The sequence below is a fragment of the Haliaeetus leucocephalus genome, unplaced genomic scaffold (assembly GCF_000737465.1).
Source record: "Haliaeetus leucocephalus isolate CR32 unplaced genomic scaffold, Haliaeetus_leucocephalus-4.0 Scaffold273, whole genome shotgun sequence".
Taxonomy (NCBI): Eukaryota; Metazoa; Chordata; class Aves; order Accipitriformes; family Accipitridae; genus Haliaeetus; species Haliaeetus leucocephalus.
Genome location: NW_010972709.1, coordinates 5,909,878 through 6,054,056, shown reverse-complemented (window position 1 = coordinate 6,054,056; position 144,179 = coordinate 5,909,878). Strand labels below are relative to the sequence as shown.

The following is a 144,179-nucleotide window of genomic DNA, read 5'->3' as shown; positions in this document are numbered from 1 at the left end:
TCTCAAATATCACTATGACCCCCAATCTCCAAATTGGAAATTCTGAATCTCTACTGCTAAGCTAAAAGGCTGCAAGCCAGAGCTGCAGAAATACACCTATGTATGTAAAGGTTCAGGTAAATACCTAGCTACAGTGTCAAAAATACCTCTCTCTCTACCTAACTCATACTGACTTCAAAGTAAATTTCAAAAAAACAGCTAGTTTCTTTAAGCACCCAACTGTGACAGTAAAGCTCTGTGTAAAGAGGCCAGATGTCTCCTGTGATGATCAGGCATTGATGGGGTCATACACACCAAGTAGTGGTTTACTAATAATGCTGCAAACTGCACCACTGTATATAGTTCCCACCCTAGTTTCATTTAAACCTGTTTTCTTGAGTGTAGTGGAGAAAAGGTTTTTGCCCGTTCAATTTTTAGTGTTCTATTTCTTTTCAGTCCAAAACTATCCTCTGCTCCCACTGAACCTAATACAAAGAAACTTTGCAATCCTCGGGCAATTTTTGATAGCATAGCACCTGGCAGAGAGTAGGTAAGTGCAGCACATGTAACTTGCAAAGTCAATGTCCTAGTAGACTTTATAGATTTTACACATTTTGTAAATCATATCTTTTCAAGAATACCAACACTGTTATTTTGTAAGTAATGCATTAAGTAATATTTAGCTTTGCTTTATTAGTTTTTTCTCCCTTTGTATTACCTCCATGGTACTAGCCCTCCCACCACATACTCTGCGGCCCTGCAGTTCACTCAGGCTGTAACAATCTGTCTGCAATGCATTGGGGAAGAGAGAAAAGGGGGAAATGGGGAAAATGAAAGCAGCAACAAAGTCACATCACCTCCTGTGATTACAAGAGGCAGAAGATCAAATATGAACTTTAATAGTAGCAAACCCAGGACCAGACTTAATAGTTGCAAATTGTGCCAAGTGCTCAGTTCACCAACGTGCTGCAACACTCAGAAATTAATCTAAGCAAAAGCTGCTAAAGGTGGGGGGGAACCCACCAGAGTGATAATGTATCATGGAGAGCTGTCACAATAAATGAAAGTACTGGAGCAATTAGCAGACACAGTACTAAGCACTGTGCCACTTCCCCCATTTTAATTGTACTTCATCTTAGTCAGAAGCTAAACTCAAACTGAACTCTGTTGGATATGGCAGAATTGACTCATTTTGAAGAACACAATGGCCTAACAGTTAACTTCTACTTTTCTAACAAAATAAGGAGTAGGAGTTTGAGAAAAGAAACATGGGGAGGAAGAACTGGGAGTAGTGATGGCTCAGAATAATTTGCTCAGAACAGTGTTCATTTTCTAAAGGAAATCCCTATAAAATTCTACAAAATACCTCACATTGCTCTCTATTAAATGCCTTCTTTACATTTACCTCACCTAAGATACCGTTGAACACTCAGCTGTTATTATGGACCAGGTACAGGATCACCAGTACTTTTTATTGTTATCCTTGCCTTGTTGGCTGGGAAAACCTACATCCTCTTGTCCCTCCTGGAGAGTGAACTCTTTGGATAGTCAGGCATGGACCCCATGACAACACCACTGGGACCAGACGGGAGTCTTTGGGAGGTCCACGAGTTGACAAGGGTACCTTTTTGGTAGGAAGGAAGCAGCACAAATAAATCCATTGGAGCTCAATGGGCAAGCAACTGAAGGCACTAACATTGCATGATAGAAGGTGTGTGCCTAAGCCCTCCCCCATTTCTATCCTCATTGTACTTGGCTTGCTTTCTTGACTCACATGAGGGCTTTTTTGGTGGTGAAACACATACTCCTGTCTTCTCAGTCCATTTTTCTCATTAAAAGGAAGGGCCCAGGAGGGGACAGCAGACTCAAAACTTACTTCCCTCTCTTTATGCCAGGATAAACTGGACAATCTTAGTCTCTGTGTTTTAACATTAATCCGAAAACCAAGAGTTATTTCATACTTGCAGTATATCATGGCTAGTTACTAAAATGACCTGTGAACTGAGTGGCTACAGTCATTCATAAATCCTCTCTCTTCTCAGTGACACTTATCCCATAATCTGCAGTAAGAAATGAAAGGAGGCTGAGTTTCTGCATACCCTTTGCACTCTGCTGGGGAAACAAAAAAAAGGAACTGTAACCTATGAAAATAAAGGAATCAGCCTGCCATAGTAGCTCCTCAAAAGTGCAGCCACTGGACCTCAGCAGCCAGAAAAAGAGAGAAAAATGCATTGCAACAACTGGATGAAATGTTCTGTAATGAGATATCACATTGTTTTTGAAGTTGCAAATGTTGTAAGACAGAGCTGTTTACTTCATAGTACCTACCATTGGGTATCCTGGCATTTTGTTCTGCCTGTGGGTTTCTTTATATGAGTGGATATGATGTGAAAACTAAGCTGGATTGTGCTGAGGAAGAAGATTCTGTCCACATATTTAGAGGAGTTCCTCTGCAAAGTGTTCTTCCCAATAGGTATCCTTTTGATGAGGTGATAAGTTTTTCCTTTTGTCATGTGACACTGATTTGTTGCAATTTCTAATCGAAGATTAAAAATTCTTCTTCTTCTTGATACTACATTCTACTTTTTTTAGTTTTCAATGAGCTTTAATAACAGAGGAGCAAAGAGAAAAAAAAGAATTTTTTGGCACTCTGATTTCTCACACAAAACAGTAACTGTTTTGGCATCCAGAGATGTCAGCTCCATGCTCAAAGATAATTTCACTTACTTTTGCACAAAGTTGGCAGAATTACCATTAGCTCTAGCAAGTTTTAAAAAAAAGAGTACTAATATGACACCTCCCACTGAATAGCTATTAGGTATGTAGGTAATGTTAAATGTTTACATACACATCATCATGTTTGTTCAGGAATACATCAAATGAGAAACTGACCAAGAATGAAGAGCCAGAACCTGGCACGTCTGCTGTGAAGTCCAATCAGCTTGTATCTTCTGAATATTAAACCCTTCTTACTATCATTTTCTTCATATTTCTTTGCCATTAACAGAGCTTATTGTGGAACTAGCCCAATAATCTCATCACATTCTTTCAGCTGAGAAATCTAGGTTGAAATATCGTGGCTAACAGTGTACTATATATTCTATCCAGCTCAGTATGTAAAATATTCTGGTGTTATTCAGGATCAGAGGTAGCTTTCCTCCTATGAACATTGGAAACTAGTTTTAGAGGTGTTTTTTTCCATGACTCTGCATGCTTATACTATTGAATCTGGTATTTGTGCACCTAGACTAAGAGCAGACACCTTCTCCAGTCTTACAGTGAGAACTACTCAGCTCAGCAGAAATAACAGTGCAATGAACACAGGAGCGGGAAAGTTGGAAATGCATCTTGTGCAAAGTACACCTCTACAGATCGTCAATAAATAGGGACTATAACTACAGCATTCTGCCTTCATGTTATGAAAAGGCCATGGGAAACCACCACATCTACCATAGCACACAGCCAACACTTCATCCAAAGAGAACATCTCTACTTGAGAAGTTTCTGTCCACTGGAGACACATAACTGTGTGCCTATGCATTCTTAGTCATCCCCTGACACAAAAACCTCCTCATTTGGCTAGGTGGCACATTCCTGTCTAACAGCTGCATATCTGGTTATGAAGAGCAGCTGTGTTTCAGCTTTGCAAAGACTTTGCACTGCCTTAGTACTCTTGGGTGTGTGTGATACACTGTTAAAGGAGGCAGTGCTTCTGTTAATGCACATTGTCTTTTCAGAACAAAGCGGCTGCAACACTGACAAAGAAAGACCGAAGTCCTACAGAAAAGCAATGTGGCTAGAACTGTTGTCAACACAGTTGGATTCTAATCCTCTGCCTGCCATTGTTCCTCTGTATAATCTTTGGATCATCACTTCATCCTCATGTGCTACTTAGAATGCAAGTTCTTCAGGATGAACACGTGCTCCCATTTTACTTTTCACAATTCCTGGTGCCAGAGGCCACTTAGGGTCTCTGGATCTTCTATAACAGAAACAGTAGGAGTATATGGTTCCTGTACAAACCTTCAGAGCTATATATCAAAAGAACAGTAACAAGTGACTCATTTTACAGCTACATTTTGATCATACAATAAAGATTTCACTACTCATAGAAAGCTGTATTTCTTATTTTACTGTAACTCATAAGAAAATCTATTCACATATAATGCTCCTATATGTAATTTACAAATGCAGCATGTATCTTAAGTATGGTAGAATATTTAGAACCAAAATATTGTGTCTCGGCAGATTATTTCTCCTTGCTTCTCATGCAGCTTGAAGAACGCTCCTAATATGTGAGCTATGCTGGGACTCATAGCCACATGCTGTCTGCCTTCATTAATCATTATCGTCCTGCTGCTTCAGGCCTTGGGGAGCCTTGTGGATTTCATAAATAAATTACTTCATGGAATCATATCTCTTTAAAACAAACTCTAGCAAACATACCACAGAAATAATTAAAATGTATAAAACTTGCGTTATGCTAGAGGCCAGGTCACTAGAACTGCTGCATGTACTCAGTTCTCTCTGGTCAATAAAGGTAACCAAGAGCTGCAAGTGAACAAGCTCAAACTGATTTACTTCCGCCTACAGAACTCTTTCTTCTGTGTTGCATAGATCCATTAGACTTGATAAAATGGAATGTAACCTTTAAACAGTGGTTCTGAATGTGCTCATAGGGAGTATAGGAAGCAATGACATTACTTACACAAAAAAGTGTGGCAGCCTTCTTGTTTGTCTACTATGGCCTGCTGGTACTGATGGGCTAATTTTCTGCTGAAACAGGGAAGTAAGAAATGAGTGTGGTCATTTGGATATGCCTAGGATGGGAAGAATGAAATACAACTGTTGCATGCTAAAACGGAGTTATGTTGGAAATACTACAGAAAACCAATGTCCAGATATTAAAAACAACCAGCCACATGACAGAGAGAAAAAAGGAGTCATCAAACTTGAAACAAAAAATAAGGCTAGAATAGAGTCATAAGAAAGTCTTAAATCTTTTGAAGCAGTAAAAACAAAATCCATGATGGGTCTAAAAGAACAGAATGGGACGATTCGCTTTGCTTTTCATTCCACACTACAAATACTGAAACAGTACCTTCCATTGGCAAAGAAACATTGTCTGGCCAGGAAGAGACTAACCTGTGTCACAACGAACATTGGTAGGTTACATACTTCTCAAAGGCAAAAAGTGCCACATAATGTTTGAGCTCTTTAGGCTTTTTGAAGGAGAGGACTCTCTTAGAAAAGTGTGAGCACCTAAACCCCAGCCTTACAGGGGAAACCACCTTGGGGAGATTGTGATAAACTATGAGACAAACTATGAAGAGAGACTGCTAATCTTTATTTCTTATTTTACACATTTCAGGGATGAACTTTCTGTCCCTTAGAGAATAGCAGATAGTACAGAAGTAAGCATAAATAGATACTCTGAATGTACTCCTGTAAAGTGGAGGAACTGCTTCATATCTTGGAGTGTTTTGAGGCACCTGGCTTGATTGCAACAAACAGTCTTGCAATCATGAAGCTGAATTCATGAACCCTGAAAAGCTAATTGCAGGCCTACCTCTTTTCTTTCTCTGTTCACACAAACAAACTGTGGAAGAATTAAAGTCACCAGTGATCAATGGTGGACCAGAGACGATGACCTTTCCATAAGCTGCAGCAACTTCAAACTCTTGCCTAAAATCTGCAGCTGAGAGAAGATAAAGAAAACTGGAATATCCAGAGCAAAGAAAAATATTTTTATGCCAGATACATCCAGATGGACACAGGTGTCATGACAGCTCTTTTACTGAGGTGGACTATAAGGGATTTGAGAAATGGCCTATAATTTTAAAAAAAAAAAAAAAAAAAATCAAATTACATATCTTCATAATACAAGATCAGATCCTGGTGTCTTCAGGCAGTCTTCATTCACTGAATCCAATGTGAATGTGCCCAACAAAGCTGTATAACAATCTCACAGTTAGCTGTATAAGACTCTCACAGTTTAATTTTTACAGTTTACCTTCAATATTTAATTCACATCCCTTTCAATTTCAAAACCCAGCTGGTAGACGTGATCTACATTCCTTTGCCAAAACAAAGGCATTCTGCTGGATTGTGTTAGTCTGCGGTCTCCTTTCTTTCCGTGAATATGTTGTTTGCAGTAATGAACAGAACCCAGTTTCAAATGAAAATCTGAGTTTCAATATTGAAGTTGAAAATATTTTTAAATATAATAAATTTCCTTTTTTAAAGGATTGCAAGGTTGGTTTTGTTTTGGTTTTTTTTTCTGTAAGTCAAAAGCACTGAAGGGATGATCCTTGGAATCACACTAAATACATACTGTAACTTTAGAACGAGTACAGACACAAAAAACCCCTCCAGATTTCCCACAGAAAATAACTGCTGTCAATAAACTAGTTGAACTATACAGTTCTGCTCACCAGTCAAGCTTTCAGTACACACACTTGTTGTCAGAGACATAAGCATCTCAATTCTACATGTAATATCCATTCCACAGTGCAATTCACATAGGTAGGGATAGCCTACAGCTGGGTTTGTCCTGTATCCAGGTTTCTCCTGGACATTCTTTTCCCATGGAAATTGAAACTTTTGGAAATTTGTCTTAGATTTCTAAATGCTTGACTGTAGCAACATCAAAGCTGTAGCTCCAACCTTGTTGCCAGGCACCTGGAAATCTAGATGTGTAGACAACATGAGTTCATATCAATTCTACTGCACGTGCACAAGGGGTCCAAAAGCAATCAGGCTTCTCTCAGACAATTTGTACAGAGCATGAAGAGAAGGTCTGATTTTTTAGAAAGCACTGGACACACTGATCATACTGTACATTGTGAGTGCTGGTATTGTACACTTGGTAAGTGAAGACACATGCTTTAATTCATTATGACACTTACGTATGGCTTAATCTTTAAACCCATCCCTTTACATATTCATCCCTTTTCTAGTTTTTAATGAAACATGTTAAATTTCTTCTTGTCTTTTGAGAGATCTTGAACTAAATTTTCTGCCATGTTCCAACATTTTATCCCCACTTTTGCAGATATAACTGATTACCATGTTCAATTTGTCTTTTGCAAATACATGTTTTTTTCACTGATGCTGGCTGAGTATGCATACAAAATGAAAAGAACAAAATTGTAAGCCAGGTGGAGAAATGTGGCTATCAAGCATAAGAAATGGTCTCCACTTAATTTAGATTTGGAAATTAGGCTTGAGGCTGTAAATTCTGCTTCTTGCAAATACAAGTAATATTTCCAGAAAAACTCCACATGAGTTAGTCATCCAAAATTAATGCTGTACAAATGGGAGCCTCATAAAGCATAGCCTGCTATCCCTTTGAAGTCAGTCGGAAGGGAGGAAGCATCCTATGCAAACAGAACAGCATTCCAAAGATTGGGGGGGGGGGGGGGGGAGAACTAGGACTGAACAGACAGAACAGAATCTTAAACAAAAAACATGTTTAAGTACCATATAACAAGGAATATACAATATTAATAATTTTTTCTTGTCTTGTGCCTGCTCTGTGCAGTTTGGTGTACATTTACAAAACAATGAACAATAATGTGATTGTTATTCTGATTCTTTTTGCCTTAGTTGATATTGAATATCACCTGTAAGGATAGGAACTCCTTGTCTTGGATGGGATGAGGACAGCCACAAAATCAGAGAAACCCTGGACTAAAATAGCCCCTACCAACATAGTATGAAGTATGAGCCAGGAGGAGTGAAGGTTCAGCTTGCTCAGCAGAACCCAGAGAGAAAATGCAATTTATTTTAATAGGGCATCCTTCCTTATCCCAAGTATTACACAGTGGTTCACAGAGATACGGCATTTACATGACACTGGCAGAGAAGTGTTTCCTAGGGATTGTCAGGGACAGGAATAGGCAGAGTTTGAAAAGAGTAAAACAATAATAAGAGAAAGATCCTCCATGAAGCTAGTATGGACAGACTTCTACATGAAGGAGAGAAGTGAGGAAGCAAAGGAAAAAACTGAGGAATTCAGAGACCTGGAAAGGGGAGAGGGGTCACCTGTCAGAAGCTTTGAAAGCAAGGGACAGAATTCCAAGTTAAAGATATTTTAAGGTAGAGGATGATGGGTCCACTGTGACTGAGCTCTCTGAAGTGAGAAAGCATGCTACCAACAACATTTGGGGCAGATGATGCTAAGAATGTAGAAGCAACACTGCTGACTGAATTGCAGTATATTCAAATGAAGAGGCCAAACTGTATTTGTATCATCATGTGACAAAGACTGTAATAGACAAACATGTTCAGGTAGCAGCTCTGAGGAAAATAAATTTCTGCATCCAGGCTGTAATACACCTCCCCAAGAAGTTAACGTCTGATAAAAGGTCACAAGAAAGGATTATAGTCTAAATGACAAAATCGATATAGGAAAAGGAAATCCACTATCCACAGATCAGAAGCAATATCCTCTTTCAACTGGGAACTGTCTGGGCTTGATCTTGGCCTCATTTACATCCCCAGTAATTGCATGTGCAAGCATGGTTGTACAGATACATAAATAAGAGGAGAATATGACTTACTTCGATTACTTAAGGGCTGTGTTGATTTTTTTTTTTTTTTTAATTTTCCTGATCCAATAGATTGCATGAATGGCACATGAAATAAAGCCAGCTCAAATAGATCTTATAGATACACATAACTTTATGGATGCGAATAATCGCATTAAAGTCAATACAGTGTGTAAATTTAAGCATACGCTTTGCCAGGAGTAGAGTCTGGGTTGCAAGCAAAGAGAATTGATCAAAGCAATTAAAAAAAGTAAGTTTCTGTGTTTTATATAATGATGCACTTCCAGGATGTATCTACCTCATCAGTTTGATAAAATAGCAATCTTTATGTAAAGTCTAGTGTATTTTAAATCTAATACCTTGCCAGTCCTAAAATCACAATAGTGTCTCAGATAGTGAGTTCCTAAGTACAAATACTAGGCACACAAGCAACAGTATTCACTATTGATGTCAATGCCTATTTATTTAAAACAAGTTTTGAAAACTGAACAATTTTTTCCTTCCGATTTCTGTTGTCCAGAGAATGCAGGATAACACAATACAGATCAGCCATTCAAAGTCTATCATTCTCTCAGTATCTAATTGCCTAGGACATTCACAACAAAGAAGTACTAATTCTTTCTCCTAACCATTCAGAACCTAATTTGACTGACACAAAGTTCTACCCCTGAATCATATCATTTTTATCATCCTTATTTTCATACCAGCACAAAACATCACATATCAACAAAGAAGCAAAGAAGGAACGCTTCCAAGAAAAGAATAAAGAATGATTCAGAGTGGAGGGGGTTTTAGACTGGCCCTGTTCAGAGCCTTGTGAGCAATCATTTTATGTTAGTAAGATGAAAAACTGTTAAAGGTCAGATTGATCGTCAAATGTCAGTTATACTCATTCCGTCAGACCAGTTCCTGAGGTTCCTGACTCATTTTTTATTCTGGCAAAGCCAAAGTCCCATGGAAGAGGAAAAAACTGTGTTCGCAGCATAAATGTTGGACTGAGACTGAAGAACTGGTTTCAACTCACTCCTTCATGAACAGAATTCCCACCTTGTTTTGGGACAATCACTTCACTTCTTCCCTTGCCACTGATCTCCATCTACAGCCAGCAACAATAATATGTCTTCTCCTGTCTGAATTCCTGTTAGATACTTGTGCAGCTCAAGCACACTCATGCCTGTCAATATAAAGCAATATAGAAAATACTAATATCCATAGTGAAGTTATTCATACGGGAGGCATACCAACAAAGTACCACTGCCTTAGCATCTGCTACTGCCATTGGCAGAGAGCTGATACTGGGATTGAAGGGCATTTGAGCTGACACAGTACAGCTGTTTGTATGTTCTTGTGTTTCTACAAAGTGTCCTGGGTTCAGCTGGGATAGAGTTAATTTTTTTTACAGGAACCTGGGAGGTGGGGGGCATAGCCGGGGCAGCTGACCTGAACTGGCCAAGGAGCTATTCCATACCATGTGACATCATGCTCAGTATATAAATGGGGAGCGGGCCGGGGGGGGGGGGGGCTCTTCTTTTCGGTGGGGGAAGTGGCAGAGCATCGGGGCCCGGGGGGGGAGCAGTTGCACTGTGCATCACTCTTTTTGTATACTTTTTCATTAGTACCGTTGTTGTTGTTGCAATTTCTTTGTGTTGTTCCAGTAAACTGCCTTTATCTCAACCCTCGAGGTTCCAGTTTTGTTTTTTTTTCTCTCCTCCGTCTTCCCCCCATCCCACCGGAGGGGGGCGGGAGGAGTGAGCGAGCGGCCGCGTGGTCCTTTGTTACCGGCTGGGGTGAAACCACGACACAAGGTCTTAAAAACATATGTTTAATTTTTGGTTTTAAATTCTCATCTTTGACCTGACAATGCACTGAGCAACTCCTACAAACAGATGAGCTTACCTCCCAGTAGGTTCACCAAGACCTGAAGACTTCCATGTCTTCTGCAAGTCACTTCCAAATTAACCTCTTAACTAAAATCACACTGAGAAAATGGAAATGGACAAAAATTGAGCTCTGTAAGAGGTGCTGGTGACTTATGGGAAATACCACATCACACTTGCAATCAGGAAAACATATGAAAACACTGATTCTGATTTTCCGGACTTCCTTAAGGCCAGTGAAATTATATTTGGTTTAAATGAGACCAAAACTAGAATCAGGTCCTAATAATCTGTCGTGGTTTAATCCCAGCCAGCAACTAAGCACCACGCAGCTGCTCACTCACTCCCTGCCTCCCCCCGCCGCCAGTGGGATGGGGGAGAAAATCGGGAAAAGAAGTAAAACTTGTGGGTTGAGATAAGAACAATTTAATAGGACAGAAAAGAAGAAACTAATAATGATAATGATAACACTAATAAAATGACAACAGTAATAACAGAAGGATTGGAATGTACAAATGATGGACAGCGCAGTTGCTCACCACCTGCCGCCCGACACACAGTCAGTCCCCAAGCAGCGATCCCCCCACCCCCACTCCCCCCAGTTTATATACTAGATGTGACATCACATGGTATGGAATACCCTGTGGGCCACTTTGGGTCAGCTGCCCTGGCTGTGTCCCCTCCCAACTTCTTGTGCCCCTCCAGCTTTCTCGCTGGCTGGGCATGAGAAGCTGAAAAATCCTTGACTTTAGACTAAACATTACTTAGCAACAACTGAAAACATCAGTGTGTTATCAACGTTCTTCTTATACTGAACTCAAAACATAGCACTGTACCAGCTACTAGGAAGACAATTAACTCTATCCCAGCTGAAACCATCTAATGTGTACCTTTATTGCCCCTAACTGAGGTCCATGAGCGACCTGACTGAAGTTTAAAAAACCTACAGAATTTTAAGTTTCATGGTTGAACTCTTCATTCAAGTTCCTTCATACAGTGTGCCTGGACAGGACAAGAAATGTACGCCAAAATCTGAGACACCACTACCTGAAGAAGAAAAGCATCCACTCTACAGTTAAATAAATCCAAAACAGTCCCATCATCCCTAACTGGTAGATAGCCTTCTTCAGTGAAATTATTGGTATTGTGTTTCCCATGGAGAACTCAAAGTAAGAACCAGATGTCTCTTTTCTGTAAATTCAAACCTAACTGAAGTGACAGCTGAATAACAGTAAAGAAGTTATTCTGAGAACTCTCATGTACAATGTATGGAAACCACTTCCTTCTGTTTGCAGATGTTTGGATTGCTTTCTCACATGGACTATGACCAATAATTATGCCACTGTGGAAAAAAAGATGAACAAAAGCACACAACCCTCACCCACCCCAACGTACAATTTCAAAGCTAAGAAAAACTTTTATTACAGATGTCTCCAATAAAATCACTGGAATTTTGTCACCGTTACACCAATAAAGTCAGCACAGAACTACCACTAATCCCTGTGGAAGAGTAAATTTTTAGGAGGTGCCAACTGTAAGAAGATTAAATATGACCATTGTATGCTTCAATACCAAGTGTCCAAATTTCATTCAACGGTGCTTCATTTTTGCTTTTTTCTTGTACTTGAGCTATAACCATAAAGTGTAAACATTTTACATGGCAGTCAGCAGGGGCACTGATCATTGATGTCAGAGACAAGTTGCTAAGCCCAAAGCGAATTTGTCACCCAAGGAAAAGATGTGTGGGGTTGGCCACCTTGCTCAAACTTGTTAAGAAAATGTGCAACAGAAATAAGAATTGAGGAAGTAAAGAAATTAGATATCCTGTTATAACTGTCTGCCTCCTGAAAGAGTGGGCCCTTTGAAGAGAAAGAAATATGTAACCTGGGGAGCAAACACCATGGGGGTTTTTTCTGTTTTTGTAGCTATTCTAAGCGCATATGATTAAGAGTTTGTTGTCCCCAAAATCCTTGTTTATGTAGTAGATAAAAAGCATCCAGATGTCACCAAAAATATCTGCCCTGTTCCGTAGACTGTACTGCACGTCACTCTTTCATATGCTGCTGAGTTTGACATTGATTCAACAACCCAGCAACAGATGGTTGAGTTCTATGCTTCCAGTGTGCTAGCTGAATTCTTTTTTTAGGAGATATTGGGGCAATTCTTCTCTGCATTTTATTTAGGCCTGAAATTAAATTAATTCACTGCAGAAATATTTAAAATACAGAGGATGGAAGAGATTGCTTATGAGAATTATTATTTTTTTTTAATTCTCAGAATTTCTCATAGTTTTTCTTTTTTATTTACACCTAGCAGCCAAAATTCATTATGGCACTACCCTTCCAGGGACTAGAATTTATTTTTGGAGTATAAAACAACCTGCAAATTTATGGGTGCTATATAAATAAATAATCCAGTACTATTTTTGTAACTCCAAAGCATTTTGGCTTTTTCAAGTCCACATGATGAACCTGCAGTTGGGCCCAGGGTTTTTGGAACAACAACTTACATATTGTTGCACTTGCGCAAGATAATTTTATGGGTACAAAGACACTGAAAACTCAAAAAATCCTTGAGCACAGTGGTGGCTGAGGCATTTAGTATGTATGGAAATACCTCTTCCCTGAACAATGACTTCTGGGTTTTTGGTTTTAGGGGTTTTTTTTGTTTGGGGTTTGTTTTGATTTTTATTTCCTTGCAATTGCCAAAAGGTTTTAGGACATCACAAGAGGTCTCTGTTTAAGGCAAATCATCCCTTTCTGCAGAAGACTGGTATAGCTTAGATACTTAGATTTTATTTTTTGTTAGAGCTCTGTGAGGCAGCAGTCTGATGACTTTTGAAAGGACTTAACAAGTTCAGCATTAAGGTTCTTAACTGCAAATACTGCCAGAACTGTGATCTACCCGGCCCTTTTTGTTCCAATTTGAAGGAAGAGACAAATCTGTTGGGTTTTTTTTAACCAGATCTTCATCCCACAGAATCTTCTTCTTGCTGTTTGCCCAGTTTAGCCTGTAAACAACTTATTAATTAAGGTTTCTCCTGATGGAAGGCCAAATTTTCATCTAATCTTACTTCAACAGAGTTCAGTAGAGTTACTCCAGGCAACAGTTTAGCCCATGAACTTTTAATTAACCTCCTACCAAGAGCCCCCTTTCGCTATGCATATGTTTATCACTAAAGGAACCCAGTAAGGGATTACCTTAACATAATAAGTATTCTTCACTATGAAACACTCTTTGCAGTAGATTAACCACTGTTGGAAAAGAATTGAGGTAGAGAACGTAGTTCATTTACATCAGACGTGATTAGGAACCAAACGAAAGGCTTTCAGGACAAAATATATACAACTCAGCCAAAGCCAGGAAGAAATGCTACCATTGAAGAAAAGAGGATGAGCGCTAATGGAGGAGGAAAACAGGATTTCATTACAAGTTTGAATCTCTCCAGAACACCAGAACAGGTTATAAGAATTTAAAATAAGAAAGGATTAACAAAAGATTAGGATTTTGGAAGCCTTAGGCCTTGCAATGCCAGCTGTGACTTGTGCATCTGCATTAGTTACTTTTATTAACTGCATTGCACTGAAGCTATCACATCCTTGTTGTGTGACCTTAGGGATTTTCCTAAGAATCATTTAAGAACAATTTAATGATTTAAGAACAATTCTGCTGGAATGATCCATTTCAGCATGAATGGATTTATGCAGAGGTAAGAGTTTAGACTTCGCTCCTTCCTTAATTTCACCAACAAAATAGAAAACCTTACTTCATGGAGATATCAAGGGGCTAAATGAATTGACACTGATGCCAATTTTGCCTAGCAAATGCTGAGAATCTGATTTTTTCATCACTTACAACAGCATAAAGCTGAGATAAAGACAATAGTTTCAGCAATACGAAAGTCCTCTTGGTATTTTTACAAGAACTATTCCCGAAGCAATGATATGTGAAAAAGTAAATAAGAAATAATTACTAGCACTGTAAGAGACCTTCCGAGTCCCTTTCTTCTTCTTTAAAATACAAAATGCTCAGTTTATTTTATTTATTTGAATATTTCCCTTCCAGAGTACACAGCTGAAGGACCAAGAGTGCTTTCTGCTGAGCTATGAATTTCTTGCAAATTAATTTTCTCCTTAGCAATGTTCATTGACCATATTAGAAAACTTGCCAAGTTTTCTCTGGCAGGTAATGTTGTTAAGTACTGTCAGTCAGTATTTCTGTACAAGGTTACTACCATAACATGCTTTTCTAAAATGTTTGCCAGTGCTTTGCTACAACTCTGCCCAATTCTTTTAAGGAAAAAGATGTATCAACTTTTTTTTAACAGTAAGAATTCAGACTCAACAGAAATTCAGGACTTAATCCTACAAATTTTACTCACATTAACATTCTTATTGGCTTTAAAGAGAATGTTCATATAAACCCCAATGAGCTGAGAACTATGATGCTTTCCACTTTGTCAGTTTGTTTGGAAGACCTAGGGTTCAAATCCCAGTTTTTCCACAGACTTCCTCCATGGCTGAAATACATCTATTAGGGCCAGCTACACAAGGTACTATGGTATTTAAACAGGGAATAAGGGAGGGAAGTATTTCTCTTAACTAGTCCCTCCCATCTAAAAGTCAGTGCCCACTGTGCAGATTCCCTCTATAGTCAAAGAACAGAAACAAGAACATCTGGAGAAAGAGTAACCCAGATAAGGTGTCTCTGATAGTAATCCCAGGGATGCTTTAAAATATCACTGTTCCCAGCTCTCTGCCCTTGACCTCAAGAAACCCTTCTGAAAGTAAGGACATCAACTCATCCACCTCTGTTCATAGTCTGGTCTATCAGCTTAAAGTGTGGAGCAAGGTGGTTTTTCACTTCCAGTCCAATTTCAGCATGGTAGCTTTGGGCTACCAAACAGAAAGAGAGCTGGGAAGAGAATGTCTAAAACCACCCTAGTAAGAGTCACTAGAAAACTCAGAACTAAAATTAGAAAACTAGTTAGTATTCTTAAGTGTAGATGTTTCCGTACCTCATTTCTAGAACTGTAAGACAGAGGTGACAGGTCGTCTCTGTCTCACAGGGGTTGTATAAATATAAAACGCTGGAGGGCAAGGTGCTGCATAATATAGTAATGATAGCTCCAGGAAGATCACAGTCCTCAGTTTTAGAATCCTACTATTGGCAAAGAAAACAAAATATTTTTCTTTTTAAAAAGCTTTCTTAGAAGAAAATGCATGAAGTATTAAGATTTTTACCAAGTACTTATAACTGAAAAAGAAAGAATTCTAACTAACTGTAGTCAGCTGAGGGCTACCTTTGACATGGCTCTTCCGCTCATGTACTAGCACCAGCCAGTCTTTAAGTACAAACACAGTACCTCAAGCAAAGTTGACTGACTGCCTTCTAGAAAACATGCATGATCCTGAAAGGATCACAAATGTTTTAGCCCACTGAGAAATACCTTCTTCATGCTAACTTACACATTATCTGTGACCTATTTGAGGAAATGTTCCTCTTTCAACCCCATCAGGTTATCTACCTGGATCTGAAATCCCTTCTGTATTATAATTATTGCTTGAAGATTAACATACATAATATTTCAGGCTTAACAAAGGGCTTTGTTTCTGTCAAGATTTTCAAGCAGGTTGTACATACAGAGATGCAAGTACACACAATTTGCTTGCTTCTGTGTGTACTTTTGTCTCCAAGGTCAAGTTGCTCTTTTGTGACAAAAAAAACTTTCAAAAATCTGGACATTTTCATCACTGTTTCTCTGCCACCATTCTTTCAGGGGAATACCCAAAGCATAAAATCCATAAGCTACACAGAATTTGGGGGCTCCAGCAAGATAAAGGGCTTCTGCCTATGTATCCCATGCTTCTATAAAGAAAGCTTTTCACGAGCTTCAGTGTACCATGTTACTGGGAAACAAAAAGCAGAAAAGGATCCAACATTTCCTCAGGCCACAGCGTTCTGTTTTCCCCTGAGTACGGTGTTTATGTGCATGATAGCTGGGCTTCTACAGGAAGGAGGAAGATGAAAAGGAAGACTGATGATGCAGGTGTTGTCATAAGGTCATGTAAGAGGATATATTGTCTAATTCGGGGCATTACATTAGGAAGCAAAGTCAGAACTCCAGGTTTCCTAAATTGCTTTCTTGAAGTTCCACTTGTTAGATTAGAAACCTTAAAATATGAGTCTACTTTTCCCAACTGACTATACAGTAATCTGTGTTCTTCTCTTTCCATGTTAGATACCAGAAATTAGATTAATAGAGTGGCCCAACATCCTAATACCCCAAAAATCATCAAAGGTAACTCATTTAAATTCATTCTCTTTGCAAAAATAGCTTGTCAAAGTACTACATATTCCCTGGAACTCAGGCCAAAAATAGGACATCTCCAATACAGTTCAGCCTGTTTCTTTTCAAGGTTTAAAAAATAAATGTTGCTATTATCTTCTGGGTTATTGGGTATGTCAAGACATTATATGGCCCTTAAATCAGAGAATAATTCTCAATTTGTTGATATTACAAATAAAATCATTCTCTACCTCCTTATCACGTAAAATGGACCCAAAATATTTTAAGAAAGCAAACACAACATAACACATTGCCTGGAAACCTGCAGGTAAACCACCATTTCTAAATAATTTCACTTTCTAGAAAACACATTTTCAATATCTACAGTAACTTTCAGGTTGCATTCATCTGTGTCAGAAATTCTTGCACTCACTTTCAGTTTAAAGCTCAAACTCCCTGTTTTTTCTGTAGTCAGTGTTGCTTCTGGCTCCATGTCATGCTATCTTACTCGAAAGCAGAATCAGATGTGAAAAACAGCTCAGTAATTAACCAGCAATTTGTATAAGAGATAAAATATCTTCATAGTAGGGGTATAACGGAATCATTATTGAAAGCTGTCTAAAAGCACTAGATGAAAACAGAAAGATGTTTGACCTCAACTACACCAATTTCACAAATAAAGCCTTAATAATAGCTTGCAATCACACTTGGCTGGGCATTATTTCCCAGACACGCAAGGTCTGCATTACAGGGCCAGAAGCAGTGACTCACTCTGCCAGCTGCCGTGATGGCCTGGGGCAGCTTGTTATTCTGTCATAAGTTGTTTTGTGCATGTTGTAAAAGCTTCTATACATCTGATCCCTCAAGAAAACATTCACCGTGTATAAGCAAGAAGGTAGGGAGTTTTCCCCATTTCTGAAAATTCATTTAAAGTTAATTTTTTAAGGTAGAAGAGAGAAATCAAATTATCTTTTACTCAAAGAAAAAGAAGATTCAAAAGGTACTATTTTAAAGACATGACTAAAAAAAGAGGGTTGAATGTTTTCCACGCAAAGGCAACATAAACGCATGCATTCAATGTTATGTGTACATCTGCATTCATCAGCGCTGCAGGCTGTGTATCACTGTGCAGTTCTGAACTGTAAAACAAGCAGACAAAGCTAAAAGGCTGTGCATCTTTTCTATACCAGTCCTTGTCTAGATCCTCAGCTGTTCAAATTTTCACAAGCTGAAAGCAGAAACTGGAAAACTAGCCTACCAATTCTATGTTCAAAGACTGGTTAAGACAGCCTATTATTTGTGTCAGTAGAAGATTTAAAGTCAACATTACTGTTTAAAGCCCTTGATTAGTCCAACCATATGATCACTGCCATGTTTTAGAGACTGAATTTCTTGTGTTTATGCCTTTTTGCCCTCATGTAGTACCTGCTATTTCCTCTTGCCTAACAGGTATGACATTGGTCAGTTTTAGCAAAAGGCTCAGGTTTATTTGCAGTGATTCTCCAAAGGTTTGGAAATGAATAATCATAATTTAGCAATTGACTAAAACTTTATACAACTTGTCTGAACGTCTTCATTTTTGGTAGTTTATCTGAGTTTCTTATAGATTGGCTTACCTCATGAGATTTCTAGGATTCCTCATTTCTGAACTTCCTGGAGATAAGCCTGTCTTTTATAGCATGCTGACATTGCTGAGTCCGATCCTGGATAGTACCCAGACTTCTAGAGGTGCAGTCTATGTTGGACATATTTTGCAATAGCTTCTTAAACATTCAGAGGGAAATCAACAATATTTCATGTTGCAAAGTGATAGGATGAGGGTCTTGTTTTTTCTGACATGTATCATCCTGTTCTTCAGTCTGCTCCTTGCAAAAAGCAAGTAAGGCAGTAGTCAAACTCTTCAGAAACACACCTGTTTTCAGTAGTTTTTATGATTTCTGATTTCCCACTGACACTCTCTTCAGATCACATACGGTGTTCACACCTCTTCAATACCTTAGAAAAACTGAGTGAGATCTAGTAGAGTTCAAAAGCTCGTACTTTAATCTTTCTAAAGAGGGAAAATCACAGCTAAAAATTTCCTGCTTGAGGGTATAAGCTAGCCTCTACATGCCTGAGGTTAAAACAGATGGTCCCTTTTGAGCATGTAATTCCAGGATTGTCTGCTGTAGGGTTTCCTTGCAACTTTGTCATCTGGGACTGGCCACTGTCAGAGGTATGTATTGGACTAGATAGCCATAGCCATTGCAATATAATAGTACACTTCTAGTCTTAGCATTATAATTAATTTATTTGTGGTTTCATCTGGTATGCTGTCCCCTCACATTATAATAAACCTCAAAACTTTTAGCTGCCACACGAAAAGTAAGTTTGTTCTCTAGAGTTAGCAACAGTATTTGTACAGTAACTGAGGTTGGGGCATCATTTAACACCAGTTTCTTCACTGCCACAGAAAACAATACATGACGGGTGAGTCATATCTGGGTTTTGAAGCTTAAGTTTGTGCTTAAATTCTTCAGAACCAGGGAACTCGAAGCAATAGTTTTGCAGCTTTTGGCAAAAGTAGCATGAATGTTCCATCCTGAAATCTGTAGCTAAAGAAAGGAAACTTGCCTTACTTTTAGGGCATCTTCTATTTATAGTCTTCAGACTGAAAACGCAGAGGAAGCAAGTTGAGGAGGAATGGTTCTCATATAAAATGACTACTGTACCACTGCAAAATTGCATGTGACCCAATTCAGAGCACAAAGCATCAGGAAAGAGTAAAGACAGCTGAGATGGCAAATTCACAATCTGAACACTTCGGAGATTTTCCTGAAGGTAAAAGAAAGAATAAGACAGAATGAATGAGAGAAAAAGACAATGAATGAAATTACCCAAAATCATTTGATTGAATCCTAATAACGAAGCATTGAGGTACATCCAGTTAAACTAGGAATACATGTTGAAGAATCCCATCTTAGTTGTTCACAACAGCTGAATGCCTAAATCCGTAAGTACAACTAAGTTTATGTAATAACATTTATAACGCTTATTATTTAATCAACAGTCAAATATGATAGTCTTATTCTGGCATGATACAGAATAGTACAAATCACATTTCATTACAAACACTGCTAGAACATGGAAAGTTAGTAAGAATTATGCAAATATATATAAATACTGTGAATGGAACAATTAGAAGAGCTACATATCCCTAAGCTTCTCCACATCAAAAATATAGTAGACATCTGTTTGTATTTGAACACACACTGAAAACAGATCCTTAAAGATTCACAGATTTTGCAGATATATCCACTGAAGCTATCTAAACTTTCAGACTGTAATGTTTGTTGTGTGTTTAAACCTGATACAAATGCACCTAGAAACAATAATGAGACAAAACTGAGGCACATAATAACTGCTCACCTGCTTCTGACCTTAGTGGGAGCTTTGCTGGAGTAAAGGTGAGGCATTTCAAGGTATGAGCGAGTTTGTCTGAAGATGCCTTCATATCATGTATGCATGGCTTTCAGATAACAAGGTTCTCTCAAAGATCTTGCAGAATTTTAAAAGGCTTTAAAATGTTGGCCCATTGCATACTTGACAGATATGATAGATGATTGCATACCATCTTAGCATTTACTGTCTTTGAAGTGATCCGCAGAGCCTAAGATAATAAAGTGGGTGGCTTAAGAAGAAAGAATACTAAAAAAAGATTTAAAATGTTTTTGGGTGTCTCAAGAGTCCTTTAGCTATAATGCAACATACATATACTTCTCTAACTGTACCTAGTTTACACCTCCTTTTGTAGCATAATATTATTCTGCAATTTATCAAAGACATCAGAAAGGTTACACATGAAACAGAGTCATAAACACTCCCCCAAACACAAAACCATAAGGGATCTTATGGTATCAGAATTACAGTGTAGTGGGCAGTACTTTGTGGTCTCTGTGGTGTCTGCAAAGAAAACTACAAAACTTGTAACATTTGTAATCTCTCGTTCTGAACGGAGGTCAACTCCTTCATTCACAGGCTTGTTCATTCAGGTCTCCCTCATTCACAGGCTTGTTCATTCAGGTCTCCCTCACTCAGGCACCACTCTGACCAGTTGCTAAGCAGCTCTTGCCATCTGCTGAGGTAGGGCCTCATGGACTGGGCAGGTTCCCTTAAAACCATGGTGGGGAAATAGACTGTTCCCATTTGCACCTACACTGGCAAAAAGCACAGGTGCAGACGTATCAGGGATGTAGTCATTCACATAATTTACAAACATGAGGACAAACCTTTTGTTAAGCGTCATTCCAAATTCACCCTCTTACTTTTTTACCCTCTTATATTATTGTCTGCTACATCTCCTGCCGGGTTGACCCTATAAATGAGGTAAAATTTCCCTGCAATTTATTTAACCACACACAAACATGAAAGCAGAGGCCATCCACTTACACTTGGGTCTCATCCATGAGGTTGGCTCTAATGTCATGGTGTATTCACAAATTTTACAAAATGCTCGCAGTCAAAAATCTGTTTCTATCTCAAAGCTTTACTGAATCATCTGGATGTGGTAAAACATGCACTGCATGGCACAGTGCAAGTTGCAGACACATTCGAATACTTAGTTGCACCTACAGATCAAGACCCTCAAACCACCACATTAAGATTTCAGATAAAACAAGTTCTAAAGTATTCTGGATTTTTGTTCATTACCAGTGATACCTTCAATTTTGATGCTTAAGTTTTCATATCTTTACATTTCTAAATATTTTTCAGTTTGTTTATGGTGTCAACTTTGTTTCCTTTTACCTTTTTGTTGCACTTCCTTTAACGAAGTAAAAGACATTGACCGTGCCTAGGAAATCAGGATGGCAATCTACCTTTAGCTGTCAAAAGTGTCCTCAAATACAAACACACTCTGATCACTACTGGTTTGAGTCTATGCTTATATTTACTTGGAACATCTATCCTGAATTTAATCTTAATTATCAAAAAAGTTATACAAGGTTAGTTGTCATTTCTGTTAATATTACTAACATTACTCAGCTACTTATTCCTATTGTTTCCCTAGTCTCTTCCTGAGCATGAAGTATCACTGTTTGAAAAGAAGAGAGAAGATGAAGACTACAACTCTCCAGCTTTTAGCACACGTTGCAGTACCTTCTCGGGAGAAGACCTGTAGCTTCTGCACAATCTGTACAGAACAATCTCTAGCTCAGAGCTTTGCCCTGCTCCTCTGTTTCTTTCTTGCTGAGACTGAGGAGGGGCACCTGCTACATCTCTTTGCACAGAGCAAAGCACTTGTTCTCATGCATCCAGGAACAACCCTGGACAGTAAATAATGCTCCAAAATCAGGACACAAAACATTCTGTCATAAGCTCACTTGCCCTGCAACGCAGATAGACTTACAGTCTGAGCAAAATCAAACAGGAGAACAAGTAGGAAACTATTCCTTTCTCCCTTTCATGGTTTAGTAATAGCTGCATCAGCCTAAGCAGGAGTAAACAGCGTTTGCCTAAAAACATCACCCAAAGCACATCACAGTGTCTCCGCAATATCTGGAGCCAAAGAACAACTGGTAATATTTTACATTCTGGGAATCAAATACTTAGTGATAACTCTGACTACACTTTAAGGTAGTTGCTTTCAGCTCATAACTTCATACTTAATTCACATTAACACTTGTCTGAATTTCACATTAGTTACTAAAATACCAGTGCACAAAGTGGAAATAGGGACTAGTACCTGAACAGTGCAGACACATACATCTATGTAAAGATCAATACATAATGCCTTTCATGAGATAAGGAGTGCTTTATTCCTCAGACTTTGTGCCTCATTTCTAAGATTTATTGCTGCACAGATAAAGTTTAAGTTATTGGCTTTACTCTTTTCAAGGACTATGGAAAGAAGGGCAGTTATGAGTACCTATTAACTGTCCACTTCATTTGACTGTAAATCATGGTGAAAGACTTCAGTTTTATATATTTAAAAGTGGAAAATATATGACTGATCACAACTTTTTGTTAGAGTTGTGCTAATTCTTCAATGAATATATTAAAAGAATGATCATGATTTATTCTGCCTTTTAAAAGAAAAAGAACTTCAGCCAACCATTGCAGTTATATCTCTCTCATAGCTGGAAAAACACTGAAATGCAAAACATGTATTTATTAAGAAAATTTAGAAGAATTAACAGTTGTTTCAGCTTTAGAAGAAAGGCCTGTAGGCCACACTGAATCTAAAATATTCTAGTATACACGGACTAGCAATAGCAAAGACATACCACTTTTACCATGATCTGAATTTTTTCTTTTCATCCCTATGTCCTATTAATCTGCTTCCACGTTCTCTGTGGATATGTTGTTACTGTACATCACAAAGGACGATATACTTCCTCAAAAGGCTACAGGCCTCTTCAGTTTCTCCAAACTGTCCCATGAAAACATGAAGTATTCTTTAGAATTTTGTGTCCAGACTGTTGAGAGTTCTTGTTTCAGACAGAGGTAGTCTCTCACTGCTAAAATTCATTAGCCTGAACACTTGCAATTTAAGATAATTCTATCATGCCTTAGGCTTGTGGTGCAAGAAAATGCTAGTGAAAGCTCAATAGATACTCAAAATCATCTCACGGAAACTTTCTCTCCAATTCTTCAGAAATAATTATCTCAGTCTCCTATACAAATTTTTATTTCAAATATAAATTAAAGTTACTAATTCATACACCATGGTGTCTGCTCTGAGATCTTTAGGACAGAAACACAAGTAAGCTTTCAGTCAATTAAAAAACCCAAACGTACAGTAGTGCAAATGTTGAAATGTAAGGTATTCTGGTTCTCTCAGCTCTCCAGGTGACTCCCTGTCTTTCCACATTAGAACTAGGAAGTTCAGAATATCTGTAGGTGGCCTAAAAAACTCTTCAATACATCTTATAGGTTTAGAAGTATTTTCTTCCCTTTATTTTTATTTCAGAAAGTTGACAATGTTAGGCATTTTTTCTCATCCCATTACTCATGAAACACTTCTGTGGCTGCTTTGCTGCTTCCAGCACTGTTAGCTTTTTTCTTATTTTGTTTTGTCTCTCATATGTACTGTTCTTTACCACAGTTTATTGTTTCATAATTTTAAGATGAATTCATGGAACTGAAACCAAAGCAATTCATAAGATCTTCTCAAGGTCAAAGCTAAAAAGAACTATAAACTAAGAGTATGATACTTCAGGACCAACATGGTAGTAATGATGTCTCAATACCATCAGAAGCAGGGAGCAGTGCAAATTTTCATACTCCACAACAATACTGAAGGTTACTTCATAAGTTTCTAATTCAGATTTTCCAGCAAAAAGACTGCCAAACCTAAGAATAATATTTCTGTTCAGGACCAGTTTCTGGTGTGCTAACTCAACTTGAATGGTACATTATCCCTTGAGAAGTCCAGCAGAACATGGTGGAACAAATCATGAAGGCAGCACACAGCATGAATAATCATGTTAATCTGTGTAGCACAAGGAGTAGAGATGAAGAATAGGAAGTGTATTTCCCAAGCCCTGAAATTTCTCTGTATGAGAATTTTCTCAGGTAATTTTTTGCTGTTCTAGCAATAGGACTTCCTCAGTTTCCACTTTTGAAAAAATACAGTATTTATTATGCCAGTGACCTGACTGGATCTCTCACATCCCAGATAACCACATTAAATCAGTACAGGTTTTTACCGTGAGAAAAATATGCTCAAATTACCTTGTGCATGTTTATTACACAGAATAAAGCAGAAGGAAAATAAGTAGTTCAAATTAGGCAAAGATTATGGCGGACTGATTTTGTACATCACTTGTGTTCAAATAAATCTAGAATAAGTAGTAAAAATTGTTCTCAACTACTTTGAGGGGAATTGATGTTGGGGGCAGCAGTGGGGGTGGGTAGAGAAGAAGAGTTTAAAACTCAAAAATAAAAATAAATTCTAATCCAATACACACTAGAGCTAAATCTGATCAACTGGTGAGGACTTCATAACAGAGAAGCATCTTTATTCTGGAGATTATCCTCCTCTTCTTAGAGACAGTTCTCTTCCAAGCACTTTTTTTCCACACAAAAATGCCTTGTATTGATAATGAAATTCAGTGACAAACCTGTGGGTTCTCCGAAGACAGATTGCACCTTTTGGTGAATTATTGTGTCTCCTAAAATGTGAACACATACTTTTTTGCTCAACAATTCAAATAGATGTCAGGAACATGGTAGGTTTATGCATACTATTTCTTTTGCATAACACAGACTTCTGTAACATGCAGGAGTATATCTCTTTTTCAAATGGATTTTTTTATTAATTTTTCTACAATTCAACACCATAATTCAAGTAATATAAGAGACACAAAGCACTGAAATCCCACAAAGAACTCCAATAACATGCTATTATGCCTTGAAATTTATGAGATTGATATAAGACTCTTTGCATTATGGAAACAATTTTACCAAGATTGCGTACAAAGTTTGATGCTTAAGTATGACTGTGTTCTATTATTCTCTGTCGGAAAGTAATGTTTGGGTATTTTTCCTCAGCATTAAAATAAAATTGACAGAATTCAGTGATGCATAGAATCAAACAATCATCCTTTTACCTTCAAAGAATCTTCAATCTGACCCCTAAGTCTACGCTTCTGACAAGGAAAGTGAAATGGTAGAACATATCCTGGTGGTGACAATGAAAGGAAATTGATTGTTAATATGAAATAGGTCACCTTTATGACTACGTGTCAGCTGCAAGCGAGTGATAGATGCCTAGGAGAGATGTTTCACCCTACAGATGTATGAGTGATACATGAAAATTTTCAAGCAGAAGCTGCTTGCATAAAGGCCAAAGAACATAATGAAGAGGAAGTAGCATCTGACCTTTAGAGGGGAGAAAAATGGAGAGGGATTGTGTAGCTGACTGATACTTTTGTAAAAAGAAAAATTAAAAGTTCAAGCTGTACTATAGTCATATTAGGGCTTGTTCTTTTTCTTTTACAAGTTACTATTTTACCTGCGATGTCTGAGATAATATTAGTTGAAATAAGAGGTACGGAAAGAGTGGAAAGAGTTACGATATTACCCTAGGACTCTGCAAGTATAGACATTTCGTTATTCTTTCACGTTTTTTTAGTGAGTGGGTGCATCATACGCTGTCTGTATAAACAATAAACAAAGGTAATTCTAGTTCCTTCTTCTCACACATTGTTTATCTTACCTAATTACATCCTGTTCTTTTTATGATATGGATGTCTCCTACAGTCTGCATACAGTGCATACACAATAGTTTCCCCCCCACCACCCACAGGCTGTTGGAAGAGAGGTGCAGTGTGTCTCTGAAGCTGGGAGATGCTCAAGGAAGGAAAGGCAAGGAGCGTGGTGGAGCGAATTCCTACTTGACCAGGCTCTCTATTAGCCTCAAAAGTAAGGATGGCCCCTTCTTCCATGGGGCATTAATTTATACTATTTGTCAAGAAGAAAGGAATGTACAGATTAGTAGCTCAGTATTAATCAGCTGCAATCAGTCTCCTGTCATTCTACTCCCACAATATTGAAAGCCCTTTCAAAGAATCGGTGCCTTGGAGCTCTCGATAATCATCATTTAATATTTGAAACCACCATTCAGAAGGTACCTATCTGTCAACATGTCACTTTACATACTAATAAAACAATTCTTCTTCTATTGTACCTGAACTTAGGAATCTCAAGGTGTTTTGGAAAGAGTAAACCTTAACATTCTTATGGGATCCTTGTGATTTCCAGTGAAAAAGCTGATTTGAGGGCATCAGTGGTTGCCTGATTTCTGGAAAGAACTCAGTTCTGACCAGTAAAAATTAAATATCTTTTAAAAGTATGTTTAGTTTAATGCTTAACACTTGAAACACCAAAAGTGGTCATTCACCTTTAAATTTAAGCCATAGTCTGTCAGTAGTTACTAATGCTGTCTCTGCTGGATCACCTATTAGACACAGAGCCTTCAGAGAACACAAAATATATCACATACAAACAGAATTTGTAAAATGTTTTATGCTACTTGATCATAACCTCAAAAAAGTATTGATTAAATTTAAGATATAAAAAAAAATGCTAATGACAAATAGCAAGGCTGCTGAGACATCAACATTTAAAAGCACTTGCTGAGTGGAGTATTTCTTTTTATCTATCCAAAATGACTTTTGCACATTTTTATATTCTAAAAATACAGGATTAACTGCATCTGTTAGATCAATAGCATAAAGTAGCAATGCTGTCTTCCATAAACACCCAGTCATTTTTATGAACCAGATTATTAGTAGTTAAATATTTAAAGATGCTTGCCCTTTGGATCTCACTTTGATGCTTGCAGCCAGAAAATTCTATCTTCCAACACCACATCCAGGCTCCACAGTGTGGGAGGAAGATTTTGAACCAGTTCAAGAGCAAAATTAATTTTCCATCCTTCTAGACATAAAAAGAAAACCAAGAATGTATTCAAAAACAATACTGCACATTTTAGCTCATTAGAGATTGTCTTCAAGGAGTGATGCAGAATGAACCATATCAGAACAGGAACAACAAATTCAAGAGGGCAGAGAGTTAGGCATAAGGGTTTGGTTATTGCATATGAGAGTCCTAACATACACAAAATAATAGCACTGCAAAAGAGTGAATCAACCTTCCTTTCTTTGTGTCATTTTCTGTTTCATTACTTTCTCTTTCCTCTGCAGTGTTTGGCACCCTCAATCCTTCTCTGTGCTTTAAGTGTACCATATCTCAATCTTCCCCATGATTTGCTCCCCCTTCTCTGTTCAGTTTTGAAAGTTTAAAAATAAATGTGCACCAGGGACCATCTACTACAAGTAACTCCTTGAAACAATATTTCAACTAAATTAAAATGACTGGCTGTCCACGAACTAGGAGGACATAGGCAGCAGAACTAGAGCTGTTTATCAAGAGGATTCCAGGAGCTGATTCAAGAATCCCAGGTATGTCTATGGGAGAGAGACAGTGAGGGTTAGACAGGGTAATGGTAATGCTGTTACATGGGTTATCTGGTCCTTTCATTCAAAACAGGGTCAATGCAGCAGCGACAAAGGAACAACATATATAACCCGGAAACAGGATTGTCTCCCTGGATTTTTGCCCATTTCCCCAGGGTACTCGTCAGGCTGTGCACTGAAATGTAACAATTGGTTTCAAGCAAACTAACAGGTATACTACACTGAAATTTTAATAGACTGAAATCCTGTCTGATTTCCTTTCACAGTAACCAAGGAACAAACTTAAAGAGCTACAGAGTAAAAATCAAAGTAACCCAATAAAAAAATATACAATTTCACTAATTCTTGGTGTCCACTTGTATTGAGACTGATCCTTTTCTCTTCTGTCTTCTTCTGTTCCTTCAATTGCATACTCATCTTTGGGAGCCCACCAACATGCCTCCAAACCCTCTGTGGCAGATGGGACAAGACTCATATTCCCCAGACACAAACATCATTAGACTTTTTAAAAGAGCACTTCAGCATCCAAGGCAAGGGGAGCAGTCAGTGAGGTGCTGCAAATGTTGCTTATAGAAATACATTTATAGTGAAATAAGGGAAATCTAAGCTAGACAACATCTGTGTACAACAAAGAAGAAAGTGTAATGCGATTAGCCCAGATATGCTGAATTGTGTATTGATTCAGTAGGTGATGCTCAGCTAGTACTTGACAGCTGAGGAGGATAGGACTGATGGAATTCAGAGAGTGAGAAAGACTACAAATGTTAATTAGAACTGTACCAAGACTGTCTCCCAGAGAGTCACCAAGCATAGACCCCATTTCCAAAAATAAGGGATATATTTATCCAACATGTTGTCCCCATGATTGCTACTTAGCTGCGTCACACAGGAAGCAATCCAATCTGTTCATATGTTTGTACTAACAGTATTTGTAAATTAAATAATAAATGTGCACCCCAATAGACTCCCGTTGGTTTAAAAACACACTGCAATGTATTCTGAAGAAAAAAATTTGCATGCAAATAAGATGTTTATAGTGATGTGACAGGCAAAAAGGTAGTGTGACACACAACCATTTCACTGGCTAGTGGTAATAAGCTTTTCACCATAACAAATTAGCACATCTGTGTAAAAATGTACATGTATCTCCATACAGCCATCTGCACACATATTTCTGTTCCTGTTTTAAGAGTACTTCTTATAGTGTCATATCAAAACCAAAAAAGGTAGTCAGTACTAGTATTTACATGAAGTCAAAGTAAGTTAAGATGCCAAAATAGTGCTTTTGTTTCCCTGAGATTCCTCTATCAATTTATTTCAATTTAAATATAGCATATTAGTTTTCCCTGAAAAAGAAGAAGGAAAAAGAATTGATCTTTTTGTCACTTTGAATCACATTATCTCATAACTATAATTCACATAAAACAAATTAAGAGGCTGATCAAATGCTCTGTTAACATAATTCTTTAATAATAATATCACTTAGATCTTAAATGGCTTAATTAGATTTCAGTCATTGCAATCAACAGCCTCATTGAAAGTGTTCATTTATAATTTATACTCTTTGCATTTTACTGTTCATTTTTAAAAAAAGCATTAACAATAAGAGCCAACAGTAAGTAGAAAAAAACAATAGTAACAATTAAACCCAAAGTGATTTATAGAGATGTTGCACCCTTTAGGTTTTGGGATGAACTTATTTCATGGTTCACTAAACATCAATGAAAATATTTCAATTGGCTTGAATGGCTTCATGATTTCCCCTTAGGAAAAATATGTTTGGACTTTAAACACAAATCTAGATCCAGCCTTTTGCATTTGACCACAAATCTGGATTGAATAAAATAAAATAAGCTGTGCTTTCATTGAAAAACTGAAAAATGAAATAGATCTTTCAGACACACTTGAGGCCTAAACACATTCAATTAAACTTCCATTCATTAATTAGATTTTTCCAGATAATGAAGATGTAAAGAATAAACCTAGCCAATGCAACATTTGCTGTTGTGAAGTATACTGTTCTTTATTTTAAAGAACACGTTTGTTTAGAACATAGACGTGTTCTGTCAAGGCACCACTTGCACACTTATGCACGTTTCAACGCAACCATGTTCACAGATAACATTTTTTCTGACTGCAGATAGAAATAGGTCATTCAGGGTCAGATGACTTACTGTCTTGGGATAAATTGACAAGAAGCTCAATATGACCTGGCAATGTGCGCTTGCAGCCCAGAAAGCCAACTGTACGTTGGGCTGCATCAAAAGAAGCGTGACCAGCAGGTCGAGGGAGGTGATTCTCCCCCTCTACTCCGCTCTCATGAGACCCCAGCTGGAGTACTGCATTCAGCTCTGGGGCCCCCACCATAAGGAGGACATGGACCTGTTGGAGCAAGTCCAGAGAAGAGCCTCAAAGATGATCGGGGGCTGGAGCACCTCCCCTATGAAGACAGGCTAAGGGAGTTGAGGTTGTTTAGCCTGGAGAAGAAAAGGCTCTGGGGAGACCTTATGGCAGCCTGCCAGTACCTAAAGGGGGCCTACAAGAAAGCCAGAGCTACTTCTTACAAGGGCATGTAGTGATAGGACAAGGGGTAATGGCTTTAAACTGAAAGAGGGTAGATTTAGATTAGGTGTAAGGAAGAAGTCCTTCACTGTGAGGGTGGTGAGGCACTGGAACAGGTTGCCCAAAGAAGTTGTGGATGCCCCATCCTGGAAGTGTTCAAGGCCGGGTTGAATGGGGCTTTGAGCAACCTGGTCTAGTGGAAGGGGTCCCCGCCCACCGCAGGGGGGTTGGAACTAGATGATCTTTAAGGTCCCTTTCAACCCAAACCATTCTATGAAATTACAATTGTATCTACAATGGTAAAGTACAACCTTTGGGCCTGGCCTGCAGGAAACAGAACTCCATATCTGATACCATTCACCCCACAGAGCAAGTGAAATATTACAGCTCCAGGACTTTAGATAAGATTTATGAGGATTGTGGTTCCTCTTTGAACAGAGAATATCTTAATGTTAACAAGACAGGCTTTCTGCTTTTATTCCTATTAATAGGCAGATCTTTATCTTCCTGTTGTTATTGCAAGATTATGTATTTATATTTTTATATGTTTATAATTATGCTCCCTTTAAATAAGCAGTGATTGGTTAACACATAGGTGTTTCTTCAATAACTACTTTAGCTAGTTAAACTGAGTACATTTCACTAGCTTCTTCCTAGCAGTGCCCACAACAGACCTCAGCGGTATTTTAACACCCATCCCTCTAGAGCATTCTGCTGATATGCTCAAAATATATGTGTAAACTAGCAGGCATCTGCTAAGCTACTAGTGAAGTCTCCAGTAAGTAAATAAATGCATCTGGGTTGCAGCCACTGAGATTTATAGCACTTTTCCCTGATTTCCTTTTTCACACTACAGTAAATACAGTAATGGTGCTGCCTAATAAACAGCCATAAATCTGCCTTCCTGTTTTTATGATGTTTGCTGATTGAAAAGTAATGCTGTGAAACTAATGAAGTCAGTGACTATGAATGCAGGAAGGTTTTGTGCGCTTGTGGGGGGGTACATTTTTAGTATATTTGAAACGGTTTATTTTGCAGCACTTTTCCACTCCCACATCAATAAGTTGGGGTTTTCTCATAACCTTCACCCCCTCTATTTTCCACATGCTGTAAGCTAGATTTTTATTCCTAATATATTCAACAGATCCAGTGCAGATGTCGAATAGAAGAGGAGGTCTGGAGTTTTTTTGGACATGGCTTCTCACCAACAACTTAATTCAGTTCCCATGAAGTCGTTGGAAAAATTCCTGTAGACTTTCATGAGAGTTGAACTGGGCTTCTGTTGCTTCCTTCCTTCCACGCTATTTCTTTTATACCTCCTCTTCTATCCTTGAAGCAGCAGGACAGTTTGTGAGCAGTAGTATACAACACACATCTGTTCTTACGTTTCAGTTAACAGAGCAGTGCAGGAAACTTCTAAAAGTGCAGGAAACATTGCCTGCAGGATCTCTGCAGGCAAAGCATGGCAGAAGCATGCCAGAGATCACCCTTGTAAAAATATCCATTCTGTTTCTGTTAACATCTCAAATTTTGCTGAGCCTGATGGGACTGTCCATAAAAGTCAGACATTTCTTTTCAAGTGATGACACTTTTGAGAAAAGTGATTGCTTTTTTTCTCAGACATTTCTTGGTGATAGTATGAGAACTAAATCAAAAGCAAACAGAAAAGGTGACTTAATTAGATGATTTTATCCAGCAACTCTGGAAACAACTTATTTTATCAACTGAAGGCTTGCCACTTCTGTAAGTTGGAAGTGATATACATGTCAGAGGTAGTCCAAATATTAATTAAAGCAGTTTGCAGATGTCAAATCTCCAAGATGTCAAGTGACAGCTACAGGGAATTAGCTGTGTTTATATTTCAAAAGAACGGAAATATTTTTAATTCCTACCAATGAGAAGATAGACAGACTGTTGGCATCAGCCAACAGAAGTGAGTACTTAGCAGCTCATCTAGTCTTGCCTGTGTGCATCATTACCTCCTTCCCTCTTGCCAGATGCACTAATTTCAGGAAAGTTTAAAGTGAGCTTGTTCAAAGAAAACAGGTGAGACAGAACTAGCTATGCTGACCTGTAAAAGCTCTCCCAAGAGGAAGCTTAATTGCATTTTGACAACCTTTATCCCACCCAGCAGTTATGGCTACCAACTTCGCAGACTGATATAAAATCCCAGGGGCTAGAGGAACCTCAAAACAAAGGAAGACGTGAGACCTCATGACTGACTAAACAAGAAATTCCATTGTTTTCCTTCCACAAGAGCCCATCTACAGACTTGCTCATCCCCTCACAGTAGAACAGGTACTAATGGTAAAGGGGAAAGACCTCAAATCAAACACACAGCTATACAGTGAGAATGCCTGCAGGAATTGCAAAGGACTCTCCTTCCCAGCTATTATTACCTCCTCGGAACTGCACAAACCCAGCAACTGCTACACCCACAAGATGGGTGAATTGACATGAACTCATTAGAGTTCACAGAATGCAGGGAACATCCCTTTTTATTCCCTTTTTTGATACTTAAGTATAGGAAATGTGCAAAACAAGCAGTTGTAGAAATGATGCAGGTGGACAAAGCCTTCTTTTTTGAACGTGAGAATGTTTTACTTTCTGTAACCAAATTATTTTTTGCTCAATATTATTTGAAACAGGAATTAAACTGTACATCAGGACCACCATTGGTTTGATTCATATTTTGCAGGAGGAGAAACTAAAACTGTAAATTTCAAGTGCAAAGGAAAAAACATCACTGTGTAGCTCTGTAACACTGAAAGGTCATTGCTTGTCTTGCTTATCCTTGGCATTCCTAGTTTATAATTTCTCTGCCATACATGGATCTCAAGTCCCATTTTTATTAGTGCTAAAATAGACTGTTCTCCCACTGTCACACCATCTGTCTCTTTTCCTCCTGCCTGCCAGTATACAGAACATCTAGGAGTTGTTCTGAAAAGAGAAAGAAAGGAAAGAAAGAAAACTATTGTTTTGGTCACACACTCTGCTGGCGGCGGCCTGTTTCCAGCAGCGACTGCCTTCACAGAGGGACACATTCAGCCTTCGCCAGCCCATGACACACATTTAGTTAAAAAAAAAAAAAAACAAAACAAAACCCTCACTGGTTTGGAATGAGGAGAAATGTGATTTCCTTTCTGCTCTCCCACTGTGTGATTTCAGAGAAGGGCAACTCCTCCCAATATCAGTGCTGCCTTGTTGACATTTCAGGTTCCGTATCGGAAATTCCTCCTGACAAATTTCTGATTCAGCCTGAGCCTGAATCAGCAGCAACAAGACCTGTTCACAGCACACACCAAGAATGGGATTTTCAGAAAGTGACAGAAAACACAATATGGGCTGTTGGTGCCTTTGTAAAATTTACTTTGACTTTAAATCTACAAGTGCTTCTGGGGGGCTTTTTAATACAGGCATCAAATTCTTTTTTTCCCCCCATATAACAGCCCTCTGTATGAGTAGCAATCTAGGAGATTGCAAATTCCACTTATACTCAAGACAAGACAGAAATTAAAAGTAATGAGTGGCATAAGTGGGGCAACAGGCTTATTACAAGGAGTGTCCTCATGTATAATTTTATACCTGCCTAACACAAATACCAGCAGTCACAATCTCATGAAACGAGTTGGATCAGTCACTTTGCATTATGTGTTAGAAATAGCTGTAGACATTTTTAAGGGGAACAGACTGAATCAAAGATTGTCAGCAGGAAAATAAAAAGGTAGTAAGACTGCATCATTCAGAACAGATTATCAGGCTGACCATCACTTAAGTCATGTGAGGTAGTACTAGAAGAACAGAAAAGACTAAGCAGCACAAGACTTCTGAAACTGTCAGTATACAGGGTCTCTGTCTACTATATTTAATACATAAAAGTTGTATCTCAGGAGAACATTAACATTTGTTTAGTTCCTGGGTTGGTGAATGAACACTTACAATGCCTCCAGTAGCTCCACTGCTTTGACTATAGGATATTTCAAAAGCAATAGAAGTGTGACACATGACAAAGAAGGATGGATAAACTAGATCCAGAAACGTACAGACTTGGAAAGTTCTGGAAGCCATATTTTCCACTTGTTTGCATTTGTAAACCCTTAATAATAAAACTTAGTTTCACAGAAATAAATCCTATCACTCTTTGAATTTATTCTAGTCTGTGACAGCATCTCATAGCTCAGATTGAGAAGCTGATTGGGCAAAACTGAGAGGGACAGCTTTGAGGAGCTTCCATTTGATTTTCATTCACTTCCAGAGCAATATAGCTTCATATTCTGTTTAATAGTCCTTGCAATACCCTGGCTTTTTTCTTTGGGCTAAAAATGAATTTGCATTGAAGTAATTTGACTTTTCAAGCTTTTTAAGATTTTTCATGGGAAAATAGCACCATCTGTAGGAGAAAATGGACCAAATTTCATTAAAATGTGTTTCTATTTTCAAGCCGTTAAGCAAAAGTTCCTATTTTTTAAGAGAGTAAATGCATTAATTTTCGAAGTAGGGTCACGTTTTATGCACAGAGCAAGCCAAATGGACTTTTGCTGGTCTCAAGCAGGAAAGACAATGTCATTCCCATCCCAGGATAAGAGAGAAGGTGCTAAGACAAAAAGCTGGCTACTCTAATTGCCTCTAACACAGTTCAGAGACGCAGTAGTCTGTAGCCTACAAACCCTGTATTTTCCCTTGGCGGCAGCAACTGAGCCTTTACACACCTCAAAGTGGGTCCTCATCGGTTTTGTCCCAACAGCCATCCGCTAATGACAACTGCCTGCTATGTTTATGTCCACCGTCAGGCTTACAGACACTCTGGCCTCCATAAATTACAGTCTTAATTTTCCGAAGGACTTCATGTGATGTTATGTGACAGACACTACAGTGCCAGATGCTCTGCTGGGTAAAGTCTTATGCTCCTAAGGAGCTATATTGACTGGCACCAGCCAAGAGTCTGGCTTAATACTTATTTAAATAACATAGGTACTGGAAATATTCTATATTTAGTAGTGAAGCACTTTCATTTTCCTAGCCTTTTCAAAATGCCAGTATGTCCAATGTCCCAGTTTACCACAGATTTAGTTCTGTTTGCTGACATGCTTGGGGCCAGAAGATAAAAATACTTTTATTTATTCTTTCCATGATTAATATAAAACCATTATAGGAAATTAACAAAGTCATATCAAACATTTATTTCCTGAATGGAAGCTCACCTGTAACTACAAAAAGCTAGTGTTTGTAGCTGGTCCAGACCAATCAACACACTAAAGGATGGCCATGCTCACAGAACAACTAACAAACAAGTTATAATTCTGAAACAGTCCATGCAGATTCAACATTCATCTACAGCTGCAACTATAACCTAGCCTTTTTAAAGAAGGTGACAACATTACATACCTGACAGACTGGCACTACATCACATTTTTGGTACTTCCAACCTTCCCGTGCAATGCAAATAGCAGAGGTCAGAAAGCAACTGTTTGAAAAGAAGTTCCAGCAGTGAACTCTGAGCAGGGGCCCTTACAGACATAGACTTACAGAACAGCCCAAGTTGGAAGGGACCTCAAAAGATCATCTGGTCCAATCTTTCATGGGAAAGGGAACCTAGATGAGATTATCTAGCACCCTGTCCAACTGCATCTTGAATATCTCCTGTGATGGGGACTCTACCACATACCAGGGGAGGTTGTTCCAGATTGTACTCACTGTAACAATATTTCTTATATTAAGATGAAGCTTCTCCTGATGCAACTTATTCCTGTTGCCTCTTGTCTTCTCCGTGTGGCGCCTTGTGAATAATTTTGTTGAATTTGTTATTGGACTATACAAGAAACATGCCAGCAGTATCTGTGTAAAAGTGAACTCTCTGGCAGATGGCTGAAGCTTCATGACTAGTCCACATGGGACAGTCTTTCATCCTTGCTAAAAAAATAACATTCTAAAATAAGCACCAAACTTTCGTTTTTCAAATGTAAATAAATAAACAAATTAGCTGGTAAGATCACCACTACCCCAGTTGACACTTTACAGGCTATTCTGTTTATTAAACCACTTTCATAGGTTCACTAATAAAATTCTAAGCCTCTCTTCACAAATTATTAACAATTTTCATGCACGGATGATGATACTCAACTGCCACATTCAATAGATGTTTACTATTCCCATCCAACTACCACAAAAAGGTTAACTTTGCTGGAAAATACCACCTATGGTGGATAACAGCATTCCTAACTTAACTCTCAAGAGGTATTTTGTGCACTTAATGAGCATGCACATTCAATACAATTCTTACACCTCCCTCCCGACCCTCTCCTCCATACGCTTCCCTCTGTTCAGAAAAGCACAAAATTCATACATGCACTCAAAGAAAGGACAAGATACTGAACAGCTATTTAGCAGTGGTGCTAGAGAGTACTTTGCAAGGAGGTGCCAGCAAATTCCACACAGACTGTGAACTGACTAACGCTGTACAAACATGGCACTGAGCTTGAGCTAGTAAGCACTAGCGAGACACATGTCTATTACTTCACATGTGTTCATGCAGCTTCTGGCTCTGAAAGTAAAGCAAGCATCCACTGTAACATACAATGCAGATACACAAGTCTCTGAATGCATCCATACAGAATAGATGTAAAACTGAATCAACAAACTCAGCCTCACATTCCTATGTAAGTATGAGACACACAAAGGAAATATAAGGGAATATTTTTAATTACCAGCATGTCACACAGAGAGCAGTATATGAGCAGCAGCAATAATTTGTATAACAGTCTGAAATGTCCTGGGTTTGGCTTTTTTTTTTTTTTTTTTTGAAGTGTTACATAGGAGAAATAATGATTTGGGGATGGGAGGATAAGAACTGAAATGAAGTAATTTATAACTGTTGCAAAAGAGTTCTTGCATATCTGAAGGCAGTGGACAAAAAAGGGGGGTAAAAAGCACATAGAGACAAAGAAATCAATTCAAGCTTGATCCAGCATTCACTGAAACAGTGAGCTGAGCCTTTAAGATCCTGTACCACCATGAGGGAAAACTTAAATCAGGCTATTGTTAGAAATATTTTTTAGTTATTGCTAGGAAAAAAGAATCAGACCCTTCAGTAAAGTTCCCGACAGTTGGCCAAATTCTGTTCTAACATGCATCCATTGTCTTCCACTAAAGCATATATGTGCACTAGAGACTTTGGCTGCTTGGTATGAATGAGTAAAACATTCAACAAGAGAAGGAGCTGCATAAAAATTTGAAAGATTATTAGTTCCATGTTCTTATTCAATCAGAAAATGAAACATTATCTCAATTGACAGGAATACGCTAGCAGTGATAGTAACTATTCTGTGAGCCATTTGCTCTCTAAAGAGAAGAAAAGAATTCCATTTGCTAAAATACTCCCTAGAAAAAAAGTCACTACTCTAGAACTGAGTCCTACTTCTACCCTCATCTTGTTGGGCAACATTGTAAAATGATTAAAATACTCCATTTAAAATACAAGGAAAGTCTGTTGGCTTTGGCAACATTTATAGTTTATTTCATGCTGTTTGAAATATTTACATATACTGTACCTTATTTCCTAGCAAGAATGTCATGCAACAGTTTGAAAGGCTTTAAGGATGTATCATGGCATTTGTTGCTTTTAAATGTACAAGTAGCATTTCAATTAGCCTAATAATGGTTTCCTAGGAGAACTGAAGATTCACTTAGAAACACTGCACAGATCAGAAAAGCTAGTTTTCAAGCAAATGTGTGCATGTAGGCATGCTTCTGTCTTTCATCATCAGGTAGTCAGAAGTGTTGTTATTTGCCCATGGACTTTTCTGTTCTTAATTTAGCCTTCACATTTCACTCCAGTTTCTATACTAACCTTTATTTCTTAGTGGCAGTTGGACTACACCTGAAGGTAAAATTTAAGACCCATCCTTGTTCACAGTGCCTGCAAAAAATCCTTGGTTTTTTTTTCATAATAGCTGCAACACAGCTGCACAAACTGATAATTCAAGAGATATTCCACTTGGTGTTCAACTGTAATGTTGCATCAGACAACATTACTAATGCCATTTTATCTGTCCAGCCTTCAGGTGAGATGTGGAAGAGCATAGCTATTATCAAAACACCATCAGCTTATTCCAGTGGCACAGCTGTTACATATAACATAAAAAAATGAGCCAGCTGAACATGTTAGCCTGCCCCCCAGCTAAAGCAGTAGTCATATAGTAAAAGGGCTCATAGGAAAAATCATCTAACAAGCCAAAAAAAGCACAATTTGAAGCACATGCAATGTGTTTCCCTCCCTAGTCCTAGCTGCTACCTCAAGGAAAGATAATTCCTGTAGAATAAGCTAATCCTGTAATCCAAAGGTAACCACAATTCTTTTCAGAACTACACCAACTCCTCCCTGGGAAGTCAGAAGGGCATGTAAAATCATTCTCTCCCAAATGCTGGTTTTGAAGCTACAGAAGAAGATGTGAAGAGCCCAAGAGGAACTTCTAGGTTCTGCTCCTTCCAAGATCCCACTGACAGCTAGTCTCACATGAAATACCATTCTATTCCTTCTGGGAGCATTGCTTTCTGCAGTTCATAAGAAAAAGTTTATAGAATCAGTTTGCAGACAGAGAAACAGGGGTGGGGGTGGAGCAGGGGCAGGCACTTAAACCAGCAGCAGCTGCAAAATCAAGTCTTGAATGAACTGATGAAGAAAAGCTTCAAGATATCATCCATGCCAGGTGGCATTAGCTTTCAGTGAGATCTGGGCATGAAAGTAAGATACATGCTGTTCTCATCAATGAAGCACAGGGAGTTTGTAGTTAGTAAAAATCATAAAATAGTTTGAACAGCCCGGGAGATACTAATGAAAGACTGATTTGTAGCAATCTGCCATTCCCTCACCTGTCTTACATATCTGGCTTGGAAAACAGAGAGTGACTCTGAGTCTCTGAAGTTACTTTCCATTTTACGACTAACACCATCAGTTTTTACTACCTTCTGGGATAACACACAGACTAGGTAAAATTCACCCATGTGGAGACAGCTCACTAAATGGAGCCTCCACTCCATTTACATGCTCCTTGACTTATGCATACTGATACAGATATATTCTGCAGGATGTTTGCTCCAGGCTGAATTTCCTTCAACAAGCTCTTTCTGAATCTGAAGACTTTCTAACACAAAACAGGGAGATTTTCTTCAAGTCTTTCATGTATTCAGGAGTCATGATACTTAGGATGATCAGGTTCTATTAAAATACTTAAACAAAACAATGTTATGTTTATTTTACTCTGAATTTCCAGCTTCAATAGCCCTAAAGACTAGAAACTTCACTTAAAAGGTAAACTAAAACTACCACCACTTGAATTCAAGAGGTTAAGATTTGAGCAAAACCTCAAGTATACAAAAAATGCAATAATGACATCAACATAGTATGTTGATATCACCTTGATATTAAAGCAGAAAAAATATAGTTGAGACTTGTCCATACCACAACATCTAACCAAGTTTGAATCCAGAAATTGGCACAGTCAGTTTTCTATAACGTTACACTTAATGTGCTGAAATGGTTCCACAGAATATAGCCAACTATAACCAGTTGATTGTGCCTATGGCCAAAGTAAGTTAGAACAAGAGCTACTTGTGTTCACAAGGCATCTAGGATAATACAATCCTGATCCACTGCTAGGGGTTCCCAGACATTACTACAATGTAAGTAAAAGTTAGTTTTAAAATGCTTGTGAAAAGTCAAGAATGCAGACAATACACAATTTAATAGAAAAAGAGCTTACATTAATTCATGATGATTACATATATAGACCAGTTCAGTTTTAACAATGAAATAGAAAGCAGCACCAGCAAGGCCAGAGCAACACAGAAATAGTTGGAAAACTCAATATGGTTTTAGGATCTGATTTTAATTTGCATTAAGAACTTTCTGCTCCACTCCAGTACCACAAAGCAGATTTTATAAAAAGTGACAATTTTGTTCTTACTGTTTTCTCTCATATTCTTCTCATGCTCATCATTTGCAGCACCCTGAGATTTGAACAAATTGTGCTCGATCAGAAAATATCCAGTTTGCAGGGCAGCTTTTCCCCCCCTCAGTGAAAATTTATGAAAGTTGTGTTTTCTTCTAGCTTCTTCCTGTGCAGTCTGGTTAGATGTAAACCTAGCCTCCTCACCAAAACATGATGAGTAGGAATGGAATAAATGGGTCAGGTTTCAAGAGATGTCTAGCTTGGAGTGATATTTGAAGCTCAGGAATGTAAACTGGAATGCAAGCTGTCATGGGAGAAACACTGGAAGATATCTTAGCATATTAAGTAAAAGTCTTCTTACCACAACTCTTTCTGCCATCTTCCCTTGCCTCACCTGCAGCTAAAGAGACATGTTAAATTATAACAACCTCAGCAGTTTCATGAGGGTAATTAAACTTCCAAATTAGGTGACAAATTCAGAGTAAAAAGACCACTAAATTCTACAGAGCTTTGTGCAAGTATATGAGTTGGGCCTACTTAAGTGAATTTCAAGGCCTTACAGTTTTGTGCCGAGTCTGTAAAATTCATGTGTACACACGCCTTTCGTGCAGAATCAGGTGGAAACTTAACTTCTCCAGTTGCATTTTACTTTCAGCCTGGGTCCACCGGAAACTACAAATGACATTAAAATTTGGTGGAAAAGAAGTGATGGAAAAGGAATGAATTTACATAACACAGAAACCGAAGGCAACATTTGCACAAGCTCCTCTGAAGCCCAAATCCCAAGCGTCACAGAGCAACAGTCAGCATGTGCTGAGAAACACAAAATATTAATGACACTATGACAAAGCTTGTATATTTCATCTTAGGAATAGGACTCCTACTGTTTATATTTGATTTGTAAAAAGTAAGAGCACACATCACAGATGTTAGGATTTTGCTGCTCTGATTTGACTTGGAAAGGCACGATACAAACTGATAGATGAATACCCGGAGAGTGGTTGTCCCACAGAGACATTTTCATCTTTCAAGACCTTTCACACTTCATGGTATTGCATTCTGTAGCATAACAATGTGATGTGTCTGAATACCAAATCACTGGCTTCCTGCTGAACATATAAAGAAATAATAAACGTACTTTGCCTTCCTTTTCTTTGGTACATATTCTTCTGAGTGAAAATTATATGGCAGTGTCTGAAGTCAAAGGACTGACAAACAAGGCTTCTTTGCCAGCATCCAAATTACCAAGGATGCAAATGCTTCATTTGTCTCTCTGTTCAAACAAGGCGGGCTGTTTTTATTTTTTAATGCCAGCATAGACCTATTTCCCTGCAACTCTCTCACGTGGCTCATCAGATGCACACTCTACTTAGAAAACTGTCTTCTGATGTTTAATATTGATGTCTCTGCAGACCGCTTTCATTGCACCAATTAGAAAAGGAACAACAAAGCAACTCTCAAATTACAGTATAAGGAGTCTTAAAGTATATGTAAAGGTAGCCTTGTGAAATGAGCTAGTGTAAATGTAAAATGAGTCCTCAGAATACCAGAAAATAGCAGACCATAAGGAGAGTACAGTCACATATGTACCATAGAACTGGATACAAATTCAGAAATTACCAACACTGACCCATGTCAGTATGCCCAGGGAAGGCAGAGTTAGAAGGGTATACCAGCAGACAATGTAGTCTAAGCACTACGATCCCCAGTATTTCTAGTTGTGGAGATGCACAAAAACAAGCTCAACTAGCTCAGAAGACTAAATGTCACCTTGCCTTAGAAGTGTTACTCTTGAATATTTAACTTGTGATTTATCTATTACTCTTAGTTACCATTTTCTTAACAGTAGTGGACAATTTCCTGCTCTTCTGTAAAAAAACAGAACTGGAAAACAACCATGTTTCAGTTGAATAAACTTACTTTCAACTTTTATAGTTACAGAGGAGAGGGCAAAGGTCTTCATGTCCAGCTAATCTTCTAAAATAAAAATTAACATAATTTCAATATATCATATTCTTTCTTCAGTCCAGAATACCCTTGTAAGCAATCACTTACTCCCTATAGAATTACACTGAGCAATTCTACTTAGATGTTAAGCCAAATCTCTAAGCTCCATTCTCCTTCCAAGCCTGTCTTCAATAGGTCAGCTGCCTAAAATTTATATGTCTTCAGTCCAACCTCTTATGAAAGATTAATCTCTTAACTGAGCTACTTGCCTTTTTTCCCCCACAGATGTTTTTGTTTTAAATGGGGACCAGAGAATCACCCGATTTGTGCCCACAAAAAAAAAAAAATCAACCAGGAGGCTTCTTATTGTCACTAGAAGGGATAATTATTGTCATTATAGCAATAAGTAGCCTATGTGTAAGGTCTAGATGTAACTGGATTACAGTTCCTGACTACTTCACACATAAATCCAACAAAGTCACTACATTTTCAAAAAGCAGTGTACAGTCAAACTGACTCTATTTTCTCTGGCCCAGTTTCTAAAGGCCACAACCAGCCTTTAGAAGCACTAGTAATTACAGCAGTGATTTGTTTTATACAGTGGGAACAGGATCAAAGGCATTCAAACAAAATTATAAAAACAATCAACACAGAGAAAGTCTTTAAATTCTTGGTTTTTTACATCAACTACTGCTTTAAATAATCACCAGTCTTCACCATCTGACACCACACAGTACATTAGGATTCTGTTACTATTACTGTGCTAAAGTACTATCTTAGAACGAAAACGACACCAGTTGCAAAGAAAATTTTTGGAAAAGACCCTAATCAAGAGGAACATGTAAGAGTCAAGAATGTGCCACTTACACTATCATCTATGATATTTTTCCAGTCATATGACCTTCATTAAAAATTTTTCTACCCAGTCAAGTGATTAAAGTGATGAAAGGTCATTTAGCACTTTCTATTCCTTAAAGGCACTCAGTCACACTTTGTACTGCAAGGAGTATTTGTCTTCTCTCAGAGTGTTTAGCACTACAGAGATGGCAACCAGCATTGTCATGATGGAAGAGTTGTTCATTTCTCTTACATCAATTACGCTTTACTAAAAGCTTCTATTAGCTGACTCTCTTCCTTTGCTTGTTGATTACAGTGAAAGACAAATCTATTTCAAATTACTGATGAAAGACTTCTTCATAGACTGGGTCAGTCCAGCCCTTTTATATTCTTCCACTAGCATCCTATGTAAGCTGCCATAGGGAATTTCCAGTCATAGTGCCTGTGTTTTAATATACTTTTATAAATATTGATGCAAGCTAAGTTTATCTTGCATTGGTGTCAATTCTCAAAGCTATCACAAAAAACAGTTTTCAACTAACTACCACACTATTTAAAAGAAAACCTCATTTCCTATAACAGAAAAATATGCAACATTCTGAGGATTAGCAAGTGTTTTCCTGATTACCTGGTCCACTCTGCCAAATCAGACAACAAAAATCTTTGAACTGGGGTAAGCTGCTGTGGGTCACTAACCTGGCTGCTAGAATAATAAACTACAGACACTCCAGTTGTAGGGAGTGTGAGGATTGGGAAATTGTGTGCCTGGTTTATTTGTTATTGATTATCAGTACTATGCAGTAACACCTAGATGTCCCCTCTGAAACCAGATTTCTTGTGTCTTAGATTTTATAAAATACAGATTGAAATAGAGTTCCTGTCCTGAATACCTAAGAAGGTACCAGATAAACAACACAGAAGTAAGGAAGCATTGTTATACCCTCTCTCTATAAGAGAGAAACAAAACCTTAAATAATGTAACCAGACTAATACAGCAATTCGCTGTCTAAGCTCCAAAGTGATCTTAGGTTCCCTGAGCTAGACCCATGGAATCCAAATGTGAAGAGATGCAAAACAAAAGAAAACCTGGGGCAGGGGAAGACTTGTGCACTTTCTAAATTTCCACATTATAGTGGGGAATAGAGACAAATAGCAAAGAAACTTTTGGAAGTGCTTTTGTAACTTGTCTTTATATATTACTTCCCTAGTTTGCAAGCACTTCATTTTCAAAGTTAATTTCCTGTCTGTGCATGGAACAGATTTGCAACATCCACTGCAGCGGTTATTATTTGGTGAGCTTACCTTGCATATGGTTTTCTAATGATTTGCTTTAGGTCAGAAAATACAGCGTCATGCTTTGCTAGTGGCATCCATAACAGATTGGGACTGTAGGTGCTACAGGACCAAAGCAAGACTTACCAAGGATATTCACTGTGAACTGCTAAGAAACTCCCTTAAAGGCCAGTTTAGTAAGGCTGAAAAAAAGCAATGCAGGTGCCCGGTAGAGAAAGACAAAAGGTGGTTATGCAAGCAGAACCATCTGGAGGGAGGTGCACATAGAGGGATTGGTAAATAGGTATTCAGTTAACTCCAACACTATAGAATATGCTTAGCTGACAAAGGAGAAGTTTAGCAACAAGTCTAGATTTCTAGAAAGCAGTGTTCATTTGGCCTGTATGTGAAGGTCTGAATAATACTATCCAGTTATGTCACTCTTTTTGCAGTTTTCAAAGGATATGTCTGGTCACTGGAAATAAAAAGGACAAGGCTGAGAAGTTAAGGCCCTGTTCAGCATGATTTCCCTGCTTAGCATGCTCTAACTTCCCCCTGTAGACAACCACTTTGAACAGACCATAAAACCCTCAAAAGAATCTAGTCATTATTTCCAGATAAACTTAGATAGCAAATAAAGAACACTCTCTTCTCTCTAGATGTATTTTTTTCTTTCCAGATTACACAGAAGAATTGCTGGCTGAGAGACTAAATTAAGCCTAATTCTATCATAAATTTGAAACTGGGCATAGGAAGAAAATTCATCTAGAACTCTGGTTTTTTTCTGTTCTTTCCTGTTCTAAGAATTTTTATTACTTTTTATATTTTAATTCTTGAATCACAGATTACTTTAAAGCTGATGTAAACTATTTAAAAAAAAATCCTGTAAGTGTGGGCTATATATGAAGCATAATCTTACTTTAAACTTGGTTTTGCCAAGTCATCACTCTAATTGGTATGTTAAATAACTGGAGGTTTATAAGATTGTGGAAGCTGGTGGTTAGATTTGCACATTGACTAACCTTTTCTTTTGCTGCACAAATTGTTCTATCCCTTTGAAAAAAATAATAAACAAATTACTAAAAAAAAATCTAAATCCATGCTTGAGTACAAACAGTTTCTCAACAACAACCGCCACCAACATATGCACACATACACCACTACAGAATCATAATCTCTCAGAAGTTCCTTAAAACTGGCAGTGTAGCCTCTCCTTATACAGGACACAGGTAGAAGAAAAAACATGCAAAGAACTTCTGGTTGTCCGAGCTACCAATAATCATGATTACCAGTGTAAAAATATTCTCACTACTTTTTTTTAATGGTACATTCAATCTTAGCTTTCATTTATTTTCTAGGAATTAATGGCATTGAGCACAACAGCTTGCAGCCGTTCACACGTCATGCTTGTAAGTTCCAAAGACGACAATTTAGAGTTAGGAGGCAGCCACCTGTATTCTACACAGTTTTTAACTCCATCTTTCTTAGACTGGACGTTAAATGCATACATTCTATACTTTGCTTGCATGGTACAGTTAGTATTTTTAAATGAGAACATCCCTCGATAATGGAGAAATACTTTTCTCTGAAGGATGGAATTAATCTCCGTTACACAGTAAAAAGCTACAGTTGATCTACTATGTAAGATGCAGAAGATACTTATGGATTTGTCAATAGAAAGTCTCATTGACTTCCATGGATGATGGAATTAGCTAATACAAAAATTCCAAGTTCTGTAATGTTTTCATTCCATGGCATTTATTTGGAAGTTGTTCATCAAATGTTTCTCACATTTATGTCTGTTCTTTCATTCTGTCTTATAAATTCAGTGTTTCTGGTATACCTAGCCTTTCAAATCAAGTCTTGACAATAAGAAAAAAAAGACTGCTCAGCAAGTCAGTTATATATGCTTTTTAGTTCCTCAGTATAATGGAGACAATAGTAAAGTAGATCAAAATGCCTAGTGCCTATGATGATATAGACCTGTTCAGTAACCAGCACTGCAACTGTTACTGTAACCAGAGTTTGAGTGATTACAGCTAGCTTGGTAGGGAATGGACTTTGAGCGAGCATTACCTTTAAGGAGAAGGCACATTTTGACTCTTTCATTCTATTCTAATGAATAAAGTATGCTACCTATCATTGTCCAGAAAAAAATAATAGAAGGAGGAATTAAAAGCTAGTAAAAATTCCTGAACTTGCAACACACTTACAATTTGTTAGAGAGATAAAACATACATGTCACTCAAAAGATTCCTAAAACATTCACCCATGATTAATAGTGCTGTGGCAAGCACACAAAGAATACACAGTTAGCATGATATAAACCAAAAAGTACCATGTTCATTCATAATAGGGTTCAATGTGTTGAGGGAAGGTTTTGAGTTGAAATGGATGTCTTAGTGGATGTCTTCTCACGTGTGGTAAAGCATCTATAAGCGCTTTGGAATCATCCAGTTCATTAACTGGCTTCAATCCTAAAGAGCATATAATTTCCATTGCTGCATTTCAAGGCAATCAGCCTTAGCACAGTTTTTACCTTAGAGTGTTTTGTAACATGATCTTTTAAAAAACCCTAGAATTTTTGGAAAAAAATGCCTACCAGAAAACTTGAAAGGAAAACACAGAACAGAAGGAAAAAACTCATTTGGTTTAGGGTATTTTCATGGGTTTTCATTTCCATCCTTTTCTACTTGTTGGCTGACTTGAGCTGCAACATTAAAAACTTTGGCAGAAGAGAGCAGCACAAGAGAAATGTCACCTTTCTCATTATCACTAGTATCCTGTGGACCGCACCTCACAAGCAAGAAGAATCTCATTCAGATTAAGTACTACCACCATAGTAAATGACAAAAACGCCACATCACTCCTGCAAATTAAATTTGCTGGGATAGTAGCAAAGAAGAACAGAGCGCCAAGCATATTTTTGTTTTGTTAAATTAAAGGACGTTCTATCATTTCAGCTAGAACCCATATGTCACTCATACCAGGGGATATCAATAATACGTTTTCTTCTGAAGAAAGAACACAATGAAGCAATTAATCAAACCTTTAAACTGTGAAGAAAATTATTACAGACATTTGTTAAAATACAAAAGGGCATTAAGAAAACAAACAGTTCTAGTGATATTTGCTATGGTTAATGCAATGGTATTTTTCAGTGCCCTAGGTTTACAGAAAATTGGCACCTTCTTTCTGGGACTTAAGGGCTTCTGTAGAAAGAAGTTTCTTAGCGCTCTTTGATTCTCTAAAAATGAAGAGACTTACTCTGTTTCTATCTACATGAATCAGGATAAGACTAATGAAATAAGTGTGTGTGATTCTGCATGGGCTCAAGTCTTTTTTTATAACTGTGCAAAGGCATTTTTAAATCCTCCTATTTATGTACTTACTTTACATGATAGATAGCAAAAGTAGTGTTAAGCACACCTAACTTCAACCAGAAGCTATGAATTTATTTGAAGCTGGCTGCCTAAGCTGTCATCGTCAAATGAAACGGGTACCTCCAAAGGGTGGTGAATCCTGTGATGGTTGACAGCCTAGAGCAAGTGGAATGTACTGATAGTTCACAGTTCTACATATCTCATTTTTAGACACGTAAAATGATGCAATGTAAGCTATACAAAACACCAGGAAGTGGAGAAGCAGTCTCAATGAATAAGTTTACTTAAAAATATGTCTCAACAATTTAAGTCTCAAACAGGTCTGTGGCATCAAGACTGGAGTACTACAGAGAAGATGGAAGAAAGCAGTCAAGACAGCTGTAGAACCATATGGCTCCACATCCCTCATGTGATCAGAGTTCACATTTTACCAGGAAGTGCAGGTAAGGAATCTGCATCAACTTTGAATAGATTTTCTGAAGTGCAAACACATGTAACTGCACATTTGTGGTATTGTTCTTTTAGCCATAATCATCTAACAACATTGGCAAGGCAAAGTTCATAGACAGAGGTACTCTCTCCCATGAGACCAATTAGTAAATCCTATTGTGTTATCTGTGTATCTTTGATTCCATGCATAAGTGAAGCACATGACTATGCAGTCATTTCTGATGTACAGCTGTATGACTAGACCTTTTCCTCCAGGAAAAAAGCTCCAGAGCATTTGCAATAGTTTTGCTGCCCTTCTCATTGTTTTTGGTTTTTTTTTTTTCAGTTATGTCAGACAGAAAATCTGTGCTAATTTCATTAACAATGACAGTTGTTCCTCCTTACATCTTCTTTCTCAGCAGTAGTAAAGTAAAGCTGAAGTGAACCAAAAAGTATGGTGCTGTTAAAGCAAGTACTAGACAGTTCACAGCCCACTGCAGATTAATTTCATTTTATTACACCATTTTTGCTTAGAAACAGAATGAGGAGCCCTTCCATATCCTAGCAAGCACTTATCTGTAGTGTTAGTGCAACCAGCTGGATAGCTTACGTGAGCAAGTACTGATCTGACCCTTGGACAACACTTCCCTTAGAAGAGGGACATTCTTATAAAGATAAGAAGCAGATAGAAGCAGAAGTACAAAGAACCTGTGATTTAGTCCACTCCTATGCACTACTGTGGCATTTAACCAATAGTCTTCAGGATCTTTACACACATAGTCATATCATTGGTTTCAGTAGAAAGTCCAGGTGAGCGCTAAGGATTCCACTCTAAAGAAATTCAAATTAGGGCCCTCATTCCAAACAGTTGAAACAGTTAAGCATCTGCATACCTGCTTGAATGAACAATACAAGTGACTAAATGAGATTGCTAAATCTGAAGTTATACATAAGCAGAACCTTTGCAAGAACTAACAAAAAAGTAAAATTATCAAATTGGAAATGCAGCACTCAGTCATTTAAATTACTAAGGACAAAACACTAGAGGTTGTTATCTTTATTGAAATGGTGTTTATTTAGAGCAATTAATTAACAGAACCCTGAGATCACAGATAATGCTGCCTAGATAGAATTTCTGTTTCCACACCATACACACATGAAATTCAAAGTGAAAGGCATAAAAGCCTAATGCAGTGAAGACAGAAAATATTAAACTTTTCAAATCCTCATTTCTCTGGCCTTTTCCTCACCCCAGTCTCCTATCACTTTTTTTTCCTTAAAAGACATTATGTGTTAGGAGAGCAAAGCAGCCTGGGGAGGTGATATTTTACCATCGTCTGTGCCATTAATGCAGTTAAAAAATCCTCAGACTGGAAAAATCAGACAGATGCATCTTCCAGGTTCACATGTGCCAACTCCATCTGTTAAATCATTAAAACACAGGCTTGGCAGATTCTGGAGAAAAACACATTTGTTTTCACTATAAAGAGGAAAAGTAAACTTTCTTTCTGTTCTTGTAATTCCCCCCTCCCCTATAATTACTTTAATGTGAAAGCCTGCATGAGTGGGTACTATTTAGCATGCTACTGAAAGAGGTTTTCATTGAATTGGAGTATACGTGTTAAATTTTATGTCATAACCTGAGTTAGTCAAAGATCTGTTAAACCAAAGTTTATAGCTACATTAAGATGCTTCATCATTTGTCTTTTTACTGCATATATCTTGTTACAGCACCTAGCTAAACACTCATTTTCCTTACAGGAAAGAACAAGTTCAAGTTACGTTTAAAGGTGCAGTTTACATAAGGAACAGCAAATCTGATCAAAGCAAGCTGCCAAACCTTGAATAAAGTAATTGATAACAATAAGCCTTTTTCCAAATTTGTAAAAAAAATACTTTTTACTTTCATGATCAACAAAAGCAGCAAAATCCTAACCTAAATTCAACACCAACATCCTATATTTTCCCAGTATCAATACTAAATTGATTTATGCATTTTTTTCTACTACAGTCACTGTACAACCATTCTTCACTATGGCAACATTACCTATAGAGCATATGTCTAAATACTGAGCTTTTTGAATGCAACTAGGAATGTCTAAGTTCATCATATTTTGTAAGTATAACACTGTAAATACTTTAAATCCCATGACTTCTCACAGCTACTATTAAAAAAAAACAAAACAAAACCAAAAACAATCAACAGATTGCTGCTGAATGCATTTCTTTCTTTGTATTCTACAGAGGAAAAAAATTTTCATTCTCCAGGCAGAGGCTTATCCTAAGAGCCTTCCAGACATTAATATTGAGAATATTTCTTGAAAAGACAAGCATCTTTCACAGCACATCATTCCATAGACAATCACAGAGCAGTCTACAGTTTTTATCAGCAGTAAGATTGCTAAAGACACCTCCTACTTTGCACAATGCAGAAACACAACAGCATTTTGGGGGCTGTACATGGCCATTTCACATAGCTAGAAAGGGCCTTTTAATTTCCTTGAGTAATGATAAATAATATCATCATGCTTTTGGAGGAAACATCCTGCCACAAGACTAAACTTTTTCTGGACAGTAAGGCTTAAAAGTACATAGTGAAGAAGTTATAATAATTATTTCTGTGAGCATCTATCTCCTTAATATGAGTATCCATCCATATACTACAAGCAGCAGGAACCCTTCAAGCTTAGTAGTAGAGATTCAGACATAGTTGTAGTGACTAGAGCGGAAAACAGAAGATTTCAGGAAGCTGACCTTGCAGAGCTACTGAAGATGTGGCTAGCTGTGGGAAAATGACTTAGACTTTTTTTACCATGAGAAGGAAAACATTTTCCTTAGGCACAGAAGAAATCACCTTTTGGTGTCTGGGACCAAAACAGTGCAAAAAATTTACTGCCTTCTCAGCATAAGATACTAGTCTTCTCTCTGGAAAGACCTCACAGCACAGGGACAATTGACCCTTTTCCAAGGGAATTTAAACACAATTTTGCTTCCAATGCTTTCTTTTGGGAGTTTAAACTGAGTCTGCTGTACCTGATAGATAAATCAGTTGTAATATTATGGGGAAAAGCTATTTTCTTTTCCATCATTTAAGCTGCTCAAACTATGCCCTGCTCCCAGAGCAAAAGGAGAATTCAGTAGGTTTATTAGTGGATAGACAAAGAAACACTTTATTTCATAAGTGTATGTATTGTAAAATTTAACTTTATGTAATGTGATAAATATCCCATCAGCCCAACAGAAGTGGTTAAAATGCACTGAAACAAACCAGATACCAGCTTTACTTCTTGAAGCTACGCTGTGGGTCAGAATCTGACAAGGAAGCAGTAAAGACACACAGTGTAATAAAGCAAGGTACAGGCAATTCCTACTCCTGTATTAGACAATGGATTAGCAAATTTAGCCAATGGATTACAACATTTTAATTTTATAGGTTGAAACATGTCCTATCACAGGCAGTTCCACAGACAGCAATACATAGCATTACATTTTTTCTTAGGTCCTTAGTTTGCCATCTGAAAAGGTTAGCTCAAGGCCAAAAGGCTGCTTCGTCCTACATAAATCAAGCTGAACTCAGGCAGTATGGAGGTCTCATACAGGCACTCTACCCAGGATAAATATTCCCTCATTACGAGCTATACAGGTTTACATGCTGCAGGTGATTATATCTGAACTTTCTATATCAGACTGAAACTATATGAGGCTTTTTACATGTGTAAAGTAAAAACACAGCAGAACACTGGCTACCTAAATTCATATTGTTAAAACACTGAAAATGATGGTCACTTTAAATGAATGTTTTATAGATTTAGAGGCTAGAACAGAAGTGTTTTAATTTCATAAAATAGGCTCAATGATTCTTGGTAGAGAAATTACTCTCAATTAGTCTATCAAATCTATAGGATTTTTAGTTCCTGTGAGTTAAGTAGTGCAATTTTTTAAGGAAGATTTAGATTAAGTCAGCATATGGAACTACAACGTTCCCAAAAATTTAAACAGGATAGATTGAGAAGTGTTTGCCAAGTAGCAGATGATCATGCTTCAACATGTGAAATGGACCCAGTATGAGGCTACAGTCTAATACCATTACAATGCCAAAACTAGACCCTCCCTGTCTGGGGCCCACCCTTCAGCAGGGGAGCAATTCTATATCCTGCCCCAGAAATCAAGATGCCTCAGTGCAGTTCTGGACATACCAAAACCTCTGTCCTTCAGACAGCATTTCTAGCTGCTGCGAGCGCAAATAAATCTTGCAGACGTGAGGCAAATATAAAGGATATGAGAGCAGCAAAATATCTTTCAGAATCACTAGAATTCCAGGAAGCATGGGAGACATTAGAACTGTTCACTGATTAATGAAAGCCAGCAAGAAATAAGGGAGATGAGATACCCATATCATTTACTAAACATGATATTCCATTCTGATAGCATCAGTGATATTTGCAGACAACCATGCCATTGCTCTCCCACTACAGTCAAAAGCCAGAAAACCTACAGATTTATTTAAACCACACTGAGAACAACAGGCATGATCAGGAGGCCCCAAGAACTTGAACTCTTCTTGCAAGTCACACATTTTACATAAAATTATGATCTGCCTACAGAAACAAAGATATAAAGAAAATTTTGCATGTTAGAATTATTTCAATGCTTACTGATGTAATTTTATCACTTACAACACATTCAATAGTCTTAAAATCCTTCTGAATGCCAAGACATTATTTTAATACTTTTCTATTAGAAATGTTGAGTATACATCCAGTTGGTGCTTTACTTTTTCTGATTACAGTTTCCTAACTACTTATGGGTTTAATAATGTCAGTAATTATTTAAGCATGTTTTGTTGATAGTTTTAAAATTATTTACTGAGAGGTCGTTAAGAAAAAGAGAAGAACATTCCTATGTTTGTCATTTTCCACTTCTTATGACTTGTTTGTTCTGGTTTGTTGTTTGTTGGGGTTTTTGTTTGTTTTTTTTTTTAATAACTATCTCCTTGACTTAAAAGAAAGAATTTAAGTAATTCTGGGAATTTTTATAGATTTCACTGATACAAAAAAAAAAGATTTAAAGAGTAGAAATATCTTCATATTTGTTTAGAAATATTTACTATATATCCAGAAGTTCCAGGTACTTCATTCATTCCCATCTAAGATGTACAAATCTTTTCAACACCACAAAAATTCATGGAAACAAAAGATGAAGTAAGTGTTACCAATAGAGGCAAATCTATCAACCACTATAAAGTGAGCCCAAAGCAAGTGATATGTACCTTTACTGCCATTAATACACACTTAAACCAATCTGCTACAAGAGTAGGCAAATTATTATGTTCCTTGGTCTTTAAAAATGCAAAAGAATATAATTGTCTACCTAGAACAAGTTTCTATTAATATTTAAATACATGTCAAAATTTTACATTTACAAGTTCAAACAAAAAAATCCATTAGTAGTTTGAAAAATTTAGCGGTAGGATTATATAAAGGTAATTTATATTTGAATTGGATTCTGATTCATTTTTAACTTTAAATAACATATATTCTATTTAAACCCAGCAGTTTTGTTTGGAAACCTTATCTGACTTTTGTGTTTGCTTACATTTTTGCAGCTATTTTGTATAATCGTATTAAGTCATTTTCCCTTTAGCTTTCTTAATAACAGAGTGGAGAAATGAACAGCTATTTCACATCAAGATATCTGCTTTCACTAAATAAATATATCTTCATAAAGGATATTCCATCACACTATCCTGAAGTTTCAGCAAGTCATCATGCCCTGCCATTTAGTGCATCAAGGCTCATAAAATAGTCTTCAGCCTTGAAACCGAGATCTCACTTTACATGTTACATAACTGCAACCTTTATTACTGTCAATAGTCCCCACAAAATGGCTGTGTGAGCTGCAGTTCTTTCCCAAAAAGGGATTGAAACACTTCTTTGACTGGAACTGGTAATTCTCCTTCTGCTTCTTGTAAGGAATGAACTGCACTCCCACCTTTCATCCCCCTCCTCCAAAAGACTTCTGAAAAATCTCGTGGAATTTATTCTAACTAGCTATCTTTCCATAGAACTGATGATGCACTATGTACTCCACTATCAACAACTCTAAGTATTATTCTTGTATTTATGCAGTCCTAGAAGAGTTCTTGGAACCTGGGAAAACTGCAGAACTGTTGCTTTGAGTCATCCAACACTTTCCTAAATATGCTCTTTCACTTTACCTGTGCACCACTTACATATGGCTGGGGTCTATACAGGGCACTAGTTACACTTGTAGTTGATCTTCACTGAAGATCAACCTCGGTTAAGATTAAGTGGAATAGAAGGAGTTCCTCCAATATTGAGCAACATAATATTTACAATGTATTTACAACCTTACCACTTTCATAGCATCAGCATAACTTCCCTGTCAGAGCTGTACCCAGGTTAAGACTAAGCAAGCAGAGTACAACATGAGTGCACCAAACAGAAAAAACAAAACAGACATATCACAGAACACAAAGCAGAAAGAGTACTTTAAGTATTTTCCAACAAAAAACCTGTTATTGTAAGTATATACTTTCTCGCTAGCAAGTATTTTAATGCATGTGCTCAGAGAATGCACAGGGAAATGTGTCTGAAAGAGACAATAACTACATCACATTACAGCTGCAAATAGAGAAATCTGAACTAATAACAAATATTCTCTTAAACTGGAACACAGTTAGATGCTGATATCCATCATTGCCTACAATCACCCTCAAGGGAAGCAAAATTGCATGGGACTAACAAAATGTTCACTTGTTTTAAAATTTACAGGAGGCTCAAAAAAGTTTCAGATGCATTTTACCTCAGAAACAATGTGCTACTTATTCTTCCTAGCAATAATATTTTACATAGCATTCTGGGATCAAAACGTAATTTCAACAATAACATATTTTCTGACATTCTCCAAGGAAAAATTACTAGTTTCTTCCCTCTAAAAGGATTTAGATGGAATAACATCTGTGTTGAGATTATTGTGAATATGTTAAACTGACAGCAAGTCTCTAAGGGGCACTGCTCATTAATGTTCTGTGCATAAAATTAAAACTTGAAATATATTTTTCAATCCATTTTGAATCATTTAAGCAATTCTCATGCAAAGAAACTATTGTGCTGCAATAATATATTTGCAGAGTAGGATATGGAAGCTATTAAAATGTCCTAGACCCCCTGCCTTTCATGCAAAAGGAAAAAAGGCAACTCTTTCTGATTTGAAACATGCACTGTATTGAAACAAAAAATACTTTCAAAGACCCTGAAGAGTTTGATTTCAGTTTATATAGTGTAACAAAATTCAAAATTAGGTCCTTTGTCCTTCATCTTTAATTCATACTGTGCCTAGGTACTCCAGCATCTATCAGCAGGAGAATTCTGGTAAGTGTTGCACATTGGCAATTACAAGAATTTTTTACACTGAGCAGGCTAGAAGTGGTGGCCATGTTCCATGGTCTTTGAAATTGCAATAAGGCAGCATTCTGCAAGCTCTCCGCAACCAGAGCTGTGGAACAGTGCTCAGCAACAATGCCTATTAAGGCAAACATGTCCTCCAATTTGAAAGTGACAAAGCAGAAATAATTTTATTTGGAGGGCATGCATACTTATTCCACCAGGTACAATATAAGTGTATCCACCGGGTGTAATGTAAAGAAGTATCTCATGTAAATCCTTAGTTTGAAAAGCAATGTATCTGCTCAAAACCAAATAAAACTCCAGGAATTACTGAATGGTATCTAAATTCAATTAAGATTGTTCATATACTTCGAGCACAGAAATCTGAATAAAGCTGTAGCTGTAAGTGCCATTTAATGGAGAGAAATGAAAACATATTATTGTTGGGAAAACAGACATACCACTCACTGTTCAAAAGTCACTGTGTAATTACAGCCACAATAAGATGACAGTTCTAAATTTTGCTACAACACATAATGGTTCTAACCAGGCCATTGGGTTCCTTTTGTAAATGGAAATTCAGGAACTCCAATTAACATATTCTTGATGTGATAGACTTTAGCAGGTTTTTTTGGAATGAAGCCAGAGTCTATAGTGTCAATGGGACTTTGTTTACTTAAATCACAGTAATCATAACAAAGCAGTCTACCACTCAGGCTGCCTACATTTGAAATACTATTTAGAAACATTAGCAAAAGACACTGAAGTTATGTTTACAATCTCCTCTATTAGACTTCCACACCTAATATTGCAAACCATGGAGCAGCAAGCACAGAACTGCCAGTACTAATTCATATTTTTTTGGTAAACATTTTCAATGCAAAAGCCTAAGCATGGATACACAAATCGATACATAAACACCTCAAAGAGCATTATTTTCAGAGATTCTGACATTGCTGACATTGGAGGGGAAGAAGCAAGCTCAGTGTAGCTGAAAAAATAATGAAGCTGCTTTTCAAGTTTTTAGATGTGAAGATGGCAGTGCTTATAGTGTGAAGTACATGCCTTCAGAAACAAAACCAGAGAACATGGACTGGTATAAACCACTGGGTTTCCTTAGGGATATTAGCATTCTCCCATCCCTCGCTGCTATTGTCTCCCATCAGTGCAGAGCATTTGTTCTACTTTTCCAGCCATGAAACAGCCTAGTCAGAGCACTGACAGTTGCCTTTACAGAGCTGCCAGACATCCAGCAAAAGCTGTAGCACAGCAGGAATTTATGGGACTCATTGGTCACATACTAGTTGGCAAGACAGCTCTGGGACAATTTCCCAAATCACTAGTGTGTGCTGTTCACGGCACATGTATTACATTGCACTGTCTGAGCTGCTCAGATAGAAAACAGCATTTACAAACATCTACTCCAGCAGGACACAGTGCAATAGAAGTTGCACAGCCCCCTGTGCTATAGCTGTTCCTGTGAAGAATTACTGTCTATAAAGTCCATCTCTTCATAAGAAAATGTGTTACACCAGGCCTTTAGAGTTGCTAGTTTGTTTCAAAAGTGTTCAGAAAACAAGTACACAATTCAAAGCTTCATTTAGTGACAAAAGCTTCTCTACTTGGAAGCTTTTATATCACAAAGGTGAAAAATAGTCATACTTTTTCATTTGCATTGTTGCTTTCTCATTGACTATGGCAGTTACTACACTTTATGATAAAGTACACTGTTACAACATGGGATGAAGACAGAGTTGGATGAATTCTCCCAAAGCACCTTTATGCTGCTACACACCTGGGTCCACCAAAAGCTGAGACAGTCCTTACAAGGCTAAGACCTCCTCAAAGTCCAGCCAAGCAGATTAGTTTCTCAGGGACTGTCCTGCCCAACCACAGTATTATGTGCTCTAGTGCCCCAAGCCAGCTCTGCCTACACTTTCCTTGCATGTATGTTGGACACTAAAACAGCAATAGTTCTTTTACATCACCCCATAATTCTCAGAGAGGATTCCCATCTCTCTATTTTTTTTTTGGGGGGGGGGGGTAAATGTCCAAACTGAACAATGCAGAACTCTTCATAAGAGATCAAGGATTTAGATCTAATTGTAATTCTGTGATGACTAATACAAAATAACTTATGGCCTAAGAACTAGCAAATATAAAACCACTCAAAATACCCTTTACAACAAAAAATAAGCTTTTTCTTTAATTTCCCTACCCATTCTCTGATGAAAGGCAGAAGAGTCTAGTCTCTACTGGCAAGAACATTAAGTACAGTAAAACCTGTGTTAGTTGATAACAAAGCTGGAATTAGGGACACGATCTAGGTCTGGCCTTGTACCTGAAGCTGAAAATTACAGAATAGCTCATTTAGAGTACTGTAAAGCATATGGCATTTTATACCTACATCTTTAGCACTAGAGCACAAGTATCTAGAATCAAATCTCACCATATTCAGCAGGAGGGGACATGCTCATAAACAGCACTTACAAATACTTACATAAAGCCCAAAAGAGAACAGGTTTGTTCCTTTCAAGTAATTTCAAAGATTATCATTGAGAAAGCTATTGTGTGCCAATTTGGACACTCTTCTCCATAAACAAGCAATATAAAAAGCTTTAACATTTTCATATCAGGGTGGACACATGAGATTTCCAGGAATCAAAAATTAACTTAAATCTTGAAGACCGTGAATGACATTAACAAAGCCATAATTGCATTAGACAAAGTCTTTTGCAGCAGTAAAGGTTTAAGATATCCACCTACCCTGGGTTGTTCATTTCGGCTCACACATCACCTTTTCCTGTCTCCTTTCTGTCTGCTGCCTTGATTGCAGAAGCACAACTGCTTGCGGAGCTGTTCTGTGAAACAGATTAAAACAGTGATCTGACTTTTTATTTGTGCAGAGTCTATTTAAGTCAGTTTGGTTCCCTGACCTATTTCACAGAGCAGTACCACCTGTATTTGTGTCAACACAACATCCTAAGGCTGTAGCTTTGTAAAAAGTCGGACCTAGCATTATCATCCAGCACTGCCCTCCTCCAAACTCTCGTGCATTGCCCCATCATGCTGGTGGAAGCATTTGTACAGCTACACAGAAAACTGTATTTGGGTTAAAGCATCTTGTTTTCCACTTGGTTAGTTTTAATCCATATCAGTACCCCAGCCTGCATCAGAACATAGCACCAAAAGCACTTTTACTATCTGCTGGGAGAAGGGAGTACAGGGTCTGTAAAAAACACAAGACTGAAACTGCTTCCCCAGTGGTAGCATGATGCCTTATACAGGTGAAAGGATATCTGAAACTCAAGATACTAATCTGCAACTCTTGAGTTATATACAGGTTGTAAATTCTTGAAGAACAGTTGTGAGTTCTCGAAGAATGGCCACTTGATCAACAGCAGCACTACTGAGCACCTAAATAATTGGATAATTCCTAACCAGAAAAGGACAGGAAGCATTAGCATTAGGATTTCAGCATTTACGGCCATGTCCAGGTTAGAATTTACCCATCTTAGAAGATCCAAATGTTGCTTGGAAGCACCAAGTATTTAAACTTGATTCTATTTAAACATATATCTTGAGTGATGTAGTATCTACTTCAGCATTTGTCACATGATGACAAATGCCGTTGTATGTAGCTACAAGATGCAGACTTTCAGCAAATGACTTTTGAATCTCAATGGACCTATACTCCTAAGTCATTCAGTATAGTTATTAGCTCATTAAAATCCTATTTCACTTCTTTTCTCATAGTGCAAGCGCAATTCTAATGTTGTCCTGTACTTAGAAGAACCTAATAAGACCTAAAACTAACTACTCATTTACTGCATTCCTTCATCTCAAAAATTCAGTTAAGTACAAAAAGAGAAAGACTGAACATTTTAAAGTCCTGTTTTCACAATGTTAGTACAAGAAGTTTCATTCTCTCTTGACAAATGCTACTGCAGGTTAAATACTGACACATAGTAAACTATGAATTTGATTGTTTTCATTAACAAATTACTTTTTTTCCACAAAAAGCATCAAGGCTGTAATAAGAGGGCTCCTGAGATAAATGTGACTAAGCAGCAGGAGTTAATTAAGTAGGACAATGAGTAAAGCATTTATGGGTGTGATAAGAGACCCAGCTGATTTAATTGCTAGTCTAATTATCAATTAGAGAATCAAGAAATGGCATGTAAGTTAAATATTCTATTTGTTGAGAGTTTAGTGATTTTTAGAGACCCAGAAGAGCAGTATTAATCACTATTTTAGGACTACAGGAGGGGTTTTTTCCCCCCTCCTTTTACTCAGAGGTTCTTAGTACTAAAATGACTAATAAATGCATATACAATCTTCTCATACTCAAATATTTAAGGTCTTTAGATCCTTTGCTCTATTAAAAAAAACCCAAACCCAAATAAAAAGCTAGCAATTAAATATTCAAACACACTACCTATAAACCACTCAGCTTCGGTCAAAACCTTTCTGTATTTATTTTATAATAAGGATAGTAACTGTCCAATGGTGTGAAAAAGTCACATGAACTATTTACAGTGTGTTTGCACAAGCCAGTTTCCAGATAAAAAGAAAGGGGTCAGGGAACTATTTAAACCCATAAGGGCAAAGAGCCAGTTGGCTACATTCGTTGTTGAAATGTTCTATAAAGCAAAAGCAAGAAAATAAAATTACCAAAAAATTGATGGAAAGCCAAAAATATTAATGTATTGGAACACGGTGAACTTTTTACAAGCTGTAAATATTTTTGGGGTTCTCACATATAACCTATAAAGTATGTTGAGGTCTTTCTCAGAACTTCTAATATTAGCATGTAGTTTGTAAAGAACAATATCTACCAGGAAAAAAGAGATCAGAGAGACACTGTATGTCATAAGACCAATGTTATTTCCCACTACAATTACCAAAAGATAAGTTTGGTGCATATCAAGAGGACCTAGGAACTGGAGATGCAGGTTAAAAAAGTAGGAAACTGAAGCAAACACCCATTATAACACATATGGTCTAAGCTTTGGACACATTGATGAGCTGATTCTTATCAGAATAAAAAAAAAAACAAAAAACAAAAAAACAAAAAAAACCAGCATCCTTCAACCTTTTTTCATGTCCATTACAAACGATTGAAAATACTGCAAGTTTTTGGCTGTTGAACAACTCCCTTGTCCGGGTTTAAAATAGACTCCTAACAACTCAGTATCCAGAAAGGTGTCCAACTATTTATTTTCTGCTAAGGGGAGCCTGGCTAATCAGTAAGTTACAGAGTTTAGACAACACATCTTCCTCTGAAACACGGCTAATCCCTCAAGCAAGGTAACAGCTTTTTATCAGGTTAATCCAAACATGTTTTCCTGCTGAATAACATTAAAAAAAAAACCGACCCAAACCAAACCCCAAACACTTAAATTACTGACAACATCGAGTGCACTTCCCCTGGTTTCCCGAGAGACCTAGAGAAAACACAGAACGGGCATTTTTAGCCTTTCACTTGAGAGACACGGTTATGGTATCACTGCAGGAGGGTTACTCGCCAGTGTGGGGGGGCCGCCGCCAGGGAAAACCGTCGCCTCAGGGACCGCAGGGCAGCGCCAACGGTTACGAGCGCGCGCCTGCCCTTCCCGCCCTTTTGTAACGGCCGCCGGCGCCGGCACCGCCTCCGCTGCCGTCGCCCGGCAACGCCCAAGCCGCGAGGGCCCGGCCCGGCCGGGCGACATGGCGCAGCGGCGCACCGACGTGGCGCAGCCGTGCAACTTCGTAGCGCGGGACAACTGCTGGTAACGGCCCCGGCCCTCCCCTCGCAGCCGACGGCCCCGAGCCTCCCTCTATTGCCGCTCTGCGGCCGCCTCCTTCCCCTCCCGCCCAAGGCAGCCTCCCCGGGCAGCTCCGCCCGCAGCGCCCGCTCTCAGGCGGGCGGAGGCTGAAGGGATTTGGTCCTACGTTCGCTTCACGTATGTTTGTAAAGTGCCATCTGCAAAAAGCCCAAGAATTTTAGTACTCTCAGGTGGCCCAGCCCCGAGTTGGACCGGCAAAGCGGCGCATGCCAGACCCGAAGCGGCCAAACGCTGCCTGTGGGCTCCAGCGTTTCCCTCCATCCTCCCGCTGGGTGTGAGGAACGGGGAGGAGGGCTAGGGCCCGGGCAGAGCGGGGGGATGAAGCGTCATTTCATCAGTCAATAGTAAATGAAAGTATGAACGAAAGGATATTGGTGCTTACTTTTCAAGTTTCTCAAAAAATGTGTCAGCAAATTTGACCTCCTCCAGTTCCTAACTTAAACATAGTTTGCAAGGAAATACTGTTTCATTCACACGTACTGTTTCATTTCCAACCTATGGAAAATATTTCCCCGTTACCTCCAAGTCAGACAATTGCTAACTCATACATAAACTTGCTGTTTTGAAGCAAAGGTCTAAAGACTCATGCTAAAGTGCTGTGCTTTGTGACATTAGTAGCTGGGTTTGCATGTTGGTTTTTTTTTACATGAAAGCTTTCAGAGTCATCTTAAATATTTCTCTCTCTCTCTTTCAGGAAAAAATACATTGAAAGTGAACTAGAAGCTGCAAGAAGATGGTCTCACAAATGGGGGTTCTTGAAAACACCTCCTGAGGAGGTAAAATTGAATGGCACATAAGCAATACATGAAATTTACTTGTACACAAATTCATCTGAACACAAAATTATGTGAGCACAGAAGACTAGAAAAGTACTGAGTATGCTTTACTAAGCTAGGTTCTGAGGTAACAAGTGCACTACTTTTAAGATAGGTTCAAAGTTTCAGTTTTCCTCTGAATGAAATACAGCAAGTGGTAATTTATATGCTATGCATATTCTGATATATTTCTCTTGAGAAACATGACTCCCAATAGTGTTAACAAGTACTAGATGCACACTGACAGGAAAATATTTCCCCTTTGTCTATCCATATGGTAGTTTAAAAATCTAGGGGAAAAGGTTCTAGCTAATTAAATTTTCAGTGGGGGAATTTGCAACAAATGAAAATATTTGGAGAGATGTCTATTCTCAGTGATGTTTAGATATTAGAATATAGTAGCACATAATGTTACATGTGGAATCACAGTATTTCATCGCTAAAGAACAGGGTTGATGCAGCCCCTGAAATAGTTAGAAATGTACTTTCCATGGGGCTAGAAGTACTTAATCTGTTCTAGGATTTTTTGAAAATTCCTGTAGGCATACAAGTTAGCACCTTTGAAAACTTTGGTCCTCTAGGGTTCAACATCCATCCTTGATAACTATAGTCTGTCATGCATACCACCTTTGCACAGTACTAATAGATCTACAGCTGAAAAGTTGACAAACTATGCATTGTTACTATTGGTGAACATGTATATTTAGCATTTATTAATCTTTGGGTTGTGGTCATATAAGATATATGTAAGATATATTTCTAGCCCTTTTTGGACCAGTGATGTAGTTAGGAGAGTTGAAATCACTCAGCAATATTTAGCCTTTCATTTGAAATTCAGAATTGCATCACTTTCTGAAACCAAAAAATACATTACAATAATTTCCAAAGCACTACAATAAGTAGTCATGTTTTAGATGAGAAGAACAGGGAGTTCAGATGCAACAATGAGGGGAATGGTGTAGATATCAGATATTACAGCATATTTCAAAGGATAAAGAATCAAATTTTTAATGTTGATGTTTTGGTTTTAGTTGATTGAAGATGAAAAGAAAGAAAATACAAAGCCCAAGATACAGCTTCCAGAACATCTGCAGGTTCAACCTGTGACACCTGTGGAAAAATACATTAAGGTTAGAAAATTAGATTTTAAAATTGCAATACAGCAATATCTGTCTTAAGAAACCACACAACCTCTAAAAATCAATTGTTTTGTAGAGGTGGGCCTTTAAACTAAAGGTCAAAGTAAATTGTATTTGCAACCCGAGCAATGCTTTAAAAGCATTCATTTAAGACAAGGAATTGCCCGTTGGATATGGTTGCTAGTTCACAGAGCTTTCACTGTACATAATCATCTTTCTGTAAAGCACCTCCCCCATGCACTCCTCTGTAACATCTAGTAACAGAACAGTCAACTGAAAAGTTTAGTACAGAAGAGTGCTCACAGAGCCATTTATGACTGCTGACCATTCATTGCTCAAATATACATGTCTTACTTCAAGGCTTTTCATAACTTTAACTCTCAGTTTTAACTATTGGTTAAGATGCAGTCATTTCTGTAGCTTTATTTAAGACAGTCTTTTTGGCAGGTACAATGCCACTGTCCTCTTTAGTGGCACAAATTAGTAAAAAGCCAGTTCTAATGAACCAATTCGTAACTATTTGATTTTACATTATATGATTTATACTCACGTATACAGAGTCTAAAAGTTGTCAAACAGCTGGAAATGAGAGTGGAATGTGACTGATGATTTGATTTATAAATATACAGTGTCAGAATCACCAATGAATACCATAACCATACAGGCAGCTAAATCAGTGACATTGGGAGAGGAACACATTCATAAAAGGGGAAGCAGAATATGCTAACAAAAAGGAAAGTTAGTCCACTTAGAGAAGATTAAGGAAACAAAAGAGATTGGAAATTCCTACTTGCTGAACTAGCTTTCTTTCAAAGGATTCCAAGGGTGTGGAGATAAGGTGAGGAAGTAGTAAAAGCTTTTACTGAGATTAAATTGAAAAAAAAAATCAAGAGCTAGTGTCCAAGAGTGGCAGAGAAATGAAATGCCAACATTTCTGCCATTAGTGCTACTTATTCTTAAGTTTTGTCTCAAGCATCCAATTTCAGTTAAGTTTACCTCTGCTTCAGCACAGTGAGGGTGTATGTGTGTTAACAAATCATGCAGACAGTTATCAGCTGCTAAAGTAGTACACACAGCCTGGTGCATACTAAAACAGCGATCATAGCGAACAAACTTCACCTCAGAATCTTTATTTGCTAAGGAAGATAAGGGTTAGCTGTGATTTAGGTCACCCTTCACATATTCAGAGCGAAGTTTCTTAAGTCTTCATTCAGAACTATGTGTCCTTCTTCACATTTACCTTCATGGTAACAGTGATCATATCTGTTCTTCTCTCTAGGTTAGATTAATAATTGCTTCTTCATAGTCCCTTCCCCCAGATCATAAGTGGGACATGATTTCCTTCATTTATCTTGCTCAGTGGGTGGCACTTTTGGCCATAAAAATTATCTTTTCAGAGGAACTGCTCCACCTAAATATCATAAACATTTTCTAATCTTGGCCAAAGAACAAAGTGAAGCAACTCTGGCAAGAGAACTGAAACATTGTTCTCTTGCTGTGTATTTCTCTACTAAGTCCCCAGATGCTAAAATGATATAATGTGCCCAATTGAGATGATTCAGCCAAAGTAAGCACAGCAGTCAGTGAACAGAGACTGTTGGCTTTTGTTTTGTTTCCTTTTTAGCTAGATTAGTTGCAGATTAACTTGATGCTTACCCATCTTTTAAAGTAGAAAGAAGGTGGAACAAATAAGTAGTTCTTGATGCAAAAGCCAGCTTGGTCAGTAATATCTTTAGCATTTGGCCACAAAACTATTATTCCATAGCTGCATTGCTACCGAATACATTGCAGCAAGTATAAAATGCTATTTCTCCTGTTCAGAGAAGTTAACTAGTTTTAAACATTATTATTATTATTATTATTATTATTAATTATTGTTGTTGTGGTTATTATGTAAGGAAAAAAGATAAAGCTGAAGATAAAATTCTTCTCCTCATAATGTAAAGCCAGTAAAGCCCTTAGAAAGGTATTGAGCAAAACTTAAAAAACAAGTATGCTAACATACACTACTGAGCAATAACTTTGCTTTTTGATTTCCTGTTATACATACCAATTTAGGCATTAAAAGACTTTTTTTTTTTTTTTTTGGAAGGGTGGTAAATGAAAGTTAGTTACTTCATTGGAATTTGGCCATTTTACTTCTCTCTTTCCCTGTGCCTTGCTATAGAATGGGACCTAAATTATTCTAATGAGTTTTTAAATTATAAGCTATCCTGTATTATAAATCAAACTTGCATGCAACTGGGCTATCTATCGAAGTTCTTATTTCCTTCCATTAATGTCAGTGTGTGTTCAGGATATTAATTCAGCAGATTGTATTTAAACCCACTATTTTTTATAAGTTCTCATTTCCATCCACACTACAGCACTGAAGAGGATGTTGCATGACAGAAATTACAATCAAAAACCTTTTAATCACTGAATTCTACATGTTACTTTTATTCTAGGTGATTCCATCTCCTCCAGTACCTAAGACTACCCAGGGATTTATTGGCTGGAGATCAGCTGTTCCAGGGTTAGAACTTGAACGTGGTTTTCAAATCCAAAGCTGCAAAGGTACCTTTTTTAAGGATTTGAAGTGGCCATGTGAGCCCTCTGACTGACATTGAGAAATAACAGCTAGGCACATAGATCCATTTGCATCCCTAAGTTAGCATTCTACATTGGACTGTTGGACTGTTAAACATTTATGCTTTAAAATTAATAAACTCATATAAAGATCATAGAGCAGGTACTACTTTTATTAGCATTAGTAAGACTATGATTTTAAAATAGTTATTGGAAGTCTTTAAAAAACTCATTTTGTAATGACAGAGCACATTTTTATAATTGTTTCTCCATGAAAGCCTCCATTCAGACTCAGTTTCACAGCAGCTTTTTCAAACATAAATACAGACTGCCATGTTCCTGACAATCCTACCCTGCTGCTTGTTCCCAATTCATCACTTACCAGTATTGGAATCTGTGTGTAGAATTAGTTTTCAATCAGCACTCTGAACTGGCCCACTATTGAGTTGCTCAAGTGCCTGTGCTAGCACAAAAACATCTCTTTTGTACAGAAAGAGAATGAGAAGAGGCAGAGAAGAGTAGCAGGCATGACTTAAACTGGCTCAAGCTGCCATGGAACTGCATCCTTGCATTTGGAAAGAAGCTTTCCTCATTAAAAAAACAAAACACAACAAACAACACCTGCAAAAAAAAGATAATTATCAGGCTTCATCATGGTGTGTCCACTGCAGCTTGAAAAAAACAGACAAATCATAAGTACAGTTAAGTCATAATTATTAAATGCATTGTTTTTTGTGTTGTGCATGCTTTACAGGTAGTTTTTGTAGTTACACACATAAGAAATTGAGTACTTCCCAGTGCAGCTGCTTGATTGGTTTAAGTAAAGTATACAAAGGCCACAGTGACACAAAGTGACTTTCAAAAATCAGTTTTGGTATCAAAGCAGGGGTTTTTCAATTAGTTGATCAGAATGCAGATGTGTTACAAAGTATTTATGTTGCTTCAGTTTTGTTTATACCAATATTTATACCAACCAGGACTGGTGAAAGTCTCAAAAATAGTAGGGGGTTGCACTGACAGTTACTGGTGTAGCTACCTCAGAGCCATGGAGTTCATACTTGCACTTCATTACTTACCTGAAAATTTGCCAGGACTTTTGGAAACACAGAGAGAGACTCATTTAGTTGTAGCAACTATTTGCAGAACATAGTTATAATTGGCTAACGTGTTTAAACTAGAAGATTGTTCAAACAAATAGTAGCGTCCAAGAAATCAACACAGGCAGCTCCTTATAACTCCTTATTACTTAGAGAGGAAAGACTTTCCTCTTTAATCCTGCTGCAAGATCTCCTTTGTATTCTGCAGCTATCAATATCTACTTCTTGAGTCAGCAGTAAGTCCTTGGCTTTCATAGCAGTAGGTCAGCAGCTAGTGTTTGTTCTTTTCTTCTTCCCAAGAAATGACTCACAATGATCAACATCCCATCTATTTTTTTTTTACATCCAGTTCCAAATGCCCACAAAATAATAATATTTTACTTCTTCCATATTCTTTACAAATAATGGAGAAGTGACTCATATCCTTTGGAAAGATTACCCAAGAACAAGGATACATAGCAGAAGTAACTTCAGACACATTACTTAAAAACCAGAATAAAGAATAACTTGGAATCAGACTCTGGAAATTTAGGCTAAATTGCAGTTTAGCTACTAACTATAACATGTGTAAACTGTTCTTTGAACAAGCAAGATAATTGTAAGCACAATATTTTAAATCAGTGTGCTTTCTTGTCATTGCTACATTTGTATCTGTTTTGTTTTAATCACATGGTTCTTCATTTTATTTTAAGGTTGTGTATAAATCCTCTTATTCTTGTGTGATTTATATAAACAGGTATGGTAAAGATTAATACATAATTTAGTAGCAACAAAATTACATGAATTCAGGCCAAATGAAAGGGGATATTCAAGACCACTGTTTTTTAAAAAAATTTATATTAAAGAACCAAAACTTGCACGTAATATCCAGTAGATGTTTGTATGAAGTGAAATCCAAATCCATATGAGCCATGGTTTGATTTTGAAAACCAAAATAAATTCTTTGTTCAGCATCTACAGTTGGACATTTCTGAATCTTATTCCCAATGTCTGAATATTAACTCTGTACTAACAGTAATGTTTATTATTATACTTTCCATCATTTAAGGTGCCTTTACTTCAGGAGATACTTTGATATAGCCTGATTTGGGATGTGTAAGGAGTATTGTCTAAAATTTTAACTCATTCCTCTAGCATAAATCTGTCAGTTGTTAATTGATCCATGTATTTGGGGGTTTGGTATTGAAGAATATGTGAAACTATAAACCTTACTATTTCTTTTCCCAACCCTTTTAGTTTGACCCTTTATACCTTTTATACCTGAAAAAATTGTGTAGAAGTTGTGGATTTGCAGCTGACAAAGGACTGCCCAGTCAACTGCCCCAACTGTGAATCCAAAAGGCCGATACAGAATTATTAAATCACCTTGTAATGTTACAAACCTGGCATTTAATTTGCGGAAATTAACCTATTTATTGGAGCCAAGTTGGGCACATAAATGTCACTGCACACTGTAAAATATCACACCATCTCCAAGGTCAGGACAGTGTTAGTAAACTCAGTGCACACACTGGGGAAATGCTTCAAAACAAAATTAAATCACTTCAAAAATGCAGCAAAAGTCAAGACAATTTTAATTCTATATAAAAGTCTTAGACCTGTGCTTCTGTGCGAGTCAGAGCAGAATGGGATGTTTCTAAATGTATATAAAAAGTTATGCAGTTTATTTTTAACCAAAATTTTAAAACAAGATGCAAGTGTATTTAGATGTCTTCTGTGCTTCAATCAAATTTCATTTGGCATAGTCTTTTGTAAAGCTTTTGGTGGTCTAAGGTTCACGTTAGCAAAGTAGTATGCATATCAATTCCTCCTTAATATACTAAAATTTTTCAGAAAACTGAAGCCATCTTGTCTTTTGACTGTTGTTTTCAGATAAACTAGTTCTTTGGTAACAGGCTTATTTTAAAGAGAAACTATGGATGATGCTTTCAGAATTGCATATGCAAAAATTTTACTGTATTTGATACACAGTCACCACAGCAAGACCTGAAAATAAGTCAGCCATACGTCTTTTGCCACCATGGATGTGTGCCTGTATATACTTTTGTGTGTGATGAAATAATAGTAGAGGCTTAAATGACAGTTGTATTTAAGTTGAAGAACTAGGAAATCAGAATTATCTTTCTCACAAGCACTTGCTTTATAAACAACAAAATTGGGTGGCAAAAACCTGGTGCATTTTCCTTCACAATGTGTTCTTTTCTGTGCTGTAGGAACTGGCATAGAACTAGCACTTGCTATTTATAATTTCATTAATAGAAGATATCCTACCGGGAGCTCAGAGTTGAAAGATTATTATTTATTTAAAATGCATTTTGTATCAAAGAATAAAGATCTTTTATTAGATGATAGTGAAATGGTGATTCTGAATAAGTAGCACTACTCAAATTGCAATCACCATACAAGTGTTGCTGTACATTTTGAAAGAAGCACAATGAAAAGCAACCACAGCATGTGCATAGCCAATTGATCTAGCTACTGTAAAAGGTGGCCGCTGAGAGAATAAATCTAATCACTATTCTGCATGAGACATTTCTACAAAGTTACATGCTGTGACTATCCTAATGGATACCCACTGCTGTCCTAAGCTTGTGCAAAAATTACTATCTCCAGTTCCTGCTATTGGCTACTCTGTCAGCCTGAAGTAACTTCAATTTTGAGATCGTTTGCGTTACAAAGCAGAGGTAGATTTTTGTTTTTTTTCTTTTCAGAGACCTAAGGCTCCCCATACACACATATAACTTCCCCCTTTAGTGAAGGATTCTTTATGGTTTCTTCCACATTCTAGAGTACCAAAGCGACAAACACTAGTCTAACATAGTCATTGGCAACCAGACCAGAAACCTCTACTCCCGTGTGAAGCCCAACCCAGGTCACTTTTTGCATTAGGTTCCTAAATGTGTTGTATTTAGTTCCCCTTGAAACCGTTAAGTGTCAGTGTAGCAAGACAGATAAGGCCCACTCACAGCTATTACCTTCTTCCTGACTCCTGTGGTTTTCACATCCCATCAAATTGTTATTTAACTAGTTGAAAGCATGTCAAACCATTTCATAGGGCCATAGTGTAATAAATGTAACTGTACTGGAAAATGATAGCATTGTGTTGTGAAACTGATCAGGTTGCCAGCGAACAAAATATTGCCCCTTCAGTCTGCTCTATCGTACATAGAAAGGACCAGCAGTATTGAGAAATAAATTTAAAACAAACCCAGAAACTTTGTAAAAACAACACAAATCTGATTCATATTGCACCAGTGAAGCAAAATGCTTCACTGATGTGAAGAGTCATTATTTTCATCAGATGAATTGGAGATAATTTTGACCTTAGAGTTTCAGGCTGCTCACACACATCTCAAGACTCGCTCTGTTACGTGGAGAATAGTTGAAAGAGATTAAAAGAATGCTCCTTCCTGTATGCCTCAGTGGTGGATTTGTTTCCATTAGGGTTTTTAACTGGAAATTCTCTAGTATAACCTGAGGAGTACCACAGGGCAGCTTTTCATCTCAGTACAGAAAGATGTAGTATTGCCACCTTTGAAGTAAGACACACTTATCAGTCTGAGCAGTGGGTTTTACAGGCTCTGACAGAGTATTAAATGTCCAAAACCATCCCAGGATGGTGGTAAGCCACTGGACATCTAGCACAAGGCTTGCAGAGAAACTGGAGGTTGTGTGCATGAAAAGTGTTCTGAAGCATCTGCATTTCTCTCTCTGCACCATCCACAAACTGCCATGACTTCAGATGGCCACCCTGCAACACTGTAGGTTATGTACAGCATCCCAGCATTTCAGGAGGCAGTTCACCAGAAGTTTAGAGAAGGAGGATGAGATGGGGTCAGACCATCTGATAAGTATAAAAGTAAACGTAGCAGGTTAATTTAACTCCTTATCATTTAAGCAAATGCAGCTGTATTTACTATACCATGCAAAGTTCTAGCTGGACACGAGGCAACGTATTCTTCAGAACATCATTATGTCTGATCCCCAGTGTAAGATTTTTCCATCCTTTAATGTTTTAGTTATTCTTAAATCAGTACATTGATCTCAAAAGTAACATTACACAGCCTTAGTAAACCTTCTAAAAGTACAAAAAAATCACTATGTGTTTAGCAACAGCACAGGAAATTATAGATCAAAGGCGGGTTGTTACTTCTTGGTGCTTTTGTTTTCTTTTTTAAGAGACGAGAGCATATGAAAAATCTAAGCTTAGAATAAGCACACTTCCTACTCTTTGAAAATGCATAATAGAGGTTACATTTATGGAAGAGATGTGCTAGGTACATTAAAGTACAATACATTAAAGTATCTTTTTTAGAGAGTATCTCTGAGGATAATTACCTGTCATATCTTTTATATCATTTAAGTTTATTACTCCTGACTTGTGTCAGTAACAAAAAGCTCAGGATTTTAATGATAGCTAAGAAAAAGGTAACCATGTTTCACGCAAGAGTGGTGCATTTCTTTTTTTATTTTAGTAAATATTAAGTTCTTAATATCCTGGTAACAAACTAAGAAAACTTTGACCAAGTTTTTGCTTCATTTTGCCACAATTTTAAATGATCCATAATAAATAAACACATTTCAAATACTAGGTTTACTTTTAAAAATAATCAGCATAAAGCTATTACATGGTACAGGTGTAAGCTGATGTTGCCACAGGCAAAGGGCTAAAATGGAAGATCGTTCGAAATTCCTTCCTGTCCTATTTTCCTATCTCTCTATAAGACCCAGAAGACAGCAGCATCCAGGGTTCCTTCTGTATTCCTCAGGCATTTTCAGTGTTGTACTACAAACCATATTGAAGCATACCTAAAGCCCTATGGCACCCAAACCTTTGAATACTTGGATGCCTATCCAAACTTCAGATCAGACACAGGCAAAAACTAAGTTTACCCAACCGAAGTTGCTAAGGCTTGCTCTGAATTCACTCTAAGTCAAAGGACCTTAAATCTATTGCCATTCAATGTCCATTGCACACTTAACTGCAGTAACGGGGCAAGCTACTGTTTTAGTTTGTATTTATTCATTTAATTGTTTTGGAATGGAGAGAAGGGATTACATCAGTAAACCTGGAGTCCAGGAAATGAATTGTAATAATGGAGATGCAGTTTTACCATTTTTACTGTGAGGCAGCTCACTAGGTCTCTATTCCAAACTCTAGCATTTCTTTATCATGCGATAACTTTATGCTTCCTGGTTTAGGTGAGGTGCACACTGCAGTTACATAGTTATGTTGAAATCTGGCTGAAATTTTGAAGTGATTAGTCAGTACAATGTGTTTTTATTAATGTAAGTTACACCTAGTGGTCGCAGGTTGCATATGTTGCCCAAGTTTGACTCAACTTTGAATTTGGCCCTTTCCCTCGTATTTTCCCCCTCCATGCTTTATCTACTTCACTAAAGAAATGAAATAAACTGAAGATTCACTAAAGATTGAAATAAACCTGAGAACTTCAAAGCACAAAACCAGATCCAACCATGAAGAAATAGAACAGAAAGAATCTTCATTCTTGCCCCCTGTCCTTTTCAGTCAGGTGGCTCCGCTGACACCATCTTCACTGGGTGCAATTGACTGCAGGATCAGTTTTTGCAGGTACCAGATTGGGATTAAATGCAGGACTCCTGTTAAACAATGTCTTTAACAGCTCCAGTAACAGCATTATTTAGAGTTCTAATATAGGGAGTATAGAAGTGGCCATTTTCTCTCTCTGCTTCCTTGACAAAGGCTCTTTATTCGATCCATTTTTCTGAGTCTGCATTCCAGAAAGATCATTGCTGTAGAGAACAGCCTTGCACCAAAACAAGACATGGCAGCCTTTACCCCCCCACACCCTGCACACACACACTTCTGTCTCTTGCTTTTTCCAAATGATGCCTCCAGGCTGCCGTGTGACACCCAGCTAATCTGTCCTGCTGAGAGTGCCACACAGCCCTGTGCTCCAGCCTGACCTAAACCTGACAATGCCTTCTCACTTCTTGCAGGCTGAAAACAGCCCCCCCTTCTCCTCCTGAAGTGAGAGACGGTTAATGCTTTTATTCCTCACCGGGGAGCAAGATGAACCCAGCTATGCTAGTGAATCTCCTTCGCTTGCTGACATGCGTCAGACACAACATTCTCATCCTTAAAAGCTGGAGCAAAAACAAAAACAAAGCAAGAGCCCAAAAAAACCCAGTGAGCTACAGTCCCCGTCTGGAAAAATCAAGCAGCCATTATGGTCTTGCTGCCAGAGTGCAGTCATGTCCTTTGTTTAAATGAAAGCTGTAGTAATTTCTTGTGCTCCCCATCATGTGCATTACAGCTTCCATCTTAGCATTATACTTGCTTAATGAACAAAACCTATATATTTACAGTCTCTTAGTAGAAGCCAAGATACAGCTGACAGGCTGGAGAGAAAGCGTAGAGGGACACTGTTTATTGGTTCACTTGAGCAGAGAGATGTTGTCCCCCACCTCATTTCCTTCTTGGTTGTAGTCACAGGCAAAGTTGGGAGTTCTCTGTGGCAACGCATCCTTAGGGGCAACAAAACAGCCCTTCTTGCTTAAGTGCAAGTCCTGAGAAGTCAGGCTGGCTGTGCTGCTTCTGTCACAGGAAAAATGAGGGTGTATGAGCAGTGGTGCTGCTGGGTCAGGGACTGGGAGGAGGGAGAACTCTGACATCTCCTGCTCTTTTAATGCAGGGCAGAGCACCAGGAAATGGGCCCTGAATCTTTAAGGTAGGAAAATCCACTTTAGCCTACACTTCGGGGGGGTCTTGAGCCAGCTCTGACCAGGACATAGTGCCAGGGTAAAGGAAGAACATTGCAGTGCAAGCTAGACAATAACTTGGCTCTCAAGGAGCACTGCTGATGTTTTTGTTCTCCTAGAAGCTATGTCCTTAATAATTTGAGTTACTTACATGCAAATGAGAAAAGTTCAACAGCTCTCACCATAGTTCTGACGAAAATAGGTTTTTCACCATGTTTCTTTGTTCTTCTATTTGTTTAAGGTACAAGTGCTGAGAAAATAAGCATTTTAATGAAATAGCCAATAGCAATGGACAGTTTGAGACGAACTCCTTCACCTTGGGTCAGTGTTATTTAACTTGAGAGGGAACAATCTTCTTCATATTCAGCAAATCACTATTAAAATGTCCCTCATGCATTTGTGCAGTTATTTTACACTTAAAGGACTCAAGAAAGAGAAAGCATTGCCTAAATCTGCTTTTAATTCTCCTTTCATTTGCACTGTTGGAGTCATTGCTAATCAGTCATTAACTGTCAATAGTGACAGGCATTACCAGGCTTGTTCTGCTCATACTGTTTTCTGCTGGGGAGCCAGACTCTGTACTGCTGTGTGCACCTATCAGCTTACTGGTTCTGCGGGAGTTAACAATCTGTTGAGGTTTTGTGGAACACAGAAGACACCAAATTACATAAATACTACAATTGTTTGGAATGTATTTTATATTCATTTCATGTGTATATTTGGCAGTGTTGCTATAGTTGTTTTGGAGCTGAATAATGCACATGCAGATAGTAGTCATCAATGTGCTAAAAGCATCCAAATATGAGAAAGGGTCTTCAAACCTATGGAGCCAAACCTCTTTCTGTTTTGAAGAAGGGCTCTGTACTAATGATTTTCACATTTTTTAATGTGAAAAAGTAGATAAATACACACTGTTGCCTTGTAAGTCTATGCCTACTGAATGGTCCCCATAAGGCCAGCTGACAGCCAGTTTGCAGAGTTTGTCCTATATCTCAGGTTCCAAAAGGTTGTTTTGTTCATCTGGTCTCACCTAAACGTGGTGGGTTTTGGATACCTGACATAAAATACATCAGACATACTGTCTGGCAGCGCTGGACTGGATCGTGAACCTCCCCAGGTCTGTGCTTCTAAGAAACGGTTCTGAATTTAGACTTCAGCTGACTCCCAGACCCTCTAGTCAGGTTGCCATGTGAGGAAAATGCAGAGAATAGATTTGCAGCCATATTTAATCACAAACGCTCCCTAAATTAAGCCTAGACAACAGTTGACCCAGGGCCTGCAGAGCCAGAATAGCATAAAAAGGACAGGAAGCCAGTAAGATTAGAGTGCAGGGCAGGATATGCTGCTTTAGGAAAGGCCCATAAATGGGTGAAATAAAGAGTTAGAAAATAAGTTCTTTGTAATACAATGAGACATCATAAAATATTAAAGCTTATAAGACTGTAGTTCCAGCTCAGGTCTCTCACAACACTAATAAAACAAGCAAGCTTCGCTTTCTCTCCTGATGACTACAGACTTCTCTAAAAAATTACAGCTTTATTATGCATAATTCAATTTCATCAACTGCTTTTCTTTATTGTCCCTTCTAATTATGCACATATATACTTGTTATTTATTAGAATATACAAATCATGCCCAAAGAACTGCACAAAAGTACACACACACACTTCCTATGTAATTAGAATGGAAGAACCAGTCAGGCCAATCAGGAATTTAATTGCTCCCCTGTCCTATTCTAGATTTGGAGGTGTTTGTACAGACTCAGAAACCACCTCTGAATTCTGTCTGAATCTTTGATTGTTACAGAGACATGAATTAGCTGTATACCATGATGTATCGTAACACCTTTAAATTCTGAAAAATAAGGCCAGATGCACAAAAGTATTTGTGCTTTGAACAGCTTGTTGATAACAACACAGTAACTCAACTTGTTGCTTGACCTTAGTTTATCTGAGCCAGCATCGGTGATGTTTGATATTTCACATGGATTAATTTTAAACTTCTCTGATCACTATTCAGGACTGGAGTCCAAATTCAGACCTTTAAATGGTGCACTACAGGATCCTTGCTTTCTCCACAAAGCTACAGAGGGAGCTTGGGCAATAAGGTCTTATCTTTAGACTTCAAAGGTAGTTGTCTGAAATTAGTCAGTGTGGATAACCCCTTCAAGGCAAGATACCAGGGCTGTACAGGAAGACAGCATATTAAACTTATTCCTCCTAAGCCCACATTTACTGTGCTGAGCACTCACCCTTCCCTTCAAGAACATCTGCATAGAACAAAACTAAGCAAAAAACTTCAGATTTTTTTTTCAGCACATATCAAATTACCTATGGAATATAATTAATCTCATCTGTACGTCATACCTGCAGGGTGCCAGGATACCACATAGTCCAGAGGCATTTACATATAGTGAAGAATGTAATGCCTGCAGGTCTCTCTCTCCTCTCCTAGAGGAGAGAGAGACTTGACAGGCCACTGTAATGGATGGTTTATTTGTTTGTGGTATTGATTTATTAATTTGTTACACGCTAATCATTAATCAGCATCTGGTGCGCAGACAATACAAGAGGTCGGACAATCAGCCATGCAGTTTATTACCCACTGGCCTGCCATCTCTTCTCCAGAACTCACAGAGAAGCCTGAGTTTGTTAAAACACCAAACAGACAGATGAACTGAACTTCAAGCCCAGGAGGGGCTTTAGTTTCATACACTAAATGCCAACATTGTTTTGCACTCCTTGGGTTGAGCCCAGCCATGAAAGCAGTCCTAACTAGATCAGGGAGAGCTTGCCTCATGTCCCTAAGGTCAGAATTTGGCTAAACATATGCAGAACATGTTTGGCTCATTACACATGTACATATTAAATCTACATTCAGCAGTGAGGGAACAGAAAGACAATATATAGTAAAGATACTGGAACTGAACTTCAAAGATCAGGATGCAATTCCACGGACTCCCAGGGTGACTTTGGCCACAACAGTCGCTGTCCCCTGCTTCAGTTCCCATCTGTAAAAAGCAAAATAACCATCCCGCATTTTTACTTCATCCATCTTTGCAATTTAGACTCAGAGTTCTTTGTAGTGGTACGTCTTTCTCAAAATACATCCAGCTCCCAGCACACAATGTCCTCCTCAGAACAGCCTTATGGAAATGTATATTAAAAAAAAAAAACCACAACCCTTATAAAATATCCACTGATGAGATAAGACCACCAGCACAACAATGCAGTGAACAGCTGTAATCTGTGGGAGGATTATTTCTCTTTGCCATAAATGCCATCTATTTTTCAAGACATAAGTTATTCCCTTTCATAGAACAGTGAACTCAGTATCTGCAGACAACTTGCCTTCCAACCAGTACGTTTTTCAAAGGCTCCCAGTAGTTTGTGACATTAAATAGAAGGTGTCACATCTAAGTGACAAATATTAGTACTAGCTTGCTTAACATAATTTGTTTCTTCATTGGATATTTTATTCCAGATGAGCTGCTTTTCATCTGTATTTTCTAGGGGAAAAAATATGCATTCTGACGTGCAATGCTAATGTGCCCCCTGCAATGACCTCTTATCTCCAACTTTTCATTCTCACCTCCCATTCTCTTCAATGCATGAAATGAGCTCTACCAGCAGCTATTGGTCAAGAGTCTCATACATTGGATACCCGCCAAGGCTTTTGGGGTGTTTAGCACAGACAAAAGGTCTATTCCTATGACACACATATTTAAATTTAGCACTAAACTGGTGGAAAAAAAGAGAAAAATATGTAAAATGTCACTTCCTGACAAGCAGAAAATTAGAATTCATTCCCCTGAGAATTAAATGGACTTTTCTGCTTCCAGTCACTAACTATGACAAGGTTAACATTTTTCAGTCTAATGACTAAGGACATTAAGTGTGCATGTGAATAAGAAATAAAATTACTAGAGGGTATTAGCAAAGTGTGTGACAACAGCCCAAACTGACAACAGAACTCCAAGGATGCAGATTCTAACTAATAGTGACCATTTGCTGTGGAGAACCAACGGATAACAGAAACACGGAGTACAAGTACATGGAGATCATCTTTCTTTCATTGTTATTATTACAACAACATAAGCAATCAAAGGAAGATGTACATCTCTGGGTGGGGGTACAGCACATCTCAAAGCACTTCCAGCATGCTCCCAGTATCCCAGGCAGGGACACTAGACTGTTAACCAGAGGCCACAAAAGCCTGAAGAGACTCAGAAAAGGAAAAATTCCAAGTGCATCTCTTATTTCCCCAAGGATTCTTTCATCACTCCCCATTCGTGACTCAATTCTGATATGACATAAGGATTAGGGTATGAGATCAAGTTATCATTTGTGGCTTGCCTTAGCCTCTGTCCTTCCCAGTTAAATTTTTCCTGTAGCTCCTCACTGCCTTACTCAAATACTGCAAACATAACACATGCATCTATGACTTCTAAACAATAATGGACTTCCATCTAATGCAGCACCAGGCAGGAAGGACTCAAAGAAAAAGAGAAGTCTGTGTGTTATTGATATACCCTAGATATTAAGACACTGGAAATTATCAACTATTGGGAATCTGTCTGGACATAAATGAAATTGAGGCAGTAAAAGGTAAGACAGGAAGATTATATTTTCAAATATGTAATTTGTTATGTGAAAAATAAGTGTAAAAATGATGCTTAGAGATATGGGTCAAGTTTGAGAAAGCACTTTTAAACAGGGGTAGTTAATATGTTATCTAACAGAATGAAGAAAGCTGCAAGGACATCAACAGACTTCAATGCAGAAAGCTCTCCTTTTATTGTTTCTGCCTTTGATTTGGTTTCAAAAGCTACTTGGCCACAACTGAGAAAAATTTAAAACTTACTATTTAGGGACAAATGAAACATTTTAAAAATGAAAATAGACATTAGAACTAAAAAGAAGGAAAGAAAACCAGAAGAAAACAAGTACTTTCAAAACCATGGAATCTACCTCCAGATTAGCCAACTGGAAAGATTCACCAATTCCTCTGTGCTTTACTGTGATCCAGCAGGGTGCTCATTAGTCCAAAACAACACATTTTTTTTTTATTTTTTCTAGTCTATAAAGTCAGTGTAATGGACTATTAGGCAGCTCAGTTACAGATCATGTTTCCTCTGACATCAAAAGCTGGGTTCTCCTCTGTTCATCTGCAACTAACAGGCACACTTCTTACAGGTTCTGAAGGGTTTTTGCTTGGTCAAACCAGCATGAAACAATTCCTGCATGTTTTTACACCAATAGATAAGGCCTGACTCTGTCCCTCTAATTCATGTTGGCATGGCTATATTCCCTCCATCTTCCTTTTTGCCTGACTTGGTTTGCTCCCAGAAAGAGGTACAACCATATCTAGAAATCTTCGAAGAGAAAGATAATTTTAAACCCAGGCCTCATTTACAAGCCAGTTCATGGATTGACAATGCTGAACAGGAGCCTCTTTAGCAGGACCAGCCATTTCTCAGCCACGTGGTAAGCACAGCTGTAGAGCTGAGGTCTGTAACAAGAGAGGCATCAAGACAGCTATTCACTTTAGACACGACTTCCCCCAGTGCTGCATATGCCCTTTTCGCCATGCTCTGATCTGTATTCCACGCTGCTCTCACTCCGACTGGAGTCTGATTGCTTTTGGTCCCTGGCCTCATTACCTCACACTTCCCTACAATAAACTGCATAAGCCACTTATCTGCCTGTAATCCTGATAAATCCAAATCATTTTGAATGAGTTTGTTTTGTTCCTCTGTCCCCTACCCTCCTGCCCCTCCAACTTCCTCAGCCTTATTTTATGTCATCAGCATATTTAAGGCACTTTTGAAATTACATTCTGCTCAAGGTCACTGCACTGAATTTAATACCCCCCCCCCATACAGCACATCAATGCTTTAACTCCCATCTGATTTATTTATATTGTTTATTATCAGAGACCAATTCAATCAATACAAGCTAGAATTCAAACACACACACATTTGAATTATGCATACAAACACTCATCAAGAGATATAAGACAACTACTATAGTCCAGATCATTCCTCTAACATATGGCCAGCTTATAGGTGAGGAGACTAATAGCAATGAATTTTTATACCTTGACTTTCGCTTGACCCCAATGGCTGTTTGGTTACTGGAAACCAAAGGAATTGAAATAGCGTCACAAATTCCACGGAAGAGGCTTAAGCAAGGGATTTCTGCATTTCTTTTCCCAAGCCAGTAGGACCATATTTTAAGATGGGCTTTCTGAGTTGACAGTTCCTTTATTAGCTTCTGTACACACAGGAATTCTAGCAAAACACCATCAAACCATACCAGACAGTCACGTCAAGCAAACGTTGCAAACAGAACAGTGTACGGAGAACTGGAACTTGAAGGAAAACCAAAGCACTAACCTCAATTGCAGCCTAGGTTAGGCATTAAACCAACCTAAACGGGATGCTGGAAACATAGTAGAAAGTGAATAGCTTTTGGCTTCCCTCTGCAAACCGCTATCCTTTTTAAATATTAATGGCCAGCATGATCCTCAGACATGGTTCATGACCAACTTATGGTTGTCGTTGAACACACTTAGTGGTTAGAACACAAGGAACACTGCAAATTCAAAAAATGAAGGCAGAGAAAGCATGCATACACGGGTCCTACTATAGACAGAGATTGTCCTGTAGACAGAGGTAGACTATGCACACTGGACTGGAGCCTGCAGGGATTTGAGGCACAAAGATTAATCAGAAAATTTCAGTTGGGTGCATGAAGTTTGGGGAAGAAGAGTGCACGTTGTTCTGTACAAAAATATTTTGTGTCTGCTTGGTTAACTACAATGCTAACAGGAGTCTATCATGCTAAGTAAAATGCAAAATGGGACATCAATGTCCACCATCATCAATTGGGGGTCTCCAGGACTAGAAAGCAGATCCCTGCATAGCTGTCACCTTCAAAATTACATTCCCCAGCTGATCTGCAGTTCTTTCCCTTTCTCTCTGTCCTTTACTACCTCCTTATTGCTCTTCCCTGTCCATCCTCTCCCTAGCACAGATCCTTTGCAACTATATTTTATAAGCAATCCCCCTCTCTTCTAATCACTCTTCTGAAAAAGTTGTTTGTATCCTCACTGATAGAAGGTCTGTTAGACCAGAGCTGCACTGGTTCATACCATATAGAGGCATGGCCTAGGGTGTCGGGCATTAAATCACAGCCTCTCTGAACTCCTCTTGACTTTGATAGTGTCAAACTTCACCCTTGCATCTTCTCTGGCCTATAGTTACATAAGTTCCAGGAGTCTCTTTGAAATTTTGTTTTAATATTTCACCATTTATGCACAGAGAATATTTTGGCTTCTCTATCAATACATTTCTGCTTGGTAACTCCCAGTTTGAATGCTGATTGTGTTTTGCATAAAATTAACTAAATTGCAGCCCTTCTGTTTCATTGGTACTTTTTGTCTGCTTCCTTCATGAACAATGTCAGGAAGATTGCAAGCTGACTACAATTCTCTTTCCTAAGCAAGAGGAAAACAACATCTAAGAGCCCAATCAGTACAAGTTTCCTGATGTCTGTTGGGTTTTATAAGCTATATTGTACTCTAACATTTAACAATTTCTCTTCATTTGATTCACTTTAAGAAATGAATGTAATGATTGCCACAGTGTTCTGCACTACTGTTGTCTATTGATAAATATGGAACAGGTATAACAAGCAGCTTGCTCTTTTTTTCTATTTAAAAATTCACTGAGCTAACAAGTTATTTGTGCAATGCCAAAGTAATGACAGGTCTTTGCTCTCAAGTTTCAATATTCAGTTTCCATTGGGAGGTCTGCTGTAGGCTGTATTTCACAAGTAAGACAAGACCAACAGTGGTGTTAGGCTTCCAGCAGTGTTGATAAAACATATGAGCAGAAAACTCTACTCAGGTGTTGCCTGAGTCTGGATACCCCGCAGGTATAGAAGTTCCACTGATAAATAGCACATTTTAAAAAAAATTACCTCTCTGTCTTCATTGAAAGAAACTTTAATACCAAATAAGTTTCAGGACTATGAACTGGGAGCAGAGGGAGAGGCTTGTCTGCTGCCTAAAGCAAAGCACAGCTCTTGGTCCAGTGGGTGAGATCCACACTATATACAGGGAGACACATCATTCATTCAGCTGGGGCCCTTGGTATATGAAGCAGCAAGACACTTGAAAATTAATGCTGCAACATAGACTCTGCTATACTTCTACTTCCTTACAGATGCATCCATTCACCACTATGCACATCCTCATAGTATCTCACTTTTGGCAACAGCACCAAGCCTTTCTCTACTGCAGCATCCACATGGGAGAAGCTCAGAGGGACAAAGTAAATATAAGCAAGTTTGGGGTGTAACTCAGGTGAAACATTTCTAGGGAATGGGAAATGTTTGGGGAACATTTCACTGATGTTTGAAAGTATGAAAGGTGACAGTTGAGAGAGACCCAAGGCTCACTTGGCTACAGTGACTATCCCTAAATAGCAGCAGTCACTGTTTCAGGCTTGCTGAGCCTTCGCTTTCTCAAGGCTCTGGGGGAACAGCAGTCAGCATGACGGCTGTGAGTAATACTGGGAGTCTGCCCAGGCAAGGAAAGGGGGTAAGCTGGTAACGATAAGAAAGTGTGATGAATTATTCCTGTGCTTGTCATCTTTATTTAAGTTACTGCCTTTTGCATCCAGGGGAACCACAGTCCTTCCAAAAGAGTTGTTCTGGATTTCTTAATATTAGGAGACAGTTGTGATGTTTCTCCTGCCCTGGGCATAATTAGACTCAAGGCGGTTTTAGTCCCTTTTCTTCTCCATAATGATCTCCCTGTTTCTTTTCTGAGGAACCCAAAGTTCATTAACAAGTCCTTGCTAAAGTCTTCTGGAGACTGATCCTTTGCCTGTGCTGTAGCATAGAGAAGATAAAGTAATGGTTGCAATGCAAAAATGCACCAATCTTTTGCTTACCTATTTGTTTCCTTGAAAAAGTTATTACAGCTTCCCTTCCAGAAACAGACTTTTGCACACCAATGCAATAGAGAAACAACATTTTCAAGGAGTCCTGATACTATACAAGAGAGAAATCAAGTTCCCAAGATCACATATGAAGCAGCGACAGAGCTGAGCATAGATTTCAAGAATCCAGAGCCTCAGTCTCTTCAACAGTCACATTTCTGTCTGAGCTGTGCATCTCAGTCTGCTGTCTCCCCTGATGTTTTTATCTGGTGCACACTACAGCATAGCTGGTTACTTTAAGACAGGCAACATTATCTGCTTTGTCTACATCCAATTTTTATTCTTTGGAATAGAAACCTTAAACAACAAATAAAATCAGCATTCAACAATGGCTGCCACGTAGTCCAAACAGTTTTCCAGACCATCCTGTCACACAACAGCATTCTTAAAGGCACACGTTTAGTTAGATCTCTTTGCCCCACTCCTCTCTAACAAGACCTGCGAAACATTCTGATTTCTGGTTTTATTATCCCAGCAGTTTCCTTCAGTGTGAATAGCTTATTTATCTCCTTGGCATTTATCATCTTAGATAAAGAGCAACACTATCCTTGCATGGTCCCTTCTATCAGCTATGCTATACTCTCCTGGCTCTCTCAGGAAAAGGAACTCCTTCCTTTCCCCTGGTTAATTTAGGTGTCTCTTCTAGCTTGAGTTCACCTTTCTCGCCTAACCAAAACAGCACATGCTGTTCCAGAGCTTGTCTTGCCCACACATTAATTCTCTTCTAATTTGTCCCAATACAATTTTAGATTGGTGCGCACCAATCCATTTCCCAGCTGCAACACATTGGTGACTTCTGTTCTGTTCTTTCCAATGGATGAGTCTCCAGCTTCCAGCAAAAAATACTTGCTATTTGGCCCTAACTACATAATCACACAGTACATAATTTCCTGCCATTCCTGGCATTCCTGTCCTGAGGTCACCCAGATCTCTCCATATGACATTCACTGTTCTTTCCCAGAGCTACGCAGCATGCTGCATAATGTCTAAAAGCAACTACAAATCCTCTCTCCGTTTCTAGAAGCTTGGTACAGATTAGACAGTCTAGACAGACAATAGGAAGAAAGAATAAAGGATTTTTAAGGACTTCTCTGTATAATCCTGCTTGCAATGTTCAACTGCTCAGCAAAATGCCAGAAGCACCATCTTTTTTTTATCTTGTCTACTGATCACTTTGATAAAATTTGTGATCTTCTCATTCTCCAAAGCAGTTATTAAACAACTACATAAGTCACTAGAATTAATCATCAGTGTAAAACCTGTTCAAGTGAACTTTGTTTAGATGACACCATGAAGGCATGCCCTCAAACCAAAGGAATTCTGCGCTCATTTGTTCAGACTGATGTCGGCATGTGTAAGCATTACTGTGTGTCCTCTGGAATCACAGTACAGAAGTGGTACTTCCCATAGCCTGAAGTTCTGGACCTTGCTTTATTAGTTGATTAAAATAAGGAAAGATAAGAGGTATTTATCATCTTAGATTTGAGAAAATTTAAGTACAAATACCAATTCAGAAGGAATACAGGGCTGCTACTTTTGAAACTCTGGGTAGATTATCTTCACAACTGGATGCAACTGAGAAGATATGGCTCAAACACAAACAGCAATTTTTCATAGAGGAATGGTGAACACAACACAGACCTAGGGAGGAGAGGGCACACATGTCCTGCAGACCACTCTGGAGGCCCTGCTCCCACCGACTGCCATGATTGCCCCACTCCTGCAACTTCCGTTGTATAACTTCAGGCTATTCAAAAGAACAACTAGGGATTTTCCCTTTACGTTGAGACCTTTTAAACTGAAGGAAAAGAAAGCAATAGCAACAGAGAAGTAAAACAATCACTCAAAGCCCTTTCAGTTTACAAAAAAAGCTGAAGGGATATTTTTGTTAGATCGCTCTAGAGATTGAATCTGTGGGTTTTTTATTTCTCAGCCTCCATTCCTGGTTCACGCACGCTGTTCTATGAACAGCACATAGTCTGGTGGCAGGGAAGATCCAAGGCAGGCTCAAAGCCCTGCTTTCAGACTAGGTATCCATCCAACCCTCCACCCTGAATGAGGCAGACAAGTGCTTAGGGGACGGAGCTGCATTTTTAAAGTATTCCAGGTTAGTATTTTAAATTTACTAACATGGAAACTAGGCTTAGGGACTTACTTCCAGGAAGCTGAGAACTGTGAGCACAGGGAAATGATTCCCTGGACAGACTAAACTATCTGTCTCTGAACTAGGCAGCCACATGCCTGGATACCTGCCACATCACGCTTACTGTGCTCACCCTGAGCAACACTCCATATTTCTATCTGGGACCATCTGACAAGAAACATACATGGGAACATTATTCAGATCCCACGGGTTTTTTTCTGGAATATAGGGCACCTTTGCTTGGGTACTACGATGTCCTGCTTTGCAGCCCTTCCTACAGGACTAGGTCTATGTAACTTGCCTCTATTCATTCAGTGCACAGAGCAAAGCTGGGAGCATTCAAGTCAATTCTTAGTCCAGACCATTAGCCACAATCTCTCCCTTAAGGGATATAAACTAAAGGTATCAAAGTTCACAGCCAGCTTCTTTCTGATCCTCATTTCACCTATTCATAAAAGACAATGCTGCATGATTTTTATCACGTTCTGGATATAGCTACTCCCAGGCACTGATCTGGAACACAAAAAGTATTGAGACCAAAATTCACTAATTACCTGGATATTTATGTAGCAATCCTGGTATCAGTTAAAGAAAATGCTCTGACACAAGGAAACATGAACAACTCAGGTTAGTTATTTGCATAGTCTCCCTATGCATGGGGCTTTGCAAGCAAAAAGGCAGTGCGCCAAGTTCTCAGGAGTGCTCAGCTCCCACTGAGAATCACCTCTTCGGTGGTTAATTGAAAGTGCCAAGTTCTTTGGAAAAATGTCTCTTCAAGCAAAACAATAGAAACTCCTCAACATTGAGCACTGAGTTCTTAGTAACACCTCAGGAAACAGACTACAAGCTCAGCTTCCTTCTACTGATCATAGAGAGACTGTAAGTAGTATTTTTATTTTTAAAGTATCTAAGGGATCTGGGATACTAAGAAACTTTGAATGCAGATGGGCAAGCAAGTCCCTTCACTCCACCACTGGCTTCAGGAAACCCCAACCTTCAAAGCCCTGAGGCTAAAAATGTTGGGAGACACTAAGCAAGCACTGGGCAATGATAATTAGCCACTTACATGTGCATCAACTTTGCCTGCACTCTCCCATGGCAGACAAACTGCCCTACTTATAAAATAACCCTTAACTGATCTGCCAGAGGCAATAAAGCCAGCCAGGGCCAGAACAGGATTAAAGATCTAGGGATTTCCAGTCCCCTGAAATACCCATTAAACTGTATCATCCTGGTCTGTTGCCAACTATTAGGAAATTATCCTTGCTAGCATTCCAAAGAACCTGCAGACAGGCTCGAGCTCTCCTACAACCCGTATTAACTAAATGGCCGGTTTGGCTAGGAAACAACGTTATAAATACTTGAGCTACAAATTAAAAGTGTGTTTGAGAGCTGTGCTGTCAAGTTAGTTGTCATCTTAGCTGCAGCATCACCAGCACATGAGCTTATTTCATAACTGAAACCTAGAAATCCCACCCAGTGACCTATATCTGAAGTGTGGGTCTCTGGGAAAGTTACTGACTGTCCCTTGAAATTTGCCAGAACCAAGTTAGTCCGTATGTATTTTAGGACATGGGACCAGACATTTGCTGCAAGGCCCGATTCACAGCGCCAGAGGGTGGCACAGCGCCCGGGGATCTCTTCCTGCACTGGAAATGAACTATGGTGCGTTCACTCTGCTTCTGGCCCCACAGGCGGGCAAGGCTCACTGCCGTTTGTCCTTCGCTGTCTGGGCTAAGAGCTCTTGCCCCATAGCTTAGGAGCAGTTCGATGCAGTCGCACTGGCTTGTGACAGCAGCGACGTGAAGGGCAGTCCTTCCTAGGGGGGTTTTGGAATGCAAATCTGCACCTGCAGAAAAAAAAAAGAAATCATACAAGTCAGAGTGTGACAAGGCATACGAAAGGAAGTAATGCCACCTGCGGGCCACAATGCACAATTTTTTTCTGAAGGCAGATGCAGTTTGTTTTAGTACCATCTAATCAGTGGAATTAAACCTGCCTAGTGAACAAATGCTCCTACCTTAGCTCACACACAACAAATGGATATGGTTTGTTCCATTCAGGGGAACATTGCTAGCTTTGCCGCAGCTAGGCATTGCCATTATTTTTGCACTGGGAGCTCTCACTTGCTGGGAGAGGACAATGTCCTTTAACAGGGACAGACTTTGAGGCGGCCAGGCTCAAGAACCGGGATTGAAGGGAGCGCTGTCAGACAACGTGGGATTTTCTCCTCAGCACTCGCTTTCAATGATAAAAAGTGATTAACAAATGTCCTTTCATTCAGGACAATCAAGTGACCTCAGCCGACCCAAAGGACTGTCCATTGTGCAAATGCAGATTTCTGGGGAAATGGCTTATTTAGTTGCAAAGCAACAAAAAAGCCCAAATGTCAGAGGCATAGAACTAGTGCTTACAACTCTCCTTGCACTTCAGTGGCTGATAAAGCACTGCATAAGACTGATAAAAATGAAGTATTTCTACATAATAAGAAAGTAGCAATAAATAAATGAGACTGAAAGAGGGAAGTAAAAAAAAAAAATCAGAGTCCTGTTTTCCAACATTAATTTCTCTAACACCAAAAGTCATTAGACTTAGCAAGAACAGAATTTTTTGTCTCCAAGTCTACATCAGAACTAGATGTGCTGAACACATGCTCCACCTCAAATACAAAATATGAGGCCATTTGGGTAAAATTCTATGGCCTGGGTAAGCAGGAAGGTGGTATGCTGTGCAGGTACAACCAGAGAAGAATTGTTCTAAGAACATTACCATGTCTCAGGAGAAACTTGGCAGTTTCAACATGACCTCTGTGGCTGGCAACAAACAGTGCTATGAAAGCTCGGTGAGCTACCCATTCCTTTTTCTGCTCTGGTCCCAGTAACTCTGCATATGGCATGGTGCCCTCAAAGTCCACTGTAACTCCCAGATGGGCTAGCTGCAGAATAAACACAAACCTTTTAGTCTCAAAAGAGTAGACTGATTCTTTTTAGGTATCAACAAAGTCTCATATCTGTACTTATGGGATGCTTGCACACTGGATAAATCGCTCCAAGATCAGCTAAGTAATACCTGCTTGTTTCTTATTCTTCTGCTCCATCTTGATTCTTTATCTAATGATATTTATTTGTAGCTATCCCTTGGAGGGAACATTAATTTGGGGTTTCCTTTCCTATGTAGTTATTAAGCACCACAAAATCTTCTAGAAATTGTTTCTCTTTGCAATCCTTGTCCTTCTCTTAAATCTGTTGGAAACGGACCTGAGCTTTTGGGAAAAAGGACAGAGGGCATTGGCCACATAAGCCCAGGTTCCTTAGAAGGTAGACAAGACATCAGGCCTTAATTCCAGCAGGCAACTCATAAACCTAAGCTGCCTCAGAACAGTCCTGTATTGCATTCTTTCACAGAAGGAGCTTTTTTTGGTAATACACCCAAGCACATCAGTTCTAAAGTGTTGCCAAGAGGCCTCTTAGGAACAATTTTCAGGTGCCTCACGCTGCTGTTCTTCCTGAGAAACTGTTTCCATGTCAGGCTGCATCTTCCACAAAGCACCATGGGTTTCTCATCTAGCAAGTGGAAGCACATTATTAGAACAGCTGTACAGTTATTAAAAAGATGGGGTTTATTCATTTGAAAATCAACAGTGTCAACAAGCTTTTTGTGAGGCTCTTATACCAATACACCTTTCATTTCAAAGGAGACCATTTGTCTTTGTGGTACATACTTCTGTTTCCTGCTCTACACTGAGTAGGAAGAATCTTTAATACAAAGGGAACACAAAACACATGGGAAAACCAAACAAAACCAAACTAACAATTTGCCCAACAGCAAAACGCAAGCCATTTGTGGCATGAGGCAGAACAGCTGCTTGCCAATGAAGTGCAACACTACACAACAGTTAAGGAAAGGAAGCAAAGAACCCCACAGCATCCATTTGCAGTGGTTGGGGAAACGCAGAGGAACAGAATGCGATTAGCCAGGTTGGAATTTGGCCAGGGCAATGGAGATAATGGTTCTTTATGAAAGGTGCCAAAGGATATTTCATGAACACATCTGTTCGGGCCTGAAGGTTTCCAGTACAAATCAGCTGGAGTACCTTGTGTTTCTGCTGAGACAACATTTCAGTCCTAAATCAAGAAAGCAGCATGCCCTCTATCAGACCACCACAGAAACTATTTGTTCTATTAAAAAAAAAAAAACAAACCCCAAAAAACCACACAAAGCTTTCTTACTAATCAGACTTGACAGGATCACAGACTCAAGAAGGTCCGTAAGGTAGCAGCAGATAAAGTAGATGAGACAGGGAATGTTTTCTGACTTTTGATTTTGATACTGTCACATAGAGTCTCATTCTTACTCTGGAGTCAGTATGGCCAGAAGAGGATGGACTGTGAAACAGAGTTTCTGCCCTTGATTCTCATAACAACAGACAAGTCATTCAGCCTCACCATAATACCCAAGAACAGATAATCTTCTATGATATTTTAAGATAACAAAAAAAAAGGCCTTGTTTATATACTATGTATTATTTCTCCTATCTATATGAAAAACACTGGGATTAAGTATCTTTGGCTGAGAAGACATCAGAAGAGTAAAATGGCAGGCAGCTGAATAAAAAATGCAAAATTTTTTGGACATCAGGATAAGCAGGGACAAGAAAAGTAATCTGAAAGTATACTCACATGAGTGCTACAAAAACTTATAGAACAGTGAAAAGAACTTGCACTCCAAGCATATGTGCTGCTTACTAGTAAGAGCAAAAAATCGTCTTATTTCTAAATTGAACAGACTGCATTAGGGATTGACTCCTTGGTTTTGGATTACCAGCCGCCTTGAAATTACCATTTTCATTGTGAACTGTTGCCAGTACAACTAACCTACTTCCTTTCTATGGCAAGTCTCTTCCGTTAAAGACTTCCCCACTGTTTGCTCTACGAAGTCTTGCTTTATAAGAGTACTTAGACCCTGAGCAATAGGCTTTTAGCTTTTCCACACACAGCACCCCACCCATTCACAGAAGTAATGGCATCAACCTTCATAGTATCTCCTTTTGCAGCAGCTGCCACAAGATGACCCCAGCCATCTTGTCGCCAGATGCGCATTGTAATCCTTCCACCAGGGACAATGTCATTGTCCTCAAAAGTAGACTCATCTGGCAGATCTGCTGTAGGGAGTTGAAAAGAAAAGCAAGTCAACGTATCCTCAGAGAAGACAACAGCCAGCTTAAAAAAAAATTAAAAAAAATAAGGTTAGACAGTGACCGAATTCTTTTAGCCATGCTGGTGTTATCTGATTTTACTGTCATAATGCATCAAGGACACCTCCAGTCCCATTGTGCTGAAGCTACGAAAACAAATATATGCTCCCAGCCTAGAAAAAGCTACAATATAGTGTACTTGGGATAATATGGTTGTAACCCACAGAAAGCTGCAGTTCACATGTGAAGTACCAAGACTGTAGGAGAAACATACTTGAGTGAATCCATACACACATGGTGTCTTTATTCTAAAAAGACAGCACCAAGTTTGTTTGATCTGAGAAAGCAAGTAATAGGGAGAGCTATTTTAAATAGCAAGTTTAAACAAGTTTCAAGGGCTATCTCTGCTTGTTACCTCCAAAGCCAAGTATTCCAACACCACACATTCAGCTGACATAATGGGAAAAAACACTGCTCCACACAATTCTAAACTTACTAGAACCTTGCTAGAGCCGTTCTAGGCTGAGGTGAACCAGCCAGATACTGGCATTGGCCATTGACAAGGCTAAGCAGGAATGTAGCAGTCAGCACTTGCAGTCTCTAACCTGAAGAGACCCTGTTGAATGGACCATTATCTTTAAGGAGTAGGAAGCAAAGTGAAGCACTAAGAGCTGAATTCCAAGCGCAGTACGGTAAAAAGAGGAAAGCAGAACCCTAACCTTCATCCAGGACCTAAACACAGCCATAACTAGCAGACAAAGAAACACTACAAATAACTTCCAAGAATCCCAGAGTTTACAGGTTCTCACCTTCATCCAGGTACTGAAGGCGTTGGAAATGAAGGGGGATCCCAGCCAACAACTCTAAAGGGGACTTAAGCTTCCTCAGAGTCAAGTCGTTTTGGCATTGAGGCAGTGAAAAGATCTCATTAGTTTCAGCTAGATGGAGCTGGACACTGAAGGTCTGTAGGGGCAAGGAAGGCATGGTGAAGAAGTGGCTCCTGACCAGTAAAAGTTCTTGAGACTTGCCTCTTCAAAAAAGCTTGGAATCTTTATAAGGACAGGGGTCTAGACCTGGTAGTAATTCTTCACTCCCCTAGACATTCCCCTTGTGTCATTAAAGCCCCTCCAAGTATAGATCCCCCCGTGTATCATAAGCATATTACAATATTCAGGCAGCATAAACTGACATCACAGAAGTACACTCTGCATGTGTGATGTAACAGCCTACACAAACTTACCAGAGACCACCACAAAGTAATGCACCAGAGTGATTACGGAAAGATTTTTGTTCTTGCCCAACTTTTGATTTCCACTACGATGACAAACTCACTTGGAAGACAACCAGCAGAGAAACAAAGTAGTAACTCGGGTAAGCACCCAAAGTTGCCTGTATTTTATGTTCCTGTTTTCTTTGTTGAAGTCTAGATAGATCTCCATCTACATGTTTAATATGTGTAATGTGTAATAAAAAGACCATATGGCTGTTTTAATTTGTGTTTCCAGTTTACTACATAGGTGCCTTGTGCCCCAACTCAAAGCATGTGGGTAGGCTTTACCGGGGGGTGCAGGGACTATTTTATTCTCCCCACTTTTGCATCAGCTAAAATCCTGCAGAGAAAAGAAGTCAGATATTCTTTTGCAGTAGTTGGCAGAAGTTGTTGAGCACAGGATGGAGCAGCTAGTGAGTGTCTGGAACTGCCAAAAGGATGACTGCAGCAGTAGAAGATATAGAAGACTCCTGAAATTAGAAGCAAAATCAACCAGCCAGGTACTGATTATTCATTCCCACCCCCAACTCCAAGGCCTAACAGCTACACAGAGTTCATCAATGTAGGATGTCTGAGAGCAACAACACCGCACTGCAAAACCAGTCCAGAATGTCCTTCCGGGCTGAAGTTTGGAGAGGGAAGGATTTAAGACAAGGATCTGAATGCCAGTCTCAGCTAGCACACACAAGTTCTCTTCATTTAAAATATATCTTGTTAAGAGTTTCAGTTCCGACAGAACAATTTTAGTTCCAAAGCACTTTTGGCATGCTCACTTCAAGGAAAAAAGAGCTACTTCAAGTCTCTGGACATTTAATGGATTTTTTTTTAACTATGCAGTATGATGAATTCCACACTCAACCCTGGTTTGACAGATGACAGTGTTTACGCTAGGGAGACATTTCATTAACCAAAAGAAAACACTCACATCCCACCTATGACAAAAGTCAGTTACCACAAGTTGGTTTATAAAACAGTCACAGGATTTATTGAGATAAATACAAATAGAAAGTTACATAGATTCTCTATTCTGACAAGTGAATGACACTTCCAGAGCGTCCCCACTTCACTGGGTTCTAAACAACACTGTGTACAGACAAAACCACCACTAGGGCAGCATCCTGACCAATGCCAAGTGTGTATCATACATGAGATACCAGGGAGTTTGAATTCTAAGCAACATGACTAACATGCTTTGGATTACAAGTGCTTGATAATTTCCTATAGCATCCAAGCGATATTGCACCCACTAACGTTATTTTCATGTTCCTTAGCTAGAAATGTTTAAAAGTTATATTCTTACTGCTGCTGTGAAAGTGGATCAACTACCTAACTTTGCTCCATCTGGCTTATAAAATACATATTTTTGCATAATTTAAACAACCCAGAGAATTGTACATGAACACGCCACTTTACTCATCATTGCATACATTTGTCTAGTACAAGATGTAAAGTGCGGTCTTTAGTCATGCTGAAATAATTTCTAGTTTAAAACTAAACCAAAAAGACAAACCTTGGAGAGAGTATATCTGTCTAATAGACCTGCACATTGACTACAAAAAAACCCATGCCAAAACTATGATGTCCCCATTAGTGCATGCAGCCATAGAGTTTTAACAAAAGTTTTTAAATGCGCTACTGAAATCATATCATTTAAAGCAGACATGATTTCTGGAGCCAGAGAGGTACCAAAATATTGTTAAAAACAAAGAACTTTTTTTAGCCTTTTGGTGAACTTTTATAGCTGGTGGCTTACTGTTTACACATATTCTAATTAAAAACTCTTAGTGAACACTAACCAAACATGCTAAAACATATGGAAGCTTGTGTTTTCCAGTGGATTATTGCAAGTAAAGGTAACTATTTAAGATTATCTGACAAACAGGAACCTGGGTTGGGTTAATGTTCAAAGTATTTAATTTATATACAGTACATTTCAAACATACTTACATATACACACACTTAAAAAAATTTGTTCAGTGCTGAGAAATTTAATGAACTGATAATAAAAAACAGAAGTAAAACCTTGTCAGAAAGGCCTTAGAAAATTTGAACTGTTAGAAAATACCAGTATAATGCCAGCATTAGAAAAAGATATCAGAACTAGAAAAAATTAACTTGAGGGGTCTTTTTGTTAAGAAATAGCAATCATAAAAAGTCTGTACTGAAGAAGCATTTGTTTTAAATTATAAAAAAAAACTGTAAAAAATTAAATGTATAATGTTGCAGAATTTACAGAGTTTATACTGGTTGCTGTAATAGCAGTGATAGCAGTGGTATATTTCTGCCTGCAACTTCCAAAAAGCATTCTGTGATCTCACAAGAAAACGATTTGTTACAAATACTGTACATATTATAATACAAGACTAGTTAAACAAACTTATACAAAACTGAGCCCTCCAAAAATACAGAACCCAGCTGAGGAACCTACTTGCTGTATTGCAGACAAGCCAGATTTAAAACAAAACAAAAAAAGGAAAAAGTAATTTCTGTAAAAACCTTCACCCATGTGAACTACTTACTAGTATAATAGCGAAATAAGGGGAAATATTTACACAGGTCTATTTATGATAAAGTATTGTGTTCACAGAGAGAAAGTAACTGTTATTACGTGAAACCATTTGAACAGGACAAAGTTCCAATCCACAATCTAAAAAAGTGCGACTTTTTTCTTCCAGGCCCCACATCTGCAGATTTGGGACACAACAGAAGACAAGATCCACCAAAAAGTATTAGCTTTATAATTTTTCAAACTGGTCAGAAGCTATCTGATTCTATTAACAGAACTTTGTTCTATCTGTATAGTCTGTCTTTCTTCCAAAACACCTGTTTAATACACAGAAGACATCCTACTTCAGCTTAAGGATCTCAGTAGCCCTCGTTTGTGGTTTGCCCCAAACCTTACCATACAATCCACAGAAGTTAGAGCAAACTGCATCACCACCTTCCCCCTGAACATTTGTTATTTGGGATTTTTCAGAATTTAGAAGCAGCGGGCTGTTCAGGATTTGAAAACTGGACCAGTTAAAAGGTCTTTTTTAAATGAGGTGTGTATGTAAAACAAAAAAAAATTAAGTCTGTAAAACTCTATAATACCCTTCTACAGATACAGCACATGTTGCAGGAACTGAATCACTTAAATGAAGTGAACTTTGCTAGGGCAGAATGAGTAATTTTCAGTTTGGTAAATTTACAGTCTACCTAGCACTACGAGAGCCAGCAGAACAAAACCAGACATGTTAACACTTGTAAGGGTATAGCTCAGAAATAAGAAATTAATAGAAAAGTCACAATATACAAAGAATGTTGAGCTCTCTGTGCTTTCAAAAATATCACATTAAGTAAAAACAAACCATGCCTTAATTCTAGCAGAGTAACTACTTTATAAAATGAAATGATTTTTTGAGCTTTTTTCCACTGATACAGAATTAAGTTCTCCATTGTTTTTGTTAAAACTCAAAACTATTCACATATATACATTTTTTTCAGTTAAAATGCAATACTTGAAACAATACAAAAACTACAATAAACATGAGGAAAGAATATCTTCATGTAAGTTTGCTAAAATGAGTTTTTAAGATTTAGAAACCATTTTAAGCTTATCACAGACTGCTCTACAACTGGAAATGTTTTGTTAGAAAATGAAACATGAATTCCAATTACACTGAAACACTGAGTATGGTGTAAGACTTCACATACAATACTTAACTGCAGGTGAGATCAGAGTTATCACCCACATTTACAAAGAAAAAAACCCAAAAGGAATTACTCATGTGTATCGGAAAAACACAGAGCTGTAGATGAAACATGGTCACGAAATGAAGACTGTAACATTTCTCAATACATCCTTTCTTAGGTAACAAAAACCTTCTTATTTGTCCACATTATTCACACTAACTGTGAACATAAGGTGAATAACCATTTTGACATTCAACATTTACTGCAGAGAAACACATTAGTTTTGCTTTTCAATGGTAGTATTGCCTATGTTACCCTGCTTTAGTTTTATGGTGGCAAAGAAGGACACATCTTGATCTCTGTCAGATTGCAGGGCTAGAATGGTCTCTTCTACAGCTTCTAGATGAGGATTGCCAACACTTTTAAAATAAGCTAGAATAAGGGGAGAAAAAGACAATTTTAATCAAAGCCAAAAGAATAAACCCTGGGGCATAAGTAGTGCAGAAATACAGAGGATGCCAAAAACATCTGGGGTAGTCATCCGATTTATAGGCTCCCTAGAGAAAATACAGGAAGCTGAGAAAGCTGAGAGAGAAAGAGAAATATACTGCTTCTTACTCATCTTATTAGGTACTTAAGTATTTCTAAGAGAAATTCTTTTTGCTGAACCCTAAATAGAAATGTATCAACAAGTAAAAGCAAGCTCAGGAAGCTACCACTGTACAATGCATTACAAAACATTCTCCATACTTCATTCTGTAAAAAGATAGGAGATTTCTGCGCATCTTCCTTCAAATAATCAGACAAGCTGATTTTTTTGTTTTTAAGGAATACAGGAAATTATAGCAGCACACAAGTTTACATTCCTTCTTAGTACAACTGTCAGCTTAAGACTAAAATGACAAAGCAACCTGTTTCAGAAACAGGTATAACACTTGCCCTGAAGGACCCCAAAAACGACTACTTCATTAACATAAAGGTCTGAAATGTATCAAAATAATCTAATGTGATGTTTAAGAAAGAAGTATTAGCTGCACACATCCCAGATGCCTGCAGCGAGCCCCAGGACGGGCCGTACGCCTTGCTCTAAAGAAGGCTCCAGCTGCCCTCTAGCGGGTGATGGTCGGTGCCCGTTCCAGGTTCATCAGGGATGGCCATCAATATTCTAAGACAGAAAAGCCACCACAGCATACATTCCTAAACATACTATTCCTGAATTTAAATGCAGTAGCCCAGATTACAATGTATAATTCTGTTTTCAGTACAAGCAGAACCAAACAGCCTTTTACCGCTTGAGCCAATTTATCAAGAACTGCACTGGCAGAGGAAAGGCAGTTATCATGAGACACTAGTTCTTTCAAAGGAAATTAATGACCACACCTTTCTCCAGTAACGTCTGCCTTAGAGCCTTGGCGAGTAGAACCCTTACGTTTGGCACGGGATCTGAAGCAAGACTTAAAAGACTGGGGAGCAAGTGTTCAACAAACTGGTCGACAGGCATACATTCTTCTTCTACTACGGCCTACAAGATAAACACAGAACATGAGAAAGCAAGATTTAGGTTAAAAATACACTATTTGCCATTCCTTTCCATCTTGTCCTTAATTTGGCCTGACTGTTAAAAAAAAGTCAGTGATTAACTCTGAACAAATACACCCTATGTTGGTGAAATAAGAACCATCTTTGAAATACTGTTACGTCTTACCATTCTAAAGTTCATCTGAAGATGACCCAACAAGAGCAGATAACTTTTTTTTAACTGTATTTTAGGAAATACTGCTTTCTTGCCTGTCATCACCTTTTTGCCCTTCAACATTCAACCCTTGCTCCTCACTGCTACTGAAGTAAGCATTTTTGGTTTGGAGAGGGGGGTAGGTAAGTGGAAATAAAGAGGGAAATAGTTCCTGGCATCTAGCACCCACTGGTAGTTTGAAGAGCTCTTGTGAACCTCTATCCCAGCATGTCAAAGTATTTAAAAATGCACCTCTGTTTAGAACTTAATTTTTGACTTTGCTACTGGGATGCCAGAAAGTACAAGGATCAATTATTTCAGCTGGAGGCACAGACCAAAACAAGGGCCACAGCTTCAAAACGGTACAGCCATATACTAGTACTGAGACCAGAACAACTCTGCCACTGTCTTTTGTCAACCTACAGAATCATAAAACCCAAAGAATGACAAAAAAAAATTCTGAGTCCAAATTCCAGTTTTGCCCACGTTGCTGAAAAGCCCCTGACTGGCTCCAAATTAAATGCACACTTTTGTACATTTACAAATGTCTACATTTGTACAATGTAGAAACACAGAGAGAGAACATTCCAACCTGACAAATGAAGGCAAAAGCTTGTCTTCCAACCCACTTGGAGCAGTGACGAAACCGCACTACAAGTTCATTAATGAAATTTAATCCCAGTGCATTTGCATTGTTTGCGTAGAACTTCTGTAGTATTGCTACAACCTGTGAAGCAAAGGAAGGGCGAAGGGGAAACAGACGGGGAGAAAAAAGAAAAAAGAAGATATGAGACTTAAGTTGTAGCTTTAAGAAAGTTAAAAAAGCATCACTTCATTTGAATCCTCCAAAGGGAAACCAAAAACTGTATTCAGTATCATCAGTCGTGCTTGCAGGATTTAATAAATTACTGGGCTTATTCTGGAGAAAAGAAAGTGTAAGCTTTAAAAAAAAATGTTTGTTCAGGTGAAAAAAACCAAAAAAAAACCACTAAGAGAAATTAAAACAACCATTAAAATAATCCCCATTTCCATGGTACCATGAAGAAAAAGAAGAGATTGAAGGAATCTTTCTATTCACTCAGGACATTTGTGGGGTGATGGCATTATAATGAAGTTCATAATAAATTAAGTAGATTTTGAGGAAAGATAAGTAATTATTTTTCCCCCAGATCTGGGGGAAGGTCTCCCAAATCTCTGGAAGTCTGACAACTCAAAATATTTTACAAAGTTTTCATTTCACTTTTTACCATATTGTTTACCATATTTATCAAAACATATCTGTATTCAGCCTACTCATCTGAAAGAAAAGAGAGTGATTTCAGGTATCCCTCTCAAGGATCATTTTCCTCCTCTCCTGCCAGGAAGTGAACTAAATCCCCTACCAGTTTGAAGGAGATCCACCGAACTTCTGAAACTTTATCGGAGCAGAGAGTTAGTGCAATATGTCTTAAGTAGTCATAGACATCATTGGGACTGTAGAGTTCCAGTATCAGGATCAGCTGCCTGGAACACAAAGAAAGCGATTAACTCCAGCAAGTGCAACACTAACCTGCTCCGATTATACCATCTGTTAAACATAGGGAGAGATCATTTGGAGCTTCAAAAATACCATGGTTGTTACAAAGCACTTGAACAGTTTGTTCTTCTCTTTAGTTTATAAAGGTGCACACACATATTAAAGAGGTACATGCTTTAACCCATCAAGGAGTCCAAGAGAAACATTTGTCTAAACTACACATACCAATGAATCAGAATTATCCCGAATGGTAACAAAAGCTACAAACAGAAGTACAATGCAACTTCAGACCAATATCCTGTACATTCTTACAAAGTAAAAATGAAAAATTTATTTCAGTGTAGAAATCTACATTTCAGAAAACAGTTTCTATCTCTGAACTGCACAGAACTCATTCTAGCCACACCACTGCCAGGATGTTACCAGCAGCCATGCACAAACCAACCACAAAGTGGCAGCTCTCCACCAGATGTCAGGGAACTGCTGTACAACATTCTTGCATTGGAGTGAGATTTAGTTTGTTGTGCCAAACTACAAAGGCAGAGTAAATCCTCAATAGCCCAAACAAAGCAACGAGATAAACATGAAGGTCAGATTTTAGCTGCAAACTATGCCTACGAACATTCTTTGGGTGCTTCAAATATCAACAGGGCTTGTAGAAAAAGAATTGTGGGGATGTTGCTCTATCTCCATTATACACCCAGCCATACGGAAATACCAAATGAATGAACTAATTTTTTTAAGAACTGTTTTTTCTTTCATACGCATTAGAAAAATGACTTTGTATATACATTTCAAGGCAGTCTAGAACTGAATAAAATCTGAAATGTCACTGAATAGTACCTATCAGATTGTCATATTTCATAAGCTGCAAGTGAACCAGATCTCCATTTTAGTATAATCACAGACATTTAAGTTTCAGTCACACTTGATTACAACACAACTTGCCACACCACCCCCCCCCCCCGCAAAATCCCCAACAGCCAGTGGCTTTTAAGTTCGGTTCCTTAATAATGAATGGTTGTAATCTTTTACCTCCTAATTAGGGTGTGCTAACTTCTGAATGTAATTACCTATTTCCAAGTTAGTAATATAGATTAAAAATAAGAAGTTAACAAAATTACATACTCTGCCAGCTCATAACGAAACCTCCAGTTCCTGCTGTTATCAGTCACCACAAATTCTTGAAGTTGGTAAAGATACTCTCGCCTTTTGTCCGCATGAAGTAACTAAAGGAAAAACATTACTAGTATAAAACTGATAAAATTCAATACTTGCAGTTCTCTGGGGTATTACTGTATTCATGCCTATACACACTTTCCTACTTGAAACCAAGTGATCATTCATAAGAAGCTTACTACAAATTGCGTACAATCAGCTGAGTGCCTGGACTCACAAGATTGACATCCAAAAAAGTACATTAAGTCATAACTTCTGCAAGGATACCTGTCAGAGCACCATCTCTGGACATAAGAAAACTAAGGAGTTAGGTTTATTACACAGCAGCCCACCAAGATCTGCTCTTTTCTCTCCCAGGCCCAAACACAAGTTGCTAACGGTCCAACTTTCCTACTGGACTGCACAAAATACTAATTCCTTTACATCAGCCAGGGGCATTTACAACCACCTTTACAACGAGTTTTCAGTTTTGATATTTTGTTGGGATATGAGACAGAAGAGAAGTGAGGGACCTTAAAAAAAGCAATAGACACACAAAATGGCAGTATTGCACAAAACTATAAACATGTAATTAGATATCGGTAACTGCAAATCTTATTAAAAAAACTCTTTTAATATAATGGAGTCAGAAAAAAATTTTATCTTGAGAAATTAAATTACACTTTCCTACCTTCAAAAAGTCATACAGATGTTTAAGGACACCAATACGCACTTCATCCAGATCTTTCAAGAATCCATTGAAAATTGGCACCAGATCAGCAGCTGTTAGCTGATCCCCCAGAATAACTGCTAGTTCATGTATGGAGAAAGCTAGCGTCCGACGTACCTTCCACTGCAAACAGTTTAAGAAGGGAACTAGATTAGGCACCATAACTAAAGAAGCTTTTGAACTACACCTGTGTGAAGACTGAGAGAGAAGAAGAAACAGGGCTAGTTACACAGCAGTAGAAAATGTTAATCTTACTTATGAAGTCTGGTTTAAATCTTGAATTTTCTATTTTTAGTGTACATTTAATCCCTTATAAGAAAGTATACGATGTTATAACTTCAGTGCAACAAACTGAACAAAAAAGCTACTCAAAATTCTGATTTATCATTAAAAAAAACTCCTTTTTTTTTTTTTTTTTACCTGTACATCTGAGGCCAGTGTCTCGTATGTGTCTTTCAGGCAGTGCCAGTTCTGCCTGCCCAGTGTTAAGGCCACCCCAGGAAGACTATATGCACAGTGTTTGGCTATTTCAGTATCAACAGTCTGGGCTCGAGCTGGGTCAGTCATTGACAAGTACTGGTCTAACAAAGGTTGAGGTATGATATCCTATAGATAGAGACAGTACATCAGCAACACACACTTTATTTTAAAATCAGAAAGAAAATATACCTGTTGTGCTACAGTATTCTCTTGCTACTAACCATCTAGCAGCTAAACACAAACAGTGGCAAAATGTCCCTTTTGTGGGCTAGCTTCACGAAGTGTAAATGACCCTTGTATTTATTTGTCCTCTCATTAGGATACAGCAGTGAGCAATGAACAGTAATTATTACTTTATCAACATGTTGCATCAAACCAAACTGAAAATTTCTTCTTTGCTAAAGACAAACAGTAAATCCAGTGAAAAAACAGTATTGTCATTGCCTACCTTGGTTACATAGATTGCCTCTAAGGCGCCAAAACCACAACAGAATTTTTCTAGCTTTCCAATTTAAAATAGGGTTCTCCTCAAACGCCCAGAGCATTTCTTCACATTCTGCAACTGATCAATTGCAAAAGCTATCACTGTATTAAGGATGAGATGAACTGTATCCAGTACTCCACTAAAGCAGTTAGATGCTATTTTAATCACCTGTAATTTTGACTTGTCATCTTCAAATGCTGAATTATTTTCTTGCTCTTTCTTTAAAAATACACTGGTTCCTCTGTGTTGTTCTTCTGAGCCCTGTAAAAGGACATACTAGCTAGTGAAATGAATTAGACTTACTGCTGTTTGGGGTATTTCAAAGCATCACGCTACAGAACAACATAGTTCAGGTACAGAATTACCTTTCACAGATAAAGCCTTGTACAGCAAAGCCTTACTCAGTGTGTTTATACAAGTACAAAAAGAGTTGTACACTAAGACAAACACTATTAAGACTGTAGCAGTGACAAGTGGAACAGTAGTTAGATTTACTTCTTAAAAAAGCAATCTAATTTAACACAATAAACCCAACATTCATACAGATTTTGAATGCTTACATTTACTATACTCTTCAACAGTTTTTCTTCTTGGCATGAACTTAAATTATATTAAAAAACAGATAGCTTAGCAGTTGCTCCAAATCAGCCAATACCATGATAAAAGCTTTACTTATTTTAGAATATACTGCTGGAAACTCCCAAGCCTACCAAATTATGAAGCATACACCTCTCCCCAAATACAAACAAAAAGCTTCAAAGGCATTAAAAGGTTTAAAAGACCAAAACCAGACAAAGTTTGAAAGTTCACACAGTACTTTACATTTTTGTTTGTACAGGTTTTATGTGCAATTTCTGTTCATAGGCAAGGAGAGCTTTTCTTTGTACTTCATGATTAGCTCCAGCAACATTAAATATTGTGCAAACAATTCTTTTTACTACTACCTGTACGTTATAACCAAGAAAGAGTAACCAGTAACTGCATATATGTATCACCATCTGATTCAGCCTCCTGTCTGGAGATAAAAAACTAGTTTTAGATTTGTTACCGGAAAAGGCGAGACTGTACTTGGTACGTTTCATCTGAAAAAAAAAAACCCCTACAAGACTACTGCAAAACCTAACGCTTAGGTAATTTGTGTGCAAACAAAAATAATAGCCCTCAACAGCTTTTTTAATTAAAATAAGTTATGGTGTAGTAACATTCAAAGTCTTTAGATCAGAAGTGGGTCCATTATGCCAGGGACTACATGAACAGACAGTACTTCAGCTGGTAAGAATTCATTTCAGACATGGAGCACAATGCATACTTACTGTGCTTTTCAGTACACCGGTGGTAGACTGGTCACTGATGTTATTCTGGGAGGCACGGGATGAAAGACTGTCTTCCTCCACCTGGTTGCAGCTAGCATTTGAAACAGCTGTTTCATCTGAAATAGTTTTGTTCTGAAGTTCACCACTGCTTTCTTCAGTTTTTTTGGTCTCATAGTCACCAACAGAATCAAACTGAGCAGCTCTGAGAGCGGCAGACAACACTTGGACCTGAGCTGTACAAAGCAAAAGACGACTATTTACTCTCCCTTCTGCACTTAAAAGCATTAAACTTGTAATTAGTTAACCTGAAAAGATAAAAAGAAGCCCAGAGCTTTTTTCTTCCGAGCTGTACAGAAATGGCATATTAGCAAACATTTGCTCTTAGAAAGGAAAGACCCATTACTCTTCCACAAAACCATCACAAATTAAGAGCAATGATTTGGATGTATTAACATTTTCAGCAACAATTTCTACTACTGAAAGATATTTCTAATAATCCCCTGTAACGAGGTATCACAGCATGGTGCTCACCTCCCATTCTTCATACTGTCAAACATTTTAATACAAATTATTTTGTTACATTAATTGATTCAACTGCTTGGAAACGGCATCAGTGTGCATTTAAAACATTTCTGAGGAAAACTTTATCCACAGGAGGGAATTAGTCCAACCATCTCTGAACTGTTTTGCAGAAATAGATAGCAAACAAAAGGTCAGGTTTACCACTTCATCACCAATAAAGTTAGGGCAAACTGTATTTGCGCATTATGCTATATTGCTGCTAGGAACACAAAGTTATGAAGAGTTCAGAATGCAGAAACTATAAGATAGCTACATCTGCACAAGCCTACAGCAAGTACAGTCTTAAGACGAAACACTAGAGCATATTTAAAAAGACTACTACAATACTTTGGAAATAAGGGAAATGGACAACTTAAAAAGGCAGAAGAATGGATTACAAGCATATTTATGAGTGTTTTAACAGTTCAAGCAGGAGGAAAACAGAAAGTAACATCCACATCTCCTTATTCCGAGAAAGAAAGCAAGACTGTTCTGCTGAAGTCATAAGGGGCAGGGGGAGAGGCAGAAATCTTCGCTGTTTTCTCCCATGCCTCTACAAACCCCTCTATTTCTCACTGTATAGCTGTCAAGCTAACATCTCTCCATTTGTCTTAGAACTACGTAATGGGTTTTTTGCTCTCTTCCTTTTACCCTCTGCATTCTCTTTCCAAAACTCATTTACAGTTTTTTCCTCCTTTCATTTCTTCATTTCAATTTCCACTTTTTCCTTTACTGTTTTAAATTTTAATTTTTTCACCTCTTCCCCTTTTAAATCTTTCCCTTTCCTTCTGATCCATTGCCTCACACATGAAGAATTTTTATTTTCCTGGTACCCTTCTGAATGGCCATGGGAAGCCACCTAAATATGCCATGCTGCCAGTTGGCTTACTACTCACTACTACTACAGCAAGAAATCCAAATGATGCTGCAGTTCTCTGCATGCAAAGTCATATCTGCAGAAAAGGATGAATAAATAGGCAGATGAAAACTGTTAATTCACTAGAGTACTCACGAGACTTAGTGGAACAAGAAACTGAGTTGACTATGGATGACAGAATTGTCAAGAGTCATTTGGCCCAGGAAACACATGCATCCCACTAACAGGCTATCACCACTTGGTATGTTCATCAACGGGCTTGTATGGGGAGGCTAAGGAAAGATAACTTGAAATTAGGGCCATTCTCACTCAACCAAACTAGATGAATTCAGCTGATAACAGGTAGCTCTGTCCCTAAAACCACAGTACGAAGTTACAGTACTTAAAATTAAAGACAGTTTTAACAAATTTCAACAAGCTTTTTTCCCTTTTGTAGTTAGATCCAATTTACTTCTCATGCAAACAGGAGCTAGGAACACTTCCCCAACTGTTCTAGAAGTAACTCAGGTCTTGTGAAAAAGGCTGTTGAATAACTTTCTACTATAACTTACTACCCAAGGAAGTCTCATCACCTTATGAACACCAAGCCAATTAAAACATAGTCAAGGTTTTTGTAAAGGCCAGGAGAAAACCAGCTCAGAGAAAACATGATTTTACTGTTACAGAGTCTCACCTTGAACATCTGGATCATCTATGTGCTCCTGTAAGCTTTCTAGAACTTTTTTTATTTCACTACTAGCAACACAGTTATTACACGGCACAGAGCAGCTATCCTTGTGCTTTTCAGTCTTGAACTGAAGTAACTCCAGATCCTGACTTATATCAGGCAGAGGAGGGCGCCAGTAGAGGAAAGTATTAAATATGTCCTCAGCAGACTGTAGCCTTGAGTTCATTCCAGGAAAACTGCTGTCCTTAGTGACCTCTAGCACACCAGCAGCAACTTTGTCGCCCTGAGACAATTGAGAAACATCTTCTCCAGGATTGGTACAACAATCTGAACTTTCTGCTTGTGTATCTTTATTTAGATTCTCAACCAAGAGCTTTGTATTAACTTCAGCTGAAGACTCCTCAGTTGATGGTTCTGGTTTGATTTCCATTGGTTGTTCTGAACTGGTAAGAGACACACACAGTTATCCAAATAAAACTTAAAGTACTCTGTAAAAACACTTTTCAGTTAAATACTTCATAAAAGACAGCATCAACTACAGAAGCTTATTTTCTCTGCAGAAAGACAGAACCTATGTTACCACTATGCTTTACTTCACAGGACATTAAAGGGAAAATTGGTGAAGCCATCAAAGTTAATTTTTCAATAGCGTGGCTACACTCAGACACATGTATGACCTCAACCTTCATACCTTTTCTGGAACTATATTCTCAAGTTGAGCTTTTTAGCCCTGAGCCACTATTAAAAGAATTGTCTTCCTTCTTTCCCCCTCCACTACAACACATTTTTCCCATGATTTTACCTGGACAGCATAGCATTTGTACTAGAGGACATTAAATTTATATTGTTGTTTGGCTGACAGGAGTTGGAATTCACATCTTGTGTTGATGGCCGGATACTCAGTGTCCCATCTTCTCGAATGTAAAGACCAGCACTTGAAGGGTTTGCAAAGGTAGAAATAAACGGGCCAAGAGACTGAAAAGCAGCCTGACGAACCTGTGATAGTATAAAGACAACAGTCAGGATTCATGCAACTCCCACAGAGTTAATGCGGAAAAATAAAGCTTTTGTTCAATTTTTTAGTAAGAACCAAGTGATTCTTACTTAACAGCTTCATTTAATACCAAATATATCCAATTATCAATTACCAAATAAGGGACAGCTAAGCAACTGGTGTTAGAATATTAAGCATTTATCTATAATCATAGTAAGGAAATTTTTAAAAAGTTTTAAATTTGAAGGACATCACTGTCTGCTTCAACTAATACCTTTAACACAAGCAACCTATTGTCAGAAAAGTGTTTACACTTATAAAAAAACTGTGATAGAAATTCTAAGTAGTAAGAGAGGGAGGAAAAATAAGATACTGTCTGATTAGAGGAGATTAGATTTTAGTATATTAGACTCTAATCCCAGCAAATTTAGTTTGGAGAACTTTCACAGCGCACTTCTGACTTGCCCATTATTTGTGTATGATCTGCCTGGGAAGATGTATCAATTACAGAGTGAGTTACTTACCCATCTGCAAGTGTCACTAATAAGACTGATAAACAGCGGAGATAGTTTGCTTCTGCGAACTTCTGGGGATGTGGTGTAAGACACTGCCATAAAGCATTCAGCACAAGCTTTCCTCATTCCCCAAACACTATCAGAACAGAGTTCAAAGAACTTGGGAATCTGCCAAAAAAGAAGCAAAACCAAGACTAATTAAAGACTAAATAGACTGCAGCAACTTACTATCAAGGTATTTGTTTGGAAACTAGAGACAATGATAACTCAAGAGAAAATAAAATGAGTGAAGAATAGAAGAAACAGAGACAGGTTAAAGACACGTTAACTGAAAAAATTGGAAAAACTATCTGTCTGCCATTTACTTCATTAGAATTTTATGTGTAACTATACGCAGTAGGAAAAAAATAGGAAGAATTATTAATGGCCTATTTTTCCTGCAATTGTAACTTGACTGATCATCTAGTTCAGGGATAAAAAGAAAAAGTCAGTAATTCTAAAGTGAGTGTATATGTGTGTGTATATATATAGGCTGTCAATTACATTTTTAAAAATGTTTTGCAAAACAAGAACTTTCCATTCATTCCCAGTTTTGCTATATAATTGCAACCAAAGCCTTAACCAAATCAATTTTAAAAAGTATGCATACTGATTAATTTACAGGGAAAATAAGAAAAGAACTCATTATTAGACCTTCTGAACTGAGCAATACAAGTCTTGTGAATGGATTTTGATTTTTACATACCAGCAGTCTTTCCGTGGCTTCTTGCCCAACTGCATTACAAATGTCACCAAAATTTGCTGCACAAATCTAAGAAATAAAAAAACTCATGAATAACATTCTGGCTCTTTTAAGTGCATTAGTTTTATTATCAACTTCACTATGCATTATTTATCCCATGTAACAACTGCACATGTTTGACTATTCAAATGTCAGCCATGTAACTACATCCTGTAATATTAACTCATCCTGAACAAAGACTCATTAGAGCAAGCTTCCATAAGCCACATGCCTTTGAAAGCAATAGTAATAAAGGTTTCTGCATGAAGAGCATCACCTACTTCAGTATTCACTAAAAGGGACTAATAAGCCTACATGAAAGTTTAAATTACTTTGAACAGCAGCTGTCAAAACCAAAGCAGACTAAAATATGATACTAGGGTCAGGACTTAGGTGTACTGACAGAACTATCTTTGCTATGGCTGAGACTGGCTTAAGTACTTTACTGAAGCAAAGTTTAATCAAGGTCTCAAGTCAGTGCCATTTACAGTACATTACAAATGCTATAATTAAGGCAAAAGGGACATTCCCTCATGTTGGAAAAAGATGTTGACAAAATCTGAAATCAGTTAAGATAGGACTGTGTTAACATAAGATTTATTCATTCTATATGCTTATTTAGAATGCTGTAATGCAGCTCAAATTCCAACAAGTGCAGCTTAAGTTAAGGACCAAGCTCAACCTCTGCATGACGCTTAAGTCTACTCAAATATTTTAAGACTTCTTATGCTACAAGTTTCCTTTTGTATTTGACCATGAATTAAAATAAATCTTACACTTTTCAGATTTCTCCTTTCAATAATACCAGAATTTTTTTTTTTAAAGGAACAATGTCTCAAGTATGCATTGCTTTTGAATTTCTGGTTTTGAAATAAGACGGCAGAGATCAGGTTAACTTGTTTGCATCCTATAACCAAGCAGTGGCTTAGAAAAAGTTTGTGCAAAAGTATTAAACATGCAAGATCAGTTTAACTGCTACACTAAAGCTATTCACTAAGGACTGTTATCTATTTCTTTACTGAACTACAGAAACTATAACCATGTCAATAATCAAAACTGCTCTTCCATACCCTTTCAAAAGTCAATCAGTTAAAGTTATGACTAAATTATTCAGGAAGGCATCTGAACAACAACATGCAAATTCATTTTTAAGTGGTTTAGGGCTGAAAACACACCAACCTTCCGGACTTGAAACAATTTCCCATCGCTGCACAGTTCACAAAAACGAGGAAGTAGCAGGTGCTCAACTGTTGTTCTGCTCAACATAGAAGCCATTTTACAGATTATCTAAAAATCAAGGAGGGGATACATGTAAGGAAAAGAAAATTATAAAGCTTGTAAGCACAGCCAAATATTCCTCCTAAAAATTACTTCCGAGAGCAAGCAAGCAACTACCGTCAAATAGATTTAACTGCTACGCATTATTTGTCTCTTCATACACCTGTTTTATGTGAAGCACAACTATAGTTTTTATTTAAAATCATTCTATGCCACTGTGTCTGAAGATAACATTTCTGCACATAATTCATGTCTTTTTTTATCCAGTTAAATTTCATTAATACATGCATTTTCAAGGTGTTTTACAATGTGGCATACACTGGTATTTTGTACAGAGAAGAAAAAAGTTCCATTGCACTAGCCAGCATACAAAAATCACAATCTTTAAGCATGTTAGAAATATCTCAAGCTTAAGCATGCAATAAGCCCCTTGGCTTACAGAACTGTTCAGATACTTAAATACAAGCACAGTCCCAGCCCTTTATAGGCTCAGACAACATGATAAAATAAAAGTCTGCCATACAACAGAAGAGAAAAGAGAGAATAACACAAACTAGTTGTCTATGTGAGCTAATGTACACTTTACAAGAATCATCCTCACAAATTTTAGGAGTTAACATTGCAGCATAATTAAAGTTAATTAGTAACATGCTCATTAATTTAGCTTTCTCTGAGGTACTGCCAATTTCCACTGCCATTAGGACCCATGTTTCTCCTGTGAAAATCAGGTGCTTCAGATTGTATGTTTCCTTTCAGCTCCCACTTTCTTGCGTAACTTGCTACAATTCTTATATTTGTAAGAGTAAAAAGGAAGGGGCTCCCCTGCACCTTTCTACTCACCTGCTCCACATGCAGCACCAGCAGTTTAATGCTTACACAAGTGTTGTCAGATTAACAGTACTCATCTTGTATTTTAATTTTCCAAAATTATTGAAGCTTTCTACCTCCACAAAAATGAGCTTTATTTGTAGAAACATTTGCCTTTGTAATAGAATGCTAAATAAGACCTAAGGAAGACATCATTGAAGGCCTTTCCTACAAATTTTCAAACTCCTAAAAGGTATCTGGTGCTCAGATGTCACCCTGGAAAACTGCCTAAGCAACACCCAACTCCCAAATAAGGAAGAGGATAATCTATCTGGTAAAACTATTTTACAGGTCAAGTGTCAGATATCCATGCTGAAATGTAATTAGACACCAGCACTCTTCTGTGGAGTCAACTGATTTCTTGAAAGTGAACGGGGAATGTTTTTTTCAAAACACTTTAGAACGAAGGTCAGGTCATCATTCATACTTTTACAACATTACTGTGAAACCTGGTAGAGCAAATGTGAAGAAACTATTGGAGAACATAATCTTAACAAGAATTAAAAAAAGGCTGCCAAGAACCAACTGCACTTTAAAGTTATTTGGCTACCATTTTGACAATCATTTACCGTCCTGAGGTATAAAGATGGTCTCTTGAAACCTGATCTTTTAAAAAATTCAGAAAAAAAATGAAAGATTTTTTGTGTTAAACTAAAAATTCAAGTATGTTAATGAATAACCACAAAAAGTTTGATTGCTTATTTTATTTAATGTCAGTATTCCTGGACCTCATCTTAATTACTGTTATAAATGAAAAGAATTGGTTGTTCTTGTTACTACTCAGTTCAAGTACTCAATACATGATCAATCATCTATAGGAAAAAGCCCCTCATCATCTTAGCAAAAACTTATTACTGAGTTTGAAGACGTGATACTTTACATTTTTAAGCATACAATAACATTCTTATTCCCAATTACTGTGCTGTATAGCTCAATTCTCAAAAGCACTATTTCAAAAACATTCCTCAGGCACTTCATTAATGCAGAAGCCTAGATTTCTTCATTGCACAAAAGGTATAGGACCTAGAGAAAGCTTACCTGAATTACCTCTACACTTAACCAAAGGCATTAATAAATAGTACAACAGTAGTCAGGACAACCTTGCTTTCTTCTCGAATTCAGTTAAGATAATTTTTAGCCTCTCAGTGTGGTGCATCAAGTCCTGACCCTGTTCAAATTCTTTGAAAATTCATATTGTTTCAATGGTGCTCAACACTACAAATGACTAACCTACAGATTCAAGGCTTAACAGCTTAGCACACTTAAGCTTCAACTATATCACAACAGAAGCCTCTCAATTCGCAACAGTGTGACTAACAAATAGAGAAGGAATAAATCAAACTAAAATAGTAATGGTATAGAAAGTTTAAGTTCAACAATTAATGTAAAGCTCTCAGGGCACTGAGAATACAAGTACAATTTTTATTTTCTGGGTTTTATGCTCATGAATCTCTCACACAAAGTTGTTATATTCTAAAAGAGCTTTACAGTAGCACTGCTAAGAGATAAACAAAAGCAATTAAAAACAGAAAAAAAGCAAAGATGTAAGATTTCTTCCAAATTTGCTTACATTCACAGCTTCCACCTTGTACTCATCATCACTGTCAGGAGCAGAGAGGTCCAACAGAATCGGACACACCTTATTTTCAATGTCACTCTGAGCAACAAGATCTTGTTCTAGCAGTATAAGCAGTGCTTCTTGACCTGCCTTTCTAACCTATTGACATGAACAAGACAAAAAAGTACATCACTATAAAAACATTTACTGATATGAGAACCACAAAAGGCATGTTTTCAACGAACAGACAGGTACAAACTAAAAAAACCTTCAGTTTTAACATCATAAGGAATTAGTCATAAATACTAAAGTTTAACATAATCATTAAATGACATTTCATCAAATTCTGAAAAGAAGCAAAAAGATGAAGTAGAAGACAGGACTGTAAGTTATGATTCCCATAACAGACTGTATCAATGTGCTGCTAGGCAAATCCTGTAAGCTTCCCGTTTTCTCCTAAGGAAAGTATAAAAACCAAAATTTATACCTCCCTAGCAAAGTGTGCCGGAACCAATAAACAGAAAGCACTACATAAAAGCTAGGTATCAATCAACTTGAAACTTCCTATTATCTCTTCCTCATGCCTTAAATTCACTAAGTCACACAGAATTTTCCAATGATTCAACTCATGTTGTCTGTTTTTCCTACCTGATTGTTAACATCCGTGAGGTATCTCACTACTATGGGCATAAGGTATTCAAAAAATGCTGTTGGGAATTTTGGTCGACTTTCTTGCAGAAAGATGGCAATAGGAGGTATTTGTTCCATCAGCTCTGTACGTACAGTTGGTTCTAGTAATAAAAAGAAAGTCAAAACTACATCAGTAAATACAAAATTAAGAGCAAGTCCCTTAAGAAAAAAAGTAGCATTTTTTTCAATGTTTTCACAACAGAGGAAGATGAAAATACTCAAAACAAAGAAACATCACCACTGAGACTGCCTATTCTTAAAGGAAAGCTGAATAAAATAGAACAGCCTTACATACATCATCACAGTCCAGAGACTTGGGATCAGTTCCCAAATAAATCAGATAAAATGAGAGCACTAGCTAGAAAACCTAATTACCATGAATGTGTGCACATGAAGTATTAAAATGCACAACTCTTCTGTGCCACATACACCACATGTTCAGATGTAACCAACTCCTTGAAAAAAATTATTATTGGGCGCTATACTAGGTAAGAGCCTTTCATTTATACACCTACCATACAAAATACTTCAAAAACAACAACAAAAATAATCTTGTTTTCACTGACAGATATTGCTGTTAGATTATTTAGGTTCTTTAGCTCACTCATTGCCTTCTCAAAATCAAAAGTTATTGCCTTCTATATTGCAGCTTATGTAAAATAAGTTACAGAAATTAAAAAAACAAACAAACAACTTTCAAACCTGCATCTTCAGAGAGCCTGACCACTATTTCCATTACAGTCAGGAAGTCTTCTTCATTATTACTGAAATCTCGAAAGACATCCAAAAGACCTCTGGCAATAATCTGCCTGTGGAGTGAACAACACATTAATTGCCTTAATATCCTGCCAACAACATATAGATGGGATGCAAGGGGAACTTACCAAATGTAAATGGGCACTTTAAAAAAGATCAGGCTCTTCTATGATACTCTGAACATTCAGACATACCAGTTAGAAGTTTCTCCACATCCCAGCAAAACAAAGATGGAGTCAAGAGATCGTATTCAGATAACCAAGAATGAAAATCTCTTTTTATGCAAGTGTTATACAAAAGTTATTCAAACAGAAATAATATTTGGCACATGCTTTGGAGAATAACAACAGAAGTAGTGACACCTTAACATCCATAACATCAAGTGTAGCTGTTGCACCCTTACCTGTTAAATATGTTATCACTGAAGGCATATTTTTCTAGACGAGCCAGTGGACTTAAGTTATCCTGTCCAGGAATATCCAAGAATGCCGTTATCCTCATGCTATCACAGTCTGGTCCATAATCTTCAAACCCAACTTGAAACACAAGAAGAGTAACCCAACAAAAAAAAGAAATTCCAAGAGTCAGAGATGTTACAGTGTAAAATACACTATACCAATAACTATTTCTTTTTAGAGCTATTCTTCAAAGGCAAAGTATCTGTATATCACTGGAAACTGCTTCCAAAGAAATCTTAGGTTGTACCTAATGAAGTTAAGAGCAACACTTGCATATAGACCTGTAAATTCAAGCTTTGAAATTTCATTAATTTCAACCACCATAAATCCTTGGCTTTAAACACATTTTACTTCACAATTTGAGTGGACTAACCATATGCACTATGAGTTAAGAGGGCTCAGCTGACAAAACTGCATGCCACAAACTGACATGTTCAAAAGGAAAGTAAGCCCCATTAAAAGAAACTGAAATTTTAACAACAGAAAATCCAAAACTGTATTGCTTTAAAACAGCAAATTCTTGGGTTTGTTTCAAAGTTACCAAGGCGCATTTTTCTCACTGTAGTTACTGGCTCCCATACATCTAAGACAGATTGATAGCTTTGGGAGAAACTTCAACTTTACTTTACTTGTGAATGTACTGGGAACTTTCTACTGCAGACCTATCAACTACAGACTTTCCCATATAAGCCTACTCCTCCTAAATCTTTTTTGTATTCACAGCTTCAGACTTTTAACCAAATATTACCACATCAACTGTTAAAATTTGCCTCACCAAGTCTTACAATCACCTAACTCAGTAACATGCACTTTATTACAGATTACAGGCAAAAAGTAAGACTGTGAAGAGGAGCGGGAATAGGGTAACTTTGCTGCCAAATTTTTTTAAAAATTGTTCACCCTTAAAACAAAGACAGTGAAATAACGTGCCTGCAACACAAATCTTTCACACAAATTCTCTCATTTCAGCAATGGATATAGGAACACATACCTAACGGCAACCAAATCTACAGAAAGAGTTGCACTAGAGTAGCTGATATTCCTGCTCTGGATTTACAACCTTCCCAGTGAAGCACTCCTAGAATTATGCACACTTTGTTCACATAAATAATATAGCAACTGTGATCATACTTAAGTACATGCAAATTGTTCCAATACGGCTTCTCTCATGCAAGTAGTCTCTCAAACCAGCATATGTGCTGAGAGTGACAACCACTGAAGACAATAAGCCAGTTTCTGACTTGGCAGGACACAACATTAGGTATCTAAACCAGTAAAGAAAGCACAAAACTGGTTAACAACTTGAAAGCACAATAACAAGCCAAATAGGTTGTATTTGAAACTGTGCCTGTAAGACTATAGTCTAGGCACTCTAGGTTATGCCTCTAGAGACAGAGACCTCCTGTCTTCAGGCAGTGGAACTTAGATGGTGCCTCCATATTAAAAAAACCACAGAACTTTGGCTAAATAACCAAAAGCAAACCAGGACCAATTTCATTTATAGGACCAGTTTCCCCTGTTTGTAAAATGGAAAAAACAGGAACACCCTCTGCCACTAATGCACTTTGCTGATTAAGAAATGTGAATGTAAAGTACTATATAATCCCCGTCTTCAGTATTCTGGTTTAATTAAAAAAAAAATTACAGTCCTTCCCAATATGTCATCCCAATCAGTACAAAGCTTCTGCACATCTTAAAGGAAAGTCTGTATTATTTCATAATGCACTCAAACTGCCAGCGGGTTAAATTATGTGTATATGTAATTCCACAATCTCTGATATAACAATTTCTTCAGGATTGAAGTGGCTGTACCTTATCAGCATAATTAAGCTTCAGCTCTACCCTCACTCTCACTTTACCAGTTTTATATTCCAAACACCCTTCCCTAAAGAGTCCCTTAATCTGAGACCTGGCACAATGAACTTTGGCTCCAAACTACATTAATACCCATTATAAAAATCACTTTTTATATTAAAAAAATCCTCTATTACCAAAAGGTACCAAGCCTCAGCTTTTTTCCTATAGAAAATTCCTATTTCACATAAAAAACTCTGTTTTCCAATTATTTAACACAAGCCAAAATGTTCTCAGAAATACATCTCATTTAAAGAGGAAATCATCTGAACATACTTGGAGCAAGATGTTATACCTGGGTCTTCAGGGGGAAAAAAATAAAAAGCAGACTGGTTTAAGAAAGCACACAGTCTCCAAGGAACGCAGGTGAATTAAAAGACTAAAGCAATTCTGAATTCTGCTGTTCTTGCAGACAATATGCTCTGACCAACAAGTTCAATGGGATTCAAACAGAAGAAAACTGTGGGATTAGAAAAATGTTCATGTTTCAAGTGTATATACAGATACTACAAGTGAACCCACAGCCACATGATCAGAAACATATGCTAATTATTCATGACTTTTTATAATGACTACATATTATATTGACACTCTTATTTCCATTCAACTGGTCACTATTATTTCTAGTGGCTGCTCTTTATATATTTTTAAGTTCTGTCAGGTTCAATACATTTATCTGCACAAGCAGATATAATTTGCATTGCACAGGTCTGTCTGGGATTGATCTGTCCACGTGCTCTCAGGCTAGCTCTCCCACCACGCATAGTATCTGAAGAGGTAGCATCCAGCATTCGCTGCTTCAAAAGAAACCTACTGTATCACTGAAAGTTCACAAGAAGTTACACAGCATACATAGGATCATAGATTTCCTTTCTGAGGTTGCAACAAACTCTCCAGATCCAAACCCAGCTCGGGCCATCCTTGCATCTATGCAATTATAATATATATATTTTAAAATCCACACAGATCAGACACACTTTCACTGGTTTATTTTTGAGGCTAGCCACCTGTTATACAAAGAAAGATTTATTAGGGCTTAAAAAACCAAAACCAATACATTTGCCATTAACTTTATCTAGTGACCACCTGTTCCTGAATTAAGAAATGATTTAAAAATGAAGGCTCTTATTAGTTCACTTCAAATATTTCAGAATTCCTACCAATTCCAATGACAATGAAGTAAATATCAATTCTAAGTTTGACTACAATACTACGCCTGGAACTAATTTTGTAAACATGATGAACATGCTTAATTTTACTACTTGGAGTAGTTCTATTTTTCATTTAAATTTCCTAAGCACACACCAGTGCTTCTAGGACCAGAAGGAAAACAGAGCAAACTACTTATGATCAGGATCAAGAGAGTTCAATACCTGAAATTTTTTCCACACACTCTCAGTACACATAAATAAGGAATAGTCATGGCAGAATCTATTTTGTCTTCTCTCAAAAATTTTAATTTTCTTTTTTCATAAAGTAAGAAGCCATAGGTACTTACAAGTTCAGAATACACCAGAGTACTAGAAAGTAAATTACAGAAAAATAATGAACTAGTATTTCTTAACTTAGCTAATGTTCTTTCATAGGTGAATCAACATTACAGTATTTTTCCCGCTAATGATATCATACAAGCAAGCTTGAAACATGTCCACCTATGAACAAGAATAAATGTGACAGCATTCACAGCTGAACTTGAGTTCACCATACCTTAGTTTGACCTAAGTTCAAAAGCTGCTTAGAGCCTGTAAGAAACACCTACAGGGTCACAGGATTTAACTATGCAAATCAGCACCATTAGCTAGTATCACTATCCACTTTTCCCAATACAAAACCAGTAAATACTCATGCAGAGTGCAATGATTTCACGAGCTCAAGGAGGTCATTTTCTCTCCCGCTCTTTTTAGAAGGGAAAACAATTTTAAAAATATGTTTTCTTTATTGTACAAAGGCCATAATTAAGCTAATATTTTTTCCAGATGATCCAATATCTCACTTTACCAAAAAAGTTTCAAACTGTACTGGCTGAATTTAGGTAGATTTTACTACAGCTTTTCTCCATATTCAGAGGAATCCCACAGACACTGTTTCAGTAAAATTGATCTTCAATATGCATAACACTATTTAAGCAATTTAGTTCAAGTAAAAATCCAGTTTCAGTGATTTGTTTCACTGAGATTTTCCTAACACACATCATGAACTCTTTGCTAGACTAGTCACTCAGTGTCTCAGTCTAGATGGGACATCTGAACTCTGCTGTTAACACAAATAGAATTATGGCATTGAAAGCTGCCTTCTAACTACATTGTCAAGTTAATGAACTTAATCAAAGAATATTTTTAAATCACAAAATAAGATTCCAATAATGCTCTAAAATGCACATTTACTTATTTATGCTCATCCTGAAACTGATAAATTTCTTCTACACAAATTTTAAGTGACCCATATAAAAAGCTTATTAATTACTGCTTATGGCAAAACCTTTTTTTTTTCTTTACCTGAACGTTTTTATTAACTTCATGACTCAAACTAGAGTTTCGCCTACAAGCATCAAACTTCTTAATTGACTTATCAGACAAATCTGTTACAGTCTCAACAGAACAGCCAACGACTGAACAGTAATGGAGAATGAACACTTAAATCCTAGTGATGGTCACCCCCAGTTCAAGGCTGAGACCCATAACAGAACACTACAGGACATTTGCATTTATTTCCACCATTTGCACTTCACTTTACACACTCAGCAAATAGAACTCAAATGACAGGCTAGTTTTGGTTTGTTTGTGGTGGTGGGGTTTTTTCTTACTGCAGAGAGAAGAAAATTGGAAAGGGAACTGCGAGCATTTCAGAAAGACCCAATGAATTAAAATAGCTAAGCATTCATTAGCACTACCAAGGGTTTTGTTTGGTGGTGGGTTTGTTTGCTTGTTTTTTAATTAGGGCAAAGAAAGATATTTTCAGCTCTTACTTAAGGTACTACAGCAACAACTATTGCAGCTCTTCTGCTAGAGGAACTCACTGCAAAAGTCTTTGAATCAGCATAAGCACACTGAAATGTATCAGCTAACGTCCTTCTCACTTAAATCCTGTTCAACACATACATGCTTTTTTTCATTTAAGGTGATGACTTCTTACAAATGTCTTACATTTACTTACTGCAGCAAGCAATAACCTTTAGCACCTCTTTTAAAGCAACTTCTTACAATGTTACCAAAATTTTAAATCCCTATGTATTAAATACATCTATTTCAAGTACTATCCTCCACACTTACTATGTTTTTTTAGATTTCTAGCTTTTCAAATAGATAACTGTATTAAGGAAGGAGGGTGCTTTTTAATTACAGTTTTACATTCATTAAGACTCACAGAGTTACAATTTATCTGTATAAGAGAATGTTAAAAATATTTTCAAATACACAAAAATACAAACATAAAACAAACCTAGAACTCTTACATACACAATTAATCTCTTCATTTATACATCACCTGCATCACAAAAGATCCCAAACTTTTCATTCTAGAACTTAACCAAAATACAAACACCAGTTTTTTTTGTTGTGGTTTTTTTTTGCTACCTAGTAGTAAAATGCAGAAACCTCAAAGACTGAGAGCAACAACACTTAAGAGCAACAACTGACAAAATCCCACAGAACAACCTCCTGCCCGCAGAGGCAATGTTCCTGGGCGTCTTTCCCATTAATGGAATACTTTGGATCTCACTTGTATTCTAACATTTCCCCTGGTGTTCCTGAAAACCACCTTCTTCCTAAATTAGTTTATTCATGCTAGATTGGGGTGGGTAGGAATCCACCTAATACACATTTTCAAGTACTACTAAAACAATAATGGTCTTGTAGTAAACAAATAGAGTCTCTCACAAGAAACAAATTCAAGTATCAGCTTTCATTTTTCTAATGGAAAAGTCAATCCAGCATCCAAAGTGCCAGTGAAACCACCCCACGTATACAGCTGCTTTCTAAAGCAGTACAAGTTAATACAGTTATTAGTCAAAGATTTATCTCCTTAAGTAACAGCTCTTACCAAGCTGTCTGATAGGTGTTCAGCTCCACTCCTGTAACACAGTTCTGGACTATACCAGCTTGAGGTGGAGCTGTTGCCTGGTCTAGGACCTACAACACGGTACTTAACCTAAAGCCACCGGCTTCCGAGTACACACAACGGCGGTTTTTCTTCTATTCCCGCGGCCCAGGTGCGGACGCAGCCACGTCCTACCGAGCGCCTCTGCTGCAGGGGTGCAGGAACAGCAAAACACACGGCGTCCTTAGCAGCCTCGACAGCATTTAAAAGTCTCACCCATTTGAGCTACCGCAGCTAGGAACTCCCTCGGCTACTCCAGGCTAATTTCCACCGACAACAACAGCGGAGCTAATCCCCTGAAGCACCGCCGCCAGGACCCCTCTCCCCTTCCCACAGACTCATCACGGGCCATTGCTGGAGGTGCTGTTTACACCGAATCCAGCAGTTCAGCGGCCATTTGAAACGGCGGGGACGGTCCCTCGGAAGGCCGGTTTCCAGACGCCGCCCCGGGCCTGCCTCCCGCCGAGCGGGTCCTCCTTCCCCGGCGGGACGGCGGCTGCCCCCCCCCCCAAAACCCCCGCTTCAGGAGGCTGCCCCATCCCAGCCAGCACTTAAAGGCTTGTGAAAGGCGCCAGGTGAGGCGAGGGCCCGCAGCCGAGGGAGGGAGCGAGCCCGCTTCCCCTGTCAGCACCGCGCACAAATACGCTCTGAACTCGCCAGCCCTAACGCCCTGTAAGCCTTCACCTACCAGAACAAACAGCCTCAAAATCCTCCCCTCACCCTAACCGGGATAAAAACGCGGAGAGGGAGAGAGAGCGGCAGAAGGACCCCGGGGTGGGGAAGCGGGGGAGGGCCTAAGTAGGGAGCAGAAAAATAAAAAACAGTTACTCACAATCATCTAAGTCATCCTGCAAATCCACAAAATACAAAGGGATCCCTACAAACAAAAACAGAAGAGAGACACCGGGGGGTTGGTTTCGGAGGGCTACAGCGAGGACGGCGGCAGCCCCGGGTGAGCCGCCCCAGCGCCCCGCACCCGCCCGCCAGCCCGCCCGGCGGCCCCACTTACCGGCCATCTTGGAATGGACATGGGCGAGGAGGAGGAGGGGAGCGGGAGGGCAAAGGGAGGAGCCGCCGGTACTTCCTGCTCCCGGGTCAGCCCCCGCGTAGCCGGAACGCGACCGGTTTAATAAACAGCCGCTGCCGGGGGCGGGGGCGAATCGCCCCTCAGCACCCGCCGCTGCCGCCTCCTGAGAGGGAAGAACAGCCGCGGCGGGCGGTGGGGGGGGTGTAGTCAGGTGATGCCGGCGGGCCGCCCAAGATGGCGTCGCGTCCGCGGAGCCTGAGGAGGAAGGTTTACTGGTAACCACGGCGTGGGGGAAGCGGGGGGCTGCCCCCGTAGGCCTCCGGTGTACGTGTGCCTCGGGAAGGGCTATGATCGTTCTGGGCTGCGTCTCAGGCGCTCGTTAAAGGCGTAGCCTGCCTGGCCATGGCTCTGAGGGAGCTGAAAGTTTGCCTTCTGGGGGTAAGTGCTGTGCGGCCGGCTCTCCGCGGGGCCCTGGCGCGGGCCGGGGGCGGCGGGAGGGAGGGAGAGAGTCTGCTGAGGCTCGAAAGGCTCTCTGTGGTGGGGGAGGAGAGCCTCCGCCTGAGCCCTGGAGAGGCTCTGAGTGTGGGGGCCCTCTCCCCGGGCGAAGGGTGGGCCTCACCCCGCCGGAGCTGCCGGCGCGCCCCGGCTGCCCGGCCCCGTCCCCCTGAGGGGACCCGGCGGCCGGAGGGGCCTTCCCCTCCACGGGGGGAGGCGTTATCCAGAGGTAAGTATGGCTCCTTTTTATTTCCCGGTATTTTCCTTTAAAAAAAGAAAAGAGAAGAAGCACAAACACTCACTGTGTGCTTCCCTCTTGCTCACAAGTTGTTTCGGGCTTGGTGTTCACTAAATAAATAAAAGCACCTGAAAGCACACTCGAGGGGGAGGGGCCTGAACTTTCTTTTTTTTAACAGCATATGTAGGTTTTGAAAGTGCCCTAAGTGTTGCAGGTGGTGGAAGAATGAGACATCAAGCAAACAGGACTAGAAGTTTTAAAAAAAAATCGAGGGTGTAAAGCTGTGTGTTGGCTTGGTTTGGTCTGAGGGCTTCACTGGAGAACCTCACGTTGGATAGGTGGAGTTGTCTCCACCTGTAACTCAATCTTGTCGTGTACAGAGTATGACTGTCAGAATTGTTTTCTGGTTCTAAATGGCCACATTGCCCTTCAGAAGGAAAAATCATGTGTTTCTGTGCCCTTCGTGTTATGAAGGCATTCAGGGTAACTCCTAGCCACTGTTTGCATTCACCCGACCTGAAAAACCTTTCACTGTAGAAGAAAAGGAGAATAAGCACCCAGGAAAACTGGTCCTTGAACTCCTGGAGCCAGGAACTGCATCAGTGTTTCTCTTTTTAAGATTTGTTCTGCTTATTGAGACTGCAGTCATCATAAAATACAGAGCTGAGATAATATGCTTTTCTGTGAGAGGAAAACAGCTTGAGAAGATAAACACAAGCTTACATGAAGTACCCAAATTTACTACAATATTCAGAGATTCAAGAAAATGCATGAATGGCGTAAAACTTCATTTCCAATGAAGCAGTTCCTCGGGGTTTTTCCTTTAACATTTTAGTAACTCTGGAGATGTAAAGCAAAAAGATTGTCTTCACCAGTCTTAATTAAATGACCGTTTAAAATGTCCAGCTGCTGTTGAAAACTATTGCTAATAGTTTGAGTTATTTCACTCCTAAATATGCCTTTTATATATCTTCTGTTTTTTTAACTATGGAGTCAGTGGTGCAAATACATATGTGACCCAGAATTTTCATGTTACATTTCCTCTTTTACCATTTATAGCTCTGTAGAGTTGCATTAGAAACATGTGTCAGGTGTGTCACAAAAGAAATTTCAAGTCTTTCATTAAGCAGGGTGGGATGGCATTAGTCAGAGGTTGAAATGCATGTGTCATGCTTGTATAATTTAATGTGCTCCATTGGCTTGTAAAGATGGCATACCATACTCAGTTGCTATGTATTTGACTAAAAGTAGTAGATGGTCTTTCCCTATTCCTGTTCCAATGCAATTTGTGCATAAGTTTGGGAAAAAAAAAGTTTCAATAAGAGTATGATAGTGAGCATGAATGTAGATTTTTGTAGTCCTTCATAAAAACATCGTAACAATTTTGTTTAGAAAACTGTAACTTATCAGAGACCTTTCACTTCTTTACTAAACAAATGATAATACCCGAAGTATTTCAGAATCTTGACTTCTCTGGCATTCTCTACAGGAACGTGTTATTCATGCACAGTGTATTGCAAGATGTGAGGACAAAAGGAATCATCTGTTCAGAGTAACTAACGTCTCTTTCAAATGTTTGTTTTTGGTTTTGTTTTTTTTAGGACACTGGCGTGGGCAAATCAAGTATCGTGTGGAGATTTGTGGAAGATAGCTTTGATCCCAACATCAACCCAACTATAGGGTAAGTAAATAAAGTTAAATGTGACTTATCCAAGAATAAAACCAAATTGTTTGAATATATATTTGTACCTCCTGAATAGATCACTTAAGGATTCTCCATGTGTGGCAGCTAAATGGGGTAATAAACATGACTGCAGCCTTAATTAGCTCGTGAGCTGCCTTAGGAAACATACGAGTGTATTCGGCACTCCTGCAGCTTTCATTTTCATGCATAAGATCTGGACCCATTTTGTACTGTTAACAAAATCCTGCTACGAGTCCTGGGTTATGAATAAATTATGCTATAGTTGCTTCTATTAAAGGAATGACATGCTTTTCTCATGCTCTACTATGAAATTTCAAAGTCTAATTATTATGCAACTACATGGGGGGGGGTTAAGGTTTTTTTTTTTTAATCAAGTACAATAACAAGTCTCCTAGGTTTCTGAAGGTAGTTATACTAAGTCAGTTTGTAGTTCTTTTCATTAATTAGTTCTAATGTTATACATCGGTATGCAATACACACACATAAGTAACTGATGAAATTGTTAATGCGATTGGTCTCACAGGTAAGGATATTTGAAAGTTGAGCCTCAAAGTAGCGATGTTACTGAGCTCAAATCTTCAAATGGATAGAAGGAAGGGTGAGCATCAGGAATTCTTGGAGTGGTTGGATCTTTTTACTTGTTTTGTTGTCTTTTTTGCTTTGCAAGTGTCTTATGGGCTACTTTGCTCAGAAGCAATTCTTTACTTACAGGAGGACATGACTTCACTTGATGCTGAGAAGTAGTGGTGGTGGGCGTCAGTGCAGCTTCCTGTCTCAGGTGTCACACAAGCTGTACTACAGCTTTGACCAAAAAAGATCCTGCTGATAAAGATTAGCTGTGTCTCATCCTGTCCTTCTAAAAAAATGTGGTTCCTATGATATCTCTCTGTTTCCTCCCCATGTCTTTTTTTGAGTGTAAATACTGGTATTGAATTGCAAGATATTCTGTAGGAAGTATGCTTTTGTTTGAATTTCCCTATTAACAAAGGTAGCCTTTGAGATGGATTGCTAAGTAGTTTTCTTAGATCTTCAAGGCCTGAACATTCGTAGTTACTGTCAAATTAGCTACAGTAGAGGTTCTTTTTTGGAGGACGGTGAAACTGATGTGTGGATAGTAGTCATATTGCTGTTTGGTTAAGTAGGGGAGCAGGCTGTGTTAAACATTTTAAGTTCAGGTTGTATAGAAAGTTCAGACCTACTGCCCATAGTGATATCAACTGCAAGCAAAACTCCTTCAGGTGGACACTATTGAAAGATCCAGTTGTTTTTCTTATTACCTGAGGTGTTTGAGAAATTGGTTATCCATCTTCATTCCAAGTCATCCAAATACTTCTAAAACCAGTCTGTTGAAAAGTTGGATAATATGGGTGGTATCTACAGTGGCCCAAATTTAGCCATTGTGTTCATGCATACAGTTCCTGGCGGGGGGGGGGGGGTGTATTAAAGTGCTTACCTAGTAGGTGGCCAGGTATGGTAACACAGACTTAGGTTTTGCAACATGAGAGGTCCCTATTTTGTTGGCTGGGATGCTCTGTTCTGTAGTCAGACTTATGTCGCCACACATCTAGACTAGATGGGTTAAACGTTTGAGTAACCCAGTATGGAATTTGCATTATGTCTCCAATCACATGTGATCTGCAGCCTCCTCAAGTCTGCTTTCAGATTCTAAATTCTAAAATACTGTGCTTGATGGCTTTGGGCCCTGCACATCTGCAAGACTGTCTAAAGTTGCAGAGCAAAGATTGTGATCTGTGATGCTTCTAGCCTGACAAAGTAGAATTTTCTGTAATCTGGAGAAAACTCAGGAGAGGGGTTTGTAGTGTGTGTTTTTTCTTTTTTTCTTTCCTCCCAGGGAAGGGCTGAGACTAGAATGAACTTCATCAAATCTTGTTGTCTTCCTTCCGAAGCCAGTTTCTTTTAATCTGGTAGTTTTCTTGCCCTGTGGGTTGATTGCTTGCTTGCTTGCTTCTCCCTGCAGTGTAGCACCTATCCATTTGAAGGCAGGAACCCAAAGAGATCACATGCACATGTTTACCCAGGGGAACCTCTGTAACAGATACTATGTAGTAACTTAAGGTGCTGTTAGAAGATGCTAGCCATCTGGTAATGAGGCTAATGTGTAGAACGGAATTTGTCTTCATGGGTTTAATGACAGTACTGAGGTTAGTATACTTTCTGGAAGTAACAGACTAAAAAATGTGTCTTTTAGCAGTCTTAAAATCATTCATTGGTCTGAGGACTTCATATTTTGGTAGTTTGCTATAGTAGTATAAATAAATCAAAACTTGCGCACTTGCCCAAATGCAGGGATTGTGTGAAGCCCCAATAAGATACAGTTCCAAAATTTTAAGCAAATTCATTTTGAAACTTTTTCTAGACCTTGTTTTTGTTTCCTAACTGAGACTAGGAGGTGGAAAGAACAAAGTAAGGATTACAGAGGAATTTCGAGCATCTTAGAAAACTAAAGCTGAGAACATTTCTACATTTACTCCTGGGTTTTTGAGTTCATGAGATACAATCTTATGTTTCCTGTCCTCTTTCCATTCCTCTTAGAATTATCTAAGCAACCATACTTCGTCATCATGAATGTTCATCATTCAGGTTCAAATATGGGCACCTGTAGAAACCCTGTCAGAATTCTGCAACTTTTGTCCTCTCAGGATGCTGAGGACACACTCTGCTTTGCCTGACCAGCATATATCTCTAGGTACTGCAGAATATCTAGTCTTTATCATTATAGCATAAAAAAGGAATTATGAATGAGTACAAAACTACTTTCAGGTGCATCTTGTTCATGTAGTTATAGTGCTTACTTGGCTGGGAGAAACAGCTAGGAAATTTATTAGGGATAATACCTGTTTCCTTACTAGAAGTTGTCAAGGATAGCTCTAGTTTGGAGGCTTTTGTGGACCCAAAAGTGGTTTGTCTTTGAGCTGTTTGTTTGTTTGTTTTTTTAATTGACGTCTGTCACAATGAAATCTTCCACTTGTCAAAGAATTTCAAGAAACGTTTAACCTCTGTTATCAGCTACCTTTTGGGATGTTTAGTTGTGATGTGAATTAGAGCAACACAGCTGTTCAGTTCAAATTGACTGTACAGGAATTTTTTGGTTTATAGAACCAAGTAAGATAAATTTTCAGTGAGAAGCTATGGTTTAGGAAATTGTTTCCATATTGGCCAGAGAATTCAGCATTGATGCTTAATTTGCAACAGTCTTAAGGAAGTAGAAGTCTTTGCTGTGCTTTACAACAGATAGTCCTATCACTTTATTTTCCATTACTCATTGCTAAAATGCATCATTTAGTTAACTGTTGAAATGCATTGCAGTTAGCATCCCTAAAAAGAAAGAGTCTGCAACCTTATATTTGGCTTCTTAAAAGAGTAATCAACTTTGGAGATGACGTACTATTTGGCAAACCATCTGAGCTAAAGGAATGGGGAGAAGGTTACTTCTTAACAGTCAAAAGCATGGTGTAATTACTCCCTTTCCTTTTTTTAAATGTAGATAGCTGTTTTGTCCTCCTATAACATTGAAACATGTCCAAAGACTCCACTTATATTAACTACAGAAGTGTCATAGACATAATTCAAATCAATGCCCTGGTGGTACTTAAGATCCAAGATAAACCGAAGTTCAGAGTCTTGGGCTAAGGTATTTAATGTTGTTGATCATGCTGAAAGACTCTTGCTATTTGTCTCTGAAGGTACCGGAAGCTTAGTGTACTCTAAGAAGCTCCAGTACAGGCCACCTCCAGGATCCTATCCTGCATCCTGTCTAAAACTTGACAGTAGAACAGGTTCGGAAGTCTGCAGTATTTCAAGTGACAGGAATTAAGCATACAAAAGCTGTTCAAGATCATAATGTAGGATCTCATATGCTTAAAATAATTATGGTGACTAAAGTTCCTATTCTATAAGGGTTTGGATTCAGTGTGTGGCTTTTCTAGTAAAAAGTATGCCTACAGGTAATAGATATAGCAAAGAACTCCCTCTTGTAAAACATTAAGTCTCTGAATTCCTGTTCTTGTGGGAAACACACTGATTCATGTAAAGCAGCTCAAGTAAAGCACAAAAGTACTTTACAATATTTTGCAATATTTTACTGTAAAACATCTAGAAGTTGGGGGGGGGGGCAGCTGGAGCTGGAAGAGATTTTTTTGTTTGTTTGTCTTCTGCAAGTGCAAGAGCCTCTGCAGACTGAAGTATATAATGACAGACAGGATTTGGGAGCTGTACAGAATGCAGACAACAAGCAAGCTACTCATTATTGTTTTCTCTGTCCTCTTAACACCTACCAATAGTGACACAAATCTCCCATATTTTAGTCCGAAGTATGGACTTACAGCATTTATCTGACTGTTACACAGAGAGAGAAAAAACTGATGCAAAGGGGAAGGATTTGATCTCTTTACCTCCAGAAGTTTCTAGTGTACACTTAAGTGATTTGCTGTGATGATTCCTCCATTTAGGAAGAATGTTGTTAAAAAGGCTGACCTTTCTCATTTTTTTGGTCATACATCCTTTATTTTTATCAAAAGCTTATGAACAATAAAAGCTTATAATTTGCATTCATGTTCCTTCTGTTTTGTTAGTCAAATTTCACCATCTGAAAGGAAATTTCATCCTCTGAAGCCCTTTGCCTCATTAATTTCAGCCTTTATGTGTGAAAATTGTCATCAGTTTTGTGTGTGTGTGTGGGTAAAGCACTTTCATTGGAATTTAAACCTTTTTGAAAGTCCATGGTAGTAATGTTCTAAAAATGTATTTATATTCTGAAAAGCATAAGCTGTAATTTTTTTCCAGAGCCTCATTTATGACCAAGACTGTACAGTATCAAAATGAGCTGCATAAATTCCTAATTTGGGATACAGCTGGACAGGAGCGGGTAAGTAGAATCAGTATCTGTGGTGATAGTTCTGACTAGAGTACCCTGTCCCTGAAAGCCACAATGTGATCTGTTTTTACGAACATGTATTAGAAGGTTTGTTTCTATGCAGGTTTTTATCAAGGTATGGGTGCTGTAACTATGTTTTTATTTTTCATTGCTGTCATGGTAAAAGTAAAAAGTTAAGGATGATTACCTAAGAAGAGGAGCTTACAAAACAAAAGACTGAGTTTAGATTCACTGAAAGGGAGTGCCATTTCAGAAGAAAACAAGGTGGAGGGGGGGAAGCCAGCAGCTGTCTCTAGTACCATTTCTAGTTGAGCTTTAAACATTCAACTGCAGTATTTGCAGTCAGTGCACCTGGCAACAGGAGAATCAAAGTGAAATGAATTATCATGTTTCATAGTACAAGTAAGGCCCTGATTCTGAAAAAATACACAACTACTAACATGTTCTCTTAGCTTCAGTGTTAGGGTTATTAATGTGAGTAGGATGTAGGCTTAGGCTTTCAAAAGCAGCATTTCAAGCAATGTTATGGGTGATAACTGATCTTTTATTATTTTGTAAAGTTTTACTTCTCAAATCTGATAGTGTTAGGAGCTATGTCAAGAAATCTGTTTTGAAACTTAAATTTTAATTTGGTAGTTTGGGGTTTTCATCTGCAGTGTGCATAGTTCTGAGGGGAGGCAACAAAAGTTTTCAAGAAAATGACTAGTCAAATGAAATAACAGTTAATTAAATTTCATTATTTTTGCTTAGAATTTAAAAGGAAGACTTTGCTAATTAACTTGCTTGTTTATGAATTACTAGTAACAGTGGTAGAAATTACAGTAGCTGTATTAACAGTGCTTATTCTTGCAGTTTCTTGACTGTTAACTACTGGCAACTGTCAATTACTCATGATGAATTTATTTAGGATGTGAGCTAACTGTAACGAAACTAGACGCTGGAACTGTCCCCAGTAAGGGTCAGTTTGATCAGGTTGGGCTATTACTTTAGGATAATAACTGTCAAATGCAGCTGTATTATTTTTCAGGATTGGCTCAAGAAACAGAAAGCCAAAACCAAAACAACAAAACCAAACAAAACCCCACCTCCAAAACCCAAACAAACAAACCAACAAACCCTCAAAACCCCAAATAAACAAACAAACAAAAAAACCCTTGTAAAGGCTCGGTCATCCCTGTTCAGTGTTACTTGACCTTTTGGAGTCTTGGTAGAACTGACTTGCTAGCTTTTTAGCTTGATAACAGCCTTGATGGCTAGAAAGTAACTCAAGTATATTTGTGCTGCATTCCACTGTTCTAGATTTTGAATGACAATTTATTTCCTTCCAGCAGCGGCATATAAAGCAAACTTACGTTGTCAGGGTTGTGTCCCAGGGATATGTCCAATAGTATCCGTGTTATCAGAAATATCCGAATCCTTCAATTACTAGCAGTCAGTCAGCATTTGCTGTAAATAGTTTGTCTTCAGTGAACATCCTAGCCCATTCTGAAATGTTAATGCTGGAATGTGAGTCTTCTGAGAGGCTGGTACTTTTAAATGGAAAGCTTTGTAAACAGGCCTGCCGCCACTTGGCAGGAAACATCCATTACATATTAGCATTCCATCCTGTTCACTTTAACTGTGTTTGCAAGCAATGGGAGAATGCTGTAATTTGGATTCAGCACACCACCATCTGAGGAAGTATCTCTGTACATGACTAGCATGTTCCTTGTCTTTCTGTGTTTAGACTTTGAGTGATACCGCTAATTTTCTTCCATACAAGTTGCGTGATACCTTTATTGAAATCAAAAAGGGAAAGGTGTCTTACCTGGGCTCTGACTCAAAAGCTGTGATAGCTGTGAAACTTATGTTCCGCACCTGAGAGAAGTCACTGTGAGGCCCCAATATATCCAGGGAAATCAGCGAAATGGGAGGGAGGATATTTACTTTGAAATTATGCCAGTATCTTTATAGATGTTTCTTTCTCCAAAATGGAAGAGCACTATCACTGCTAGTCACAAGTGGTCTGTATACCTGCCTTGCCCTGAAATCTGTAGCACAGTTTTCTGGTTGTGCAACACATCTGACAATTATGGAAGGGATACCCTTCATGGTGATGTGGAATACCAAAAATGTCCACAGCATTCTTGGAACTAAAATGTCTCTGCTAAGCTATGATACGTAATGCACAGAATTTGCAGTCCTGGCTTCTTGAGGAACATTTTCTATTTTCTACTTCAAAAACCCAGCAGCAACTAGTTCTACACTACACTGGGCAACTCCTTGTTCTAAATGGCTTCAGGGAGTGGCTGGCTAGCTTCACTCCAAAGGTGAAGATGTGCACCAATTCACTTCACACAGCTCATTTCCCTACACACACATGCTTTATTTCTTCTACACTGAGTAAAGTTGATAGGAGAATACTTATAGCAATTAGGATTTTTGCCTTCTTACCTAACAATTTTGACAGTTTATATGGATAATTACATTATGTTGTCTTAATAATTCTGTCAGAACACAAATTCGAGGCTGGAGGGCAAGCTGAAGTCTTTGGAAAAATAGCAAAAGGAAAATTCAGTGTTTCTGGTAACATCTGTTTTGTTAATGTATTTTATCTGCCGACTGCTCTTAGGTGGAAAAAAGTATCTAAGTGTTAGCAAGCAGGAAATGAGAGTAATACAAAATCAGCAAGTAAAAGTTGGTTTATTCCCAATGTAAATAGTCAAATAATCAAAAAGCCAGGTTGCAACCAGTCCAACTGGTGGTTTACCAAATATGTTTCCCTTTACATTTTAGTACTTAGGAGGAAGAGAGGGATTATGTCCCAACATGAACTGAATGCCTGCCCATGTTTCCCTTTCCCACTATTAAATATTTTTATATTCTGAACTTTGTGTTCAAAATCCTGTTTTCAAAACAGAATTTGAGAGCCAAATTTAAATGGTCTGGAATTCTGCTTTATAGCAAGATTTTTATGATTTATAATATTGCTCTCAGTTGAACTGTACTAAGCAAAAGGAAATTGGTATTTTATTAGAATCAAGTAAGCCTTTATGAAAAACTGTATTCTAGTCATGATTTTTACCCTGAGTAATAAGATGCACAAAAGCTCTAAATCACATATGCTTACATCAAAGCAGTACGTGCAGTTTACTCTGTGCTTTGACTGAGAGTTTTGATTGCTAGATTAGTTGCCTGGTTCTTTTTAAATTGGCAGAATATCACACATTTTAAGAATGCTTGACTGATATTTTTGATGCAACTTAATTATGTGTTGTATCACTTTTTTCAGTCCTGCATTCATAACACTCTGCCTATGCAAAGGTACAGGTGTGGTTTATACTCTGCAAATGCACTACCAACCAAATACAGCTGCTGTAGATTCATTCTAAAAATTACAGTAAAATTACTGTAGGCTTTTACTATCTAGCGTGTTCCTTAGAGGTCTGTTTTCAACAGGTCACATAGTTGTGGGCTTTTCAGTTTAGTGTTAAACATGCTTCTAACTTTTGAGGAAAAACTTAAGTGAAATCCCTAAAGCTGTAAGTTAGAGTATGAAGAAACCAACATTTCTAGCATTTAAGAGTGCCATGACTGATCCATGGGGCTAGGGGTTGAGCTTCTTAACATTTTGGATGAGCAGTAATATATGCTAGTTTTCTTGCAATTACTTTCTGTCCAAAAGCATGAGTGTCTAAAAGAGGAAGAAGCTAGTTCAATTTTGACTATTTTCCCCTTGCTCAGTGTTTAAAGTTGAGCATATATCCTGTGGTTTTGTGTCTGTGTATAATCTACAGTCTTTTAAATGAGAGATTCTAATCTAGTCAAAATAAGGTCAAGTTTGGCTTCCTGCTTTTTGCAGTAGGTGTGCTGCTGGTCCCTAAACTATTTATTAGTTGGCCTTTGTAAAATAATACTTCCATGGAAGTTTATGTACTCTGCTGCACAGCCTCTCTGTAATTGTAAAGAAAAGTTTTCCACTAATGTGAACTTTAAAGCTAGTTTTCACTTTCTTCAATAGTAATAATAATAATGAAATAATGGAGGTCAGTGGAAGATCAGATTCATAATGTATGGTGTCTTTCTTTCAGTTTCGTGCTTTAGCCCCAATGTATTACAGAGGGTCAGCAGCAGCCATTATAGTGTATGACATCACAAAAGAGGTAAGAAATTTGATCTTGACATAGCATTACAGTTTCTGGGGTTTTTTTGTGTGATGGGCCAGTTCTGACTCTTAATTCAATTCCTTCTGTTTGTTTTTTTTTTTTCTTTTTTTTTCCACATCAGGAAACTTTCTCAACATTAAAGAACTGGGTTAAAGAGCTTCGACAGCACGGACCTCCAAACATTGTTGTAGCTATTGCAGGAAATAAGTGTGATCTTAATGATGTAAGGTAAATAACTGTTGACAGTTTGGAGGTTTTAACTTAAAATACTTAGCACTATGAGCTTAAGATTTCGGAACAGGTGAAAGGTATCAAGCAATTTAAGCTGTTTCGCACTAGCACTGCAGTTTCAAAAGGGGTCTGAGCTGTTTCTACTGTCAGAAGATTTGGTTAGTCTGCCCTTGGACAGTCTTGCCCAATTCCTCCCTTGTGTTGGTGTGAGTTATGTGTGTGATTGGGCAGTAAATCAGACTGTAAAATAGATCCAGATTAAAACTAACCATTTAAGAAAAGGAAAACTGATCCAAGTGCATTTATCTTTCTCACACCACGGACACTTGCTGGCATAACAGAGGTGGGATAGCAGGGTTAGGAATGAGGAGTTTACAGGGAGACAGGATTGCCTTTTCTGGTGGCAGTGCCAAGTTACACAAGCCTAAACTGCCTGTGAAACTACAGTGTAATACAAGCTGTTTACCTCACTTTATAAGAAGTACCCCTGTCAGTCTGTAGCACCTCATTTTGTTAGGAAAAACATCAAGCCTGTTGGAAAGCGTTGTGTAGGTTTTTCTGACTTGCTTGTTCAGGTGCCTTCCTTCCCTGCTTAAATGTTGGGGCGGAATTGGCTGTGGCTGAAATAGTTGCAGGGAGCGGGAAAAGTTCTTGAGAAACTTTATGAACAGCCAAACTTTCAAGAAGGTGTGTACTAAAAACAAAAGAAGCCCTTTTTTATTGATGTCCTGGTTAAATAAGCCAAAATTCAGAAAGAAGGTGTGTGCAAACTTCTTGTTTTAGATTTCACTGGAAAAGGTACCATAGCTGGTGTCTCAAAGGACACAGATGGTTATGTGTTTAAAGAACCACTGTAAAGTATAGTTTTACAAATTGTTAATATATAGCAGTTATCTAGTGAGCTCTAATAACTTTTGTTAGAAGTCGCATGTCTCTTGAAGGAAAGGTGGCATAAAATTACTTAGAAGACAGATATAAGGCATGCACTATTAAGTCTCACACACTTATTTCTTGGTGCTTAGGTTGCATCATAAATTATGTAAACATTGCTATTCAAGCTAATGAGCAAGAGTCATTGTACTTCAGTCAGAGGCAATATTTGAGTTGCTGATCCAAAGTCTGTGCTTTTGATATCTTAAGTCCCTTGTTACTGAAAGTAGTCTATGTTTTCTTAAAAGTATATGTAAAGTGATACAAGTATAGTCCAGTCCTTTCTCTACCTATTAGGGGTTTTTTTTTTCCCATGTTGTGTGAGGAGACATACTTCGTTATCAATTTGCGTACTTAGGGGTGCAGAATAAGTTTTTCACTTCTTGGCTCTGTTGTGTGCGCAGTCTAAATATGTTCCTGTTTATAGCTACGTCTTCATGCTTTATGCAAAGTAAATGCTATGTTAATGATCTGTGCAGCATTGTGAGTTACTTGGTTTTGTAAACAGCTGTAGGAGATCCACTGGATTAGTGGAACTAATGCTTTAGGATCTTTTCAGTATGTCTAGAACTGTTGTATGTGTGAAGAATAAAGCACCCCCTAATGATTGATTGCAGACCTACACTTGGAGCACTCAAGAAACAAACTCCAGTGTAATGTTGTCAGATGGATTAAGGGCTTGTTTAGTTTATGATTGTGCTTCAGTGATGCCCATACCTCAAGGCAGGGAGACAGCAGAGTAAAGAATGAGCCTCAACTTCAGGATGAGGGAGCATTGTGATGCCAAAAAAGTAAAATACAAAATACTCATTTAATGAGACACTTAAAAGTTTAATCTGTCCCTTATGATTTTGAATAATGGGGGTTTTTGCATTCACAGTTTTTTCTTTGCTTTGTTTTTCCAGAGAAGTCATGGAAAAAGATGCTAAAGACTATGCAGATTCCATTCATGCAATATTTGTAGAGACAAGTGCGAAAAATGCAATAAACATTAATGAACTCTTTATAGAAATTAGTAAGTATTTAAACAGTTAATGCGCTTTCTTCTGAAAAGTTCGAGTAGAAATCTGATTACTGTGTTACTTTTTATGCTATTTAGGTAAGAGTACAATGACTTAAATTTGTTACAATCAGACATGAATAAAAACTGCAAAATGAGCTGTATAAATTTTTGGTCATCTAATGACCTCTAAAGATTCCTTCTAGACATTTTAAGCCTACTGTGATGCTGCTGGATAAATAGCAAGCAGGGCACTCATGTCAGAAGTCAGTGTCATCTTACTATATCTGTTATTGAATGTTTCAATTAGTACTTCCAAGGTTATGGTAGGGAAAGGAAATGGCATGAGGAAGATCCAAACTTTATACAGCTGAGAAACGGAATTAAGTTCTCACTCTTACGGTTTGTACTTAGTCTAAAACAGCGCATTTTCAAAAATACAAGAATTCATAAATGCCAGATTACCGCATGGGAAATAGCAACTATTGTGTGTGGATTTTCCACAAGTTTTTTTGTGATACCTTGGGTTTTTTTTAATTAAATCTTTGTTTCATTCATGGTGGGGGACAACAATGACAATTTTTTTGTGTGAATGGGAAGCAGACAGCATTCCAAAATGAATTCCATGCAGTATTATTTGCAGGATATGTTTCAGGCAGCAGCACCAATATGCAGGTATGTCAGCCTGTTTGTGAAAAGAGGACTAAAAGCAATCCATTTGTGAGTATGTGCACTGCAGTTTATCTTTGAAAAACTACAGAAACATTAGATTTAAAAAAAAAAATAGGGTCCTTATAAGCAGTTGAATATATTGAAGCAGATGTAAAAAGTATGTACTGTAGATTAGCTTCCTGATTTACTGCTTTATAAAATTGATCTTGAATAAACTATGGAAGAAGTCATAAATCCTCCTCAGAAAAGAATACTCAACCAGGAATAGTCAATTTTAAAGACTGACTAGATGACTAAAGCAGCTATCTTTACAAGTACTTACTGTGCTAAGCCCGACGCAGGTGATCTGCTGTGGAAATACAGGTCAAGATGGTAGTTCTCAATGAGGGTATTCCAGATGGTATTGCATCCTGCAGAGTGTATTCTCTGGGCACTTTTATAGCGTAGCTCTCCAAGTCTAGATTAGCTTGAAGTGTAAACACTGCAAAATTAGCTTAAAACTGTCTCTACTCTTCTTTTGTGGAACCATACCTCTTACAGACATGGTATAGATTGTTAACTGCCATCCTTCTGGTATGCAGGAGTGTCATCGCTAATGATGTATGACTAATTGAAGACACATTTCTGCATGCAAAACCTACACTGAATGCTTAGAATTAGTTTCAAGTATAATGTTTGCTACAAATTTTTTTCTGTCTCCTTGTAGGTCGCAGAATTCCATCAACTGACACCAACCCCCCGTCTAGTGGTAAGGGCTTCAAACTTAGAAGACAGCCATCGGTGACAAAGCGCAGCTGCTGTTGACTGATCCCTTAGAAAATCAGACTTGTTTATACAGTAGGTGGTCTTGGAAGTTAATAGTTCATGTTGGGTTTATATTATCAGTCTTAGATCTTTATCTGCTGGTGTTCATATACCTGAGGTCCTGCAAAAATGGACCAGTTCATCTGACATCTGTACATTCGCAGAAAAGACTGCAATCGTAATGTCAGCCTGTTTACTTACAAGAAGTGTAGTATCTCTTGCATTCAAAGGGAATCCATCATCACTTTTTTGGCCTTGCTTGAAAGGAAGGTGACTATGTGGATGGTAGAACTAAAATGTTTAATAGTTTTGTAATCAGGATTTTAGGGTTTTTTTTGTAAAAAGGGAAATGAGCACTTTTGTGGGACTTAGGGGCAGGAAGAGTCTGGAAGTTAGATGTCACTTCTTCTTTTTCTTCAGTGAGCCTTATTTTAAATTTATTTGTAGCTAATCCAAAGTATGATGGGACAGTTGATGCGAGGTGGCTACAGAATAAGCAACTGAAGACAAATAATAGGCAAATCAGTCCATCCAGTCCCCAAATCCCATTTGCACTTTTTATTTAAAGATGATATGCGCCCGGGGTTGGGACACAAGCAACAGATCTTAAACCACAGACAATCTTTTTTTCATGCTGACTTTAATCACTTTAAGACAAACTGATATGCTTATAGGCATCTTTTTGTTCCTGCAAGTTTTTTAATATTAAGATGTTGAAGAAAACCTAGTTGTAGTTCTGACTAAATTAAGTGGTTACTGACTAAAAACAGATGCTGTACACAGATGCTGCCAGTGGTTCTGGTAAGACCTAAAAGTTTTGGGGAAAGCTTTTAATTGCTTGGCATGTGTAAAGTGTTCATATTATATTTATGAGACCAGTGTTTAAAGTATTATAAATTATGTAAAAACAGGAAAAAATAATGCAATCTTATACACTCCTTCCATTCCATACCTATGGATAAACTCCTGGGGAATGTCCATCAGGTTTTTTTCCTGCATTTTAGGTATTGTCACTGTGAGTTCATCCAGAGGCAGACTGAAATTCTTTCTTTCAGTCACATTTGAAAGGGCCAATAGAAAATGCTGTTGGTGCAGCATGAGGTCTGTCTGTTGAACAAGGTTTCATCTGTGATGCACCCAGTCTTTCCTGTTTTGGGCACAAAAATACAAATAGGAAATAACCTTCAGACATGTGGTAACGTAGATCGTTACCTCTTGGTTCCTGGGCTTTTTCATCTGTGATGGTTTTTAGTAAATCAGTGTTTAGCTTATTCTGTATTGGCTTTAGTATGCCTTCAATTAAACTATAGGTTGACCATACCCATTTGTGCTATTTTATTTATTTTTACTTTTTGTTTCCTACCAGCACTAGTGAGAAACTTTATACTTTTGAAGAAAAAGAGCTTAATAGACTTGAGTGTATACTAAAACACACTGTTTAGCTTTACTGCCAAAATGAGGTCATGTTGATGATGCTTATTCTTTGTTTGTAATCTGGTTTTCTATCATCTCAAGTATTTTCTCTGAAGGAAATGTAGAAAAGTTTGTAAGACACGAAAGGACTTGTACTTCAGATTAGTTTGTATTAGCGAAAATTCTTGTAGAGCTGTTCTGGAGCAAAACAGGTGAACTATTACAGTGAGATTTTGAATGTGTCAGTATGTTTTAATGAAATTTGGTGACTACATTTTATCATGCCTTTTACTTATAATGCATTGTCAATTATGCCTTCTTTGCCACAGTTGTGCAGGCTACGTGCTTATAGAGAGCCCAAGAACTGTATCTTCATCAAATGAAGGCTGTTTGAAGCCCCTTTGAAACGTTGGTCCTTAAAGCATCTCATAGTAGAGACAGATTTGTGTTTGGTGTTCAGCCTGGTGTATGATTTTTTTTTTCTTTCCCTGTCACTCAAAGCAAGTAAATTATGAACAGAAGACTTTAGTACTCCTACAAAATGCTTGATGGAAATATAATTAGTACAGAAAGAACAGAGTAAGCTTGCTCTTGGGCACATTTTTAATTATAAAAAAGCAGGTTAGCAATTAAATATAGAACTTTCACAGTGGCAGTCATTGAACTCCCTAATTTCTTTGAAATATCTCAATTCTTACTCCTGGCCAATTTTTAAGAAAATAAATCATGTGGTTATTTAATTCAACTAGGTTTTTAAAACATCTTGTGTTCACAGTGCTTCAGAAGTCTATTCTATACCGAGATATCAGGTGCTTTAGTATCTTAACTGTGATACGGAAAATAGTGCTTTTATTAAAGTTGGTTAGTAATAAATCTGGAAATTCTTGAACTTGGAAAGTTCATAGTAGGAGAAGGAAAGTCTCAGATGTTGGGAATATCTTTCATGTAGATTAGTAGAAAAAGGAATTTCAAACATTCTAAATTATTGTTATTGCCTGTTAGCATGTGGTAAAAATGGAGTTTAAATCTGTTTTTCAGTGAGGTAACAAAAATGGTTTAATAGTATTTATGCAAGATTTATTGACTTGAGAAGAAAATACTGAACTCTAGGCAGGACTGAGAGCTAGGCTAGTATTGAGATTATTGCAGTTCTCTCCAGTCAGGGGAGAGAGCCATATATCTTAGCAAACCTTTATGAACTGCTTTCTGATCGATCCTCACTTATTTGCTATACACCAAAATTAGACTTTAAAAACAAAAAAAACACCCACCCCAAAACACTGCAGAAGCAGCAACGATCTGGCCCCTCTCAAATGTAGTGAAGTCTTAATGCCTCAGACTCCTTTTGTTTTGTTACTGATCTGTGTGAAGTGCCAGCATACTTCATACCCTTTTTGCAGTTCTGATCTTGAATTACTGCAGTTAATGAAAACATGGAAAGAGCCAGTGTTTCAGATTATTCAGACTACAAATACAGAAGAGAGGCTGCTTTTTAACACATGCCTATTTAAAATGACAGACTGTTGATTTAAGTTCTCCTGAGCCAAGATAACTGTTTATTGATCAGCTGAAAGCTGGAATGCAGTCTTCCCTGGATGAGATGCACATGTTCATTGTTTCATTTTTGTTGGAGAAAAATGGTTTCTTCTGTATTAATAATTTGTTAGGTCATCTGGTTTCATCTTGCACTAGGCTTGCTGAAATTGATTATATTTGTCCTAACATAGCTTCTCTATTTGGAGATAACATTAACTTTGGAGTGCTGATTATCAACCATTCCAGCTAAATTTTTAATAACTTTTTTCTTCTGTTAAGAAGTTGTGAAAAAGCTCAGGACTGAAGTTTTATTCTGCTATGCTTTCCTGTCTAATGAATGGAGCTCATCATAGAGACTAGACTTTCAGCTACTTTCAAAGGGAATTAATTGCTGCAAAACAATTTTGGAAGGGTAAAGTATCATGTATGTAAAAATGTAATGAGGTGCATGTCATATCATTGATCCAGAGCATTTTTTAACTGACAAAATATGACACTTTCAACTTCTAAACACCACCAGTTCTTCCTCATGAAAGTTAAAGATTTGTACAAAAATATCATTTGATGAATGTTTAGTTCTTAAGCTTTGGAGCAACTTAAATGTGCTCTGCAAGTTTTGGAGGGTGTCTTTGTGTGACCCGCTAAATTACAGCAGCCTCAGGTGACTTGCCAGGCTCTTGATCTGTGTTGTAGGTAGTTGTGTAGTGGATTTTAAATACATGCTGAAAACTGGCATACTAAATGCCTAAGTAGGTGAAATCTGGAAGCTTATGTTTAATGACAGAAGCATCTAGTGGTCAAACTACTGAAAATTGTTGCAGGTGCTTTGAAAAGTTCTAAGACAATTCTAACAACATTTGCTGTTGCCAAAAAGGTAAAGACTTTGTTTATGTTATTAGATCCACGTTGAAGCAAAACAAATTATTGCACTTCAAATCCCTACTGACATTAGTGAGACCCTTCCTTTAAGAGCTACAGGATCAGACAGTTAATAGTTTAGAGGGGCATTTTATGCAGACTTGAGTCTTTGATGTGTTGGTGTACATAATACCAATTTAATGCTACCAGCCTGCTCAAGAAAGATTATTTACATGCTTGGGAAGAGAGTAAGAGGAGAGGAGACAATGCCTACTTGCTGATTGGGAAGTCTAATCCTTTAACCTGGTTGAGAGATGTAGGATTCATTGGGAGCTGTCTACATTCATGGTTAAAGCTTAATTTTAATTATAAAAAAATAATTCAGGCTGAATGTCTTGAATGGTTTAAAAATTGGCCTCAACAAGATTTTTGTTACAATGTTAATCCTAAATTATTCCTTAACATAAGTGTTAATTTCCAGTATAACATATTGGGTATTAGTTGGAAATGGAAGCTTTAGCAGTGATGTTTGAATGACTTTCTTGTGAAACAGTCTTTAGTGTTTATTAAGGATGGTGTAGTCTATTTGTGGTGTGCTATGTCAGCAATCTGCAAAGATTTTCTTGGGAATTGATGGTTTACAGGACAGAAGCTGTCTGAACTGTGTAGCTAGTTGTCTTGTAGCAAACCTCACTTGCAGCAACAGCTACGTAGAAGTAGAAGAAATCATCTCAAACATGAGAACCTGAATAGTTCACTGACTTGAACTTCTACACTGCCTATTCATTTTCTAAACAGTTTCATGTATCTCTTAAACACTTTAAACCTCTAAAAAAAGAGGCTCTTCTGTTCATGGACGGGACAGAAGGACAAACTTAACTTTTTTTAGCAGGAAGTTGTTTTACAGCAACCTGTGACTGTATGCCACAAGTCAGTTACTTGAAGCAGGAGAATTGCGTGCTTGGAGTTAAGCTTCTAAAAAAGTCTGCACGAAATTCTCTAAAAAAAACTGTTAAAATTTTATGTTCAGATCACATTCCTAATAATAGATCACAGCCCTAGTAATGGTAGGTGACAAAAGATTTATAGAATAAGATGTTAGTGTGAATTACCAATCTAAGATAGGAATACAGGTTCTACTATAAAAAAAAGTCATGTCAACTTTCCTTTTCAGAGCCATATGGCTCCAGCTTGTCAAAAGAAATACGCTTGAAACCACATCTTTGTTTCTCATACAAGAATTCAGGTGCCAAAACATACTTCCCTAAAATTATTAGGCCTTCTGACACCAATGTTTGTTTCTGAAAAATCCTTTCTGATATTTTGGAGGTCTCAAAAGCTTGAATGCAAACCCTTTCTTCGTCAGCTCAAATAAAAAATGCATGACTTGGAAAAATCAAACAAGTATTACTGAACTTCATGCATAAAGTGTCACAGATAACAAATCTTTCAGGGGATATAAGATTATCCTGAAACCCAAGAGTACTGATGAGCTTAGTCTGACATGTCAAAATGATCCTAGGGTCAGCTTTTTCCTCTTTCCCACTCCCATTTCCCCCTGCCCCGCCCAACCCTGAATTTTTAACATAGTGTTGTCAGAGTGTACATGCTATAAACAGCTATTTAGAAATACTTAGAAAAGTTCTAGTGGCTTAGAGTTATTTGGTGCTTCCTATTTTATGTGGAAAATTAAGGCAGTAGGATGATTTGTGCCCCTAAAAATTGGGACAGCATTTGCTGAAACTGCTCTCATTCTAGAACAAAGACTTCTAAGAAGAAAGAATTTTCCTTTTCCCATTACATCATCCTGCAAGTTGGGGTTCTTAAATTTTTACTTAAACACTAACAATGAATTTTCTTCAAAGAGCTAATTACCTTTGTAAAGGTACTCTTCTTTTAAGAAGGTTGGGTTTTTCTTTGCTTCATTTCTGTTAATGTTTTCACATATGTATTATTGAGCAAACCAACTGCTACTTCTTTTTCAACTGTTGAAGGATATGGACCACTCTTTCTGTCATGTCCTTCATCTGCTTGTGTGATACTTCATCCAGTTGCTGCACTTCGAAATGCTGTAACTCTGACACCTAGATAGATTCGATGCTACTATATTGCCTCACTTTTACTCATGTTACAGTATGTATTTCCTATTAAATCCATTATGTTTTCTTGACACTTTGTTCTTTGTTTCCTTATGGGATCTAGTCAAGGATAGGTGGCGAGTGTGTTTTTTCTCCCCAAATGTTCTAGAAGTATCTGTCACAGCAGCAAATATTTCTAAACAAAAAGGTAATTAATTAGTGACAGCCTTATGAAACTGTTATGAAAACATAGCCGCTGAGACATGTACCACTACTATATTATACCACATAACGAAGGCTGTGAAAGCACATTCACCTGGGGGAGCAAATTATTGTAAGGCTCTAGTAACATGACGCAAACTCTTCTATGTTTTAACTTCCTTTTTTTGTACTTCCTGAGTGCTGTGTATCCAACACCGAAATCGTGACACAGTGAATTGATTTAAGACACAGAAATGGATTGCATTTTTGTAGCTGTAAGACACTTAATTTCTGGCAATCTTCCCCTTTGTACCCCCCACCCCCAGTACAATGAAGAAAAAAAGAAATCGTTCAGAAGGTTTCTTCTAAACAAGAAATTTTGCATTTGTGTATTCAGGGCACAAAACCTGGTATGCATATAGCTCTTGCAGTGTAATAAATGTTTGCCTGTAAAATTAAGCATGAAGGTTAACCTTTGTATCAGCAATTCTTGTCCCTCTTAAGAACGTTCTGCCTTTTCATTATAGGATTGGGTTAACCTGTTACAAAGGTTGAAAGGTCTGTGCCTTCTTATTATAGTATCTCTTATTAAAACAAACTTAAGCCGCTCAAAGTTACAGAGCATTTGCAGCACTGTAAACTGCACAAATTTACAACCATTGCTTCACTGCATGAAATGTAGTCAGATTACTAGTGATGAAATATTGTAGTGATGAATTCCCAAGCTTATGAATGTGTTGAGACTTTTTTTAGTCTTCTCTTGGGCTGGTCCTGAGAGTGTGTACAGGTTTGTCTGTATTGTTGGTTTGTAGATGCTAATGAGGAAAACCAGGCTTTTGTTCTCTCCGTTTTGTTTGAATTGTTACTCCTCCATATAGTGCATAGAATGCAAATAAAGAAATGTTGATTTGGCATAATGTAAACAGCCTTTTCAGCCTAAGCATTCATAATAAACTTTTATAGTGTAATAACATGCTAAATCACTACCGGTCTGATGTATTGTGGAAAAAAAAAAAAAGGTGTAAACATTTTATTAATAAAAAAGCTTTGTTTATAAATGTCCTGGCCTTGTTTATAAATGCTTCGAAAATTCTCAATGTCTTAAAAAATAGTCTCTATAACAATAGATTTATAGAAGAGGAATGTAAGCAGTACCATGGCAGAAGTGAATCCAAGCGATGATTCAAATAGCTGTTTTCCAAATGTACTGACTACTGGTCATTCAGAAACTGAAGCTTTTCCATGGTTTATGTATACATAGACAAAGGCAGAAGATGAACTTTTACAAAGAAGGGATGGGGAAAAACAGCAGAGAGAATGCAGCTTTTGTGTAATGCTTCCTTTCTTTGCAGCATGATGCCTGAGAAACTGCAGGCCACACACAGTCTTGTCAACCAGTGCAAGGCCTGACCAATTCTACCAGGGTCAAGTTATTTAATACATTGCTTTTAGCTTAGGCTGCATGAAATGTAAAATTCTTGACTGCTTAGGCCAGGTTTCTGTCAATCAAAACTGTAAGTGCTTTTAATATCTGCATAGTGCTGTGGGGGCCTGTCATGCTGGGAAGGGATCCTTTCTTATTTGTTAATACAGCCAGCTGGTTGGCAGCTTCCTTTTCTTAAACCACTGCTTTGCTGGTTATGTAGAGCACAAAAATACAGAGTTGGCTGCAGTTATCTCGCTTGTCTTATGCGATGCTTAAAAGATGCAGTTTTCTTGTTTCAACGTGTGATGCAAGTCTAACATGTTCAGTTGTTAGCACCCTTCAAAAGCATAAATAACCAAAAAAAGTCCTGTTTCTGATACTGCTATTTCACCGGAAAACATTGGATATAAGTTTCTACTAAACAACTGGCTGCAGTTCATGTGCAGGAAACACACACTGTCATCTTTTTAACAGAGACCTGGAATAACTTAAATTTATTGTTCAATACCTACTATTCTTAAGTTATCCTCTTAGATGTGTGTAAACTGCTTTTGAAGAGCATCAAATATGTTTGTATAAGGGGGTATAAATGTGCATCAGAGAGAGCATAAGAAGGCTAAATACAAGGAATGTGCTAGAATAGAGAGAAAAACACACTTACATGTGTTTGCATAGGGAATCTAGATAACTAAATGCAAACCGCCTAATTTGCACACACACAATGAGAGAAAGTTTTACTTGGATTGAATATTTCATAGCTTTTAAGGTAAAGGTTTTGCAACAGATTAAACTGTTCTTTAAAATTGTTCCAGTACAAAGCTTTTAGGCACTCTTCAGCGTTTCCCCGTAGTGTTCATCCCTATTTTTTCCTGTTAATCAGAAACCCACTTTGGCAACAACTTGCCTTCTAGTCTTGTCATGGCTGAATTGTTAATAAAGTGAGGGTTGTTTTGTGTAATTGATAAGGATGTAGTATTACAGGTGGCCTTCACGCCCATTTCAATGAATCAGATCTGCAGAATATTAAATGTACACGTTATTTACATATAACAAAAACTTTTCAACCTACATTCATTAGACTTCATAAATTTCCAACTTAAACAATGTTGCACTTTATAAAAACTTCAGCCTGGATGAAAAAACATGGGTGAGTCCTTCAAATACAAGCAGGTAAGTTCAGAGCTGCTAGTTGCCATAAGACAATACAACTTGGCGAACCCTTTAAGATGCAGATCATCAAACACTTAAGGGTGTTCTTTGTACTTTCAGGAAAAGTAGAACTTGGAATGGTCTGGGCAGCAACACTGAACAGTTGTTTACTTTAGGGTTTTTTATTATGTATGACTATATCTTGTATGAAGTTTCCTCTGTCTTATTCGTCACTGTTAGTTTCCAATTAACTTGCAGATGTGTGTAAAGCTTGTCTTTTCTACTAATTACTGGACTGAGAATGCCTTGCTCAGTGAGAGAATCTGCTCATAAAAATAAAACCTAAGCGATTACGTGAAAGAAGATAACCCTTCCAGAATATCAGCCAAAGAAAGCTCTGCTCCAAAGTGTAAGTGAACTCAATTCTCTCCTGATTTGAGATCTAGTAAAATGTTATGACATAATCTGTAGTTTATGCTATAAATTAAACCCCCACAAGTAGAAAAAGTAATAAGCCAAGAACATCCTAGGCTCCAAATCTAATTAACTAAGCAAAGTAGAATAGCAGGGACCTGATAAAAACAATGCCTCCCTTTTATGACATTATGTGACCATCTTTTCTCCTTAATTCTTTCAAGGAATTTAAGGAAGAACAGCAGTACATTATTTACATGTGTTGCTGTACTTTGCTGAAGGTTCTAAAAATTAGTCCTGCTGTATTGGCTAGAAGGAGTTAGCAGGTTTCACTTGCATTACGCAAAACCAAGAATTATCCTAAACACATACATGGGTTTGGTTTGTTTTGGCATGGAGTGAAAGACAGAACAAAAACAAAAGATGAAACAGGATTGGAGGCAGTTAAGCAGATGAGCTGAAAAATGGGGATTATCATGCACAAGAGCAGCTGAAGTCTTGAGTTGTGGTATAAATACTGCAGATGTGCTTAGAGCACTGAATGTCATCATCCCGTTTAGTGGTGTTAATTTTAACATCTACATCAGTCATTTGCCATTGCTTTTATTGCCAGAAATGAGAACAACCCTGTTGAAAATTCCAGATCTCTTTAGCTACCTTATACATTTTTGG

At 38.0% G+C, this 144,179-nt stretch overlaps 3 protein-coding genes across 8 annotated transcripts; 2 read left to right on the top strand and 1 right to left on the bottom strand.

Moving 5' to 3' along the window:
* Positions 1-61,153: 61,153 nt before the first annotated feature.
* LOC104833201 (chromosome unknown open reading frame, human C20orf85) lies at positions 61,154-65,829 on the top strand. The gene is made up of 4 exons (XM_010569777.1): positions 61,154-61,215; positions 61,967-62,048; positions 63,119-63,217; positions 65,674-65,829. Exons 1-4 carry the CDS (start codon positions 61,154-61,156, stop codon positions 65,827-65,829), a joined length of 399 nt encoding a protein of 132 aa, XP_010568079.1.
* A 14,913-nt stretch (positions 65,830-80,742) lies between these two features.
* LOC104833065 (serine/threonine-protein phosphatase 4 regulatory subunit 1-like) lies at positions 80,743-119,392 on the bottom strand. 6 transcript variants are annotated; one of them, XM_010569588.1, is made up of 25 exons: positions 119,301-119,392; positions 119,124-119,168; positions 112,288-112,420; positions 111,831-111,937; positions 111,087-111,229; positions 110,451-110,597; positions 107,915-108,022; positions 106,700-106,765; positions 105,964-106,122; positions 105,248-105,441; positions 104,452-104,888; positions 102,341-102,573; positions 101,196-101,288; positions 100,484-100,669; positions 100,025-100,186; positions 99,304-99,404; positions 98,042-98,162; positions 97,252-97,386; positions 96,308-96,449; positions 95,243-95,359; positions 90,792-91,722; positions 89,018-89,949; positions 88,046-88,351; positions 87,558-87,723; positions 80,743-86,637 (listed from the first exon to the last, which is right to left on the bottom strand). In XM_010569588.1, the coding sequence occupies exons 1-21, from the start codon at positions 119,305-119,307 to the stop codon at positions 91,556-91,558; spliced, it is 3,003 nt and encodes a 1,000-aa protein (XP_010567890.1). In that variant the 5' UTR covers positions 119,308-119,392; the 3' UTR covers positions 80,743-86,637; positions 87,558-87,723; positions 88,046-88,351; positions 89,018-89,949; positions 90,792-91,555. The 6 variants fall into 6 exon arrangements, with proteins under 6 accessions (XP_010567890.1, XP_010567892.1, XP_010567893.1 ...); XM_010569590.1 differs by lacking the exon at positions 88,046-88,351 and having other exon boundaries at positions 89,018-89,173; positions 89,819-89,949; XM_010569591.1 differs by lacking the exon at positions 88,046-88,351 and having other exon boundaries at positions 90,792-90,945; positions 91,541-91,722.
* A 282-nt stretch (positions 119,393-119,674) lies between these two features.
* RAB22A (RAB22A, member RAS oncogene family) lies at positions 119,675-141,579 on the top strand. The gene is made up of 7 exons (XM_010569594.1): positions 119,675-119,756; positions 121,653-121,732; positions 126,560-126,641; positions 130,721-130,792; positions 130,917-131,023; positions 132,862-132,971; positions 134,335-141,579. Exons 1-7 carry the CDS (start codon positions 119,721-119,723, stop codon positions 134,430-134,432), a joined length of 585 nt encoding a protein of 194 aa, XP_010567896.1. The 5' UTR covers positions 119,675-119,720; the 3' UTR covers positions 134,433-141,579.
* The last annotated feature ends 2,600 nt before the right edge of the window (positions 141,580-144,179 follow it).

Coding starts and splice junctions, on each gene's coding strand:
- RAB22A (XM_010569594.1), top strand. CDS start 119,721: ATGGCTCTGAGGGAGCTGAAAGTTTGCCTTCTGGGG. Junction 131,024..132,861: donor TGTGATCTTAATGATGTAAG/GTAAATAACTGT, acceptor TTGTTTTTCCAG/AGAAGTCATGGAAAAAGATG. Junction 132,972..134,334: donor TGAACTCTTTATAGAAATTA/GTAAGTATTTAA, acceptor GTCTCCTTGTAG/GTCGCAGAATTCCATCAACT.
- LOC104833065 (XM_010569588.1), bottom strand. Junction 112,421..119,123: donor GCAGGATGACTTAGATGATT/GTGAGTAACTGT, acceptor TTGTGTTTCAAG/TTGGGTTTGAAGATTATGGA. Junction 101,289..102,340: donor CCGGTGTACTGAAAAGCACA/GTAAGTATGCAT, acceptor GTCCTTTTACAG/GGCTCAGAAGAACAACACAG.
- LOC104833201 (XM_010569777.1), top strand. CDS start 61,154: ATGGCGCAGCGGCGCACCGACGTGGCGCAGCCGTGCAACTTCGTAGCG. Junction 62,049..63,118: donor TGAAAACACCTCCTGAGGAG/GTAAAATTGAAT, acceptor TTTTGGTTTTAG/TTGATTGAAGATGAAAAGAA. Junction 63,218..65,673: donor CTGTGGAAAAATACATTAAG/GTTAGAAAATTA, acceptor CTTTTATTCTAG/GTGATTCCATCTCCTCCAGT.